The 144,179-nt window shown below is 44.5% G+C and overlaps 2 protein-coding genes across 3 annotated transcripts in view; both read left to right on the top strand.

Moving 5' to 3' along the window:
- Positions 1–1,817, top strand: part of LOC311237513 (uncharacterized protein) — a 3,880-nt gene extending 2,063 nt beyond the window's left edge. The window contains exon 2 of the mRNA XM_084325439.1: positions 1,372–1,817. Coding sequence (XP_084181565.1) covers positions 1,372–1,619 — 248 coding nt within the window. The 3' untranslated portion in view covers positions 1,620–1,817. The remainder of the gene's footprint in view (positions 1–1,371) is intronic.
- A 52,254-nt stretch (positions 1,818–54,071) lies between these two features.
- Positions 54,072–126,315, top strand: pum3 (pumilio RNA-binding family member 3). Of its 2 annotated transcripts, none has more exons than XM_084324679.1 (18): positions 54,072–54,158; positions 55,180–55,247; positions 59,329–60,003; positions 63,677–63,812; positions 68,927–69,002; positions 74,499–74,592; positions 78,640–78,706; positions 83,909–84,083; positions 87,062–87,165; positions 87,688–87,766; positions 92,519–92,617; positions 97,078–97,131; positions 99,901–99,981; positions 104,076–104,218; positions 122,650–122,872; positions 123,398–123,485; positions 124,827–124,917; positions 125,379–126,315. In XM_084324679.1, exons 1-18 carry the CDS (start codon positions 54,151–54,153, stop codon positions 125,506–125,508), a joined length of 2,391 nt encoding a protein of 796 aa, XP_084180805.1. In that variant the 5' UTR covers positions 54,072–54,150; the 3' UTR covers positions 125,509–126,315. The 2 variants fall into 2 exon arrangements, with proteins under 2 accessions (XP_084180805.1, XP_084180806.1); XM_084324680.1 differs by having other exon boundaries at positions 54,127–54,182.
- The last annotated feature ends 17,864 nt before the right edge of the window (positions 126,316–144,179 follow it).

The following is a 144,179-nucleotide window of genomic DNA, read 5'->3' as shown; positions in this document are numbered from 1 at the left end:
AAACTATTGTTAGTACATTAATGGGAAGGCGCAAGACCAAAAGCGACATTCTATCGAATTAGAATGAAAGTTTTAGATCCTATGGCAATTAGCATAGGAAGAATAGGATTACAAAGCTCAATTTGGGTAATCCGGTGGCCTAAGGCAGTGGTTCCCAAAGTTGGGGTCGCGACCCAAAGGTGGGCCGCGAGCAGCCACGGGAGGGCCGCGAGATGATTAAAAAGAAAGTAAAAAAAAAACTTTTTTTTTTCAGGCCACTGAACTTAGAAGCAGGCCAGGACAGTGTTTCTAGTTGTATTCTAAAATTCTATTCTATTGTATTCTAAAATGTGACTAAATGGTTTTATATTAACTTAATAAATAAACAAAAACGAAAAATCTACTTATTTCAACGAACATTTCAAACTAAATAACAGATTATGCACATAAAACGCTGAAAACAACCGAAGCAACAATAGTATTTTAATGAGGCTATTATTATTATCATTATTATTTTGCAACAAGTTAGCCCTCTCATAAATAGCACATATAAATGAATAACTAACTTGAACTAACTTAATAGGATTGAAGTGATATTTGGCTTAAAAAATCGGTCGCCTGGCGAAAAAAAAAAAGCCTGACGATGTGCATTGGGCCGTGGCTCTCTGACGCCTTATTTTCTGGGTCCCGGCCTGAAAAGTTTGGGAACCCCTGGCCTAAGGGAGGGAGTCATAAGTGTAGGATGTGTCTATGGGACACAATCCTGTACGACTCTTGTTGTGAAGGGCCAGATTAAACTGATAATTTACCTTTATTGTTTGATATACTTTGTATATTATTTATATATATACACGGAATATCCCTTTACCTGCGTTCAGACCAGAGTAATATTCGCTCTCCTATTGGACAGCGCCCCCAGGCGCCAGCGCGCAAGCCCCCAACGGCAAGTTCAAAGACAACTGCAGGCATGTCGGAACATGCCCGGAGTCAGCGTAGTGATCCCAGACAAGGACTGAGGTTGGGACTAGATATTCACTTAAGTATAAATACAGCGCAAGGTGCGCACACCGTGCTTAGTCGCTTAGTTCAATTCAGTTACGTTCAGTACCTTACCCACCTTCACCACGAGCCAACGTGCAGTGAAGTGAGCAACCTTGCGTCTAAACAGAGCATTGAGAACCGCGTGCGAATAGAATGGGAAAAGTGTCCGAGTTTAATGAAGTAACAGATTGCAGAAGGCCAACGCGGAACTGGAAATGTATTGGGGAAAGAATAGACGCAACCGGGAACCTCCGGATTACCAGACTACTGCTCTACCTCCCCCTATGTGTATGACAGTGTATGTGTGTCTGTGTGACTTACTCTTGTGTTTGACATTGTTCTTGTTCCTAGCTGGTCCTGGCTACCCTCCAGCCCCCATGCCTTACAGCCAGGCTGCATTCAGCCCCGGGCAGCAAGCCTACCCTCTGCAGCCCCCTGCTCAGCCCTCACAGCCAGCCTACTCTCTGCAGCCCCCTGCTCAGCCCTCACAGCCAGCCTACTCTCTGCAGCCCCCCGCTCAGCCCTCACAGCCCGACTACCTGGCCCAGCCGGCGTTCAACCCAGCCTACGCTCCTCCACCGCCTAAGCCTGGATACTAACCCTCCGCTCCTCCACGAGCCTGAACGCTAGCCCGGGCATGTCACTGCATCCTGGGACCCTGTGTAAACATGTACAGCCTTCGCTAGCGGACCATCCTTCTTCACATGCATGTAAACTTCTGGGGTTTGTGTGTGTGATGTGTCACACCTGTTAGTTTAGATGTGTGTGTGATGTGTCACACCCGTTAGTTTAGATGTGTGTGTGATGTGTCACACCTGTTAGTTTAGATGTGTGTGTGATGTGTCACACCTGTTAGTTTAGATGTGTGTGTGATGTGTCACACCTGTTAGTTTAGATGTGTGTGTGATGTGTCACACCTGTTAGTTTAGATGTGTGTGTGTGTGTTGTCACCCGTTAGTTTAGATGTGTGTGTGATGTGTCACACCCGTTAGTTTAGATGTGTGTGTGTTGTCACCCGTTAGTTTAGATGTGTGTGTGATGTGTCACACCTGTTAGTTTAGATGTGTGTGTGTTGTCACCCGTTAGTTTAGATGTGTGTGTGATGTGTCACACCTGTTAGTTTAGATGTGTGTGTGATGTGTCACACCTGTTAGTTTAGATGTGTGTGTGATGTGTCACACCCGTTAGTTTAGATGTGTGTGTGATGTGTCACACCTGTTAGTTTAGATGTGTGTGTGATGTGTCACACCCGTTAGTTTAGATGTGTGTGTGATGTGTCACACCTGTTAGTTTAGATGTGTGTGATGTGTCACACCTGTTAGTTTAGATGTGTGTGTGATGTGTCACACCTGTTAGTTTAGATGTGTGTGATGTGTCACACCTGTTAGTTTAGATGTGTGTGTGATGTCACCTGTTAGTTTAGATGTGTGTGTGTGTTGTCACCCAGTTAGTTTAGATGTGTGTGATGTGTCACACCCGTTAGTTTAGATGTGTGTGTGATGTGTCACACCTGTTAGTTTAGATGTGTGTGTGATGTGTCACACCTGTTAGTTTAGATGTGTGTGTGATGTGTCACACCTGTTAGTTTAGATGTGTGTGATGTGTCACACCCGTTAGTTTAGATGTGTGTGATGTGTCACACCTGTTAGTTTAGATGTGTGTGTGATGTGTCACACCTGTTAGTTTAGATGTGTGTGTGATGTGTCACACCTGTTAGTTTAGATGTGTGTGATGTGTCACACCCGTTAGTTTAGATGTGTGTGTGATGTGTCACACCTGTTAGTTTAGATGTGTGTGATGTGTCACACCTGTTAGTTTAGATGTGTGTGATGTGTCACACCTGTTAGTTTAGATGTGTGTGTGATGTGTCACACCTGTTAGTTTAGATGTGTGTGTGATGTGTCACACCTGTTAGTTTAGATGTGTGTGATGTGTCACACCCGTTAGTTTAGATGTGTGTGTGATGTCACCCGTTAGTTTAGATGTGTAAATATCTATATGCCTTTAGTGCATAAACTCACTATGTGGGAAGTTGAGAGGTCATGTGTGCAGGAAGGATCCTTATTGGTCTGTGTAATTTACTAAGTAATAGAAATTGTCTAATTGCGTAAAGTCACAGGAAAGAAGGAACCAGATTGAATTAAGATATTGTTATGTTTTTCATAACTTATCATATGAGTCGCGTAGTAAATGTCACTGCGTGTTGAAACCAGGGATAACTATTCCCTGTGAGGATGCTGCCCTCTACAGTCAGTGACGACTAGGCTGGCGAAGAGGTCATCCTTCCTGTATAGGGCTGTTTGCTGCCCCCCAGTGGCTAAATGGAGTTTATCATGTGTGTGTGTGTGTGAAGAGAAATTCCACCTAAAATGAAAAAGGATTAGTCCTGCAGTTTTTTTGCTGCTCCAAAAAAAAGATGTTACAAAAGCGATCATAATGTTTGATCTAGACGTCGCTCCAATGGAGGGTTTATCGTGTAACATGGGTTCATTTCAATGGGGGCACATAAAACTGACCAGACTGCATTGGCTCATTTGAAACCCAGAATGCCAAGACTCTGCAGAAAGATGCGGCTAGGGTTACGGTTAAATTACTAGGGTTAAATTATTAGACTAGGGCTAAATGATTAGGGTTAAATGATTATGGTTAATGATTATGGTTAAATTACAGTTACAGTTATGGTAACAGCCTTATCCGTGAGAGATGTCCTGGTTTTTATACCACTTTTTTGTAAACTAATAGCAAAAAGGGAATTGTCATCTGCTGCACCAATAACTGGTCATATCTTGTAGTGGCCTTGGTTAGCGATCAATAGGATAGGCTTTTCCACATTCCTGACCAAATTCCTGTTAAGAAATTAATGTCAACTCCTTAGCCATGCACATCAGGAACAACGCAGAATGTAAACAATGTTCATATTACTAACCCTACCCCATCTTTGAACAAGATTCAAAATGAAGTTTAATTTTGCTCAAGATAATTACATATTGTCACATGAGCATCTCAAGATGTTGCCTGTTTAAGGAGTTGACTGCTAATGAATGTGTAATAGACACTAGCATTAAAATAACAGATTTACCAGAGGTTAAGAATCATTATTTTCATATTAACTTCATCATTTATATTCACTTAAAACTGGACACATTAATGCTGACCAGCCAACTCAGGAGAACGGAACCGGCAGCCCCCAAACGTGACCCGACTCAGCGGCTGCTGCTGGCTCACGTCGGGGAAATCAAGATTGTGAGAAAATGAATGAAATGTTTGTTGTTTTGTTTTTTCATATTATTATCAGAGTTTGAATGTTTAAGAACATATTTATTGCAACAGTTATAGTATCTCTAAAGAGTAAAAACATTTGTTTAAAAAAGGCAGTTTTTAACACATTGAGTGCCACGCCCCTTCCGGGAAGTGACCACTTCCGTGCCGCCCATTAACCCCATGTAAACGTAGTTGTAGTTTGTAGAACTAAACCTATATTTTATAGTATCGCTATGGGTCTAATAACGCCCTCGCGTCTCATTGAGCTACTTCTGGTCAACGTGCAAAAAACAGATTCTTTTTTCATCCGTACATTTCCGTTTGATACCGTTTTGAATATGAACATAGTCCGGCCGCTTCTGAGCAATTCCAGGGAAAAGACACGAAAACAGTGTTTTTTTGTAATTCAATAAACACGTCATTTTTCGCCTGATTATCGGATCTTCCTGAAATCAACGCTAGATCATCACTATTATCCTTTGTGGTGCATGCGTGGTGCACACATGCAATGTGGTTTAGACCGGCGTGCCCCCCCCCCCCCCCCCCCCCCCCCCCCCCCCTCCTGCATCCCAACGGCAGAACAGCCAGACACAAACACATATAGCTTCAATCGCAGTAGAAATAAATATCAGATCAACGCAAGCTTTCATATATAGTGTCCTTACCTGGTCTCTGAAGTAATGAAAAAAAAAGAATCCAATAATCTCATCGCCATTCCAGTTATCCACAGCGATCGTCCCTCCGACGTTATTGGGCATTGCTCTTCAACGGGCGGGCGGGTTCAGTTGTCCAAGCCATCCCTATAAGCGTGTGTTTTGCCGGAGTGTTTAGGACCCGCCCCCACGCCGCAGCTCTGTATAGAAAATAAACGAACCCGTTTCTAACCGGGTGCATTACTGGCCGAAGGCGTTAGAGGGCGGTATAATACCGTCTGCCAGCTCAGACACTCAGAACAGTATGCACAAGGTGCCCCGCTGAATTATGAATGGATATAGATAATAAAAGAAATACCGTGACAGAAACGTAGATCTACGTTTCCGGCACTAAACGATCGGATGACAGAACCGTAGATCTACGTGAACGGCACTGAAAGTGTTAAGATATGGCCGTTATATTATAGCGTCCCGGCTTCTGTGTGGAAGGGACGTCCCATAGGGCACACCACCAACCCGCGCACATGATATAATAATAATAGGCTACATGTTTTATGTCTCGTTTAAATAACATGCAAGCTCCAATGCTTGTTGAACATTATACTTTTTTTTTTTTTTTTTTTTTTTTTTACATTTGATTATAAAACCAGAGACGAGCGCCTCTCTCTCTCCTCTGTTACTGTCTCATGCCTGGCCCGCGGAGCGCACTGGACTATTGAGAAACAATAGGAATTTTCAATAGATAATATGATGGATGGATAGTGGATACAGTGAGAAAACGAACAATCTAGATATTTCAATATTCTATGCCTTACTTCTGCGCACTGCCACTCAGACTGTGGGCGACGGAGAGATACACTTTTAACCCTTTCACTGCGACAATACACAGAAGGTTAACCCTTTCACCGGTAACCGTCGGTAGTGTGATAGTAAAGGGTTAACCTTCTGTAGTGTGGCAGTGAAAGGGTTAATTGACGGAGCGGAGAGAATTTACTGATTCAGATACAAAAGCGAACTTTCTCTGTTTTTCTTTGCTCTGAGACTAGAGAGGTATAACAATATTCAAATAAGCATATATTTTTCAAATATTTTCAATATATGACGCATCATTTGAAAGCTTACATTCTGTACTTTCATAATCCTTGTTTCATAGAACATGTTTCCTTTGGGTGGCGCAGCTGTAGACCAATGCAGTTAACACTTTGATGGCTTCTGGTAAAAGGTGTAAATATTAGAAATCAATCAAACAATTGTGCCTTTTTATTCCAATTTATAATTTCAACTAAAAGCTGAAGAAATGTTTGTGTTAAACAATTCTTCATCTGTTCTTTATTCCTGTTTCAGTCGTTCGCCTTCTGTGTCATTTGTTATGAAATGTTATGAATGTTGCCTCAGCTGGGATGTGATGTAACATATTTCTGTGCACACAAACTGAACGCTGAGTCCTCGTTACATTACAAGTGTGCTTTATAAGAAGCCTGCCTGATCTGCCACAAATTGGGAGTTCTTTCAGGACATCCAAAAAGCACATGTGTCTTGATTTTCTGGTATATGGTGTTTGTGTTTTTGTGTGGAAGTCAATAGAGACCAAGCATGTTCTAAACCCCCCCATTGTCTTTTTCTGCCTTAAACAATTCACTGGTAACACTGGTCTGGTGTGATTCATTGGGAACCTGGTGAAAAGTATTTTTGGACAGACTGAAGGGACTCCCAGTTGGGGACACCTCTTTAAAAAAATGCCTACTATGTCTTTTAGTATAAAGAATGCATGTGTTTTAATGCAACATGTTATTTTGTTTTCTGTGTTGGTCTCTCTTTTGTTTTCTTGATGCTTCAAAGTGACTTCAGGTTTCATGTCTGGATTAATACAAGATCTGCTGTCATAGCCCTGGTACAAGCCCCCTGCTGTTTCATACTACAGTGATGACCACTTCCTGTTTCTGCTGTTTCATACTACAGTGATGACCACTTCCTGTCTGCTGTTTCATACTACAGTGATGACCACTTCCTGTCTGCTGTTTCATACTACAGTGATGACCACTTCCTGTCTCTGCTGTTTCATACTACAGTGATGACCACTTCCTGTCTGCTGTTTCATACTACAGTGATGACCACTTCCTGTCTGCTGTTTCATACTACAGTGATGACCACTTCCTGTCTGCTGTTTCATACTACAGTGATGACCACTTCCCGTCTGCTGTTTCATACTACAGTGATGACCACTTCCTGTCTGCTGTTTCATACTACAGTGATGACCACTTCCCGTCTGCTGTTTCATACTACAGTGATGACCACTTCCTGTCTGCTGTTTCATACTACAGTGATGACCACTTCCTGTCTGCTGTTTCATACTACAGTGATGACCACTTCCTGTCTGCTGTTTCATACTACAGTGATGACCACTTCCTGTCTGCTGTTTCATACTACAGTGATGACCACTTCCTGTTTCTGCTGTTTCATACTACAGTGATGACCACTTCCTGTCTGCTGTTTCATACTACAGTGATGACCACTTCCTGTCTGCTGTTTCATACTACAGTGATGACCACTTCCTGTCTGCTGTTTCATACTACAGTGATGACCACTGCTACTTCCTGCAGCAGCTATTTCAACTTGTTTTTTTTGCAGTAGAACAGAATGGGTAGACTAATACACATATCTCCTGTCACCCAAACTGCTTCTTGTTCCTTGGGTTTCATTTCTTGTGGCTACTGGATAGTGAACGAACTGGCTCGGGAGGTAGAGCAATCGTCTGGCAATCCGGAGGTTCCCGGTTAGATTCCCGCTCCTCCCGGGCAGCGTGCCAAAGTGCTCCCGATGAGCAGGTTGGCACCTCGCATGGTCGCCTCCGCCATCGGTGTGTGAGTGAGTGAGTGAGTGGGTCCAAATGTGAGGAACAAACTGTAAAGCGCGACACGGCAGTAGTACTGTAGCAATAGTAACCATAATGAATAGTACGGCTAACCCATGGTAATAGTACTACTGACAGTACTAACCCATAGTAATAGTACTACTGACCGTACTAACCCATACTAATAGTACTATTGACAGTACTAACCCATAGTAATAGTACTACTGACAGTACTAACCCATAGTAATAGTACTACTGAGTACTGACAGTACTAACCCATAGTAATAGTACTACTGACAGTACTAACCCATAGTAATAGTACGACTGAGTACTGACAGTACTGACCCATACTAATAGTACTACTGACAGTACTAACCCATAGTAATAGTACTACTGAGTACTGACAGTACTGACCCATACTAATAGTACTACTGACAGTACTGACCCATACTAATAGTACTACTGACCGTACTAACCCATAGTAATAGTACTACTGACAGTACTAACCCATACTAATAGTACTACTGACCGTACTAACCCATAGTAATAGTACTACTGACAGTACTAACCCATACTAATAGTACTACTGACCGTACTAACCCATAGTAATAGTACTACTGACAGTACTAACCCATACTAATAGTACTAACATCAGTGGCTCAAGAGGCTTGAGGAAGACCCTGAACCCCTAACTGCTGCCAACGAGCAGGTTTGCACCTTGCATGGTTGCCTCCACCTTCTGTGTGTGTGTGTGAATGGATGAATGTGTGTGTGTGGATGACTGTGTGGCATAAAGCGCTTTGGATAAAAAGCACTATATACATGCAGTCCATTTACCAATGACTAACCCGTAGAAAGCGAAGATGGCCCTCAGCTCTACAATGGCTACATCTGCAAACGGAAAATATATTTGATTATATTTTTTTTTTACATAATAAAATGCTATGTACTTTTACTTATCTGTAAAATCAAATAAGAAATGTTTTTAAACAAACACTTTCATGGTGTTTAATGGTTGATCATTTATTCTATTATGTACCTGAAATGACAGATAATTTGTGTGAATGCAACAACGCAAAAAAAATTTGTGACCACAATTTACATTTAAATACCATGTGAACGTTCTTGCCAGTACATTGTGGCAAAAGATTAGATCAGAAATAGAGCCAGCTTCTCAATAATATTAATAACAACTTTATTTGTATAGAACCTTTCATACAGGGGATTGCAGTTCAAAGTGCTTTACATCAGTAAGAAATAAGACATAAAATCAGTGTAAAACAAGCAGCAAGAGCAAAGCATAAAGTGGGATCAAATAATGCAGATATATTAATCAAATCATATCACAACCTGTTATGCTGCGCTATGCTCTTATGCTGCGTTATGATCTGTTATGGTCTGTACAGTAAATGACCAAGTATGGCTTTGTCAATATTCCAATGTACATTGTACAGTGTCCCCCACCCACCCCCTACCCATATTATATATTATATTCTATAACCCTAGTTATATGAGTATAGCGAGCGCTCTGCTCTATTGGAACTATCCCTTTAATCCATTCTAATAATGAAAAAACTGTCACATGTACACACCCACCTGCCTGGCCACACCCACATCCGCTCCTATATAAGCGGGGTCGTGGCCACACAATCAGCTCCTTCCAAAGTCTTTCACCACCAAAGGAGAAGACCATGGGGTCCTCAGTGAGTCAGAGCAGAGCGCTCGCTATACTCATATAACTAGGGTTATAGAATAACCTTAAGTTATAGATCGTCTTAGATCGTTATAGGCTTCCGGTTTGAACGCAATGTGAAGCGATACGCGTTTGGTTATAGCTCCGCTCCCGTCAACGTTAATTTCGTTTAAAAACCTTATTTGAACAATACCAAAAGAGATTAAACCACATCGTATGTATTGATAAGACCTTCTACTAACTATATCAAAAGACAGAAAGACTCAACATGGATATTAATGATAAGAAAAAGAGTGGAAAGAAAAACCCTCCAACGGCGCCGATTTTGACACGTTCGAAGGGCACAGCTGACGCAGCAGCGGTACCGTTGGAGACCAGCCCCGATGGGGGGTCTATAGTAGAGAATATACCGGGACCAACGACGACTGGCCCCGAGAGGGAGACAGCAGTTGACGACACAACGGTAACGACGTGTAAAAATACCGTAAAAGATAAAGCAGGGGAATTTGAGAAGATAATCTCCAACAAACTCATCGGGTCCATCATTGCACCCACAACATCATCTGACACAAGCAGTGCAATTTCACATCCCGACTTCAACTCTCTGACTATCCTGATGAAGGAACAGATGGTCGCTATCGAGGAATTCAAAGCACACATCGATGCTAAATTCGAACTGGTGATGGAAGCAGCCGCTGTACAGGCCGGGCGAATCACGGCAGTGGAGAATACGGTGATAGAAATTACACAGAGGGTCCAAGTGAACGAGAAGAACCTCAACGATGGATTAACAGAATTATCGACGGAGATAAAACAGGTGGAGGAAGAATGTCGGAAGAAAATACAAGAAGTCGAAGAGAAAGCAATGGAGAGGCAGCTCGAGACCCAACGTTACTACAGGCGAAATAATATCCGCATCGTGGGACTGGATGAATCAGTCAAATGCACAGACGACAGCTTTCCAACAGTGTTAGTAGATATTTTAGGTAATAACAACCTTCCCACAGCGCCGACAGTGGACCAATGTTACAGAGTCGGTACACGAGGCCAAAGAGGTAACGGTCCGAGAGTTATCATTGTTACCCTGCGTAAGACGGTAATAAGAGACGCCATCATTAGAGCAGCGCGCAATCAAAGGGGGAAACTGAAATATGGTGAAAATTCAATAGCTATCTACGAAGATCTATGTAAGGAGGCCATCGCTCAGCGTTTCCCCTACAAGGATGTGATGCAGACAATGTTCAAGAGTGGTCTCAGGCCAATTCTTAACTACCCGGCACTATTATCGATCATGGGAAAAGACGGTATTAGACAGGGAATACGCACGCCTAAAGCCGCCGAAGATTACATGAAGCTACATGGATCAGGTCCCCCCGGGCAGGACGCAACACTGGCTCGAATCAGATAAGCTTACTCATCTCTCTATTTCTTTGTATTTTAGTAATTTTATTAGAATGACTTTACCACGGCTCAACAAAAGTAACAGATGATATGCACGCTGGCAACAATAAGGCACAAGATGTTTAATATGGCTCGTAAGGCATTATATTTACAGTCTTCTGGTCTCTGTGGAGACAATAATCCAACATTGACATTATGAATATTCTGGAACATTCTGGGCTCCTCTCTCGACTGCTCAGGGACACAAAGGAATATCCCGGAAAATACTAGAAGGTCATGACCCCTGGGTAGGAAGATCATTCTGGATCATAACAGCAGTGTTTACATATTTACTAGTATTCTACAACCTTCTAGAATATAATGCACCCCTCAACGAAGGCCTGTAAATTTAACACTAACATCCGGTGTGAATAAGCATAGGATTCAAGGACTGAAGTTTAATTAGGCTTTAATAAGGCTTTAAAAAAAATAAAAAATAAAAAGACATTAGCCACATCTAAATGTATAAGCACAACAAGGTTATTCTAATATTTTAAATAATTACTCCACTGATTTAGAGATTTGCACAATGTAGCTCTAAAAGTCTATTTTTCTCTTTACTCAATTTTATTTTATCTGTTTTTCTCTGAGTTTTATTTTAGTTCTCACTCCTTTTTTTATTTTTTATCTTTCATTGTTATCTTTTTTCATTTTAAGGTGTTAGTGTTTATCTCCACTCTTTTCCTTTTTTCTGATGTTTCCTACATAAGTTAGTAGAAGGTTCAAATGAATATATTAATGAAGGTATATTTTTCATTTTTCAAACTATTGTTAGTACATTAATGGGAAGGCGCAAGACCAAAAGCGACATTCTATCGAATTAGAATGAAAGTTTTAGATCCTATGGCAATTAGCATAGGAAGAATAGGATTACAAAGCTCAATTTGGGTAATCCGGTGGCCTAAGGCAGTGGTTCCCAAAGTCGGGGTCGCGACCCAAAGGTGGGCCGCGAGCAGCCACGGGAGGGCCGCGAGATGATTAAAAAGAAAGTCAAAAAAAAACTTTTTTTTTTCAGGCCACTGAACTTAGAAGCAGGCCGGCCCTGTTTCTTGTACGTGGTTCAACTAAGTCGATCAAGATGTCATTATCCAGCTTCAGTTAACCCGATGTTTGAAGCCGGGATTTTCCTGTTCCAAGAAGGTGGATTCAGTCTCGTTAACTCAAGCCAGACTTGATTCTCAGGATCAGTGCGCGCGCGCGCCTCAGCTGAGAAGACAGCAGGTGTCGATCGCAGAAATCCTGATTCTCTAGCGGCATTGATTGATTAATTGATTTAAAACTTTATTAACATATTGCTGTACGGCTCAATCGCCTCGCCGACAAGTTAAATGCGTTATCTATAGGCTAATTTTAAGTCCCTCATTACCTCAATCAATCAGATTATATTTCTTTAAACTTGCCTGCTGGATTGAATAATCAAATGAGATCTTGCTAGCGAAAATAATTAGTTAAACTGTTATACAGAATTACGATACGGCTCTCTTACCCATTGATTGATGTATAGTCAATCTTTAACTTATCTCCAATGTGGTCTAACGGGTTGTTCTTTTGACTTTCACACAGACGACCGGGGTTCAAGACCCTAGGCGTCTCCTTCTTTTTGCAATATAGGAATAATTCAATTTGGTGCACGTTGAGAGCTATATAAAGAATGACATCCTCAATGCATGTAGATTTATAATATTTTAACTTAAAACCAGGCTACTTTGGCGTATAATCATTAATATTATATTCAAAAAAATCATATTGGAAAGACCGGGTTTTGAACCCCGGTCGCTGGGTTGGCAGGCTTGAGCACTACCGCTGGACCAGATGGGATAAATTTATTGTTTATACATTAATGAACGAGAGACCCATGTTTAGAATATCCTTTGTTATGAATGAAGTTTATCTCTTTATCCTCATTCATTAATGTGACGTCAACGGCTCATTCAATTTCTCAAATCCGTCAAACAGCGCATCTCATCAGACATCTTAATCCCAGTTACAATTAAAATAACCACATAATGTGTACATCGCACGAGCGAGCGCCACCGTCGCCACGGTATATATAACGTGCATTATTTAGGACAAAGTGAATTTAGTATCAGCATTTTGGGTCTATTTTACATTTCAAAAGCCCCCTCTGGAAGAATGGAGCACAAGAACGTAATTCAGAATGGTATAATGCAGATCGTAGACTGTGGGAATAGTTTCAGGAAACGGGCCGTCACTTCTTTGCGGGGGCGTGGCGATGGTTCAGGCTAAGTTGAACTTGAACTCTGCTTTCGACCAGGCTCAAACTTTTGGATATGTTGTCATGGTGATTTGGAAAATCCACGTACATGGAACCCGAAAGTCCGGCTAACTCAGTTATCCAGTTAAAGTTATCCGGCTAACTCAGTTATCCAGGTACAAGAAACAGGGCCCTGGACAGTGTTTCTAGTTGTATTCTAAAATTCTATTCTATTGTATTCTAAAATGTGACTAAATGGTTTTATATTAACTTAATAAATAAACAAAAACGAAAAATCTACTTATTTCAACGAACATTTCAAACTAAATAACAGATTATGCACATAAAACGCTGAAAACAACCGAAGCAACAATAGTATTTTAATGAGGCTATTATTATTATCATTATTATTTTGCAACAAGTTAGCCCTCTCATAAATAGCACATATAAATGAATAACTAACTTGAACTAACTTAATAGGATTGAAGTGATATTTGGCTTAAAAAATCGGTCGCCTGGCAAAAAAGAAAAAAAGCCTGACGATGTGCATTGGGCCGCGGCTCTCTGACGCCTTATTTTCTGGGTCCCGGCCTGAAAAGTTTGGGAACCCCTGGCCTAAGGGAGGGAGTCATAAGTGTAGGATGTGTCTATGGGACACAATCCTGTACGACTCTTGTTGTGAAGGGCCAGATTAAACTGATAATTTACCTTTATTGTTTGATATACTTTGTATATTATTTATATATATACACGGAATATCCCTTTACCTGCGTTCAGACCAGAGTAATATTCGCTCTCCTATTGGACAGCGCCCCCAGGCGCCAGCGCGCAAGCCCCCAACGGCAAGTTCAAAGACAACTGCAGGCATGTCGGAACATGCCCGGAGTCAGCGTAGTGATCCCAGACAAGGACTGAGGTTGGGACTAGATATTCACTTAAGTATAAATACAGCGCAAGGTGCGCACACCGTGCTTAGTCGCTTAGTTCAATTCAGTTACGTTCAGTACCTTACCCACCTTCACCACGAGCCAACGTGCAGTGAAGTGAGCAACCTTGCGTCTAAACAGAGCATTGAGAACCGCGTGCGAATAGAATGGGAAAAGTGTCAGAGTTTAATGAAGTAACGTTGAGTTCGACTTAATCTAATGTGAAGTAAATAGTCGATCATTTATTGTATATCGTGCGGCCACAGTTCTTTCGTGTGTAACATTACCCAGCGGTTCGTCGTGTCTTTAGCTAGTGTACTTAACCAGGCTGTGTGGCCTAAATACGTCACCCACACCCGAGGAGTCCTAGGCGGAGAACCGTTGGACATGTACACAGGAGAATCGGCGTCGGCGATTGCAGAACCATTCCTGGTTGGATTATATTGATTTGGAACGTGGTAACCGGAGAAGAGCATCGTTGATTTCCACTATCGTTTGGGATTCAACCTCGTGAGGATTACAACTCGGGCCTGCCTCGTGGACGGGGCTGGCTAGCTGTCATCAATGCTGTCGGGCATTTGGATTACAATTATTGCTTTTGCTGCTGATCAAGGGAGTTTACAAGGACCGACTCCTGTACCTGGAGTCTCTTTATTCCTCATTGAATCAGACGGAGTACCCGAACATTCCTCTACCCTCCAGGCCTTACACCCCCGGAGGGAACCCATTGTCTCCAGTCGGTACCAGTGTTGCCCTATATAGTAGCTACTATACAACAGGTGGCGTCAACTTAGACCCATCGTAGGATTCCTGTTATTCTTAGTGACTCATGCTCTTGACTGACTTTACGTATATTCTTCGCCATACAAGCGCGACCCTAATTCTCATTCTGTAACCTAACGTTGCCTAATAATAATAAATTACCCTCAAATACTATTTCTGTGTCAATGCCGTGTTCTTGTGGGTGTTCACCATCTATATTTGATGTACTGTCTGGCCAGTAATTAAAGTACATAACTAGCAGTGGTTTAATCTATCACAATCTTTAATACAGTCAGGGTTTTGTAACCCCTCAGTTACAATTGGTCCTTCGAGCCGGAGGGTATCAGTGTAATATTTAATATAATATTAATATTAACATGGCCAGCGGTGAACACTCCCCAAGCGGCTCCCCTAAGCTAGAACGCCCGCAGCGCAAACGTCAGCTACCTCCATATCTGGAGGAATTCGCTTTCGTTCTACCCCCTAGCTTATCTAAACAGACGTTAAATACGGATAAAGCGGATAGTCTAAGCATGTCCAATCCTATCGACTTGGCGACCCTGCCAGTAGAGACCCCAGTGGGTTCAAACGAAACTGACTCAGCTCACGGGGGGGACCAGGTGGGACATGACGTGACTATACCTCCAGACAGCGTCACCGGCATAGACCCCGGAGCGCTCCAGGATAAAGAACGCGCTCCAGGGATAGAACCCGACACACCACCAAGAGAAGAGAACCGCGCCCAGGAGATAGACCTCGGAGCGCGCCAGGAGAACAGATCTCCAACAAGCCCTGTCAGCACCCGATCACCTCCGTCAGTGTCATCCCCCAGCGAGGCGGACCAGAGACTGGCGCAAGCCTTGATCGCCACACTGACAGCCTCAACCGAAAGAGACCGACTTCAGGGTGAACGCGACCGGCTTTAAGCAAAGACGCTTAGTGAGCACGAACACTCTGCCACGGAAAGAGAGCGCCTCCACGCGCAACTCCAAGCGCAAGCCCTTAGTGAGCGCGAACACTCTGCAACCGAACGAGAGCGCCTCCAGGCGCAACAAAGGAGTGAGGACGACCGCATAAGACTGGAGGAGAGGCGCCTTCAGACGGAAGAGAACATCGAACGAGAACGCGCCAATGCACAGCGCGAAGCAGAGCGCGACCGGCTGCAGGCGCAGATGATAGAACAATTGATCGCCAGGGCGACACCCCCTCTCTCCGCACAAAGCTCCCGGAGATCATCACGACAAGGGTCTAGGGCACCTTCCCCTACCCGACAAAGCGACCCGGGACCCGGCCAACAGGAGGAACCTGTCTACGTCTCCGAGCCCCCTCCCCGACCGGTCCATACGAGACCCAGCCAACGGGAAGAACCGGCCTACGAGAGACTGACTAGAAGACTCCAGGACCTAGAAGAGGAAGAGGAAGAGGAGGAATGTCAAGCCCACCAGCAAGAACGTACTTTGGGCCAGGAGGCCCAGTACAGCCCCGACTTCAGCCCCGAGTCACTGCACTACAAACCCCCGACCCAACTCACGGGTGAGTTTGATGTACAGTCAGCACCGAGGAACAGCACCTAGGGACCCGGCCTCTGGTACCCACCAAGTACTAACCCACGACCACACGTACGGGGAGACTCGCCCAGGAGGCCTCTTCCCCTACGCTCACCAATGTACCAGCCATCCATGGCATCGTACCTTGGCACACCGACGTTCCCAGACTTTACGCGCGAGGACAGAGCACAGTACACGGAATTACGCATGTGTTTGGAGACTATGATGTCCGATGTCCCCGACGAGTCGTACAAATATGCCATCCTCCTCAAGCATCTCAAGGTGCCCAGAGCGCATAACATAGCGCTGGCATATTCCAACTCAAGCACCCCATACTCCGCGGCTCTAGTGGCCCTCGACCAGCGTTATGGACGCATATGGGATTACGTGATCCAAGAAATACGGGATATCGACCGCCTCCCCCCAGCCAAAGACAATAGAGCACTGGATGACCTCTCTATCAAGGTACAATCCCTCGTAGGGATGCTGGGGTCCCAAAAGGAGAAGGGGAGATATGAACTGTATGCAAATTCTAATGTGGAGCGAATACTGGAGAAGCTCCCTCCAGCCCGCCAAGAGCGTTTTCGGCGGCAGAGAGACCACCGTGATCCCAACGGCCCAGAGCCATCCCTCCTAGACCTGGCCGCTTTCCTCGCAAGGGAAGTTAGTAGCCTACGACTGGACACATTCGTGTGGAGTGGATCTAGCCCAAGAGATGGACCTCGGAGGTCCAACGATAACCGCCGGTCAGTGACTGTTATGCACCAGGCCGAGTCAGTGCCGCAGCACAAGAACCACAGCACCCCCCAGACCAAGGGGAAGTGGAAGATTGTATGCCAGTACTGTGAAAAGGAACATTGGCTGTCTCAATGTGACACCTTCAAGAAGCTGACCGCTGACGAGGTGAGTCAGTGGATCAAAGCCAACCGCCGCTGCTTCCGCTGCGCGCGCAGCCATATGGCAGCTGAGTGCCGTCTAAAGAAGAGATGCAGCAAGTGCGACGGCGCCCACTTGGAGGTCCTACACGACAGCAACAAGAAGAAACCCGTACCCCCAAGCAGCTCGAGAGTGAATGTCATGTACATAGACCCTGCGAAGAGCGGGAGCTCCCGAGTGCTCTTGAAGGTGGTCCGAGTGATCTTAAGCTACGAGGACAAGGTCATGGACACTTACGCCGTCCTAGACGATGGGTCAGAAAAGACTCTCCTCCTCGCATCCGCCGCAGCCCGGCTGGGTCTGCGGGGGAGCGAAGAAACAATGACAATCCGTACCATTAGAAGAGACCTGAAGACCATAAAGGGTGAAAATGTCTCCTTCACGATAGCAGCGGTCGGGCAGCCCGAGAAGCAGTATAGCATCACTAACGCCTTCACCAGCCACGACATAGGCCTGTCACAGTACACCTACCCCATCCCAAAGCTGATGGAGAAATACGTGCACCTACGTCAACTACCTATACCGCTCATCGACGACGCCACCCCGACCCTGCTCATAGGATCCGACCACGCACACCTCATCGTCCCAACGGACCGGGTCCACATCGGGCCCAGAGGCTGTCCAGCAGCGGTCGAGACCCGCCTGGGTTGGACACTACAAGGCCCCCTCTCCGGGTCTTCCAACTGACCGACAGCCACTCGCTGTCTCTACACGAGGATAAACGAAGAAGACACCACCCTCTTACAGCACGTCGAGAGGCTATGGACATTAGACGCGATGCCCTTTAAGAATGAAAAGAAACTCGTTCGCTCAAAGGAAGACACTTATGCCATAGCCCTCCTCGAGCAGAGGACAAAGAGAGTCGAGGTCAATGGAGTGATGAGATACGCAACTCCACTCTTGAGGCGAGAGGGTATGCCCACCCTCCACGCCTCAAAAGAAGCGACAGAGCGATATCTACTGAACACCGAGCGGCGTCTAGCCAAAGACCCCACTCAAGCCACTGTGTACCGCGCTGAGATCGACAAGCTGATCACAGCGGGACACATAAAGAAAATTGACATTCAAGAGGCCGACCAGACGATCGAATCTTGGTACGTGCCCCACCACAAGGTCCACCACAACGGCAAGGATCGCATTGTATTCAACTGCAGCTACCAGATCGGACTACAGAATCTGAATAAAGAACTCTTGCCCGGCCCAACACTCGGCCCCTCTCTCCTCGGCGTACTACTACGTTTCCGCCAAGACAAGGTGGCCATCAGCGGCGACATCAAAGGGATGTTCCTGCAGGTGCGACTAGTGGAGGAGGACAAGCCCTTGCTGCGGTTCCTATGGAGAGAGAGGATCAAAGATGAGCAACCATCCATCTACCAATGGGAGGTCCTCCCCTTCGGAACCACATGCAGCCCATGCTGTGCTACGTTCGCACTGCAAAAACATGTGACAGAAGACCCTGAAGCTGACGAGGAGGTCAGACAAAGTGTAGAGAGGAGTTTCTACGTGGACAACTGTCTGCAAAGCGTCTCGACACCAGAAGAAGCCGAAGCCCTCCTACTCAAGCTCCGCGCCTCACTGATCAAAGACGGTTTTGATCTCCGGCAGTGGGCCAGCAGTGACCCTCAAGTACTTCGCAGCCTCTCCCCAGAGACAAAGGCAGCAAGCAGCGAGACCTGGATGGCGACCACCCCAGGTGAAGCACAGGAAATGACATTGGGCCTAGTCTGGCGCTTCAAAACAGACTCGCTCCATTACAAATACACACCCCTGACCACGGAGCAGGGAAGGTCGACCCCTCTACCGACCACCAGACGGAGCGTATACAGAACACTCGCAAGTCAATACGACCCGCTGGGGTGTATCCTACCTTACACCACTCGGGCGAAAATGATTGTACGAGAGCTGTGGGACAAGGAACAGGGCTGGGACGACCCCATACCCGACCACCTAGCCTCCACCTGGAGAGAGTGGGAGAGAGAACTCAACTCGCTCCAAAATGTGAACATACGCCGAAGCTACTTCCCACCCACAGTGCGGCTGGAGACGTGCCAGATGGACCTGCACGTCTTCAGCGACGCCTCAGAAGTGGCCTACGGCTCGGTGGCTTACTTGCGGGCCCGAGAGGAGGGAGGAGAAATACACACAGCCTTCATCCTGGCTCGCTCAAGGATAGCCCCCGCAAGCAACAATCGATCCTGCGTCTAGAGCTCTGCGCAGCTCTGGTAGGCGCGCAACTCGCCACGTTAATCCAACGTGAACTCACCATCCCGGTGCAAAGAACAATCTTGTGGTCAGACTCCATGACCGTACTCACATGGATCCAGTCCGATTCTTGTAGATACAAGGTCTTCGTGGGAGTCAGAATCACAGAGATTCAAGACCTAGTAGGATCAGCGTGCTGGAGGTACGTGGACACGAAACAGAACCCAGCCGATGTCATCACACGGGGGATGTCCCTAGATGACCTCACACGTCACAATATCTACAGTGACGGTCCTGAGTTCCTCAAGCTCCCGGAGGAAGAGTGGCCTACCCCCACCCCTCGGGAGGCTAGTCAAAAGGAGGCAGAGATCAAGAAATCTATGTTCTGTGGGTTGACGCACACCCCAGTCCCCACTGACCCTAACATAGACGACTGCCTCACCTTTGAGAGTGCGCAGCTAAAGACATTCCTGTGGCACCACCCGGAGGTTCCCCCCACTACCGACATTAACGCATCGAACTACGAAGAGGCAGAACTCCTTCTGCTACAGCGAGCCCAAAGAGACTCGTTCCCCGACGAGCTAGACTGCCTGCAGGGAACAAAGCCAATCCCGTCAGACAGCAGACTGCTCCATTTGGCCCCCGAGCGCGACACCCATGGCCTCATCAGGGTGGGTGGTCATCTGAGACGCGCCCCGGACTTAACGGATGACGTCAAGTTTCCTATAGTCCTCAACAGCCGACACAAGGTCACCGAGCTCATCATAAAGAAATACGACGAGGATGTACACCACGCTGGGGCAGAGAGAGTCTTCGCTGAGATCCGACGTCGCTATTGGATACTGCAAGGAAGAGAAGCAGTACGACGCTTCCAGCGGACCTGTCTAGACTGTCGCAAGTGGCGAGCACAGCCCAGTATACCCATGATGGCAGACCTGCCTCCCTGTCGCCTCCGACTCGGCGATAAGCCCTTTCACTCCACGGGCGTGGACTGCTTCGGCCCGCTCTACGTGAAGAAAGGAAGAGGGACGGAGAAGAGGTGGGGCATTGTATTCAAGTGCATGACCACCCGAGCAATACACATAGAACTCCTTCCGACCATGAGTACGGACTCATTCCTCATGGCCTTCCGGAGATTCACAGCGCGAAGAGGAAAACCGTCTACGTTGTTGTCTGATCACGGGACAAACTTCAAAGGCGGAGAAAGAGAGCTGAGAGAGAGCTTCTGTAAAGTGTCACAGAACAAGTGACACTCTTGGACAATGACATCCTGAGTCGTTCCTATGTGACCAGTATAATCTTTAAACTGAACTCTGGAGGATAGCTTTATGCTGGCTCTACTTTAAAAACAAATGGAACTGAGCCTTTAAAATCTCCATAAGAAGGGTCTGTTCTTCACAGACCACATGCAGAAGGGAGGCACCCTGAGGAATGTGGGCCCCAGCAAAGGAGATAGGGAGCTGTAATGTTAACCCTTTCGGACGGAAGGGTTGCTGGTTGAAGTCTTGAATCAGAAGAGGAAGGAGAGGAGAGCAGACTATAATGACTATAATGTAATGTAAACTAATGTAATATAGTACACCGAGTACTGTATTGTACCTGTAACCTATTGTACCTGTATATATCTGTATATGTATGTGTTGGGCTATGTAAGATATATTACGGCAGTCTGCCTCGTCCTCGTCTCAGAACGAAAGAGGCCCCATGCAGTAGAGAAGTGACCGGCTGGAATGCAAGGCCAAGAAGGGGGGGCGCTAGTCAGAGGGGCATTGTATTCTTATAAATTACTTGATTTGATATGTAACTGCAAAGTAACAAATAACTGAAGGAGGGATATGACACGTAATGTACGGTGATTGGAGCTATGTACTGACGATGGCGTGACGTGACGGACCTTATAAAAAGGGCCAACTGGCGAGAGCAGGGTGGGATTTTTACACTGAGCTGGAGAGAGAAGAAGAATGGTACTTAGAGACTTTTTTGAGAGATTTTGAAGTTTTTACCAGTGTGTGACTTGGAAGACCAAGATGCAGATGACATGTTTTGTTTTTATATAATCTTTTAAACTGTAATGGATATTTTTTATTTAGTCTTTTTCTGTAACTTCAATGAAATAAAGATGACTTTTTATAATCCATTGAGTTCTTGGACTGATCCCTGCCAGCAAATACCAGCCGCGCCTTGATTTCCTCTGAGGTGACTATGTCATGAAATACAGATTGAATCAATTGACTGGTTAATGCTTTTCAGCTAAAATATATATATTTATATATGTATATGCTATGTACTGATAAGAAATACTAAGCATGTAGATGAGTGTTGTTTGCGGGTTCCGGTGTCTCTGTGTCCAGACTGACTCTGTCTTGTGTGGGACCTCGACCGTCTGAATCACTGCAGGGTCAGACGGTCGGTTCCGTTGAAGGAGGAGGAGGAGGAGGACAAAGAGGGCCGGGGAGTGCAAACAATGATTACGTGTTAGTACAGTGGTAATACTTATTAAAAAAGTAGTAATACAACCAAGCTTTCAAATGAGCAGTATTACAAGCCCTTTCGTAAAGTGATAATAATAATATAATTTTTATTACATGATATAATAGTTCTCCTAAACAAAATATTCGGTTTATTTCAAACAAGAAGAGATTAACAACTCTTCATGATTACAGTTCATATCAACTGGATATCACAAGACCAGTGACTTGAAGTAATCTAGACAGAAATAGTAAATTGACTCGAGAACTTGGCGAGTTTAGCACCTCGCCGGGGGATATCGAGCGGCCGCAGGTTTATATCTCGAGTAGGTGATTGAGATGTATAAGAGGCGACCTGTAGCTTTCAACATGGCGTCCCTGGGTTAGGGCTGAGATCGGTAAGATAACAGCCAAAATAAAATAAACTAGAAATATTGAAAAAAAAAAAAAACGGAGAACCGAGTTTTAGAATACACCAGTCAAAGGATATTGATCTGTAGGGCCCTCGATGGAGAGCAGTGGCAAATTAAAGGCATCTGCATAGTGGGGGCATTGCTGGTGGAGCGGTTGAGCCCGCAAAATTGGATTAAAAAAAAAAAAAAGGGGGTAAAGGAAACCCTCTCTCTAAAATGTCTGGCAGTTTAGAGAGATGTGAAGCGAGCCAAAACGGCCGTTCACAGAAAGGCGAGGGCTCCCTAGCCCAGAGACACTTTGTATGAGCGGAGTGTGGATGTGAAGCGAGCCAAAACGGCCGTTCACAGAAAGGCGAGGGCTCCCTAGCCCAGAGACACTTTGTATGAGCGGAGTGTGGATGTGAAGCGAGCCAAAACGGCCGTTCACAGAAAGGCGAGGGCTCCCTAGCCCAGATACACTTTGTATGAGCGGAGTGTGGATGTGAAGCGAGCCAAAACGGCCGTTCACAGAAAGGCGAGGGCTCCCTAGCCCAGAGACACTTTGTATGAGCGGAGTGTGGATGTGAAGCGAGCCAAAACGGCCGTTCACAGAAAGGCGAGGGCTCCCTAGCCCAGATACACTTTGTATGAGCGGAGTGTGGATGTGAAGCGAGCCAAAACGGCCGTTCACAGAAAGGCGAGGGCTCCCTAGCCCAGAGACACTTTGTATGAGCGGAGTGTGGATGTGAAGCGAGCCAAAACGGCCGTTCACAGAAAGGCGAGGGCTCCCTAGCCCAGAGACACTTTGTATGAGCGGAGTGTGGATGTGAAGCGAGCCAAAACGGCCGTTCACAGAAAGGCGAGGGCTCCCTAGCCCAGATACACTTTGTATGAGCGGAGTGTGGATGTGAAGCGAGCCAAAACGGCCGTTCACAGAAAGGCGAGGGCTCCCTAGCCCAGAGACACTTTGTATGAGCGGAGTGTGGATGTGAAGCGAGCCAAAACGAATTCACAGAACTGCAAGCTAACTAGCACTACATCGGCTAACAAGCCAGTGCTAACACCCAGAAACTAGCTCAGGAGGAGCTAGCACGAGAGAAGCTAGCTCAGGAGGAGCTAGCACGAGAGAAGCTAGCTCAAGAGGAGCTAGCACGAGAGAAGCTAGCTCAGGAGGAGCTAGCACGAGAGAAGCTAGCTCAAGAGGAGCTAGCACAAGAGAAGCTAGCTCAAGAGGAGCTAGCACGAGAGAAGCTAGCTCAGGAGGAGCTAGCACGAGAGAAGCTAGCTCAAGAGGAGCTAGCACGAGAGAAGCTAGCTCAAGAGGAGCTAGCACGAGAGAAGCTAGCTCAAGAGGAGCTAGCACGAGAGAAGCTAGCTCAGGAGGAGCTAGCACGAGAGAAGCTAGCTCAAGAGGAGCCAGCACGAGAGAAGCTAGCTCAGGAGGAGCTAGCACGAGAGAAGCTAGCTCAGGAGGAGCTAGCACGAGAGAAGCTAGCTCAAGAGGAGCTAGCACGAGAGAAGCTAGCTCAGGAGGAGCTAGCACGAGAGATGCTAGCTCAGGAGGAGCTGGCACGCCAGAAGCTAGCTCAGGAGGAGCTAGCACGAGAGATGCTAGCTCAGGAGGAGCTGGCACGCCAGAAGCTAGCTCAGGAGGAGCTAGCACAAGAGAAGCCAGCCCAGGAGAGGCTAGCCCAGGAGAAGCTGGCACGGGTAGCTCAGGAGAGGCTGGCGAGGCAGATGCTAGCTCAGGAGAAGTTGGCACGGGTAGCTCAGAAGAAACTGGCGCAGCAGATGCTAGCTCATGAGAAGCTGGCGCAGCAGATGCTCGCTCAGGAGATACAAGCACACGAGACGCTAGCTCGCATGTTGAGACATCTCAAAGGACTAGAGATCCCCGAAAGGGCCTCAATGGACCAACTGATGGAAAGAGAAGTAAGGACCCCCGGTCAAGATCCAGGGTATAAGATGGTGGAGAAACTAATCGCACAGGTGCGAGGCGGGAGCATGTCTCTCAATGATGCAGCAGAATCAGTCATGAATGGAACACCTATGCAAGGATCATGCTCACTGCTTGAAAAGCTACTCAGAGGAGTCCCAGGGGGTAACCCACTGGCAGCCCGATGCGCAGCATGGTCACAAGACCAGCTACGTATCGAATGTATGCTGTATGACCAAGTTAAAATGCTATCTGACAAAAGGGGGGCCTCCCAGGAGTTCCCCCCAAAAACAACCAAGGACAGAACAGGGAAAAAGAAGTACCAATACCTACCTGCAGACGAGTGGGCCGCACTAACCCCAGAACAGCAAGCAGAGGTGAGGACAACAAGGGAGGAATTCAAAGCCCGGAAGGAGAATCAATAGTATCCTTACCCTCTGGGGCCCTGACACAAGTGACTCAAGCAAGTGCAAACTGCACTTGACATACAGCTCATCTGTCAAGAGGAATAATATAAAGTGTTATTGTCATTTAGGAAGAAACATGACATAGAATACTACAAAAGTTTTGTATATATTCTAAGTATAATATATAAAGATGTCCGTCCTTGCTCTAAACCCAGAGTAAAGTAAAGTGAATTTGTAATCTATTTCATTCGGAAGGGATTTCCTGACAGCAACCATTTGGTGGGTTAGCACCCTACCAGCCATATCAGCTGCATGAGATGTACACTCACCAGCACCTATGGGTAAAAAATTGAGACTCTGCAAACTCTCATCAAGCTTAGCACCTTGACGCGGGGGGACAGAGCGAGCATCAGGGTCTCTGTATCCGACGGGCCTATCAGATTTGTGGGGACTTGGAAGCCTCAGCATACAGGACGCTGTGGTGCTTGGGCGGCCAAGTCACTGGTTTATAGGTCTGTCAAAACGGATTGGAGGTTCCGGGGCTAAGAACATAAGTTCAAGTGAGTTGGGCTTTATACTATTTAAATAGGTATCAAAAACCGAAAGAATATGAACCGAAATGACTGCTGTCGGGTGCCTCTGGAGTAGAATTAATTACAGATTTGAAAAAAAAACCAAACGTAGAAGGTTCTACTCAAAGAAAGAATCACACTTAAAGTATATTTCTGTGATAGCAGTAAAAGTTTACTCACGACTAAAAAGTTACGTAATGTTTTCTTACAGTCAAAAGACGTAGAAGGTTCTACTCAAAGAAAGAATCACACTTAAAGTATATTTCTGTGATAGCAGTAAAAGTTTACTCACGACTAAAAAGTTACGTAATGTTTTCTTACAGTCAAAAAAACGTAGAAGGTTCTACTCAAAGAAAGAATCACACTTAAAGTATATTTCTGTGATAGCAGTAAAAGTTTACTCACGACTAAAAAGTTACGTAATGTTTTCTTACAGTCAAAAAACGTAGAAGGTTCTACTCAAAGAAAGAATCACACTTAAAGTATATTTCTGTGATAGCAGTAAAAGTTTACTCACGACTAAAAAGTTACGTAATGTTTTCTTACAGTCAAAAAACGTAGAAGGTTCTACTCAAAGAAAGAATCACACTTAAAGTATATTTCTGTGATAGCAGTAAAAGTTTACTCACGACTAAAAAGTTACGTAATGTTTTCTTACAGTCAAAAGACGTAGAAGGTTCTACTCAAAGAAAGAATCACACTTAAAGTATATTTCTGTGATAGCAGTAAAAGTTTACTCACGACTAAAAAGTTACGTAATGTTTTCTTACAGTCAAAAGACGTAGAAGGTTCTACTCAAAGAAAGAATCACACTTAAAGTATATTTCTGTGATAGCAGTAAAAGTTTACTCACGACTAAAAAGTTACGTAATGTTTTCTTACAGTCAAAAAAACGTAGAAGGTTCTACTCAAAGAAAGAATCACACTTAAAGTATATTTCTGTGATAGCAGTAAAAGTTTACTCACGACTAAAAAGTTACGTAATGTTTTCTTATAGTCAAAAAACGTAGAAGGTTCTACTCAAAGAAAGAATCACACTTAAAGTATATTTCTGTGATAGCAGTAAAAGTTTACTCACGACTAAAAAGTAACGTAATTACAGTCGAAACCTAAGTAGAAAAAATAGGTACCAGGTCACCTCAACCAGAAGTAACCTAATGTTTACTTAAAATCAGAATAAGTCCTGCTACTGGGACGGAAATGGAACCGGCGTAATAATACAGGCTGGTTTTATCAGCAGGAGCTGAGTCTATAAGAGGCTACATAGCCTGAATCTACAAGCTGGCTAACTAGCCGGAACTAATACCAGACATAAACAGTAACTAACTACCCAGTCTGGACCGAGACAAGCACAACACAGGGTAGACCCCCTGTGCAAGAAGGAAGTGGACGGAAACAACAGTCCGAAGGATCTGTGAACAATGTGCGCTGGTAAAGGGACAAAACCTGAATCAGTGCCACACTCCTAGACGGGGGGGCGGTCCCCCGGAATCAGCGAACGACGCAGCGGATGGCAAGAAGGAATATACTGACTCAGGTCAGAAATCGGAACTGGAGGAAGACCGGGATAGGTCAAGCTCCAGAGCATCCTCAAGGTCCTCATCTAGACCTCCTAGACCTCCCAGACCTCCCAGACCTCCTAGACCTCCCAGACCTCCCAGACCTCCTAGACCGGACAGAGAGACATCGGCCTGGACCCAGGTTACAGGGCGACGAGAGCCCTGAATGGACCTGAAAGAGAGAAAAGAGATGAGTCCTCTGTGGACTGTATCTGTGATGTCCTGCGAGGCCTACGGACAGGGTCACGCGACCAGGCCAACCACACTTCAATGGAGGACTGCTGCTACAATTCTCGGGGACCCGTAGGGGTCGCCCGAGAAGTGACAAATCGACCTCCCAGACCGGACAGAGAGACATCGGCCTGGACCCAGGTTACAGGGCGACGAGAGCCCTGAATGGACCTGAAAGAGAGAAAAGAAATGAGTCCTCTGTGGACTGTATCTGTGATGTCCTGCGAGACCTACGGACAGGGTCACATGACCAGGCCAACCACACGTCAATAGAGGACTGCTGCTACAATTCTCGGGGACCCGTGGGGGTCGCCCGAGAAGTGACAAATCAACCTACCTCAAACTATGGGAGAGATCCAAGAGGTCAGAGGGGGCGACCCCAAGATGACCAAGATGACCAAGGTGACCAAGATGACCAAGATGACCAAGGTGACCAAGATGACCAAGACGACAACAGCCTGGGTGCATCGGCCGGGAACAACAGATGCAAGTCTTCCCGCCGGATACCAAGCAACAACGTGACTCCTATCCTGTCGAGCCGTCCAGCCAGGGAACAACAGATGCAAGTCTTCCCGCCGGCTACCAGGGTAACAAGGTACCAAGATGGCAGAGGGGGTGTGGAGAGTCACAGCCACGTGACCCCACAATCGCCATCTCGTCCCCCAGTACAGACGCTATTAAGACAATGGAAAATGACCGACCAGGATGACAGAGGGGGTGTAAAGTGTCACAGAACAAGTGACACTCTTGGACAATGACATCCTGAGTCGTTCCTATGTGACCAGTATAATCTTTAAACTGAACTCTGGAGGATAGCTTTATGCTGGCTCTACTTTAAAAACAAATGGAACTGAGCCTTTAAAATCTCCATAAGAAGGGTCTGTTCTTCACAGACCACATGCAGAAGGGAGGCACCCTGAGGAATGTGGGCCCCAGCAAAGGAGATAGGGAGCTGTAATGTTAACCCTTTCGGACGGAAGGGTTGCTGGTTGAAGTCTTGAATCAGAAGAGGAAGGAGAGGAGAGCAGACTATAATGACTATAATGTAATGTAAACTAATGTAATATAGTACACCGAGTACTGTATTGTACCTGTAACCTATTGTACCTGTATATATCTGTATATGTATGTGTTGGGCTATGTAAGATATATTACGGCAGTCTGCCTCGTCCTCGTCTCAGAACGAAAGAGGCCCCATGCAGTAGAGAAGTGACCGGCTGGAATGCAAGGCCAAGAAGGGGGGGCGCTAGTCAGAGGGGCATTGTATTCTTATAAATTACTTGATTTGATATGTAACTGCAAAGTAACAAATAACTGAAGGAGGGATATGACACGTAATGTACGGTGATTGGAGCTATGTACTGACGATGGCGTGACGTGACGGACCTTATAAAAAGGGCCAACTGGCGAGAGCAGGGTGGGATTTTTACACTGAGCTGGAGAGAGAAGAAGAATGGTACTTAGAGACTTTTTTGAGAGATTTTGAAGTTTTTACCAGTGTGTGACTTGGAAGACCAAGATGCAGATGACATGTTTTGTTTTTATATAATCTTTTAAACTGTAATGGATATTTTTTATTTAGTCTTTTTCTGTAACTTCAATGAAATAAAGATGACTTTTTATAATCCATTGAGTTCTTGGACTGATCCCTGCCAGCAAATACCAGCCGCGCCTTGATTTCCTCTGAGGTGACTATGTCATGAAATACAGATTGAATCAATTGACTGGTTAATGCTTTTCAGCTAAAATATATATATTTATATATGTATATGCTATGTACTGATAAGAAATACTAAGCATGTAGATGAGTGTTGTTTGCGGGTTCCGGTGTCTCTGTGTCCAGACTGACTCTGTCTTGTGTGGGACCTCGACCGTCTGAATCACTGCAGGGTCAGACGGTCGGTTCCGTTGAAGGAGGAGGAGGAGGAGGACAAAGAGGGCCGGGGAGTGCAAACAATGATTACGTGTTAGTACAGTGGTAATACTTATTAAAAAAGTAGTAATACAACCAAGCTTTCAAATGAGCAGTATTACAAGCCCTTTCGTAAAGTGATAATAATAATATAATTTTTATTACATGATATAATAGTTCTCCTAAACAAAATATTCGGTTTATTTCAAACAAGAAGAGATTAACAACTCTTCATGATTACAGTTCATATCAACTGGATATCACAAGACCAGTGACTTGAAGTAATCTAGACAGAAATAGTAAATTGACTCGAGAACTTGGCGAGTTTAGCACCTCGCCGGGGGATATCGAGCGGCCGCAGGTTTATATCTCGAGTAGGTGATTGAGATGTATAAGAGGCGACCTGTAGCTTTCAACAGCTTCCAAGCCATGGGTCCAGAACTTAAGACCCACCTCGCTCCTTCTCAGATCGACTTCCAGTTTAACCCCCCGAACGCCCCTCACTTCGGGGGAACCTGGGAAAGAGAAGTACGTTCCATAAAGACAGCTCTGTACGCCGTGCTTGGGGCCCAGACCGTGGCTGAAGAAGTCCTCACGACAGTCCTCACGGAGATCGAGGGAGTATTGAACTCAAAGCCCCTCGGTTACGTCTCAAGTGATGTAGCAGATGTCGACCCAGTCACCCCCAACACTCTCTTGATGGGGCGGCTGGACCCCGCGCTTCCACAGACGGTGTACAGACCCGAAGAAGCGAACGGCCGAAGAATGTGGAGGTACAGTCAAGTATTGGCTGACAAGTTTTGGAACAGTTTCCTCCTCCACTACCTACCGTCTCTCCAAACCCGCCAGAAATGGGTAAAGGATAGAGACAACTTACAAGTGGACACAGTCGTTATGATCATAGACCAGTCACTATCCCGAGCTATGTGGCCGGCCGGCCGCGTAAGCAAAGTGATCACTGGTGCAGACGGAAAGGTCAGAGCGGCCGAAGTTATTGTCCAGGGGCGGACCTACACCCGACCCGTGGCGAGGCTGATAGAGTTGCCGAGGCTCCCTGACCCCCCTGATGACGATCATGACCCACTGACTTTGTAGATTGCCCTACTCCCCACAACAGACATTGAGCAGTTGACTGGACTATTAATCTGTCTCCCTTTAACTAATTAGGTGCGGACTAATTAGGAGGCGGCTGTTGTGAAGGGCCAGATTAAACTGATAATTTACCTTTATTGTTTGATATACTTTGTATATTATTTATATATATACACGGAATATCCCTTTACCTGCGTTCAGACCAGAGTAATATTCGCTCTCCTATTGGACAGCGCCCCCAGGCGCCAGCGCGCAAGCCCCCAACGGCAAGTTCAAAGACAACTGCAGGCATGTCGGAACATGCCCGGAGTCAGCGTAGTGATCCCAGACAAGGACTGAGGTTGGGACTAGATATTCACTTAAGTATAAATACAGCGCAAGGTGCGCACACCGTGCTTAGTCGCTTAGTTCAATTCAGTTACGTTCAGTACCTTACCCACCTTCACCACGAGCCAACGTGCAGTGAAGTGAGCAACCTTGCATCTAAACAGAGCATTGAGAACCGCGTGCGAATAGAATGGGAAAAGTGTCAGAGTTTAATGAAGTAACGTTGAGTTCGACTTAATCTAATGTGAAGTAAATAGTCGATCATTTATTGTATATCGTGCGGCCACAGTTCTTTCGTGTGTAACATTACCCAGCGGTTCGTCGTGTCTTTAGCTAGTGTACTTAACCAGGCTGTGTGGCCTAAATACGTCGCCCACACCCGAGGAGTCCTAGGCGGAGAACCGTTGGACATGTACACAGGAGAATCGGCGTCGGCGATTGCAGAACCATTCCTGGTTGGATTATATTGATTTGGAACGTGGTAACCGGAGAAGAGCATCGTTGATTTCCACTATCGTTTCGGATTCAACCTCGTGAGGATTACAACTCGGGCCTGCCTCGTGGACGGGGCTGGCTAGCTGTCATCAATGCTGTCCGGCATTTGGATTACAATTATTGCTTTTGCTGCTGATCAAGGGAGTTTACAAGGACCGACTCCTGTACCTGGAGTCTCTTTATTCCTCATTGAATCAGACGGAGTACCCGAACATTCCTCTACCCTCCAGGCCTTACACCCCCGGAGGGAACCCATTGTCTCCATTCGGTACCAGTGTTGCCCTATATAGTAGCTACTATACAACAGGTGGCGTCAACTTAGACCCATCGTAGGATTCCTGTTATTCTTAGTGACTCATGCTCTTGACTGACTTTACGTATATTCTTCGCCATACAAGCGCGACCCTAATTCTCATTCTTTAACCTAACGTTGCCTAATAATAATAAATTACCCTCAAATACTATTTCTGTGTCAATGCCGTGTTCTTGTGGGTGTTCACCATCTATATTTGATGTACTGTCTGGCCAGTAATTAAAGTACATAACTAGCAGTGGTTTAATCTATCACAATCTTTAATACAGTCAGGGTTTTGTAACCCCTCAGTTACAACTCTCGATGGGAGGGGGGGAAAGGGGATTTTTATTTGTATATATGTATGTTTTTAAGCTCGGCTCTCAACGGGACCTCACTAGTTGGATGTATATCTATTGTTGCCTCGCACTCCAGAAGCATTACCAATAACTACACAACAACATGTATAGATTATGGCTAGTTTGAATATAATGATCTGGAACACTGGGGGAATAAATAACCAACACAAACGCAAAAGCGTGCTCACACTGATGAAAAAAGAACAGGTGGACGTTGCTCTGCTAAGCGAAACGCACATTCTAGAGAAAGACATAGATACGTTAGCGGAAAACACATATCATAATATTAGTCACTCTTCTTTTGGTACGAGAACTCGAGGTGTAGCCATAGTCGTTAGACGTAAGTTGAATATTGAATTAAAGGGAGTATGGTCTGATGTAGATGGTCGGATAACTATAGCTAAGATTGTACACAAGAACAGGAAAATAGCGTTGGCAGCGGTATACGCCCCAAATTTGTACGAAGAGGGTTTCTTCACTACACTAACCAAAGCAATGTTAGACCTTCCCGATTACTAATTTATAATAGGTGCGGATTTTAATGCCATTTGGAATCCAAGGATGGACAAATCTTACCTCGCCTTTTCCAGCGAACAAAAGAATTCATCTAATGCATTAAAGGATTGGTAGAAGATTACAGGTGTAAATGACTTATGGCGATCACTTAATCCCACAACCCGAAAGTACTCTTGTCGATCTGCGAGACATAACACATTATCCAGAATAGATTATGTCTTTGCATCCCCGAGACTATTTGATAACTATGAAGTGGAAATGATACCCAATGCATGAGATCACTGTTATTTACTCCTAAAAGGAACATTTGGTATACTATCTTCCCGAGCCCCAAGATGGCGATTTAACTCGATGCTGCTTAATAACAAGGAATTCATTACACAACTCAAAGAAGCTCTTATAGTATTCCTACGGGAGAATGCAAACTCGGTGCAAGACCCCAGAATAATATGGATGTCGGTAAAGGGAATGATCAAGGATTTCACTGATAGCTTTTCCTCCAAAATGCGCAAGAATCGATGCACAAAACTGGCTGAACTGGAAACGCTTTACTCAAGGTTATTTAATTCTTTACAATACAACAACTCAACTCGACTAGAAAATCAAGTTAAGGTACTAAAAAAAGAGATCAATGCCATATACAGACAACAATCGGAAATACAAATACGTAGCACAAGACAACAGCAGTACTCCCAAGGTTCTAAACCTAGTCACCTATTAGCCATGCGATTAAGAATTAATGCAAAATTTGCAGATATAACTACCATTAGAGCACAACAAGTACTTGAAACAGACCCGGAAAAAATAAACGTGACATTCAAAGAATTCTACTCCAACTTATATAAATCAGAAACGACCTTCGATCAAAACAAAATGGACACATATCTTAATCAAATTATTCTCCCTAAACTTTCAGAGGATGACGCTAAACAGTTAGAAACACCGATCACACTAGAGGAACTCAAGAAGGCCATATCCGAAATGCAAAGTGGTAAGGCTCCTGGAAAAGACGGTATCCCACCAGAAATGTACCTCTCTTGTTGGGACATAATTGGACCCTTATTACTAAATATGATCTTATACTCAGTCAAGGAGGGGAACTTCCATAAGAACGACAATATTGCACTCATAACAGTCCTTCTCAAAAAAGACAAAGACCCCACCGAGTGCGGTAGTTACAGACCCTTAAGCCTCCTCGGAACCGATATCAAACTGTACTCTAAGGTATTAGCCATCAGATTACAAAAGCATATGACGTCTTTAGTTCATCCGGACCAAACTGGCTTCATAAGAGGCCGCCTGATCACTGATAACATAAGACGAATACTGCATGTACTAGATGCCGACAAGGACGACACCATACCTAAGGCGATGCTGTCCCTGGATGCAATGAAAGCTTTTGACAGGCTGGAATGGTCGTATCTATGGGCAGTATTAGAGAAGATGGGGTTAGGTAAAGGTTTCATTGATATGATTAAAGTAGTATACAAAGACCCATCGGCCATGATTACAACAGGTATAATCACCTCCGGAATCTTTCCGGTATCACGCTCAGCTAGACAGGGTTGCCCTCTTAGTCCCGGACTATTCGATCTATCATTAGAACCTTTAGCACAATATATAAGACAATCCCAATCCATAGAACCAATCGTAATCAAGGGCACACAACATAAAATTTGTTTATATGCGGACAACGTAATACTGTTCATGCAAAACCCCAACACCACACTGCCTCATCTGCTCAAGTTGATTGAGAACTTTGGAGATTTATCAGGATTCAAGATAAATTGGCCGAAGTCGGCTTTCCTTCCACTTAACGCCCCTGCAAAAAAAGATATAACCCTCCCAGGAGAGATACCTATGGTAAAACATTTTAGATGTTTGGGAGTGGAAATATTCCCCACCATAAGACAAACGGTGAAGCACAATTACACAAAAATCCAAAACAAAATTAAAGACGACCTTGATAGGTGGGCAAAACTTAAAAACTCAGTACAGGCACGGATATCAATAGTTAAGATGGACGTACTACCTAGAATCAACTTCTTCAGCTCAATGCTACCGTTACCCCCTCCAGAGGGTTACTGGAAAAGATTACACTCCTCCACATACAAATTTATTTGGAATAACAAACCACCACGTATAAAAAGATCCACCGCACAGAGAAATAAAGCAGACGGTGGCATGGCATTTCCAGATTTTTTCCACTATTTTAAGGCGTACACATTAAGACCATTGACAACATGGTTTGATCCCCAAGCATTAGTATCCTGGAGAAAATTAGAAGAAAACATAGTAGCCCCACATAGACTGAAGGACATAGCATACACTAAACTACCAATCAAGCATTGCGAACGGAAATTTGGCCCCATAATTACTCATGCGATCCGGATATGGCGTGAAACACAAAAAAAATATCCTAACCCACATAAATGGCACAATCATACTCCCTTATTCAATAACAATGCACTCTTGATTGGAAAACGACCTATAAGATTCCCTATATGGGAAAAGCAAGGCATACACTCATTAGGGGATGTTTTTAACAAACAGGGTTTCTGTAGTTATGAAGAAATACAGAAGAAATTTTATCTCACCAAGTCCACACATCTTTTTTACTTACAGTTATTGTTATGTTTGAAGACTCAAGGTGTTCCATTAACGAAACCAATTGAACACCACAGATACCACAAATTCTTCTATGAAAGAGAGACATCAAGAGGTTTTGTTTCAGATTTTTATCATCAATTACTAACGTCCTCATATGAAACCCTCCACCTAGACTCCGTCTGGAGGAGGGATATACCAGACCTGGAAAGTGATTTTGATTGGCAAGAAGCCTGGGCAAATGTTCGACTCACATCAAGGAACCCGGACCATCAACAAATCAATCTTAACTATATTCACAGGACATACTTGACTCCTATAAGACTGAAAAAAATTGGTCTTATACAAGACTCCAAATGCTCTTTATGTACAAATGGGGACGAGGGGACATTTATGCACATGTACTGGGACTGCCCACCAGTTAAGATATTCTGGAAAGAGGTGACCCAGCAATTATCAAATCTCTTAACTTGGAATATACCTGTACACCCCTCTGTATTACTGCTGAATGATGTTTTTGAATGTGCAGTACATCCACAGCTAAAGAGATTGGTTTTATCGGGTATCACAGTGGTTAAAAAGCTGATAGCATCACGATGGTTCCAACCGGAAAAAATGTGCCGAAAGGTCTGGATTATTATATCTCGATGTGATCTATCAAGAAATATCTACAGCAAGAATTTTGGGTCTCAATGAATCCAAAATTACATTGTGGTTAGAAGTGGTGGAGAAAATAAAAGCTAGCATATAATGGTAATGTCTGGTTAAGAGCGAGGGAAAATGGATGGATTATCCAATGGGGGGTCCGGGAGGGGGGGTACGAGCTGGAGCATATGTGTGTAGGTTTTTAGATAACAGGTATTAAGGGTATATCCTATATATGACAATTAACTAAAATGTGATTTCATTGGATGTGCACTGTCAACTAATGCTTGTATATCTTATCGTGTGTTGTCATGTTTGTTTATGTGTTTGTTTAAAAAATTATAAAAAAATAAAATACAAAAAAAGTTATAGATTGTATAGCTTTACGCTCTGCTCTATTGGAACACAGGAGCTGAGCAGAGCGAAAAGCTCGACAAATGTACCCGCTGAGGCCCTCTACAACCATCAGAATCGGGGAGGATCCGAGCCCCCCCTAGTGGAGGACGAGAGGGAGATCGGATCCTACTGTGCGAAGAGGGTTTAGCACCTCAAACGCACAGGGTGAGCAGACCGTGGGACTTACCTTTGTTCAGAAGGACCCGCGACCACTCGAGCGCGCATCCCACATGCCACCAGGGAACGGACGTGAAGCAAAAAACCCTGTCACAGCCCCCAACATAACGGGGTCGAAGGTCAAGAACCCAACCCCGTGGCAAGGCCGCAGCAGCGGAGCGCGGAGGAGGTCCCAGCCCTAGGACAACCCGAGGACTAGGACCCCCTGAAAAAGGGGCCTGTTGAGGTCAACGAGGCCACCACCCCCCACATCGCCAGCGTATCGGACAGGGCCCAAATTAAGTGAAGGCCCTTCCCCCCTTTGGCACACCGCTCTGAAGCACTCTCCTCAAGAGGCTACCTTCCCACAACACTGCGGGGTCAGTCGGCGTGCCGGGGAGACAACCCTCCAAGGAGGTTGATCCCTCAATCCAGGCAACATAACTCGACCTGTGCCCGGAGCACTGCGGACTAGACAGGCGCTTAAGGGTCTACTGTAAGAACAGTATCCCGGCGGAAGGGATGTTCGGTATGCTGTGCACCATGTCACAACCTCCACAAACCCGACCCCGCCAATTCCAGCGGGTTCGAGGGAGGGGAAGGGGAAATGAAAGGGGAAGAAAAGAAAAAAGATGGAAAATGTTTGATGTCGACAATTGTAAATGTACAAATTACTTTTCCTGCAATAAAGAAATTTATAAAAAGAAAAGAGGCGGTTGTTCCCTTAACCCACAAAGAAAACTCAGAAAACATAACTGCGCAGTGGGCAAGGCGCTCGCCTCTAACGCAGGAGACGCTGGGTTCGAGCCCAGCTCTCGGCATTGCTACCGGCTGGCCGGTCGTTCATACTAACACAATTGGCAAGTGTTAGAGGGTGGGAAAGCCGGTGGGTGGGGATTTGACGTTGTGGACAGCGACTCCTACAGGTCGGTTTGGTGACGCCGGTGCAAGGGAAGCAGGAAGTGACGGGGGCAGCATGAGCCTCCCACGCGTTACTCCTCGCCACTGAGAGTTCGAGCTGCTGCGGTGAAAAGATGCGACAGGCTGCCTCCTCATGTACCGGAGGGGACACGTGATGCAAGGCTTCTGTCCTCACTACAACCGACCTGTGGGAGGCATAGTCTAGCAACGTTCAAGACAGGGGAGGGAAGAATTGGATATACGAAATTGGGATGGGAGAAAAATAGAAAAAATGGGGAGAAAAAGTGGATAAAAAAAAGAAAACATAACTGCATAATTTTTTCAAAGATCTATGTCTGTAGATGATATTTTTGTATGATAGCCCTTCCAGAGTGGTAGCTTTATCATAATTATCAAGTCATGAAGTATACCTACCCCCTCAGGAAATTGCATTTCAGATGCTGGTGCATATCCTGCTTTAGACTCACGTAGGTATACTTCATCTGCAATGTTTCACAATATATCAAAATATAGAGGTCACTGGAGCTCTTTGAACAGTCAACAACACACATTTCTACACGATTTTCGCCTAAATGATATACTATCTTTTAGCCTTGTGTCATCTAGGAGCAACAGAGACACAAAATACAATATCTACAACACTCTCAGGACCATAAGGATTCAAGAAATGTATAATATGCCTATACTATTTCATTGTTACAGGTCATTGTGAGCCTTAAATTAGAAGAGCAGTATTAGGAAACCTATGGTCAACATTCGGGATACAAACTAAATATAGGAAAAACACAGATACTTACATATAACTATACCCCCCCAAGAGAAATAAAAGAAAACTACAATTTAAATTGGAACATGAAGTCCATAAAATATCTGGGAGTAAGGCTGACTAAGGACTTAACAAAATTGTATGAAGCAAATTACCAGCCCCTAAACACACAAATTAAAAAAGATATAGAAAGATGGTCATTAGCCCCCCTGGATTTCACCTCCAGAATAGACTCAGTAAAAATGAACGTAGTCCCTAGAATACTATATCTTTTCCAGTCCTTGCCGGTGGAAATCCCTGCTAAACAGTTTAACGAGTGGGACAGGATGATTTCTAGATTCATATGGAGCGGGAAAAAACCGAGAATTAGGTTCCGGACACTCCAACTCCCTAAAGAGAAGGGAGGCATGTCCCTCCCAAATCTGAAGGAGTATTACTATGCAGCGCAAATAAGACCTTTGGTCTGTTGGTGTGAAAGGGACTACGAAGCGAAGTGGAAGGACATTGAAGTGAAATCACTTGATATACCACTCCAGACAGTAATTGGTGATAGACAGCAGGCCAAGACCATATATAGAAACTTAAACCCATTTATTGTACACACCCTACAGACATGGTTCAAAATTGTGAAACAATTCAAGTTAGAAAAAAGGATTAAGATCTTGAGGTGGTTTGCCTTCGATTTAGGATTTAAACCAAGAATGTATGATCAAACATTTAAGGAATGGGCTCTCCGAGGTATTACCTCATTCAGCACAATGGTAGAGAATGGAGAACTTGTGAGCTTTCAAACCTTGAAAGATACATACGGTTTGGATAAACACGACTTCTTCAGATACCTACAACTACGCCAGTACTTTCTAAAAGAGGTAAAGGTGTCTGAGCCCAATACCACAATAGACAGTGTTATTCAGATATTCATTCAGGCCTACAGGGACAAGATGAGTAAAACTGTGTCAAAATTGTATAATAGCTTTGTTCAGGCCAGAACTGACTCCACAAGTTACATTAAGACAAATTGGGAAAAGGAATCAAACATTGAAATAACCGAAGACGAATGGGAGAACATGTGCAGAACTCAATGTAGCTCGACTAATTCAAAAACATGGAGAGAATTCTGCTGGAAAAACTTGACTAGATTCTTCATAACTCCCAAAATCAAATCCCGACAAGTAGGCATAGAGCAACCATGTTGGAGACAGTGCGGCCAGAGGGAGGCAAACCACTCTCATATCTTTTGGAATTGTCCAGGAATTCAACGTTATTGGCAAGATGTTCACTCCACCATGCAGGTTATATTGAATTTTAAGATACCGGAGACCTTCTCCTATTTATACCTGGGTAACTTACCTGAGGAATTGGTAGGAGGAGACAGATATTTGATGAAAATATTTTTAGCAGCAAGTAAGAAAGCGATCACGCGTCTCTGGTATCAACAAGAACCTCCAACAAAAGAAAAATGGTTGGCCATTATAGGCGAAATATACACAATGGAAAGACTTACTTTTACTCTCAGATTACAGGAAGAGAAAGGTTTGAAGTACTGGGAAAAGTGGGACTTTTATATGGTAATGACGACAACCAGTGGATGATGTATTGATGTATAGTTGTAAAGAATATTCGCCATACCTATAGGGAAAGTAAGAGAATTGAGAACTCAGCATGTGAAAAGTATATTTTTGTAAAGTGACACTAATAATGCAGCCCGGGATTGTGTTTTTGTTATGTCTTGTTGTTTGTGATTGTTTGCTTGTTGTGAAAAACAATAAAAAGAAAGTTATAAAAAAAAAAAAGAGCAGTATTAGGCTCCTATTAAACTATACAGAACAGCCACTATAGTCGGAAACATACAGTAGGTCCACCTGCATAGGGTGGATTTTTTTTCACCACCTGTTTTTTTTATTAATCCTTGAAGTGTCTATTTTAAGATTCTGACAGGTAACAGGTTGGAATAATGTCCCATGGGGTTTATTTTTAACCCTTTATTACACCTATCCTGAACCAAAACCTGAAAAAGAAAACAGCATAACTTTTGAAGTTAACAACATATGGAGACAAATTAAAACATTCTCCCAAACAAGTTTGACCCAAGGAATTCAGTACAATTGTTATTTTTAAGATTCAAACACATCTTGATAAAATGTCAGGACAGAAAACGCTGAAAGAAACGTATATCACATCTCTATTTTCCCCTTTTACTGAAATGTAGTGCATTGGACGAGATCGATTTAGGTTAATATTGGAAATAATATTGTAATAAAGATTGTCTCCATGCTGTTATGCCCTAACTATTATAGTTTTGCATAAACAATTATATAGAGACAAATTAACACATTTTCCCATGCGATTTTGATCAGTGATTTATTTATTGTTAAGGTTCACACTATATGTTTTCATATGCACTGGATATCATGGACTGGATATCTTCTTTGTTGACACAACATTCAAGTCTTTTTTCTATTTGTATTTTGTACACTAAACTACTAATCATCATCATCACTAAAACTATTGTCAAAGTCTATCTCTTCGATCTCCATCTCTTGTTGACTTGCTGACTCTTAAGACTGGTAAAATAGATTCCTTACCTGAGATCAGATGTTATCCAAAAAGATTATTCCAATTCCTGATCGCCATTCCAAAAATCGATCCTTTTATTGATCCAACGCTACATACTGTAAACACATATTACACGCTGTTCTGAGGCTCCACAATGACTGGGATCATCTCCGGTTACATGCGTGAGAAGTAAAATGTGGATTCCGGATTTTTTTTTCTCATCCATTTTCATTGAGTCCATTCCAAAAGGGTGCATTACCATCTGGGAGACGATAGGGGGCGCTTTTTTCACATCTGAGCTCCTGGTGGGGCTGCGTGTATACTTTCCGCAACGGAGTTCGGTTTCCGGGTTCCTCTGATTGGCCGCGACCCCCACGTGACCCGCCCCCCTATCCACCGCTGCCGCTGCCCGCTGTGTTGACGCTCGCCTGTGTTGACGCGCGCGCGCCACTTTCGCTTTCAATTTGACGCTCGCTTCCTGAGACTTACGCTTTGCTCGCTGCTGTTTAATAATATTGTCGCTTTTCACATCCCGTGCTCTAGTGCAGTCATCTTGAGTCAAGAATCACTTTTCACATCAAGTATGTTCATTCATAGTTAAAGACAGTAGAGGTTGGCGTCAGACGTCAGTGTAAGTTAGTGTTGTGTTCATTCATAGTTAAAGACAGTAGAGGTTGGCGTCAGTGTTGTTATGGTTTGTAACCGACCCCAATCGCACAACACAAGACAGGTATGAGGGTAAGCCAAGAAACTGGCATTTATTGAAACAAAGGGAAACCGGCACTGTCCCTTTAAGGGAGAAACACAAAATACTGGAAATAACAAGAGGGGAAGGAACAGGCTAAGGGAACGCTAGGGGAAGGTTAAGGGAACACTAAGGGAAGGCTAAAGGAACGCTAGGGGAAGGTTAAGGGAACACTAAGGGAAGGCTAAGGGAACGCTAGGGGAAGGTTAAGGGAACACTAAGGGAAGGCTAAGGGAACGCTAGGGGAAGGTTGGAAGAAACAGGGAGGAACTAGGAGGACCGGACGGGAGGACTAGGAGGAACTAGAGAGGGGAGAAACAGGGACAGAGGGACAGGTACTGGGGGACATAGGGAACAGGTTCTGGGGAACAGAGGGCCAGGTTCTGGTGACAGAGGGACAGAGGCCCGCGGAGGCGGGCTGGGGACGAGGAGGACTAGAAAGGGGAGAACAGGGACAGAGGCCCGCGGAGGCGGGCTGGGGACAGGGAGGACTGGGAGGACTGGTGGGAAACATCAGGGCCGCTCTGCAGAGCTCTCTCGGCAGATCTCCGAGGTGGGTAACGGCGGCCGAGAGGGAGAGAGGAGAGGGTTAAAGTACAAAGGGGAAAACAGAGCAGATGCAGGAGAGGTGACTAGTCCAAATACAAAAGTTATCAAAGTAAAAACTATCTTTGTGTAAAATACACAAAGAGCAAAGTTCCAAAAACAATCCAAAAGTGAATACTATCTTCGGTGTGAACAAACACACAGTGGGAGATGTAACGTCCAAAATACTATCCCAGTGAAAACAAACAGAGGCACACGCTGGGTGAGTGACTGTCTGATTAAAAAGGTGGTTATCTTCAGTGTTAAGAAACACACGAAAACGGAGATGATCAAGACAGTCAAATAAACTCACCCAGACGTAATGCGTATAATGCGTAAAGGAGCTGGAACAGCAGCGGGGCGAGGGCGTCGCCACCGGGGAGCCGGCTGTCCGAGCCGAGGTCAGAGTGGTGCTGGAACAGGCAGCGGGGCGAGAGCGTCGCCACCGGGGAGCCGGCTGTCCGAGCCGAGGTCAGAGTGGTGCGCCACTGCTTGGAGTGCGCGCCGGAACCGAGAGACGCATCTGGGGTGCGTCTGCGTGGAGGAGTGTGCCAAGCTTGGAGGTCTGGATGATGCGCGTCTGTGCGCTGGTACGGAGGAGCGTGCCAAGCTCGAAGGTCTGGAAGATGCGCGTCTGTGCGCTGGTACGGAGGAGCGTGCCAAGCTCGAAGGTCTGGAAGATGCGCGTCTGTGCGCTGGTACGGAGGAGCGTGCCAAGCTCGAAGGTCTGGAAGATGCGCGTCTGTGCGCTGGTACGGAGGAGCGTGCCAAGCTCGAAGGTCTGGATGATGCGCGTCTGTGCGCTGGTACGGAGGAGCGTGCCAAGCTCGAAGGTCTGGAAGATGCGCGTCTGTGCGCTGGTACGGAGGAGCGTGCCAAGCTCGAGGGTCTGGAAGATGCGCGTCTGCGCTGGTCTGGAGAGCGTGCCAAGCTCGAAGGTCTGGTAGATGCGCGTCTGCGCGCTGAGGTCTGGAGAGCGTGCCAAGCTCGAAGGTCTGGTAGATGCGCGTCTGCGCGCTGAGGTCTGGAGAGCGTGCCAAGCTCGAGGGTCTGGAAGATGCGCGTCTGCGCTGGTCTGGATGTGCGTCAGGACGACAGCTGCGCGGGGGGTCTGAAGTGGATGACTGGGATGCCTCCCGTGGAAGTCTAGGGAGCGCAGACCAGTCCCACTCTCAGGCAACGGCGACAGCAGGCGAAGGCTGGAGCATACATCTCTACGCCGGAGAATCAATACAGCATAGGCAGAACAGAGGACCTCCCGAAAGAGTCTAGATGTTTGAGAATATGATACGGCATGTTTACAACACGACCCCACGCCGAAACGAGGGGAAGAGCCCTGGTATTTAAAGCCCACAGGGGAACTAATTAGCCTGCCACCACAGGTGCGAGAGGTAATTGATAATCGAACTAAAAGTGTGAGTTCGGCACTAGACCAATCAAACACATAATGACAGGTAGTCCAGGTGTGGCCACTGAGAGTAAACGAGAGTAAAGAACGAGAGGGTGGGGGCTAGAGAGAGTGAGTGAGAAGGGAATTCCTAAACAGTAGGCTTAAAGAAACAGAGAAAGTTGGTGAGCAGCGGACAAAACCTCACAGTACCCCCCCCTCAACGGGAGCCACCCGGCGACCCAAAAAAAATACAGACAGAGTGGCAGGGGGCAAAACAAGGCAAAAACAAAAGGTACTGGCCAAGCCAGCAGGGGAAGCCACCACAAGAGTGGGGCTAGCAAAAGAAACAGGGTCGCAGAGGGGTAACTAGGGTAGCAGAGGGGCAACTGGAGGAGCTGAGGGGTAACCAGAGGAGCTGAGGGGTAACTAGAGGAGCAGAGGGGTAACCAGAGGAGCCGAGGGGTAACTAGAGGAGCAGAGGGGTAACCATGGTAGCACCGGGAAAAGGACTAGCAGAGGGAAGGTTAGCTGCCAGGGCACTGATAGCTACAGGGCCTATGCTAGCTGTACTGCTACATCAACATAGAGGCTGCGCAAGCTGCCGGAGCTAGGCTAGCAGAGGGAAAGGGTAGCTGCCAGGGCACTGATAGCTACAGGGCCTATGCTAGCTGTACTGCTACATCAACATAGAGGCTGCGCTAGCTGCCGAGCTAGGCTAGCAGGGGGAAAGGACAGCTGCCAAGGCACTGATAGCTACAGGGCCTATGCTAGCTGTACTGTTACATCAACATAGAGGCTGCGCTAGCTGCCGAGCTAGGCTAGCAGGGGGAAAGGGTAGCTGCCAAGGCACTGATAGCTACAGGGCCTATGCCAGCTGTACTGCTACATTAACATAGAGGCTGCGCTAGCTGCCGGAGCTAGGCTGGCAGACAGGGCTGGACCAGCATGAGAGAACAAGCTAGCTGGAAGGACAGTCCTAGCTGTGTGAGATAAACTGACCTTGCTAGCTGAAAGGGCAGTCCTAGCAGTGGGAATACTGACCTTGCCAGCTGAAAGGGCAGTCCTAGCAGTGGGATAAACTGACCTTGCTAGCTGAAAAGGCAGTCCTAGCAGTGGGAGCAAACTGACCATGCTAGCTGAAGGGGCAGTCCTAGCAGTGGGAGAGAAACTGACCTTGCTAGCTGAAAGGGCAGTCCTAGCAGTGGGAGAGAAACTGACCTTGCTAGCTGAAAGGGCAGTCCTAGCAGTGGGGATAAACTGACCATGCTAGCTGAAAGGGCAGTCCTAGCAGTGGGGATAAAACTGACCTTGCTAGCTGAAAGGGCAGTCCTAGCAGTGGGAGATAAACTGACCTTGCTAGCTGAAAGGGCAGTCCTAGCAGTGGGGAAACTGACCTTGCTAGCTGAAAGGGCAGTCCTAGCAGTGGGAATACTGACCTTGCCAGCTGAAAGGGCAGTCCTAGCAGTGGGATAAACTGACCTTGCTAGCTGAAAAGGCAGTCCTAGCAGTGGGAGCAAACTGACCATGCTAGCTGAAGGGGCAGTCCTAGCAGTGGGAGAGAAACTGACCTTGCTAGCTGAAAGGGCAGTCCTAGCAGTGGGAGATAAACTGACCTTGCTAGCTGAAAGGGCAGTCCTAGCAGTGGGGAAACTGACCTTGCTAGCTGAAAGGGCAGTCCTAGCAGTGGGAATACTGACCTTGCTAGCTGAAAGGGCAGTCCTAGCAGTGGGAATACTGACCTTGCTAGCTGAAAGGGCAGTCCTAGCAGTGGGAGAAAACTGACCCTGCTAGCTGAAGGGGCAGTCCTAGCAGTGTGAGATGCTACACAAAAAAGTGGAGGCCATGCAGAGGGACCGGGTTAGCTGCTTGGGCCTGGCTAGCTACAGGGCCTATGCCAGCTGCAAGGCTGCATTAACATAGAGGCTGTGCTAACAGCCGGGGCCAAGCTAGCAGACCGGGGCCATGCAGAGGGAATTGGGTTAGCTGCCTGGCATGGCTAGCTACAGGGCCCATGCCAGCAGCAAGGGCTGCATAAAACATAGAGGCTGTGCTAGCAGCCGGGGCTAAGCTAGCAGACTGGGGCTCTGCTGAGGGACTGGGTTAGCTGCCAGGGCAAGGCTAGCTACAGGGCCTATGCCAGCAGCAAGGGCTGCATAAACATAGAGGCTGTGCTAGCAGCCGGGGCAAGGCTAGCAGACAGGGGCCATGCTGGTAGTAGAGGCCTAACAAGCTGCAGGGGGGTCAAACAGGGCTAACAGGGAAGCCAACAGGGCTAACAGGGGAGCTAACAGGCTAGCTAAACTGGGCTAACAGGGAAGCCAACAGGGCTAACAGGGGAGCTAACAGGGGAGCTAGAGGGGGACTAGAGGGAACAAGAAAAAAAAGGCAAACTCAACATACACCGTCTGTGCTGGCTGGGGTCGTCGATTTGGTGGGGTCGTACTGTTATGGTTTGTAACCGACCCCAATCGCACAACACAAGACAGGTATGAGGGTAAGCCAAGAAACGGGCATTTATTGAAACAAAGGGAAACCGGCACTGTCCCTTTAAGGGAGAAACACAAAATACTGGAAATAACAAGAGGGGAAGGAACAGGCTAAGGGAACGCTAGGGGAAGGTTAAGGGAACACTAAGGGAAGGCTAAAGGAACGCTAGGGGAAGGTTAAGGGAACACTAAGGGAAGGCTAAGGGAACGCTAGGGGAAGGTTAAGGGAACACTAAGGGAAGGCTAAGGGAACGCTAGGGGAAGGTTGGAAGAAACAGGGAGGAACTAGGAGGACCGGACGGGAGGACTAGGAGGAACTAGAGAGGGGAGAAACAGGGACAGAGGGACAGGTACTGGGGGACATAGGGAACAGGTTCTGGGGAACAGAGGGCCAGGTTCTGGTGACAGAGGGACAGAGGCCCGCGGAGGCGGGCTGGGGACGAGGAGGACTAGAAAGGGGAGAACAGGGACAGAGGCCCGCGGAGGCGGGCTGGGGACAGGGAGGACTGGGAGGACTGGTGGGAAACATCAGGGCCGCTCTGCAGAGCTCTCTCGGCAGATCTCCGAGGTGGGTAACGGCGGCCGAGAGGGAGAGAGGAGAGGGTTAAAGTACAAAGGGGAAAACAGAGCAGATGCAGGAGAGGTGACTAGTCCAAATACAAAAGTTATCAAAGTAAAAACTATCTTTGTGTAAAATACACAAAGAGCAAAGTTCCAAAAACAATCCAAAAGTGAATACTATCTTCGGTGTGAACAAACACACAGTGGGAGATGTAACGTCCAAAATACTATCCCAGTGAAAACAAACAGAGGCACACGCTGGGTGAGTGACTGTCTGATTAAAAAGGTGGTTATCTTCAGTGTTAAGAAACACACGAAAACGGAGATGATCAAGACAGTCAAATAAACTCACCCAGACGTAATGCGTATAATGCGTAAAGGAGCTGGAACAGCAGCGGGGCGAGGGCGTCGCCACCGGGGAGCCGGCTGTCCGAGCCGAGGTCAGAGTGGTGCTGGAACAGGCAGCGGGGCGAGAGCGTCGCCACCGGGGAGCCGGCTGTCCGAGCCGAGGTCAGAGTGGTGCGCCACTGCTTGGAGTGCGCGCCGGAACCGAGAGACGCATCTGGGGTGCGTCTGCGTGGAGGAGTGTGCCAAGCTTGGAGGTCTGGATGATGCGCGTCTGTGCGCTGGTACGGAGGAGCGTGCCAAGCTCGAAGGTCTGGAAGATGCGCGTCTGTGCGCTGGTACGGAGGAGCGTGCCAAGCTCGAAGGTCTGGAAGATGCGCGTCTGTGCGCTGGTACGGAGGAGCGTGCCAAGCTCGAAGGTCTGGAAGATGCGCGTCTGTGCGCTGGTACGGAGGAGCGTGCCAAGCTCGAAGGTCTGGATGATGCGCGTCTGTGCGCTGGTACGGAGGAGCGTGCCAAGCTCGAAGGTCTGGAAGATGCGCGTCTGTGCGCTGGTACGGAGGAGCGTGCCAAGCTCGAGGGTCTGGAAGATGCGCGTCTGCGCTGGTCTGGAGAGCGTGCCAAGCTCGAAGGTCTGGTAGATGCGCGTCTGCGCGCTGAGGTCTGGAGAGCGTGCCAAGCTCGAGGGTCTGGAAGATGCGCGTCTGCGCTGGTCTGGATGTGCGTCAGGACGACAGCTGCGCGGGGGGTCTGAAGTGGATGACTGGGATGCCTCCCGTGGAAGTCTAGGGAGCGCAGACCAGTCCCACTCTCAGGCAACGGCGACAGCAGGCGAAGGCTGGAGCATACATCTCTACGCCGGAGAATCAATACAGCATAGGCAGAACAGAGGACCTCCCGAAAGAGTCTAGATGTTTGAGAATATGATACGGCATGTTTACAACACGACCCCACGCCGAAACGAGGGGAAGAGCCCTGGTATTTAAAGCCCACAGGGGAACTAATTAGCCTGCCACCACAGGTGCGAGAGGTAATTGATAATCGAACTAAAAGTGTGAGTTCGGCACTAGACCAATCAAACACATAATGACAGGTAGTCCAGGTGTGGCCACTGAGAGTAAACGAGAGTAAAGAACGAGAGGGTGGGGGCTAGAGAGAGTGAGTGAGAAGGGAATTCCTAAACAGTAGGCTTAAAGAAACAGAGAAAGTTGGTGAGCAGCGGACAAAACCTCACAAGTGTAAGGCGAGACACTACAGGTGAATAGGGTACAAAATTTAACTAATAGATATCACAATGAATCTTCCCCAGTTGATTACTTATATTAAGACAAGACTTTTTTGTATTACAAGTTTTCTGAAATTGTATGTTTAAATATGCAAATGAGGCATGATCTACTTAAATATGCAATAATTTGCATATAATTCCAGGACAGAAATCTGAACATTGGATAAAGCCATTTTCAAAATTATAGTTTCATTTTGTTGACATATTAGAGCCAAAGGTTATTACAGAGGGGATTTTGGATATCTCTTTTTATCACTCCATAAATCAGAAAATACTCCATTCAGTAAATTTTTATGGTAAAATTCCATATTTCGCCATGTTTTTAGGAATAAAATGTGATATAAATCAGGGTATGAATGCGATATCAACAAACCCTTCTGTAAATACCTTCAGAACATAATAGAACTGGAAAGTTTGGTGTATGTGGGTGTTACTGAAGTGGGGATTTCTGGCTCAGAGTATGAGGAAAAACTCTTAAAACTCATTTTTGGGAAAACGCCTTCAAAGTTCTGTATTGTAAAATGCCATACTTTTTTTTTTGAAACAGATATTTACAAACACAATACCTAATCAAACCATTAGTAATAGACAACCTAAACACATGCCTGATAACTGAATAATAATAATAATAATAATGATGTTATTGAACTGAACAGAACTACACACAGGCTACAAACAGTGTAGTACAGTGTAGTACCCCCTAATAGGCAAAATATATTTGAATAGATATCACTATGAAACTTTCCCAGTTTGTTATGTACATATAAACTAAGAAAAAATATATTGCAAGTTTTCAGAATTTTATGTTTATATATGCAAATGAGGCACTTCCCCATTAAATATGTGCAAATGTATGGATGCAATAAGGCAAAATGAAGTAAAATAAACAACTACATTTGTGTTATTGACGTTTTATTGTCACTAGTTTCATAGAAGACATGTTTAGGAAGCAAAATATAACAAAATCTCAAAATCAACAAAAAAAGTATATTTGCCTATTCACCTGCAGTGTCTCCGTTAGTGTTGTGTTCATTCATAGTTAAAGACAGTAGAGGTTGGCGTCACGGTCTGTGTAAGTTAGTGTTGTGTTCATTCATAGTTAAATTAAAGACAGTAGAGGTTGAGTATGTTTATTTTTTAACAAATGTTTTTTATTTTCCATTTTTTTACATGAAACAAGATAAACAATACAGTAACAGACTAACAGTAATAATCAACGATGAATCACAGGACAATAACGGAAATAATAATAACAATAATGACAGTCCAGTAATTAAATCAGAATGAAACAAACAACACACTGCAGCACCCACTCTCCACACTTTAGATCACCTAAACACACTTTATATTTATTGGTAAAGGATTTGCACTACAACTCGTACACCTTACTGTAAATTGTACCTAAATTGTACCTGATTGATTGATTGATTGATTGATTGATTGATTGATTGATTGATTGATTGAAAACTTTATTAACAGATTGCAGAATGGGTACAATACAGTACAGCTCAATACACACAATTGTTAAGGGGATGCAGACCAGAGAAAGACTTTCGTCTTGTTTACATCAGGGTCCCCCATTTTCAATTCATCTGGACATATATGACATACATGACATACAGATAGTCAGTACTGCTACATCTATACATTTATGACATACCAGATTTGCAAATACAGTACTGTTTGTGATACAGAAGGAGTCAGGAAAAGGGAGTATATACATTTGACGTAGAAACTGTACATTGGAGGAGGTTGGGTGGGGGGGGGGTTGGGTACACTGGGATATTGACAACCATACTGGGTAATCTACATTGGAGGTGGTTGGGGGGGGGGGGCACACTGTATATACAAGCAAAACTGTACATTGAGGGGGGGGGGGGGAGACACTGTACAAACAAACAAAATTGTACATTGGACTATTGACAAAACCATACTAGGTAAATGACTGTACATTGGAGGGGGTTGGGTTAGGATATTTACAGGGGCCAGTGTTGAATTGCAGTCTCCCGTAGGTGTCCCTTGAGAGAGGTTTTGAAAGTGGGTAGTGATCCACATTCCTTTACAGCTTTGGGTAGGGCGTTCCACATTGATGTGGCATAATTGCGAAACGTGTTTAGTCCCTTATTTGAGCCGAATCTGGGTTTAACATGATTTGTGGAGCTCCCTCTGGTGTTGTGATCGTGGTATTCACTGACCTTTGGGAAGTATTTTGACATGTACATGGGTACCTTGGTCGTGTAGTGTATCTTGTAGACCAGGCCCATTGCAAGTTGCTGTACTCTGTCGTCTACTCTAAGCCATCCTAGGTTGTCAAAGTGGGCAGGGGTGAGGTGGGTTCTAGGAGTAAGGTCAAGCAGTAGTCTGACCAGTTTGTTTTGAGATGTTTGTAATTTTGTTTTTAGCGCCTTTGAGGTGCTTTGGTACCATGAGGTGCAAGCATAGTCGTAGTACCCCTGAATGAGTGCTCCTGCCAGAGTCTTCAGGGTATTCTTGTTTACCAGAGAGGAGATCCGGTACAAGAATCGAGTTCGTTGGTTGACTTTTTTTATTACATTGGATGCCATTTTGTCACAGGAGAGATTAGCCTCTAGGATGGAACCCAGGTAGGTAATTTCATCTTTCCTTGTGACAATATTGTCACCCACTGTAACTGAGAAGCCGTCGGTCTTGCTGAGTTTGTTATTTGAACCAAAGAGAATGGACCTCATCCCATTTCTGCTTTGCACTATATAGTATTGTATATTAGTACATTGCATAGTATATTGTATATTGTATGGTAACTCAGTTACTTCTATTCTGCATCGAACATTGTACATAATGTCTATACTGAACACTGTGACCTCTATTTTTACTTCTATTTTACATGCTATACTATTTTATTTCATACTTATCTTGTCTAGCACAGTCTCTGGAGCGTAACAAGAAGCATTTTGTATAAAAGTATTCTGTACTTCTGTATGACAACAATGTATGCCTTTAAAATGTTAAATGATAAATGATACACACTGAAATCTACGCTCTCTCATCCTGCTTTCCACAACTCCTATACTTCCTGAGTAACGCGCCCAACACTGCTTAATGGTTGTTTAAATATTTTACATGTTTTGATGTGGTGCATAAGCAGCATATTAAGATGACTGCGTTTCTTGAACAGCTGATAACTGCATAAGCAGCACATTAAGATGACTGCGTTTCTGGACTCAGAAGATGACGTGACAATATTATTAAACAAGAGAGCTCTGTGGGTGGTGTTACCAACAGCGCGTTTCTTGACTCAGAGGCTTGACTCAGGCGTCTATGCCAAATACAGCTGATAACTGCATAAGCAGCATATTAAGATGACGCGACAATATTATTAAACAAGAGAGCTCTGTCATTGAAGTGGGTGGTGTTACCCATAGATATCTATAGAACATATCTATGGTGTTACCAACACGACCAGGAAGCGAGCGCTCTGCGCTGCAACACAGCAGCGAGCGGCAGCGGCAGCCATAGATATCTATGCGATAAGGGGGGCGGGTCACGTGGGGGTCGCGGCCAATGAGAGGAACCCGGAAACCAAACTCCGTTGTCACAGGAAAGATTTTCTCTCTCTCTCTCTCTCTCTCTCTCTCTCTCTCTCTCTCTCTCTCTCTCTCTCTCTCAATTCAATTCAATTCAATTCAAATAGGCTTTATTGGCATGAAATATCAACATACTTATTGCCAAAGCAAGTCCAACATACAAACAATAACATATATATTATTAAGCAATAAAACATACCATAATATTAGCAATAAGTAAAACAATCAACAGAAACATATTAAATTACAAAATAAACATTCCATCGGGTAGTCATTTTACAGATGTAGCCACCCAGATACATGTATTTACAGGGCTTGTTCTCTTATTGTATGACAACCATCTACATATTTTGCAGCTAATACTGTACACTGACTTTTCTCCCCACATATATATAACAGCTTTTGATTATCAGGGAGATGGATAAACTGTGGATCAATTTTATTTATTTTATAAAAGAAAACTTCTCTTAAATCCTTGTATTTTTCACAGTATAGTAGGAAGTGAGGTTCTGTCTCAACATCCCCCTGATGACAAAGTGAACACAGCCTGGCCTCTCTGGGCAGCCAGTTCTGCCTGTGACGGCCTGTTTCTATGGCTAGACTATGTCCACTCAGTCTGTACCGTGTCAATGTCTTTCTTAATTTTATATCATTCACAGTAGTCAGGTATTCTGCCACCGTGTACTCTCTGTTTAGGGTCAAATAGAATTCTAATTTACTTTGAGATTTGGTTGATTTGTTCCAATATTCTATATAGTTTTCTTTTTGTTTTGAGGTTATTTGGTTGGGCCAGATTTTTTGGTATCTGTCCTGAGGCATTTGTGGGCAGAGATTTCTGACTAGCTGGCAGAGGGGACTCTTATCTGGGTTCATCTCTTGGCTCTGAAGGGCTTTGTAGTGGTAGGAGTGGGGGTCACTTGATTGGAGGTGTGTGTAAAATTTTATGGCTCGCTTTTGAATTTGAATGATTAGGGGGTATTGGCCGAGTTCTGCCCTGCATGCATTATTGGCAGTGTGTCTGTGGACCTTAAGTAGGTTTTTGCACAATTCTGCATGCAGTACTTCTAATGGGTGTTTTTCCCATTTTGGGAAATCTTGGTTAGTTAATGGACCCCACACTTCACTGCCATATAATATTATTGGATTTATTACGGAATTTAGAATTTTGAGCCAGGTCCTAATTGGGATGTCAATTGGAATTTTCCTTTTGATGGCATAAAAAGCCCTTCTTCCCTTCTCCTTCAATTCATTCACAGCCATATTGAAGTTTCCATTATGATTTATTTTCAATCCCAAATATGGGTAGCTTTTTGTGTTTTCTAATATGTGTGTGCCTAATTTAAATGTATTATGTGAACTCTGAGACTCGTGTCTCCTTTGAAAGATCATGACTTTAGTCTTCTTCATGTTTACGTTCAGAGACCATGTCTGACAGAACTGGTGGAGGATGTCTAGGTTCTGTTGTAGACCCTCTTTAGTGGCTGACAGCAGAACCAGATCATCTGCGTACATCAGTAATTTTACATTGGTATCGTGCAGAGTCAGACCGGGTGCAGTAGAAAGTTCTAATAACTTTGCTAATTCATTTATATATATATTGAACAATGTTGGACTTAAATTGCACCCCTGGCGGACTCCGCGACCCTGGGTGAAGAAATTTGTTCTTTTATTTCCAATTCTAACAGCACATCTGTTTTTTGTGTACATGGATTTGATCAAGTCATATGTATTTCCTCCAACACCACTTTCTAGAATTTTGAAGAAAAGACCTTTGTGCCAAATTGAGTCAAAGGCTTTTTCAAAATCGACAAAGCAGGAATATATTTTGTTTTTGTTCTGTTTTACGTGAATGTCAATTAGGGTTTTAAGAGTGTATATATGGTCAGAGGTACGATAATTTGGTAGGAATCCGATTTGGCTTTTACTTAGAACGCTGTGTTCTGTAAGGAATTCTATGAGTCTGGTGTTGATGATACTACATAGAAGTTTGCCCAAATTACTCGTCACACAGATACCCCTATAGTTTTTTGGGTCATGTTTATCTCCACTCTTGAAAATTGGGGTTATGAGTCCTTCATTCCAGATATCAGGAAAATAGCCTAGATTTAGTGTCAAATTGAATAATTTTAAAATAGCCAATTGGAATTTTTCAGAGCTGTGTTTAATCATTTCATTTAATATGCCATCTGTACCACAGGCCTTTCTAGCTTTAAGGCACTGGAGTTTTGATTTCAGCTCTTGTTCTGTGATTGGGAAGTCTAAAGGGTTTTGATTATCCTTTATGATATTTTCCCATTTTTGTAATTTTTCACATATCTGGCTGGTTTCCGTTTTTGTATTTAGGGGTACAGTTGTAAAGAGTGATGTGAAGTGGTTTGTCCAAACATCCCCATCTTGGATAGCCATTTCTTCCGGCTTATCTTTATTCAATGAGTTCCAGTGGTCCCAGAAGGAGTTAGAGCTTAGAGAGTCCTCTATTTTGCACAATTGTTTATTTACGTGATTGTTCCTTTTAATTCTGATGGTCTTTTTGTAGTGTTTCAATGATTCACAGTATTGGAGGCGTAGGGTGTCATTTTGTGGGTTTATGTGTTTCTGGTTTGATATTTTTCTTAGCTGTGTTCTAAGAGCTTTACATTCTTTGTCAAACCATTGGTCCTTTTTAGTTTTTCTCTGTTTGTTACCTGATAGTTTTAATTTGGACTTTGTTGCAGTTCTTTCAAATATATAATTGATGTGTTCTACAGCTAGGTTTACTCCTTCAACACTGTTAGAGTATGGCATGGCTAGGAACGTATCTCTCTCTCTCTCTCTCTCTCGCTCTCTCTCTCTCTCTCTCTCTCTCTCACGCACGCACGCACGCACACACACAAGTGACACGCACAAGTGATTTTTTTCCGTAGCCGTAGTTTGCGAAGACGCTCTCTGATTGGCTAGCCCGCGTTCAGCGAAGACCCTCCCTGATTGGTTTAGGGTTCACGAAAAAGAAATCTCGCGGGAGGTCCACGCATGCCTGTCGCAAAAACAAAGCTTACGACTGTATTGTGTGCCGTAACGCGACACGGCTGCAGAGGGACGCATGGGCAGGTAACGCGTGGATACTTTTAACATGTACAGTACAACCAATAATATTAATATTGTAGATGATTCAAATATGTATGTACTGTGTTTTATTGTTTTAGCTCCGTAGGCACGTTTAGACGTTAGTGTCACGATCATAACATTCGTCAGAAAAGCTGTTGTTGATGTTAATAATTAGTTTTCTGTCCGCCGGTTTGATTGCACTGCAAAGTACATATATGGTTTATACTTTATAGATTAGATTATTTATGACCAGGCACAGACTTCATTTCTTATCGAGCAATCTTTCAATATATATATATAATTTTTTTTACACAAGTACAATACAACGAAAATAAGTTTGGCATCTAACCATGTAACAGTAAAGTGCAACAGCAATATACAATGTCCAGTCGGTTAAACTGGATATAAAATATATAAATTATCACTACTAAGTAATAGTGCGAATCAGACATGTACAGAGTTATAGTATTAATATGTACAGTGATACAGGTATAAAGACACTATGGTAGTAGTCATACTGGCCAGCAGCCTAACTAGTAATAGTAGGTAAGCCGGGATATATTATGTACAGATATAGTATCTACAGATATGTCAAAAGGATTATATGCAGTAGTATAATATATGTATGCTGTATATACACTATACAGCTTTATTGTACATGCTATCATACAGAGTTATGTGTTATATGCAGGTGTATAAATGGGTATATAAAGGATTATATGCAAGTAATATATTCAGACAGATATGGATATGTATTGTGGTATATATATGCTATATATACAGCATTATTGTACATCATGGTATCATTCAGAGTTATATGGGTAGATTTGGGCTAGTTTGAGGTAGGTAATAGTTATGATTACAGTGTAAGGCAGTTGTAGATGTGAATAGTGATTATTAGTGTCTCTTGTTGTCACTATAAAACATGCACACATAATGTCAGTTTTCTACCTTCCTGTCTGACTGACTGTCTGCTTTGCCTTGTCTCCATTCTCTGTTGTTGATTGCGACATCCCATAATAAGCATGGACATTAAAACCGAACCCGGCTTTGCCCACACAAGTGGCAAAAAGTTCACACCCAGGGGGAAAGGTAAGACAGACTTATATTCTCATCTTCATCTTCTGGTATTCATAGTATTCTATTATAACTATTACTTCATCATAGCAGACATCTTGGTAGGCAAACAGGTGGTTGTAATCAAACAATATCACGTGTAGGGATGCCCCCCGAAACCCGGTTCTAAACGGGAACCGGTACTAAATTAGAAAAAAACTGAGTATTGATAAGCTCCGACGTTATCGGTACTGCTATCGGTAGTGTAGGAGCGGATTAGCTACGGAGCAGCTAACAGAATGTACCACTATGAATTGAAAATGGGGGACCCTGATGTAAACAAGACAAACGTTATTCTCTGGTCTGCATCCCCTTAACAATTGTGTACATTGAGCCGTACTGTATTGTACCCATTCTGCAATCTGTTAATAAAGTTCTCATTCATTCACCATCCATCTGCGACGCAACAGAGCGGATTAGCTACGGAGCTAACAGACTGTACCATCCATCTGCGATGCAACGGTGGCAGCAACACTTGAAACGGAGTAACGTTAACGTTATGTCGAGTTCATACTACACTACACGTATGAACTCGACATAACGTTAACGTTACTCCGTTTCCATGAAGTGTTTAATTAGCAGCAATCTGTTGTTGAACATTTACCGTTAAACCGGAAATGGAAACGCAAGGACAGGAGCCGTCATGAAATCGTTGTAGTCATAATGTAGTCTTTTAGTCTTATTAACTAAAAGATTTTAGCAAAATAAAGAGCAGCAGCACTATTGGATAACTGAGTCATGTTTGCTATGTATTTCTTTCTTTAGGGGAGTAGGACATTTCTTTCACAGTTTTAGCATGATGTTTTATAGATGGCTAGGTTAAACACAGGTTTTTGTTTTTAAGAGGGGGGGTTTGATTCGATTGAAGTTTATTTCAAATATGCAACAAACAAACATCAAGTACCGATATAGCCTTAAGCCGTTCAAATAATAAATGTATAATTTTTTTTTAAATAATAATAATCTAAAAGAACCGATAAGAGTATCAATAAAGTACCAAACCGTTAAGCAGTATCGATAAGAGTAGTAGTATTGATAAAATCCTAACGATACCCATCCCTAATCACGTGACTATAATCAAATTGCTACCGTAGCCAGTGAGCTGTGTTAATGGCATTGTGTCATGTTGGTTGGACATGTCCTAGCCTTAGAATGGCTGATATACAGCCATAGAACGGTCCATGTACTATTTTTTTGGGGTGGGGGGGTTCTAATTTCTCACTCTCTGTGTGCACATACACACACACACACACACCCCTTCCTGACAGGCAGCGACGCGAGCGAGCGTGATTGCGAAAATGATTAAAATGTATTAGTTTCAATCAGACTATCCTGACCTGCCGCGAGCGACAGCGAACTGAGCGGCGATGTCGTCCCCCCCTCAAATATTCGCTCGCTGTGTCTCTAGTTGAGCGATTACGCGGCCGAGTCCCGCCCCTAAACACTTTTTATTGGTCAAGAATCGCAGGCTGCTTTCCCCCTGTGTGCTTCCAGGTAACACACAGACACACTCGGACAAGCGCCGCGTCATATCAGGACAGTGTCGCGCGCGATTTCGTCTCCAGTTCGCTCGCTCGCTGCCTGTCAGGAACCGGTGACACACACACAGAGACAGAGGCGGTAACTGACGTTAGCCGCTAACCCTGGAAACGCTCACAGTGGAGTAACTCCACGACACCAGCTCCATTAGTGGGGGAAAGGGGGTGGGGGGTTATATTGACGAGGCTTGACAACAGAGATTCAAAGATAACTCTGTTTGTTTCTATATATATTCTATATATATATATATATATCGGGGAGGGGGGGGGGCTGTATCTCTCGCTCTCTCTCTCTCTACGTTCAATGATTTAAAGTAGCCCAACGTTACACTATATATTAGGGCTGCAACGATTATTCGACATAATCGACGACGTCGATTATAAAAACTCGTTGACGCAGAATTTTTGCGTCGATGCGTCGAGAGAGAAAAAAGAAGAGAGAAATAATTTTTTTACTACCTATCTTTGTGAAAGTAGCTTCTCGGCTCTGGTCCAGCTGAAGACAAAGCAGAGGAACAGATTGGACATTGAGCATGACCTCAGAGTTGCTTTGTCTACCATCACCCCAGACTTTGAGACTCTTGTCGGGACCAAACAACATCCCCAGTTATCCCATTAGTTCCCCCAAACTTACTGTCGGTCTGTTATGTTAAGCTAAGAAGTCTGCTAAGAGCCCTGAAAAGGAGCCGTGCCCACAGGAAGCAGAGATGGAGGGTGTTCTGAAGGGCCAGATTAACACTGAGAATCTGCGTTTATTATTTTGTATAACTTGTATATTGTTTATATATATAAGCTATATACCTTTAAGCTTCCGTTTGCATCATAGTATTATTCGCTCGCCTCACTGGGCACCGCCCTTGACATTGGAGGCGCCAGCAGACGCGCCCCTCAGACAAGTTCAAAGACGTGTCCGGGCAAGTTCAGACATGCCCATAGCAGGCGCATTGATTCCGGACAGGTAATTCGGCTGCGCTCTAGAAATCAGTCCGAGTATATATATATTGTAGATGGCGCAAGCAGCAGTAAGCAGAGAAACGAGAACACAGTAACGAGTGTGCAGAACGAGTGAACATGTGAGCAGTGGAAGTAATGAGTCGGCAGTAGCAGAACAGGAGAAGCAGCCGAGCGAGATTGTAATACGTTCGGTACCGTTGTACACAGACCTACCCGCGGTGTATCGTTACGGATAGCTAGTAGCTACTTAGATACGACCATAATATTGTAGAGCCATTATTGGCGCAGTATAGTGACTTGTGTAAGCGAAGTAACATGGAGAAGCGTATAGTTAAGACCATCGGAGTTTGGATCTAACTACTCCCTGAAGACCGTCATCGGGCTAGCTTCCAGTACAAACGAAGCTAGCTAGCTACCATCTCTGCCATCGGGCTTTGGATTAAGAGCTATTAACCCTGCCATCGGGCACTTGGATTACAAGGACTGGATCCGTACGAGACCCCCTTTTCTTCAGTGACCACAGGATTATCCGACTATTCTTCAATTCCTCCGGAGCTTACAACTCCACAGGGGAAATCATCGTCTCCAGCTACCCACCATGCTTTGCCCTGTATCGCCTTCTCTCACTCCCTGCAGAGCTCCGGTCGAGTATTCTTAACCTAGGAAATATTCATTCCCCCTGACTTTGATACTCTGACATTCTACTATTAAAAGAGCAACGTAATAATTCAGTTGTATAGTGATATGACTATTAAAATACTGTAAACTTGATATCCTTGTCCCCGTGCCGTCAATTGAGTGTCTGCCATATTTATCTAACTGTACTGTCTGGCAAGTAATAATATTTAGTAGTGGTTTAATCTAAACAATCTTTAATACAGTCCGGGTTGTGTAGCCCCTCAGCTACAGAGGGTGTGACAGAAATAATCGTTAGATTAGTCGACTAATCGAAAAAATTATCGACAGATTAGTCGACTACCAAAATAATCGTTAGTTGCAGCCCTACTATATATACTAACTGGATAGTTGATGATATAAACATTTAATTTAATTTACTACATGCAGTGGAAAACAAGAGTCGAGTCGAGTAGGTACCATGCAGTGGAAAAGCGGCTTAAGAGAATACTTCACAATGTTTCATGCAATTAAAAAGTAAATATATATATATTTAGTACACATGAGCCACACACACCTTTACAGTGTTATGTTTACCAGTAGGATGTTATAACATTGCTGATAATACAAATTATTATTATTTTCTCACAGTAGAGTGTGTGTGTATTTCTGGCTAAAGTGGATAGAAAACACAGTACTGTGCAGAAGTCTTAGGCACCCAAGAGTTTTTATATAAAGCATCTTCATGGTTTAATGCAGACATATGTTGCAGGGACTATTATAATCATCATATTAGCGTGACTGTATCCATCAAAGGGTTAAATCAAGAATTTTTAAGTGCTTTAGAGGAAATGTCATAATATCATGATATATATCGTGTAGCCAAAAAAATATCGTGATACCAATGAATTCCCCCATGAAACTCCCAGTATGTGCAATGGTTGTTTCAGATTCCCATGGGATCAAACCTGCTGGTAGGCCAGACAGTCGACCAGGAGGCAAACCAGGCGGTAAACCAGGATGGAGTCCAGCAGGCAAACCAGCAGGCAAACCAGGCGGTAAACCAGGAGGCAGGCCAGGAGGTAAACCAGGCGGTAAACCAGGATGGAGTCCAGCAGGCAAACCAGGCGGTAAACCAGGAGGCAGGCCAGCAGGCAAACCAGGATGGAAACCACCAGCAGGCAAACCAGGCGGTAAACCAGGATGGAGTCCAGCAGGCAAACCAGGCGGTAAACCAGGATGGAGTCCAGCAGGCAAACCAGGCGGTAAACCAGGATGGAGTCCAGCAGGCAAACCAGGCGGTAAACCAGGGTGGAGTCCAGCAGGCAAACCAGGCGGTAAACCAGGATGGAGTCCAGCAGGCAAACCAGGCGGTAAACCAGGTTGGAGTTCAGCAGGCAAACCAGGCGGTAAACCAGGGTGGAGTCCAGCAGGCAAACCAGGCGGTAAACCAGCCGATAGAGGACCTTTCCCCAATCACATCACCAAATACGACAAAGATAAGTTGATGGGAAAGGTGAAGAAGGAAGAAAGAGCCGAAGATGGAGCCGAAGATGGAGCCAAAGATGGAGCAGATCTCAAGAGGAAGAGACCAGATGGGGACATAAAGGAAGAGGAAGGAGAAGGTAGGAAGACTGGTCTGGTGAAAGTGGTTTCCATTTGTTGTCTAGACTGTTTCGGTAGTTTACACTGTTTCAGTTGTTTAGACTGTCCCAGCTGTTGTCTAGACTGTTTCAAATGTTTTATAGACTTTCAGTTGTTGCCTAGACTGTTTGTCTAGCTTGTATGGCTTTCATACAGCGGAGGAGTTCGGAGTACTGCGCTCTTCCTCTCCCAATCAGACATATAGTGGGCCGTCACAGTAACTCTGTTGCCCGTAGGGCTGTCGCGATAACCGCATCGCCGCAATCCCGCGGTGTGTCGAGGCCACTGCGGGATGCAGAACAGACAACCGCGTCATCCGCGGTAAAATAAAAAAGGGGCGTCATCATTTTTAACTGTTCATTTAATGACGAGATTGCCTCGTGCGTCCGTTCTCCAGTACCATGAGCTAACTTCACGTTTCCATACAGTTTGCAACTCGCAGATTAAATCAGGATTTATTTTCATATCCCGGACTCGAGCCCCCAATGTATACCTTTTCCTGTATTAACACTTTGAGTGCCAGCAGGGGGCGCACGATTTAGCGCTTGAGTGCCAGCGCTGTAGTCAATGGGAGGGCGAGCACATTTGCGAACGAATAAACTATATCTTAAATTATGTGTCTAATACGCCCGTCGATTATCAAAGACTTGTTTGCAGTCAACTTTGTCGAAGCGGATTGTTTTTTAATCGGTACATTTCCGTTTTATACCATTTTGAAAAACCTTCGTTTTTGGAAACTTCCAGAAAAAAAGGTGATTTTGCAGGAATCGCGCTTTAGTGGAATACACAAAACACGTTGTAATTTTTCAGCCTATTTATGAATATTTTATACTTTATATTTAAAAAAATTGTAAAAAAAAATATATATATATATTATTAAAATTTATTTTTGGTTCATTATACAACTGTGGCGGAACTAATTAGACCGGGCTGCCACAGTCTAGCTAATTAATGGGAAACCCTGGTGGAGCGTCACAGTAACTCTCTGTTGCCCGAGAGGTCCAACTATCAGACATATACAGGGCTTGGCGAGATAACGATAAATATCGCGATATATTTTAATAATCGATATCGAATATCGAAATAAGAAAAATCGCTTTTTTTTGTGTGTATTTTTTATTTATTTTTTTGTGACCTGCAACAGGGCAGTTTTAAAACCAGAGACAGTGGACAGACTTGTCTTTCTTGCCTGCAACTTAAAGTGGAAATGAAGCAGTGAGCAATGTGATCCTAGTTTGTTTGTTGTGTACCTTGTGTAAGACAGGGTTCTATAATCAAATGTGAAATCTATCTTATTTGTCTGAAAAATCAAATATAATATCCCTGTTTTCAACATGGGCGCCGCCATTTTGTTGCTGACGTCATGGCTGACGTCATGCCGCTGGTTGGGTGTATACACTGCTGGTTAGCTGCCTATAGTGAATGGGTCAGTCAGCAAATAAAATGTTGCCTACAAAACAACGGGACCGCGGTGGTTCTGTTTGTATTGCTCCTGGCTGTTCAAACTAATTTTACCATGTGAGAGAGAGGAAAGTTGGTTAATTTCCACAAACTACCAGTGAAAAAAACAGTGTTGTTGGCACGTTGGCTCAGGCTGGCTGCACTCAGGCGGCGCGACCAGCCTGTTGGACAGGGAAGGAGGATCTGCAGCGAACACTTCATTGCCTCGGATTATGTTGTTGGGGGTGGAAGGTTTGTCCAGAAGACCACTAATCAGCTGAAGCCTGATGCGGTTCCCTCGGTCTTCGACAGACAGACCGGCGTTAGCTCTCGGGAGTGATCGCTAGCTAGTTGGCACCAGCCGGGGACCGGAGTTAGCTCTCGGGAGCGTCGCGGAGCATTCAGCCTGCTGGCTACCTAGATCCACTTCAACCAGCCGAGCGTCGGGAGCTCCAGCAGCTTGTCGATGTGCTAATAGCCTGGAGCCAGCTACCGTTAGCTTGCCGAGGCTATTAGCACACCGACAAGCTGTGTAGCCAGCTACCGTTAGCTTGCAGAGGCTCCAGCACACCGACAAGCTGTGTAGCCAGCTACCGTTAGCTTGCCGAGGTTCCAGCACACCGACAAGCTATGTAGCCAGCTACCGTTAGCTTGCCGAGGTTCCAGCACACCGACAAGCTGTGTAGCCAGCAGGCTGAATGCTCCACGACGCTGGTTGAAGTGGATCTAGGTAGCCAGCAGGCTGAATGCTCCGCGACGCTCCCGGTTGCTAACGCCGGTCCCCGGCTGGTGCTAACTAGCTAGCGATCGCTCCCGAGAGCTAACTCCGGTCCCCGGCTGGTGCCAACTAGCTAGCGATCGCTCCCGAGAGCTAATGCCGGTCTGTCTGTCGAAGACCGAGGGAACCGCATCAGGCTTCAGCTGATTAGTGGTCTTCTGGACAAACCTTCCACCCCCAACAACATAATCCGAGGCAATGAAGTGTTCGCTGCAGATCCTCCTTCCCTGTCCAACAGGCTGGTCGCGCCGCCTGAGTGCAGCCAGCCTGAGCCAACGTGCCAACAACACTGTTTTTTTCACTGGTAGTTTGTGGAAATTAACCAACTTTCCTCTCTCTCACATGGTAAAATTAGTTTGAACAGCCAGGAGCAATACAAACAGAACCACCGCGGTCCCGTTGTTTTGTAGGCAACATTTTATTTACTGACTGACCCATTCACTATAGGCAGCTAACCAGCAGTGTATACACCCAACCAGTGGCATGACGTCAGCAACAAAATGGCCGCGCCCATAATGCTAAATGCTTCAGAAATGCACACAACAAATCGTTTTTTCTTAGAAACTGCTTATTTTTATAACGTGATTTCTTCTGTGGCTTATCTAAATACTAATGTGATGCTATGAATATGTATTTATCGCACTGCTTCATTTCCACTTTAAAGTAATGGCTTTGCTTGTCCAAATGACAATACTGACCAAATTGAGATTTATTTTTCTCTTGTCCATTTATTTTGTTTGCTTTCTAATTTAAAATACAGTTTGAAACCGTCTGTACACAGTAGGCTATGTGTGCTAGCAGAACTAGACTCCAGTCACGAGTCACAGTGCACATGTGCGGTGGTTTGTCCACCAAAAAAGCGCCAAAAGATCGAAAATAAACTAGCAGAGCCAGAACTGTTCAACTCCCCTGGAGCCACAGCCAGCAGAGAAGCCGGTTTACTTTCGCTTTTAAACCAGCTGCAGCCTGAGAACTGGAGTGTGAGGGGATGTAACACTAAAGATGGCGGCAATGACAAAGAATTGCTGCAAAATAAACATACATCTGTTGTTAAATTTTTTATTATACTTAGAACAATTCGATAATTATCGATATCGAGAAATATGATAACATTATCATATCGTTATCGCGATATGATTTTTTTTCCATATCGCCCAGCCCTACTGGAGCATCACAGTGAGGTCTTCTAACATGTGAAACGGCTGCTTGGTCTTCAAGGTAAACTAGAGAAATTTGATGGGTACTGTATGTATGTATGTATCTGTATGTTGTACGTACAGTATGCATTTGTGTTTGATCATATGTTGTGATCTTGCATGTGCTTGTTTGGGTCCACAAATATATGTGTGTGAGTGTTTGTGTATATATGGTTGTCTATGTATGTGTGTACATATTCTATGTGTACTCATCGTGTGTGCGCGTGTGCCTGCGTTCAGAAGCGAAGAAGGTGAAGTGGGACGAGTTCAAGCAGATGAAGAAGGAGCTGAAAGAGACGAGACGCGAGACGGAGGGGAAGGAGGGCATATACGAAGTAGTCGCTCGCTCAAAACACATCTGGGATCAACTGCGCAGGTACACACACACACATACACACTGCGCAGGTAAGATGGATAAGATAAGATGATCCTTTATTGATCCCCTTGGGGAAATTCAGGTGTCAAAGCAGCATGGGGGGGGGGGGTGGGATACAGGGTGGGGGATGCATAGCTTCACAGTCCTATATACACTATAGGTACACTTACAGTATAGATACAAATACAATATAATATAAAAAAAAGTACAAACACAAGATAGTCCAGTGATGAGAGTCCAGGGATATTAGTCTCTAGTGCAAATATAAGATAGTCTGTACTAGGAATGCCATCGATCGGCCAGCGATCGGTATCGGCCGATATTCAGTATAAATATGAGATTGGTGAATTCCGATAATGCTTTATTTTCGCCGATCGTGAAAACCGATCGATGACACGGAAAACATGATCCAATTCTCTGCGGAGTTCTCACTCAGAGCTCCTCTTTCAACATAACAAGCATTAAACAAAATGGCCCAGTCATCTATTCACTTTTGTTTAATACATGAGGCGTTGTCTAATGTTATCTAGCTACTGATAGCTCCTAGTGTTGTCACGATACTGGAATTTCGAACTTCGATACGATACCTTGAAAAGTATCGATATTCTATACCATTTTCGATACCACGAAAATGCAAAATTTATAATTTTTTTTTATTTCTTTTTTACAAATTTTGCTTTTGTTGCTGGTTGATTCTCCTCAGCTTCTCTCTGGTACTATAAGAGAAGAGAAATATAACACTTTTAAAACCCTTTGTTTCTCTTTAGATCAGACATTTAAAAATAACTAAATTATCTAATCTAAATCAAATCAAACCCCCCTCTTAAAAACAAAAACCTGTGTTTAACCTAGCCATCTATAAAACATCATGCTAAAACTGTGAAACAAATGTCCTACTCCCCTAAAGAAAGAAATACATAGCAAACATGACTCAGTTATGCAATAGTGCTGCTGCTTTTTATTTGGTTAAAATCTTTTAGTTAATAAGACTAAAAGACTATAATATGACTACAACAATTTCATGATGGCTTCCGGTTTGCGGAGCTATGCTCGGAGCATTAACGTTACATTTTCAACAAGATTGCTGCTAATTAAACACTTCATGGAAACGGGTTAACGTTATGTCGAGTTCATACGTGTAGTGTAGTATGAACTCGACATAACGTTAACGTTACTCCGTTTCCATGAAGTAATTATATTGTGAATTATAAGGTGGCCAGCTAGCTAGCATAAGCTAACGGAAGAACGATTAGCTAACGTTAGCTAATAGCTGTAACGTTACTAACAACGAATCAGCTGTTGATATTATGAGCCATCAGTAGACAACGTCTCATGTATTAATCTAAAGTTAATGGTTTAATGTTTAATGCTTCAGTGACGTTGAAAGAGCAGCTGCGTGTGTTTGTTGGTCTCTGAGGGGGAGGAGGAGGGGCAAGCGTGCTCTGCAGCAGCGTGTGTCTGTCAACAACTTGCGGTAGAAGACTGTGAGCAAGCCAGCTGGTATCGATACTGCAGAAAGTATTGATATTGCGGGAAATGAGTATCGAAACCGTTTTAAATATTCAGAATCGATATGTATCGATTTTTCGATATTTTTGACAACACTAATAGCTCCTGATATCAGACATCAACGTCTGATATCATCAGTTTGGCATTCGTTTTCGCAGGTGCTGGCTAGCGTTGGCTAACTAGCTATCGCTCGTAAGCTAACGTTAGCTACCTAGCTAACGTTACTTTCAGACCCTGTTAGTGAAGTTGAACTATCGCTCTGACGGGACGCTGAGGGCATGCTGAATGTGATTTGACTAAAGCAAAGTGTACACAGACAGTGGAGCTGTTTGCAGATAGCACGCATTTTGACTTGTTGCATGGTGGCAATGTCTCGCAGATAATACAACTAGAAGTATAATTATATAATATATATATTTTATAAAATAATATGAAACATTTTATATTTAAATTTTATTTTTATTTTTATAAAACCAAAAACGATCGGTATTGGCAGTGTATCGGCCGATATGGCTCATAGACGATCGGTGATCATTATCGGTGGAAAAAAACGTCATCGGGGCATCCCTAGTCGGTACGGTGATGTGAGTCTCTAGTTCTCAAGTCCTGAGTTGTGATAGTTCTGGCAGCAGATCCGGCCGCCCAAGCCCTTTGTTGTAGAGCCTGATGGGTGCCGGTATAAAGGACCGGCCCAGGCGGTTTGTGGTGTGTTGGGGGGGATGAACGTAGAGCCATATTGACACTTTGCTTTCATGAAATATTGTAAGCCGTCATTTGAGGCTTTATAAAAGCAGCACAATGAACACAAATCTGTCAGTGCCGAGTCCGACCTCATCTTAAATAACAAACAGCATTGCTTGTTGTAGTTAACAAAGAGAGGCAAAGTTGATTTAGCAAAAAAAAAAATATATATATATATATATATATATATATATATTTTTCTTTATAAATTGAATTTTATTTTCATATTCGAATCCCATGCCCATCGAACGAAGCTTCGAAGTATTTAAGACAGCCCTATTAAATGGACTGTTATATCTTATTAAATTGTGGACATTTATTCATTCCCACTTATTAGACACTATTTCTGATGGTAAAATGAGCGTACAAAGCAAAATACAGAATTCTGAAATATTAAAACGGAAAAAAACGGAATTTGGAAAAAAATAAAATGGAATTTGGAATTTTTTTTTACGGATTTCATATGGCTCTAGATGAACGTGCTGAACGTGCTCTTCATTCTGGCTAGCTCCTCGTAGAGGGGGTGAGAGGGGTTCTCCAGGATGGCTTCTAGCTTTGTCCTCATCCTCCTCTCAGCCACCACCTCTAGATTATCCAGCTCACCACCCACTACTGAGCTAGCCTTCTTCACCAGCTTGTTCAGCTTGCTGGAGTCCCTCGAGCTGATGTTGCCCCCCCCCCCCCCCCCCCCCCCAGCACACCACAGCAAAAAAAAAAGGACGCTGGCTACAACCGACTGGTAGAAAGATAGCAGCAGTCGGTTGCACACGTCGAACGACCTGAGTCTCCTCACGAAGAACAGCCTACTCTGTCCCTTCCTGTAGAGGGCCTCAGTGTTGTCCGACCAGTCCAGTTTATTGTTCAGGTGAACTCGGAGGAACTTGTAGGACTCCACCATCTCTACCTCCTCCCCTCCGAGGATTATGGGAGAAGGTGGACCCTTCCTGCCTCTCCGGTAGTCCACCACCAGCTCCTTTGTCTGTATTCAGCCTCATCGTCATCCACAATGTGCCAAAACTGTGTTTCTTTTTAACTTGGACATGCAAACGTAATCATTCAGCAACAAAAACAAAAAACCCAGTGTAACCATGGCCTAAAGTGCTTGGTTTTTGAAATATTTTGTATCCTCTTTTTCTCCGCCTGATTTTTCAATTTTTCTCCCCATCCCAATTTTAGTCATTATGCCAATTCCCCCCTCCCCTACCTGGTTGTTGTTAGGGATGCACGATAATTATCGGGCCGATATCAGCAATTATGACGTCATCCCGATAAACTCGATAACGTTATTGATAGCTCCGATAACATATAATAAATTTTTTGGTTAAAAGAAATCCGGTGTGGGTGGATTTGGATGAAGGGCGCTTGTTTTTATTATAGCCTCCTCCCGTTTTGCCAGTACTGTGGTAAAACTGATAGCGTGTGGTTTAGGAACAGGGAGTTTTTCACAAATCGAGCGCTCCCTTTCTTGGCTGTGACGTAGTCACGTTACATTCGGAGACACAGTCAATCTGCCAATTACGTCCCACGGCTTGCACCCACCTCTTCTTCTTACCACCAATCAGAAGCTCTCATTCGTTTATTTACCTCCGGATTGTCAGCCATTACTCTACTCGGAGCTAACGTTATCTCCCCGCCAGCCACATTGACAAGTACCAGCGCTTATACATTACTGGCAAATGTCTTGTTGCACTTGTGGCAACGAGCGTTGTCAGCATCGACTTTAGTAAAATAGACCCAGACTTTTGAACATTTCGTTCTGTCAGCCATTATGAGAGCAGAGCTGTCTGTACTGAGTCGGCAGCGCAGCACCCGTGTGAGTGAGTGTGTGTGTGTGTGTGTGTGTGTGAGTGAGTCCGCTCGCAGGCAGAGACAGAGGCAGGAGAGATAATAGACAACGGCCAACAAGATTAGTTTGCGACGTTTAAATTCCTCAAAAAAAACCTCCATAATTTCTCGAGTACCGATAGCAGTACCGATGACGTCGGAACTTATAAATACTCAAAAAAAAAAAAAAAAAAATTGATATTAAAAAAAATATATATATATATACAGTTAAAAAAATATTATAATACAATAAATATCGGTATCGGCTTGAGGAGCATAAAGTTATCGGTATCGGTGTCAAAAAATCAATATCGTGCATCCCTAGTTGTTGTGCGCATGTTCCTCCTACTGGTCGGTACAAGGGAACCCTGAAGTCAACCACATGCTTCCTCCGACACATGTGGAGACAGCCAGTGGCTCTTTTTTCACCTGGCAGCGAGGACTCTCATTGGTGAAGCGTAACGCGTGGGAGGTCACGCTGCCTTCACCATTTCCTGCCTTTGGCTGAGCAGGTGCCCAGACCTGACCTGTAGGCGTCGCTGTCCACAACGCCAGATTACCACCCTTCGACTTCCCTCCCGCTAACTCAGCCAAACGAGTTAGTATGACGACCGGCCCAAGCCACAGGCAATGCTGACTCCGGGAGTCGAGACCGCAGCCTCTTGCATTGGTGACGAGCGCAATCTCCGCTACGCCATCCGACCAACCCTAAAGTGCTTGATTTTTGACAAAAAAAAGTAGAGGGCTGGAATTCCTTGAAAACAGCCAATTATTTTTACAAAAAGTCCTTGAAATTCAAATCAACCATTCGCATTGAAAGTTTTGTTCATCCATGATCAAATTCTTCTGAATCAAGACATTTTATTTTGTTTATTTAAAGTGTCACTAATTGTCGGAAATTGGTTTTAAGCCATAAATATTGGATCAGATTGTTTTTCTATAAAAACAGCATTTAAAAGTTAATTGTATCCTTTTAAATGCCCTTTTAAGATGTCATGGTTCTTCTGTATCTAACTGAGGTTTCTTTTTTTTGTCAACAGAAAAGACATGAAGAAGGAAAAGAGAAATGAAATGATAATGGAATTATCGGATATGTTCCGTGGCAAATTCAGAGATGTGAGTATCTCCAGAAGTCTGTCCCTCTGCTGGCGCTGTTATCCCTTTGTATAAAAGTGTCGGCTAAATGTAAATTCTAGAAGGGTGGCAGGGTTGAATTATCTGTTACTATTTGGGACTTATATATAGCATAAGCATATTATAGCATTATAATGTTATATAGCATTACTGGCTCTTCGCCATAACGAGATATCTCTTATCTCCAGCACCTACTGTGCTCATTAACAAAACAATGCACCCATGCACCTGACCAGGCCCCGCCCCAGTGTCCTCCTATAAGACACCGGACATGGTCACACTCCCCCTTCCTCTTTTTTTGTTTCCATCATGGACGCTGCAGTGCACTCCATGAACTAGTTGTTATGAAATGCAGAGAGAGATTGAACAATGTTGGGTTTTCGCCGGAGATTTTCCAGCCCCTGGAATCTTCTCGGCACATTCTAACAGCGCATCGGGCCTGTCCTGGGGTTTCCTCGTCTCGTGACAGCGGACCGAGGGACGTCGCGCGGCGGCTAGCTGTCGGGCTAGGTCGCGCACAGGTAGGGCCTGCGCTACCAGGCATCAATGCTAGCATTTGTGATACTGGTCGTTGTCCCGTGAGACAACCGAGTTGTGTATTGGCGCAAGGGGGTAGGATATCTGGGTAAACGTTGTCGTCATGACTCTGAGTTGGATGTTTTCCCAGCTATCTTGGAGCGCGCGGCTAATGCTAATGCCACGATGCTGGGTCACTGTTCCTTTGTTCCCCGCCATGGGCTGTCACCACTTTTCCCTCCTCTTAACCGGTTCATTGATGAAGGTCAGTCGGTAGCTAATGTGGGGGGTTTTGCTGAGGCTTATTTACCCTTTTTATGGGTGAATGGGCTGACAACAGGGCGCAAGGCAGGTGTGCCCTGGCTTGAGAGCCAGGTAGCATCGATCCTTTGCCCTGGCAGGGTTGAACGGTGTCCCACCCGGAAGCCGACCCCTGAGGGCGAGTCGGCCCGGCAGGTGGCGGTATGGGCTGATGATGTTTATACGCCACAGGATGGAATTTAGCAGCGACCAATGTCATTGCTCAGTTGACTTTTTCTGTCCACATTGTTGTCGGGTAGTGGGGCTGCAGGGCCAGCCGACGCCGAAAACATTGCGCATGTTTTTGGGGTTATAGAAATCTTAACTCAGTCGCAAGCTATAACCACAGGGAGGATCAGGATGCTATCAACACTTGTTAATAGGCATCTCTGGTTGGAGCAGTCTTCCCTTGGGGATGGAGGAAAGGTTTCTTCTCCTTAGGGCTCCTCTTTCCGCGGAGGGACTCTTTTGTCTTTCCGCGGAAATGCGGGCGGTATTTGACCTGGGCTCCACACCGCCTCGCACCATGCAGCCAGAGGTGAGAGCACGGCCTCGTCAACGACTGGCGAGGCCCTCAACCAGCGGCCATGTTTCCCCCGCCTGAGGTACCCTGGGCACAACAAAAACAGGTGACCGCAAGGCCGACAGCCTTGGCGGCCGAGGGATCGGCTACATTAGGTGAGCACGCCCTAAATAAACGTCGTTGTCTAGCTGTGTCTAGCTCGCTCTCCGGTCGCCCCCCCCCCCAACACCAGCGGGATAAGGGCTCTGATTTGTTTCCTTTGGTTGCGTGCCGCATGCCTTCAATGAAGCGCAAGCGGCCCCACGTTTCGCTTCTCATGGGGACAGGGGCTGACACCCAGTTGATGGCTAAAACTGGGTCTGTCCGTGAGAATGTTGTGCTGTCAAATGGCTCCCTCGCCACGCGTTCTGCGGTTGGTGAGCCTGGTATTACGTCTGTCAACTATAAAGGTTCGAGGCCTCTTGAGGCACAGCGCGGGTTTCCCCGACCTTCGCCAGGCCGGGAATCACGTTAGTGCCTCCCACTCCCGGAAGACCGGCAGTGGTCTGGCAGGCTCGCGTGATTTGGGTGGTAGTAATATCACTGCAGGGCTACGGTGTGTAGGAACTAGTGATGCACCGATGTGAAAATTGTGGCCGATACCGATAACCGATATCAATATTGCTGTTCTGGCCGATACCGATATTTACCGATGTCGATATCTCTGTATAGAAAACACTTTTTTATGATGATCAAATAAAAAGCTATTTTCCAAAACGCATAATTCTTTTACTTTTGTAACTTATTTTCAGAAATGACTGATATTTTGAAACTATTTAAGGCCAAAACATGTAAAAAGAAAAAAATCTATAATTTTTTTGTTTTTTTTGAATATCGGCCCTATCTTGATATCGGACCGATACCGATGTGTAAAAAAACTGCCATATCGGCCGATATTATATCGGCGGCCGATATATCGTGCATCACTACTAGGAACCCACCCTATCGGGCAGTGTGGGGACTTCACACCTTGCATGTCCAGCTGTAGAACAGTTCCTCAGCAATCCATGCTGGCGAGGTGTTCAGTGGGGGAGCTTTTGTCACCCAGTATGATGTCAGCTTCTCCCGTATCAAACCGGCCCTTTCTGTCGGGGTCCCCCCTTGGGTGCGATTGCCTCGTGGGTAGTGTCAGGGTCCGATATCCCGACTCCACGAAACGCCCTGCTGGCGCGGTTAGCGGGTCCAAGGTTGGCAACGCACAGCGGGTGGGACCGGGCCGCCTATCTACAGTTCCTAGCGGACCAGCGCCAAGTGGCGGCGGGTGCGCTTTGCGAGTACCATCACATATGGCTACAGCTCTGGCTATGGGCGTCTCTCAATCTGCACAGCCTGAGGGCACTCCACATCCCTGGCAAGCGGAATGTGGGCGCGGATGCGATGTCACGGGGCGGCCCACATTCCGACGAATGGGGACTACGTCCAGACATAGTCAGACGAGTCTGGGACCGGTTCGGGGAAGCCATGTGGATCTGTTTGCGAGCAGACAGTCTCACCAGTGCCCCTTATGGTTTTCGGTCAGTCAGGGGGACAATCCTCCCTTGGGGGTGGATGCCTTCTCGATGTATCCATGGCCGCCCGGGATTCTGTACGCATTTCCCCCCATACATCTGATAGCTCAGTTGTTGGAGCGGATACGTCGGGAGCGCAGGACCTTGATTCGTGTCGATAGCGGTGCGACTCTGAGGCCTAATCCAGTCTTCGTGCCAAAGAATATCCGGAGCTCTTTTCGCTCCAGGGGTATTGTGGTTCAGGCGTTTCATCCGCCTCCTCACGCTGGTGAGTTCTAGGCGAGCGTTCACCTGTCGTGTCCCGTCCGGGCTTTGGGGGTTTACCTCAGTCGGACTCGGGACCTCAGGGCTACCGATCAGCTCTTTGTTTGTTACGGTGGCCCTCGCGCTGGTAAGGCACTGTCCAAGCAGCGCCTGTCACATTGGTTGTGCGAGGGCATTGCCCTTTGCTACACGTTGGCTGGGCTGGCCCCCCCTGGGGGTGTCAGGGCGCACTCCACTCGTGTTGTGGCGGCCTCTGCCGCCTTGTTACGGGGGGCCTCGGTGGAGGACATCTGTGCTGCGGCCTCCTGGTCCTCCCCGGGTCCCTTCGTTAGGTTTTACCTCATGGACATGACTGGGGGTTCTGTCTCCCAGGCGGTTCTGAGATCTGGGACCTCCCTTGCGTCCTGCCTCTCGGTGGGTTAGCAGGGGTGTGTGGGTGTGTGCCATGGGGTGATGTGTCACACGTGGTCCCGCCTGTGCTGTGCGTTTTTAGGGGTCTCTGGTTCCCTCTTTTTTTGCACTTTGGTGGAGTTGACTGCCGCCCCCCCCCTTCATTAGGACGGGCGGGTGGACGGGACTCCCCTCCCCCCTGGTAGTAGGGCTTGCGGGTCCTCAGGGGGTACACTTGTTGGGCCACGCGTCTGCTCTGCCCCATATCTCATTATGGCGAAGAGCGAGACGCGAGGCCAGTAATGCTATATAACGAAAGGTTATCCTATAACCTAGTTATATGAATACTGGCTGAGCGTCTCGCTCTTAGCGCCCTGAGGTCCCTTGGTTGGGTTTTCTATGATGGAAACTTTTTCCAGAGGAAGGGGGAGTGTGACCATGTCCGGTGTCTTATAGGAGGACACTGGGGCGGGGTCTGGTCAGGTGCATGGGTGCATTGTTTTGTTAATGAGCACAGTAGGTGCTGGAGATAAGAGATATCTCATTATGGCGAAGAGCGAGACGCTCAGCCAGTATTCATATAACTAGGTTATAGGATAACCTTTCGTTCTTAGCTCACGAGTCTGAGTTAGAACTAGCTTATGTCCCTTAGTCTGAGTTAGAACTAGCTCACGTCCCTTAGTCCGAGTTAGAACTAGCTCATGTCCCTTAGTCTGAGTTAGAACTAGCTTGTGTCTCTTAGTCTGAGTTAGAACTAGCTTGTGTCTCTTAGTCTGAGTTAGAACTAGCTTGTGTCTCTTAGACTGCGTTAGAACTAGCTCACGTCCCTTAGTCTGAGTTAGAACTAGCTTGTGTCTCTTAGTCTGAGTAGAACTAGCTCACGTCCCTTAGTCGGAGTTAGAACTAGCTTGTGTCTCTTAGTCTGAGTAGAACTAGTTTATGTCCCTTAGTCTGAGTTAGAACTAGCTTGTGTCTCTTAGTCTGAGTAGAACTAGTTTATGTCCCTTAGTCTGAGTTAGAACTGGGTTCTTTACAGGGTTTCCGTTAGAAAAAATTGTTGCCGGCCTCAGTGTCAAATGAGAGAAATTCCGGTCAGAGTTTATTGAGCTTAAAAACAATTGATAGGCAAAAGAATGACAACAAAACAAAAGAATGACATCATCAAGGCATGTAGATTTATAATATTTTTACTTAAAACTAGGCTACTTTTGCGTATAAAGTCATTATATTCCAAATAAAATAAGTCCCGAGACTCGTGCTGCTGCCGACTTTAAATCAAATAGGTGTCTGTGGGCAGTCGCCCGACATTAATAAACAACAGTCTGTTATAATCACATTTTTATGAGCTAACGAATTCCGTTATATTGGCCATTTGTATTAATTATATCAAGCGAAGAACTGAGAAATTTGGCAGAGAGAGACGGCAACATTATCGTGGGTTTGCGTGACGACTCTCTCTCTCCACCTCCCAATGACTTATTTGCGAGAGTATGGCGCTGCAGAGCAGCAGATTCAGCTGTTATTGGCTCTTTTCTGGGGACCGCACAGCAGCGCCCCCCACCCAACATTGAATTGAAAATGGCTGAATTGGAGTACTGCTGGAGTACTGCATTGTGCTGCTGATGCTCCGGCTCTGCAGCTTCACAAAAGTTCGCACACCCAGCACTAAGCTCTCGCTGACAACGTCGTTGTCATTATTAGAAGCAATGATGAAACAAATGTAATGATTGTTTCGTTCATCGCATAGGCTATTTAATTTTAGCCTATTTTAATACAATTCAAATAATAAAATTGTGCTTAGACTCAGGGAATTATTTTCACCGGACATTAAGACCGGAGAGATTATATATGTCGGACTTCAAAAGATTTTGCCGGTCAAATACCGGTAATTACCGTCTAACGGAAACGCTGGTTCTTTATCTGTGTTCCTCTCTCCAGATTGTGTATGCTCATGACTCGGTGAGAGTGCTCCAGTCTTACATCAAGTTCTGCAACCACCAGCAGAGACGAGAACTGTTTGAGGAAATCAAAGGTTGGTGACCGCTTCTGTCTGTGCATCTCCATCTTTTCCCAATCCACCTCTCTTTCTCCTTCTCTAGTCCCATTTCTCCTTCTCTAGTCCTCTCTTTCTCCTCTAGTCCTCTCTTTCTCCTCTAGTCCTCCTTCTCTAGTCCTCTCTCCTCCTCTAGTCCTCTCTCCTCCTCTAGTCCTCTCTCCTTCTCTAGTCTTCTCTCCCTCCTCCAGTCCTCTCTCCCTCTCTCTAGTCCTCTCTCTCCTTCTCCAGTCCCCCCCCTCTCTTTCTCTAGTCCTCTCTCTCTCCTTCTCCAGCCCCCCCTCTCTCCCTCTCTCTAGTCCTCTCCTTCTCCAGTCCCCCCCCCTCTCTCTTTCTCTAGTCCTCTCTATCTCCTTCTCCAGTCCCCCCCCTCTCTCTTTCTCTAGTCCTCTCTCTCTCCTTCTCCAGTCCCCCCCCCCTTCTCTCTTTCTCTAGTCCTCTATCTCCTTCTCCAGTCCCCCCCCTCTCTCTCTTTCTCTAGTCCTCTCTCTCTTTCTCTGGGCCCTATTCCCCGTACCTGGTTCAACTAAGTCGATCAAAAGTCCCATTATCCAGATTCAATTAACCCGATGTTTGAATCCGCGCTTTCCCTGTTCCTCGAACGCTGATTCAGTCTCGTTAATTCGAACCAGACTTGATACTCAGGATAATTGCGCGCGGCCGCCTCACCTTTGCGCGCGGCCGCCTCACCTTTGCCAAAAAAAATCTGGCAAACCTTGAATAAACTCCTAGGCAAACACCAGAATCGGGAAAAAGACCCCCTAGAACTGAATGTGAATGACATACTAGTTAAAGACCCCACAGTACTGGCCTGCACCCTCAACGAACACTTCTTAAATAGTGTTCTAGACAGCACCAAACACTTTGCCCCCTCCAGTATCCTACCAAACCCAGTAACCAACACCCAGCCCATCTTTGAACTGGAGGAGATAACAGAGCCTGAAGTGAAAAAGATCATTCTGGCTCTGAAAGGCTCCAAAGCCAAGGACGCCTACGGGCTCGACACTGATTTCCTCAAAACATACTCTGATGCGCTCATTAAACCCATCACTCTACTAGTGAATCAATCAATCACCTCCAGGGAAGTTCCATCATCCTGGAAGATGGCCATGGTGACCCCTATCTTTAAATCTGGCAACAAGGCACTGGTGACCAATTATAGGCCCATCAGTATACTTCCTGTCATATCCAAAGTTGCAGAGAAGTGGGTGTCGAATCTCATGACTAAACATCTCGACTTGGGCCCCACCCCACTTAACCCAATGCATTTTGGATTCCGTGCCCTTCACTCAACAGAGTCAGCCAGTTTGTTGAAAAGGTCAAGAGTGCACTAGATAGCAACAAGTATGTTGGTGCTGTCTTCTTAGACCTTAGCAAGGCTTTCGACTGTGTCAACCATAATATCCTCCTAACCAAACTAACTCACTTCAATTTCTCAGCTGCTACAATAGAATGGTTTAGATCCTACGTATCAAACCGAAAACAATGTTTCACGGTCAATGGCGCCAAGTCCCCATATCTAGACAACCCTGTAGGTGTCCCTCAGGGATCAATCCTTGGGCCCCTGCTATTCTCCCTGTATATCAATGACCTGCCAAATGTGTGTCCCGAACTCAATGTACAGATGTATGCCGATGACGCAGTCATCTACACACAGGGCAAGGACATAGAGTTGATTACATCTAGGCTCACATGCGCACTAGACAAGGTACAATGCTGGCTAAACAGCACCTGTCTCCTACTTAATGCGAAAAAGACTGTGTGCATGTTCTTTAGCAAGCGTCCAGAAACCATCAAGCGGTCCAATGTGTTCCTGAGGAAGGAGGGAAGGAAGGAAGAACTAGAACTTGTTTCCCACTTCAAATTCCTTGGGGTCATCTTGGACTCAAACCTGACCTTTAAGAAACACATAAAGAAAGTGAGGAACACCATCAACTTCAACATTTCCAACTTCAAACAAATACGGCCCTCCCTAACACTTGAAGCCGCAAAGACATACCTACACTGTATGGTCTTCTCTCACATTGAATATTGCCTTCTAAACTGGTCATTTACTGGGGCCACAGCCATGAAACCCATAGAACAACTCTACAACAGAGCATTGAAGGTATATGACAGGAAACAGTACTCATACCACCACTGTAAAATCCTGGATAAGCATCAAATTTTAAATTTTGAAAACCTCAGACGTTATAAAAGTTCCTGCTTTGTATATAAATGCCTGCACAGATTAGCCCCTCCCCCTCTCAAGGAGTTTATCCACGAGAAAAGGAACACTGGATTAGCCACTAGATCAAACACCAGAGGGGATTGTGAGGTCCATTTTAGAAAGACCGCCTTCAGCAAAAATTGTCTATCGATAAAGGGAAGTGGAACATGGAACAGCCTTCCGGTCCCCTTAAGGGAATGTCCCACCCTGTCCACCTTTAAGGGCCAACTCAGGAAATGGCTGTTAGACAGCCAAATATGCACTCATTAGGGATGTTAGTGATGTTGTACTGACTGAATGTCATGTTGGTGTGGTCATGTCAGTGATGTCAGTTTTTATGAATGAACGTTGTATGGTCCGTTTTGTGTTTGTTTTATGTTAGGACTACGGGTGGAAATTAGCCCTGTGCTATTCCCGGCATATTTACGTCCTTATCATGCTATGATGTTATGCATACACATGTAAATGATGTTCATTAATTTGCATTGTCCTTAATAAACAAATCTTAATCTTAATCTTAACCTGAAAAGACAGCAGATGTCGATCGCAGAAATCCTGATTTTCTAACGGCATTGATTGATTGATTGATTTAAAACTTGTATCATGTACTTTATATATAAATACATGGTTCCCAAAGTTTCAAGGCGCGACCCGAAATAACGTGTCAGAGAGGCTTGGAGGGAGGCTATACAGTTTCACTATTAATCAGGGTTTAATCTGTTTCGGACATCATCCATACATGCATTGAATTGATTAACCTTTGGTTTATACCAGTGACACATGTTCATCATCAGATAACAGTGCTTGAACAGATAAATGCATTTTCTCAAATGCATTAATGTCAATGGCTCATTCAATTTCTCAAATCCGTCAAACAGCGCATCTCATCAGACATTTTAATCCCAGTTACAATATCACAATAACATGTGAGTGACAGTGATACAATTCAACAATCCACAGATTCAGATTCCTCGTAATTCATAATCCACAGTCCACGCATAGACGCTTCAATTTATGCTTGAATGAAACACAATCCGGGCGCTCCGTTAAGCAAATACATCCACAGCCGAGAATATGAAACTAATCGGAGCCAAACGCCCGATAGGTTTCATTCATTAAAAATATCCCTGCAGTATTCACATTTGCAATGCTCCGCGTTATTAAAATAACCACTTAGTGTATCGCACCTCGCGAGCGCCGTATCCGTATAACTATGACGTGCATTATTTAGGACAAAGTAAATCTATATGCTGAATATGATTTATTATCAGCATTTTAGGTATATTATTTTACATTTCAAAAGCCCCCTCTAGAAAAAAACGAAGCACAAAGAGAGCTGCATTTCTTTGCGAGGGTGTGGCCATGCAGGTTATCGAGCTAACTGAACTAAACCCTGCCCTCGACCAGGTTCAAACTTTCTGATCTGTTGCCATAGCGATTTAGACAATCCGACGTCGGGGAACGGAAAGGTCTGGCTTAAGTCAAGCTATGCTGAAAATTATCCGGCTAACTCAGTTAGCCAGGTACGAGGAACCGGGCCCAGTCCTATCTCTCTCTCTCTCTCTCTCTCTCTGTATGTATATATATAAATCTGTATCTCTCTGTGTATATTTTTCTCTCTCTGTGTATCTGTATCTCTGTGTATATATCTCTCCGTCTCTCTCCTCTATATCTGTCTCAGCCATGGTATTCTACAGTATTCACTAGAGCAGTTGTGGGTGTTGTTTAGTGCCTTGCACCACGACACGTCGATGGTAGTTCTGCCACTATGTTTATCTCTAACCTCTTAACTGTTGTTGTTGTTGTTGTTGTTGTAGATGACATGGTGGTACTCAGTAAGAGCAAATACTCCAAGAACATTGTGTTGAAGCTGCTGACGTACGGGTGAGTGATGTACGGGTGAGTGACGTACGGGTGAGTGACGTACGGGTGAGTGACGTACGGGTGAGTGACGTACGGGTGAGTGACGCACGGGTGAGTGACGTACGGGTGAGTGACGCACGGGTGAGTGGCGCACGGGTGAGTGACGTACGGGTGAGTGACGTACGGGTGAGTGACGTACGGGTGAGTGACGTACAGGTGAGTGACGTACGGGTGAGTGACGTACGGGTGAGTGACGTACGGGTGAGTGACGTACGGGTGAGTGCCGTACGGGTGAGTGATGTACGGGTGAGTCACACAAGGGCTGAGGACTCACCCCCCCCCCCCCCCCCCCTCTCTCTCACACACACTCCCAGCTCTCTTTCTCTCTTGCCCCTTCCTTATCTCTCTCTCGCTATCTCTCTCTTACACACACTTTTAGTCAGAAACAAACATAGTATTAACACATTGGCCGCCATGCATTGTACCCATCCTTAGGCCCAGTCTGCCAGCACTGTAACCCTATGGAGATGTTTACCTTCTTTACAGGGCTATAACTTTTTAAATATTATAGCTATATCGACATTACTATGGCCCATTCAACATCGGGTATCTATCGTTCCGGATGTGGGAACGTTAGATTTTTTTTCATTCATACATTGTCGTGTTAGTACCCTCGTGAATATAAGTATGTTTTTAGACAGTATAGCAGTCATTCCTAAAACGCGAGTTATAGGCCCCGACGCATATGATAGCTATCGATATAGATATCGATTGGCGTTTCTTTCCTATACACGCTATATTAAAAAATTCAAATGTATATGATCGGTATACATTATGCTTCATCATGCGTGAAGGAAAGGGGGGGGGGTCGTTTATAATTCCTTGATTGTCAGTAACGTCTTTTTTTAGTATGGGTTGATACGTTGAGCAGATGGATTGCAGTGAAATAAATAAACAATCTGGCTGAAAATAACGTTAGAATCCTCTTACCGTGCGCCGATGAGACTGGAGGAAAACTATTCCAATAATTTGACGTCGATCTGCTAGATCCATTTCCCGTTTGTATGACGCAATAAACGCCAAAATCATATTGATTATTGCGTTTCGAAAGCGATCCCAATGCACTCAAGTGTGTATCTAGATCCACGCTACAAGATATTACTGCCGGAGGATTCTCCCAGATGCACCGAGCGCCACTTCCGGTTTGGCTTGGAGTGTAACTCGCCCGACATCCACTAGGCGGCGGTATTGAGGCGTTGCAATATCATAACAGGGTCCAGCTGCGTCCCGGAGGGAGGCTGGATGAATTATGAATGCCATGGCGAACATTTTTAATATTGATCCCAAAAACGAGTTCCTTCGTTGTTGGCGCACAACGCATGGCGGGCAATAACGTGTATATTCGTTGTTGGTGTCCAAAGTGTTAACTCTTTCCGTGCCACTCACGAGATTTCTCGTGTTTTTTTATAGGTGGTTGAAAGCCACTCACGAGATTTCTCTCTTTTTTTTTTTTTTTTTTTTGGCGATCTGAAATCATATTGCATCACCCGAGCCTACCCGAGTATAGCCGAGCGGCGCCGGCTATCATTGTGGAAAAAAGCGCCCCCTGTCGTCTCCCAGATGACATAAGTGATTTTGGAATGGACTCAAATGGACGCGATAAAAAAACAATCTGCCTTGACAGCACTGACTGGAAAATGGTCTTTGATAATGCGATGGGCAGATTAGACACATAGCCATAATTTAAAACATAGATTAGGCGATATTAACGTTAACATTGGCGCCGATGGTGGCATTCAGCGGGTAAAAAGGAAAACCCGGCGTGGCGCTCAAAGTGTTAAGGAGAGTATCAATAATACACCTGAGTCAAGTCTAGTTTAAAAAAAAAAAAAAAAAAAAAAAAATTGAAACGTTAATCTTTTTGTATTTTTTTTTTTTAAATTTTTTAATAGTTTTTTAAGCATTGTTAACAGTGCACATCAAATTAAATCACAGTTTAAATAAATGTCTTATACAAGATATGCCCCTAATACCTAGGGATGGGTACCGAATTCGGTACTTTTGAGGCACCGAACCGAAACACGTCGGTACTACCGAGTATTTTTTTTTTACTTTTTTCTTTTCATGTCAACGTTCACACGCACAATATATGCTTACCTAGGATTTGACTTGATTCAACAACAAAGCAGTCGGAGCAATGACAAGCCGAAAACTGTTGAAATTGTAGTTATTTGAAGTTTGGATTTTCTTTTTACGACTGAGGTAGATAAATTAAATTTCTTGAGACTAAAGTACCGGAAAAAGGTACCGTTGGGTACCGGTATCGATTCATAGGTACCGGTACCGGTATCGGTTCAAATGTGAAAGGTACCCATCCCTACTAATACCTGCTATCTATTCCCCTACACACATATGCTCTTGCTCGCACCCCCCACCCTGGACCCCCCAATGGATAATCCATCCATTCTCATTCGCTCTTAACACTATGATCGCCGGGGACGAGTTAAGACGTCATTCCTAGCCATGCTCATTCTGCCGAATGTCAATATTTCAAAAATCTGTCATCGAAATCATATTTCCTTTCCGGAGCCCTGAGATGTACTGGTGAGCTCCACTCAACTGTCTAATGGTTCGAGAGCGCCATCTGGTGGCAGATCGGCCAAGAGGGAGGGGGGCGCCAAACAGGAAGTGCTCATCCATACTCTAACTCAATAAACAACGTTATTTGGACGTATATAGTATTATACAACCTGGAAATGGTTCATCAGGATCAACATCCCATATTCGAAAACCGTCTACTCCACGCTGATCGTCCAACGGCGTGAGGAACATACGGTAAGATTCAGCGTTATTTTCTAACGTATTCCATATAAACTGCTATGATAAACATATGACCCACTCTGGATGAATCATCTAACGCTGCCCACGGAATTATAAACGATCCCCCGCCCATCATCAGATCATACGTAGATCATTCTAGAAGTACGTCCAGTTGAAATTTTTCATCTTGCACAGATTCCTACCAAACTGTATTTGATCATCAATATAATGCATTTAGGGCTATAAATCACGTTCTGAAGAAAGCTGCAGAAAACGATAAAAACTTTGCTACACCCTGAACAATACATATAGGACATTGAATGGGCCATAATAATGGCAATGTAGCAATAGAATTTAAAAAGTTATAGCCCTGCAAAGAAGGGGAACTTCTCCATAGACAAATAGAGCTGGCGAGGGATGGTAAATTATGAAATTAACCCATGGCGATTAAAGTGTTAACCAGACACTACCATTATATGCTAGCTTTTATTTTCTCCACCACTTCTAACCACATTGTCAATTTGGATTAATTGAGACTAAAAATTCTTGCTGTAGATATTTCTAGATAAATTACATCGAGATATGTAAGGATCCAGACCTTTCGGAACATTTATTCCGGTTGAATCCATCGTGATATCAGTTTTTTAGCCACTGTAATACCAGATAAAACCAATCTCTTTAGCTGTGGATGTATTGCATACCCAAAAACATCATTCAGCAGTAATACAGAGGGGTGTACAGGTATATTCAGAGTTAAGAGATTTGATAATTGCTGGGTCACTTCTTTCCAGAATATCTTAACTGGTGGGCAGTCCCAGTACATGTGCATAAATGTCCCCTCGTCCCCATTTGTACATGAGGAGCATTTGGAGTCTTGTTTAAGACCCATTCTGTTCAGTCTTATAGGAGTCAAGTATGTCCTATGGATATAGTTAAGATTGATTTGTTGATGGTCCGGGTTCCTTGATGCAAGTCGAACATTTGCCCAGGCTTCTTGCCACTCAAAATCAATTTCCAGGTCTGGTATATCCCTCCTCCAAATAGAGTCTAGGTGGAGGGTTTCATACGAGGCCGTTAGTAATTAATGATAAAAATCTGATACAAAACCTCTCGATGTCTCTCTTTCATAGAAAAATTTGTTGTATCTGTGGTGTGCAATTGGTATCCTTAATGGAACACCGTGAGACTTCAAACATAACAATAATTGTGCGTAAAAAAGATATGTGGAACCGGTGAGAAAGTTTTTTTTCTATTTCATCATAGCTACAAATACCCTGTTTGTTGAAAACATCTCCTAATGAATGTATGCCTTGCTTTTCCCATCTAGGGAATCTTATAGGTCGTTTTCTAATCAGGAGTGCATTGTTATTGAATAAGGGAGTATGATTATGCCATTTATGTGGGTTAGAATATTTTTTGTGTGTTTCACGCCATATCCGGATCGCATGTGTAATTATGGGGCCAAATTTCAGTTCGCTTTGCTTAATTCATATTTTGGTGTATACTATGTCCTGCAGTCTCTGTGGTGCTACTATATTTACTTCTAAATTTCTCCAGGATACTGATGCTTGGGGTTCAAACCAGGTTGTCAGTGGTCTTAAAGGGTACGCTTTAAAATAGTGGAAAAAATTTGGAATTGCCATCCCTCCGTCGGCTTTGTTTCTCTGTGCGGTGGATCTTTTTATACGTGGTGGTTTGTTATTCCAAATAAATCTATATGCGGAAGAGTGTAATTTTTTCCAATAACCATCTGGAGGGGGTAACGGAAGCATTGAGCTGATGAAGTTGATTCTAGGTAAGACATCCATCTTAACTATTGAAACCCGTGCCTGTACTGAGTTTTTAAGTTTTGACCACCTGTCGAGGTCGTATTTGATTTTATTTTGGATTTCTATGTAATTGTGTTTCACCGTTTGGCTTATGGTAGGGAATACTTAACTCCCAAGCATCTAAAGTGTTTAACCATTGGTATTTCTTCTGGAAGACTTGTATTCTTTGCAGGGGCGTTCAGTGGAAGGAAAGCCGACTTTGGCCAGTTTATTTTAAATCCCGATAGGTCGCCAAAGTCATTAATCAACTTGAGAAGATGAGGCATTGCGGTGTTAGGGTTTTGCATGAACAGTATTACGTCGTCCGCATATAGACAAATTTTGTGTTGTGTGCCCTTGATTACGATTGGTTCTATGAGTTGGGATTGTCTTATATATTGTGCTAAAGGTTCTAGTCATAAATCGAATAGTCCGGGACTAAGACGGCAACCCTGTCTAGAAGAGCGTGATACCGTTGAAACGTTAATCTTGTGTTAAAAAAAATAGTGGCGTTAACAGAATTGTGCGTTAACTTTGACAGCCTTAGTTTTTTTATATGGTTCGAGATCAAATAAACTCAACTCAATGTCCTCAGGAACAAGGAGTTGGTTGGAGCGTTGATAACGATGTTTAAAGGACACGTCCTCAAGCTGCTGCGTCACGCTGACGCCTCCGCCATCATAGAGTACGCCTACAACGACAAGGCGGTCCTGGCTCAGAGGCTGATGCTCACTGAGGAGCTGTACGGGAACACCTTCACCGTGTTTAAGGTAGGAGCACACACACATATATATATATAAATATATATATAAATACATACAGACACACTGAGGAGCTGTACGGGAACACCTTCACCGTGTTTAAGGTAGGAGCACACACATATATATATATATAAATACATTACAGACACTGAGGAGCTGTATAGGAGCACACACACATATATATATAAATATATATATACAGACACACTGAGGAGCTGTATAGGAGCACACACACACATATATAAATACTAGAGCTGGGCCGTTAACAGTGTTAACGTGCTGCGTTAACGCTATACTAGTATCGCGCGATAATATAATTAACTAGAGGTGGGCATAGATTAATTTTTTTAATCTAGATTAATCTATCTGCAATCCTGGATTTAATCTAGATTAATCTAGATTAAAATGGCTCAAAAAAAAATAAAAACCTGCCGAAGGCATTCAAAACATGTGTGTTCTACCCAAATAATGACCTACCCTGGGTAAATAAAGGTTAAAAAAAATTATATTATCGCGCGATACTAGTATAGCGTTAACGCAGCACGTTAACGCCGTTAACGGCCCAGCTCTATAATTAACGCATTAATCGAAGAAAAAAAAAACGTTTTTTTTTTTATATATATATATATATATTTTTTTTTACCTTTTATTTACCCAGGGTAGGTTCGCTGAGCACATATGCTCTTTTTCAGGAACGCCCTGCTTCACATTCACACAGTTCCATTCACACCTGGGAGCTGCCCAGTACAACCACAGTTGACACCATTGGCCACTGAGCAACTCCACTGGAGCAGTTGATTCAAGCCATGTCACATACCGTACTTTTCGCACTATAAGCCGCACCTGACTATAAGCCGCAGCAGCTAAATTGAATGATGTGTACATATATAAGCCGCACTGGACTATAAGCCGCATGTGTTTTAATGTTTAATTACCATATGTAAGGAGTGGAGCTTGCGGCTTAATTTGACTCAACACGGGAAACCTCACCCGGCCCGGACACGGAAAGGATTGACGGATTGATTGCTCTTTCTCAATTCTGTGAGTGGTGGTGCATGGCCGTTCTTATATTGAGCTTTAAGTTCCCACCTCTACAGAGAATGACTCCCATTGGGACACAATACTGTCGGACAAATAACATTAACTCATTTACAAGTTGTATTAAGTTTAGCAAATAAGGGAACAGATTAACATTTCAATGCAGTAAAAAAAGCAATATTTCGATTTTTGTCCACATATAAGCCGCACCGTTATATAAGCCGCAGGGTCGAAAAATTGGGGGAAAAGCCGCGGCTTATAGTCCGAAAAGTACGGTAGTTCAAGTTTGAAATGATTCTTTCTGTTTTGCTCCTGAGAGTGCTAGATACTGTACTGTACTGGTAATATTATTTATTTGTGTTAACTTCTGAATAAAACAACTTATTAAACACAAGTACATCTTATTGAACATTATTTTGATATTTCATTACCAATTATCATAGCAAAACAGCTTTTTCAAACAGTCTGTAATGCATTTTGGAAACGGGAGATGGGCTCATGGTGTAATGGGCCACCTGGCCTGAGAAACATAAGGAGGAAAGAAAAAGTAAGGACTTACTTCTGGTCATTATTTGGGTAGAACACACATATTAATCTATGCCCACCTCTAATAAATACATATATAAATATATACAGACACACTGAGGAGCTGTATGGGAGCTCACACACATATATATATATATAAAAATACATATATAAATACATACAGACACACTGAGGAGCTGTATAGGAGCACACACACACATATATACGGTATATATAAATATATACAAACACTGAGGAGCTGTACGGGAACACACACATATATATATATAAATATATATATAAATACATATATAAATACATACAGACACACTGAGGAGCTGTATAGGAGCACACACACATATATATATATAAATATATACAGACACACTGAGGAGCTGTATGGGAACACCTTCACCGTGTTTAAGGTAGGAACACACACATATATATATATATATATATATAAATTAGTGCTGTCAATAGATTAAAAAAGATTTCTGTAATTAATCTAGATTAAAAATCGCATTTTTCTACTGAAGACCGAAGCTTGGAACAGATATTTACTTGAGTAAAATCATGGAATTAATGTAAAATCAACACAAAGAAAGTAGTATATTTAGATTCAAAGACTATTTTAATAGCTTTCTTTGAATACAGTTTCTCTCCTGTGAAATACAAATGTTCAACAAAACCATCAACATTGACTCAGCTAGACCGCTTTCTTATATTATATTGAAGATGTTTCACTCCATAGATTAATCTAGATTAAACAAAATAACGCTTTAAAGAATTTAAATTAATCTCCAGAGTTAAAGCATTCATTTTGACAGCCCTAATATAAAAAAATATATATATATAAATACATACAGACACACTGAGGGAACACCTTCACCGTGTTTAAGGTAGGAGCACACACATATATACACGTATACATATAACTAGGAGGCAGCTAAATTACTTCTGTAAATGAATGTATTTAGTTGGTATTAATGCGGAGCTGGCCCTGATAGTGGATGTTGTGTTGACCGTGTGTCCAGTCTGCAGACTGCCCCACCATAGACAAGGTTCTGATAAGTGGATGTTGTGTTGACCGTGTGTCCAGTCTGCAGACTGCCCCACCATAGACAAGGTTCTGATGAGTGGATGTTGTGTTGACCGTGTGTCCAGTCTGCAGACTGCCCCACCATAGACAAGGTTCTGATGAGTGGATGTTGTGTTGACCGTGTGTCCAGTCTGCAGACTGCCCCACCATAGACAAGATTCTGATAAGTGGATGTTGTGTTGACCGTGTGTCCAGTCTGCAGACTGCCCCACCATAGACAAGGTTCTGATAAGTGGATGTTGTGTTGACCGTGTGTCCAGTCTGCAGACTGCCCCACCATAGACAAGGTTCTGATAAGTGGATGTTGTGTTGACCGTGTGTCCAGTCTGCAGACTGCCCCACCGTAGACAAGGTTCTGGAGGCCAACCCCCAGAAGAAGGACAACGTCATCAACGAGATGAAGCAGATTCTCACACCCATGACTCAGAAGTAAGATCACACACACACACACACACACACACACACATATACTATATATATACACACATATACTATATACACACACATATACTATATATACACATACACACATACATATACTATATATACACACACAAATACTATATATACACACACACATACATATACTATATACACATACACACATACTATACATACAATATATATACACACACACACATACTATACATACACACATATACTATATATACACACATACTATACATACACACATACTATATATACACACACACATATACTATACACACACATACTATATATACATATACATTACACACACACACATACTATATATACATATACATTACACACACACATATAGTATATATGCATATACATTACACACACATACTATATATACATATACATTACACACACACATATACTATATATACATATACATTACACACACACATATACTATATATACATATACATGATCTAACTGAACTGTTTGTGCGTCTGTTTCCAGGGAACAAGTCATCAAACATTCTCTGGTCCATAAAGTCTTCCTGGACTTCTTTGTCCACGCTACAGACAAGCACAGAGCGGTGAGCTGTGCGTGCGTGTGTGTGTGTGCATGTGTGTGTGCGTGTGCAACAGAGTGTCTTGTGTACACGTCCTCGAGGTTTCATTCAGTAAAAGTCTGCATGGCTAGTAAATATGCAAACGGCAGGGTTCGCACAAGGTCATTGAAGTGCTTGATCCACCCCCCCCCCCCCAAAGTCAAGACCTGGAATTCCTTAACCCTTTCACTGCCACACAACAGCCGGTTAACCCTTTCACTGTGACAATACAGAAGGAGCTAATGATGGAGCATCGCCGTCGGTTGTGTGATAGTAAAAGACTAACCTTCTGTCGTGTGGCAGTGAAAGGGTTAAACATAAAAAAAAATTTAACACTGTGCTTAAAAAGTCCTTGAAGTTCAAATCAACCATTCGCATTGAATGTTTTGTTCATCCATGATCAAATTGTTCTGAATCGAGAAATCTTTTTTAAATTTAATTAAACATTTTTAATCTGATGAGTCGCTGTCTCGCACACTCCAACTGCTTTTCCTAATTTCTCCTTCGCGTGTGATGCTATAGCTGGCAAGCAGGCCAAGAAGATGCTTAAAAAAACGCATTTAAAAGTGAATTGTATCCTTCGAGTGACATCCTTGAAAAGGAAAAATAGTGCTTGGAAAAGTACTTAAAAGTAAAAGGGGATGTTTAGCACAATGTTACTGTTATGTGATATCATGATGTATTGATGTTGTTGTTATATAACGAGGGCTTGGTCATTATGTGTTGAGTAGACATCTACTGGACTGACGGTGATCAGTGTTCTAAACCTTTCACTCACTTAAAGGGGACATGCATTGCTATTCCTAGCAATGCATGCTAGTTAGCTTAGCCTATTTATTACTAGTTAGCAGCTAACATTAGCCCATCGCTCGCGGCAATTATATTGAATGTCATTGATCTACCGGCCGACTGGTTGGGCACCACTGGTCTATAGAAATAAATGCATTCGAACAAGAAACCAATGTATAGTAGACATAGCAATGGCAAAAATAATGCCAGGCCTAATGCGAGCCAGGGAAGTCTTGTGCTTGTAACGTGGCTTCATGTTTTCAGCCGTGAGGCTCAACATGCTTGTTTGGTTGAGGCTATATGACCAAAAACGTTATCGTGATAAAATTATAAAATTATTTTCATATAATTCGATATCGATAATTATCGTCGATATAATGTCTGTCAAGTTTAATTAACTTCTTATGCTGCTGCGAATGTCTCAAGTCGAGTTGATGTCGTCATCAGTCCGCGCACGTTAGCAGTAGCCGACAAGCGGAGTATCTCATGACAATAAATATGACACTAAAACTCTCTTCCGCCACAATATATTGAAACGACGTCCACTGTATACCCCACACTACTTAAACGTGGCCTCAGAATTCAAAACACACACATACTCGGCACGTAAATATATAAAACAACGCTGTGCAAGCTAATTAGCCTAGCAAGCCTGTTGTTTATAAGCGGTGTATTCCATGACACTGTGCTAAATATGACCCTAAAATACTAATTAGCCTAGCAAGCCTTGTTGTTGAGTGAGTCCTAGTACCTCTGGGTCTCCTTCCGGATCTCGTTCGCTCTCGGCCATCTCCTTCACTGATTGGTTGTTAGCTGTTGTGCGTATGCACGTCATCACGTAACGTTGGTTGTTGTTAGTGAGTGTGCTGAGCCGAGGCTGAACGGAGCCAAGCTTGGAAATCGATATATCGAAACTTTGCGACCACGTTTCATGTTTATTTCGAGGAAATAATTTATCGCGATAGTTATCGTTATCGTTTTATCGCCCAGCCCTAGGTTGAGGTCTGAACTCGCCAAATTGCCATGGGTATTGTCCAGTTGTTGCTGTATGTTTTTATCTGCCCAAAATTCAAGCAAGCATGAAAGCATTACAGTAATGACGTTGTGTGTGTCAGGCGCGCACCCGGAACCACCTATTTTAGCGGTCCAGGTTTGGAGCGAATCAGCGTCCCCGGGGACGGGGGGGAGCGTTCTCAGTAGGACTGACACACCCTTTTCTGGTGCGATCGGGCTGTGATTTGACCCCGAATGGTTAGTGAGAAAGCCCCCTCAGGCATGGAGCACTGTGTAAACAAACGCTGCGTCCGTGCCTGTGTAAACAAGCGCTGCGTCCGTGCCTGTGTAAACAAACGCTTCTCTCTCTCTCCCTCGCAGAGTGCAGTCGAGGTGTCGGGTTACACTATCTGCCTCACTGTTTGAGGAAGTGAAGATTTCCACTCGCTCTGCTATCGCTGTGTGGGCTGCCTAGGTTGTGGGTGGGCATTGGCTCCAACCACAGAGCCAATCGGATCATTATCCGCTCCATCCTCGCCTCGTTACGTCACGATGCGAGTCAAATCAGAATGACCTAATTAACTGGAGCAGGAAATGGTCGGACATGAATGAGAGCAATCCGCCAATATGGTATTTAGAGACACAGACACATTGATACTAACTACTATTACTATAATACAATGCGAGACACTGAAAAAGGTAGAATCTGTAATGCCGTCAAACAGCGACCTCGAGGCAAAAGAGCCCCCCACTTGGTGTTGCACTTTGTATTAGGGCTGGGCGATAAAACGATAACGATAAATATCGCGATAAATTATTTCCTCGAAATAAACATGAAACGTGGTCGCAAAGTTTCGATATATCGATTTTCCAAGTTTGGCTCCGTTCAGCCTCGGCTCAGCACACTCACTAACAACAACCAACGTTACGTGATGACGTGCTTACGCACCACAGCTCAGGACTCAAGGCTGCTAGGATACTTAGCTTGCACGGCGCTATTTTATATATTTACGTGCCGAGTATGTATGTGGCGTGAATTCTGATGCCACGGTTATAGTAGTGTGTGGTATACGGTGAACGTTGTTGCAATGTATTGTGGCGGAACAGAGTATTTTAGGGTCATATTTAGTACATTGTCATGGGATACACCGCTTGCTCTGGCTAACTGCTAATGTGCGCGGACTGACGACATCAACTCGAGACATTCACAGCAGAAAAACAAGTCTATTAATAGCCCGTCCATCGGCGCCGGGCATAAAAAGTTAATTAAACTTGACAGACATTATATCGACGATAATTATCGATATCGAGTTATATGAAAATAATTTTATAATTTTATCGCAATAAAGTTTTTGGCCATATCGCCCAGCCCTACTTTGTATACATTTTTTATATATTTTTTTTTATACTATGAATTTGTGGCCAGCAGTAGTAGCTCCTCCCCCAGACTCTGAGGTGTGGCCAGCAGTAGTAACCCCCCCCCCCCTATATACCCACTCAGCTCCAACCCACACATCAGACCAAAACAATGTAAACAAGGTGCCACTGATTCCACCTTTAAATAGAATCCTGGTCCTAGTGCTGCCATGACACTGTCCTGTGTTCCTGGTCCCAGTGCTCTGGTGGCACTGTCCTGTGAGCTGCCATGACACTGTCCTGTGAGCCTCCATGACACTGTCCTGTGTTCCTGGTCCCAGTGCTGTGGTGGCACTGTCCTGTGAGCTGCCATGACACTGTCCTGTGTTCCTGGTCCCAGTGCTGTGGTGGCACTGTCCTGTGAGCTGCCATGACACTGTCCTGTGTTCCTGGTCCCAGTGCTGTGGTGGCACTGTCCTGTGAGCTGCCATGACACTGTCCTGTGTTCCTGGTCCCAGTGCTGTGGTGGCACTGTCCTGTGAGCTGCCATGGCACTGTCCTGTGAGCCTCCATGACACTGTCCTGTGAGCTGCCATGACACTGTCCTGTGTTCCTGGTCCCAGTGCTGTGGTGGCACTGTCCTGTGAGCCTCCATGACACTGTCCTGTGAGCTGCCATGGCACTGTCCTGTGAGCTGCTGCCATGACACTGTCCTGTGAGCCTCCATGACACTGTCCTGTGAGCTGCTGCCATGACACTGTCCTGTGAGCTGCGGTGGCACTGTCCTGTGAGCCTCCATGACACTGTCCTGTGAGCCTCCATGACACTGTCCTGTGAGCCTCCATGACACTGTCCTGTGAGCCTCCATGACACTGTCCTGTGAGCTGCCATGGCACTGTCCTGTGAGCTGCTGCCATGACACTGTCCTGTGAGCCTCCATGACACTGTCCTGTGAGCTGCTGCCATGACACTGTCCTGTGAGCTGCTGCCATGACACTGTCCTGTGAGCTGCCATGACACTGTCCTGTGAGCTGCCATGACACTGTCCTGTGAGCCTCCATGACACTGTCCTGTGAGCTGCCATGACAGTGTCCTGTGAGCTGCCATGACACTGTCCTGTGAGCCTCCATGACACTGTCCTGTGAGCTGCCATGACACTGTCCTGTGAGCCTCCATGACACTGTCCTGTGAGCTGCTGCCATGACACTGTCCTGTGAGCTGCCATGACACTGTCCTGTGAGCCTCCATGACACTGTCCTGTGAGCTGCTGCCATGACACTGTCCTGTGAGCTGCTGCCATGACACTGTCCTGTGAGCTGCTGCCATGACACTGTCCTGTGAGCTGCCATGACACTGTCCTGTGAGCTGCCATGACACTGTCCTGTGAGCTGCCATGACACTGTCCTGTGAGCCTCCATGACACTGTCCTGTGAGCTGCTGCCATGACACTGTCCTGTGAGCTGCTGCCATGACACTGTCCTGTGAGCTGCCATGACACTGTCCTGTGAGCAGCACAGCACTTCTGCATTGTTGTCAAGGAAACGTCAACATCTAGACCCTTTTTAAAAATAATAATAAAACTGCTGTTTTATTCAACAGGAAATGATTGAGTCGATCAGAGAAGCTGTCGTCTACATGGCCCACACGCACGATGGAGCACGAGTGGCCATGCACTGCATCTGGCATGGAACGCCTAAGGTACACACACACTAGAAAAACGTTATCTGATTCAAAATACATTGCAGAATTGTATGAAAAAAAGTAAGCTATTTTCAACGTTTTGTCAACTTTTTTTTACCATGGTATGTTTGGTATCATTCTTTTCAGCACAGTCTCACCTATATGACCTGACCGTTTGTTTTCATACTGTACATACTGTATAACACAAAACACAAAAACGATTTATAATACATATAAAATTATTAAAAAAAAATCATTATAGGGGCGCAGTGGGCAAGGCGCTCGCCACTAGTGCAGGAGATGCTGGGTTCGAGCCCAGCTCTCGGCATTGCTACCAGCTTGGCTGGTCGTTCATACTAACACAATTGGCAGTGTTAGGGGTGGGAAAGCTGATGGGTGGGTCCTTGTCGTTGTAAACAGCGACTCCTACAGTTCGGTCAGGGCGCCTGCTCAGCAAGGAAAAGGATCTAAGGGGGGTAGTGTGATCCTTCCACACGTTACACGCTCTCCGTGAGAGTCTGCGCTGCCAGGTGAAAAGAAGCGGTTGATTGGCTAGACGTGTGTCGGAGGAAGCATGTGATAGCCTCCACTCTCCCAGACCGACCGTAGGGGGTAGGTGCGCAGCGACCAGGAAGGGGATTGGGAATTGGCATAACGACTAACATTGGGATGGGAGAAAAACGGAGGAAAAAGGAGAAAAAAATAAATATATATATATATATATATAATTCATTATAAAATACATATAATTTATAATTATATATAAAACGAAGATAATAATACAAATGGAGTACAATTTACGCATGCGTAAAACCTTATTTAGCATCGAATTGAAATTATCCTGTTTCAATTATTTCTTGGGCTATCAACACCAAATAAAAACTAGCTACTACCGTAATTCCTCTAATAGTAACCCCGGCTTGTATTTGTTTCAACTGTAGCGGGTACCAGGCTTGTATTAGGAGGAGGTCTGTATAAGAGGGAGGCCTATATTTCAAATTTTCAAACTGATCATAATGAATAAATCAACATTTTGTGTCAGTTTGAACCCAGTACTGGGTTCATTTATTGAAACCAAGTACTGTATGAAATAGTAAACAGTGCAATTACAGGTGGTCACTGGTCATTTCAACGTTTTCAAAGTGAAATCAAGTAACTAGCTCAGTATGCAGCTCAGTATATTAGTAACCCGGCTTGTATTAGGAGGCCGGCTTATAATTGCTTAGCTCAAGAGCGCACCCGGCCATTAATAGAGACCCGGTTTGTATTTGAGACCCGGTTACTATTAGAGGAATTACGGTATGTAACTTAGTTTCAGGTCTGCTCTTTCGATGAGCATTCCGGAAATTCTCTGCCAGACCTTGTCAAACAAATGACTTGGTTCACGCCGGCATGCTGGTCGACTCCTGAGAGATATATTATATTAACATTGAAAGACAAAAAATAACCATGACCAGTAATTATTTGGAATACGTGTTTTACCGTTTTTACCGGTATCCTTATTTTAAAAGTTATTATTTATTATTATTATAAAAGATTTATTAAAAATAAATGTGTCGAGCACAGACCGAAGCCGTATGTAGCCCTTCCAGGGCCTTCAGTCAAAACCAGCCCCAAATCCTCCTCCTATGCACATTGTATAATCTCCAGTGATGGGTTGTGTAAATTAGACAAGAAGTCGTATGTAGGGATGGCCGATATTATCGGCCGGTATTGGCATTAAAATGTAATATCGGAAATTATCGGTATCCACATTTTTTATTTTTTTTTAACATTTATTTAACCTTTATTTACCCAGGCAAGCAAGTAAGAACAAATTCTTTATTTATTTATTGTGAAAAGTATGCATAATGTTGTGTTTTTGGGGGGGGGAACCCCGCATATATCGGTATCGGTTGATATCGGTATCGGAAATTAAGAGTTGGACAATATCAGTATATCGGATATCGGTAAAAAAGCCAAAATCGAACATCCCTAGCAGGGTTTCCGTTAGAAAATATTGGTGCCGGTCTCCGTGTCCTGGAAGATTTAAATCTCCCGGACAAATGGGAGAAATTCCGGTCAGAGTTTATTGAGCTTAAAAACAATTGATAGGCCTATATAAAGAATGACATCCTCAAGGCATGTAGATGTATAATATTTTTACTTAAAACTAGGCTACTTTTGCGTATACATTATATTAAACAGCAGTCTGTTATAATCACATTTTTATGAGCTAACGAATTACGTTATATTGGACATTTGTATTAATTATATCAAGCGAAGAACTGAGAAATTTGGCACTACTGAGAGAGAGAGACAGCAACATTATCATGTGGGGTTCACTGAAATCTAAACGTTGCATGATTTGCCAAATCCAATGACTATCTCCGCCTCCCAACCAAGCGATACGCTAATCCAGCATCAAGCTCCTGCCCACCATTCTCATCAGCAAACCACAGGTCGCGCTGGAGCAGCGTCGCACCACAAATGAATCTCGACATCGCTTCACCAATAATCGTTGTATCAGAACTAGGGATGCTCGATATTGGCTTTTTTACCGATACCGATATTCCGATATTGTCCAACTCTTAATTTCGATACCGATACCGATATCAACCGATACCGATATATGCAGGGTTTCCCCCCAAAAAAACTGAATAATTTCAGGTAATTAATAATTTCACTGGATGCATTCAAAAGGCTTTCTAAATGTAAGCATTATCTGTGCAAAATATGATAATTAAAAAAGTAAAAATTAACATTACATATCTCTTGTTGTTGAATTAAACCAACATGCATACTTTTGACAATAAATAAAATAAGAATTGGTTCTTACTTACTTGCCTGGGTAAATAAAGGTTAAATAAATGTAAAAATTTTTTTTTTTTTTTTTTTTTTTTTTTAACCGATACCGATATTTTCCGATATCACATTTTACTGCCGATATCGGCCGATAATATCGGTCGGCCGATAATATCGGACATCCCTAATCAGAACACTACACATATATCATAATGTTCACAGCAAACTGTAGTTGATCACCAGGTATGTTTTTATTAACGTAGGAAAAACGATAGGGAAATCTCTCATACCTTTCTCCACTGGTTAAAAATGTCAGGAACTGGTGAAACTTGCTGTGTGCGTGAACATATCCCTTGGACATGAACTGCCAGTACGTTTTTATTGATATATCATTGGGATCCCCCTCCGAAATTGGTCAACACGTCACCACGCATTTTGGCCGGAGCTTAAAAAAAGGTGTTGATAGAATTTGACGTTCTGAGCGCGGTGGAGACCTTACGTCTGTGTTTATAATGAATGAATGGTAAAACGGATTATATTGAAACTCGCAACTATTCACATAATTTAAAACAGCCCATATTTATTTTGTCATACACAATGTTTGTATCTATTGGTTTATCTAATGAAGACCGTTGTGTAGAATAGAATTCTCATCCAGCAGACAGCTTTTAGAGCGTTGCCTAACTCCCTACACACATCGTTGTCATTATTAGACCTACTTGGTTTCATAAAATATTTGTTAAGGTTGGCTGTTTGGCCATCTCTCTCTCGCTCGTTATGGTGGCCAGGCTCAATACAGAAGAAAGAAAAAAAACATTCAATCCGAGCGAGCGCTAGCCGCGTTTTATCAGAGTGAAGCAACAATGAAACAAATGTAACTATCTCATAGGCTATTTAATTTTAGCCTATTTTAATACAATTCAAATTGTGCTTAGAGGGAATTATTTTCAGAGGACATTATGACCGGAGAGATTTAAATATGTCGGACTTCAACAGATTTTCCCGGTAAAAAAAACGGTAATTAGCGGACAACGGAAACCCTGATCCCTAGTTGTATGTAAAGGATATTGCACCCCTCCTTTGAGGGCTCAAAGGAAAACAGAGATTCCATGAGCAATTAATCAGGCAAATTGCCTGTACTGCTATGCACTCACCGTGTAGCACTCAAGTTCGACACCGTTTGGCGAACAATAACCACTTACTTAGCTGCCAGAGTTGTACCCTTCCTTCCTGCTGACTTGTTGTACCGAACTTGTAAATCGCTTTGGATAAAAGCGTTCAGCTAAATGACAAAAGTCTAGACCCTGAAAATAAGACTGCGCCCCTTTTTCAGATCCTTTTCTAGGGAAAAAAACATGTCTGCACAATACGGTAAACTAGAAATGATTTAATCAATAGATGTAAGTATATATATATATATATATATATATATATATATATATATATATATATATATATATACTAAAGGACATTTTCACAGTTTATTCTGCCTGCCAAAGTGATGAGGAGATGGGACCACCTTGCAAGGTCCCTAGTGGTGTGCTCAATGTGACTAACATGCTATAGACAGACTACTGACTGATCATACAACCATGTACATACTGGTTTGCATGTTAAGGACCACATGTAGCAGTACTTATTTCTGTTGTGCATATATTTTTATTTATTTATAATTCTTTTTGTTTATGTTTCAGGACAGAAAAATTATCATAAAAACCATGAAGTCTTACATGGTGAAGTTTGCCACGGTGAGACCAGTTTAAACACTACAGCTGATTATGACTGTGTGATTCTTTTTTGTGTGTGTGTGTATGAGACTGTTTTTATTTGTGGATGTGTGTGCATCAACAATGTATAATGTTTAGGAGACTTATGATGAAGGTCTCTGAATATTGAATATCTCGTTGCATTTAAAATGTTAGCCCGTTTGTAGTCTCACATACTTCTCTCCACACTGTTCGTTTTATGCCAGCGCTGGACAGAGGTCTGGCAGAACCTGTTATCATACTTCTCTCCACACTATAATAATAATAAATCGGATTTCTATAGCGCCTTTCAGGAAACCCAAGGTCGCTTTACAATCAAGAGGGGTAGGGAAAGGGGGCACTAGGGGAAAAGGGGGGGATGAGGGCAGGTAAGGGATAATGAACCTAATCTAATCTAACTAATGGGGAAAAGCCCTGGTGAAAAGGTGTGTTTTGACAGCAGTTTTGAAGGTGTCCAGGGTTGGGGCGTTGCGGATTTCAGGGGGGAGAGAGTTCCAGAGGGTAGGGGACGCCACGCTGAAGGCTCTGTCACCGAAAGTCCGCAACCTGGTGCGAGGGATAGAGAGGAGACCCAGATCAGAGGATGGTAGGTTCCGGGATGGAGTGTGCTGGTGGAGGAGATCAGACGGGTATCGGGAGGCGAGGGCATGGAGGGACTTGTAGGTGAGGAGCAGGAGTTTGAAAGAGATGCAGAACTTGACTGGGAGTGTCAGAGCTTTGTTAGTTTTGTGCCAGCGCTGGAGAGAGGTCTGGCAGAACCTGTTATCATACTTCTCTCCACACTATGTTAGTTTTGTGCCAGCGCTGGACAGAGGTCTGGCAGAACCTGTTATCATACTTCTCTCCACACTATGTTAGTTTTGTGCCAGCGCTGGAGAGAGGTCTGGCAGAACCTGTTATCATACTTCTCTCCACACTATGTTAGTTTTGTGCCAGCGCTGGAGAGGAAAAAACACTCTGGCTTGTTTGTATTTATTTCAACCAATCACAATCATCATGGGCGGCGCTAAGCAGCGACTGTGCCCTTGCTAAATGGTGTCGCAGATAGCGGGAGGGGAGGAGAATTCTGACTGAAATAGTCTGTTTGTAATTGAGAACTTATATATTTACAGTTGTAAAGTCAATCCAAATCACTTGGAGTGTGGATGTGGTATATCACCAGCAAGTACTCAAGTTTCTACTGTCTTTAACTATGAATGAACACAACACTTAAATTTACCATCTTTAGATAATAAAGAACTCAACCTCTACTGTCTTTAACTATGAATGAACACAACACTGTAACTTACCATCTAAAGTTTGACAACATTGTTCCTCTAAAAAATAAATTAAAACAGTTATATGGGTGCGGCTGGGTGGCTCAGCGGAGATTGCGCTAGTCACCAACGCAAGAGACTCCGATCTTGAGTCCGGCTTGGGCCGGTCGTCATACTAACTCAATTGGCAGAGTTAGCGGGAGGGAAGTCGGGAGTGGTAATCTGGCGTTGTGGACAGCGACTCCTACAGGTCGGTCAGGCCGCCTGCACAGCAAAAGACAGGAAGTGGTGAAGGTAGTGTGACCTCCCACGCGTTGCACATCACCAATGAGAGTCCGCGCTGTCAGGTGAAAAGAGAGCTGCTGGCTGTCTCTGCATGTGTCGGAGGAAGCATGTGGTAGACCTCAGGGCTCCCTAGACCGACCAGTAGGGGGCACATGCGTGCAACGATCAGGTAGGGGAGGTGGGAATTGGCATAACGACTAAATTGGGATGGGAGGAAAAACACAGAAAAATCAGGAGGAGAAAAAGAGGATTATAAAAAAATAACAGTTATGGTACTTTCATCTCAGGTACTCTTATTGAGGTGGGCAAGTTGATAAATAAATAATGTTAAGGACGGAAGGGGAGGGTGATATCAGCACTATATCAGGCAATAATGGACAGTAAGGGAAATACAACATTGTATGTGAAAGAAAAGTGGGAAAGAGAGTTGGAAATAGAGATAACAGAGGAGGAATGGTATGACACATGTAAGACACAACAAACAACCACAGGATCAAGGATATGGAGGGAGTTTGGGTGGAAAAATATAATTAGATACTTTATAACACCAGAAATACAGTGCAATTACACACCAGCAAAGAAAACATGTTGGAGGGAGTGTGGACAGGAAGGGGCGAACCATACACACATATTCTGGGGATGTCAGAAGATAAGGCACTACTGGGAAGAGATAGGAGGGATAATAAATGAAATAATAGGATACGAAATACCCCAGGGAGGCCAAGTGTTGTATTTGGGGAATCTGTCACAGGAAGGAATCCAAGGGGAAGACAAATATTTGATTAAGATATTGATAGTGGCAGCCAAAAAATCTTTAACTAAACTGTGGTACAAGGTAGAAGTGCCGACAAAGGATCAATGGATAGAGTTGGTAGAGGGGATACAGGAAATGGAGAGAATCACACATCTGCTGAGGCTGCAAGAAGAAAAGTTTGAATGGAAATGGGGAAAATGGGAAGAATACAGGAGGGGAAGTAATGACATCACAGATGTTTGAAAAGGATACAAGGAAATGAATATAAATGTAAATAAATAATGCAAATGTAGAATGGACCGAAGGACCCATGTCACACTTTTTCTTTACTCATTTTTTGTCTATTTGTTTTAATTTATGTACTGTGTATTGTCTATGAATGTTGTCTATGTATGTTGTTGAAAAAATGAAAAAAAAAGTTTATAAAAAAAAATGTATATGTTTTTGTGTTTCCAGGGGGAGTTTGGCCACCTTGTCCTGTTGGCTATATTTGACACTGTAGACGACACCAAGCTGGTCAAACAGGCGGTTTTATCGGTAGGTACACTTACTGCTAGCTACACATCACAGCTTTCTTGCTTTTCTTGTGACACCTGTAATATGTAACACTATGTTACGCTAGCTACATATCACAGCTGTAATATGTAACACTGTTACGCTAGCTACATATCACAGCTGTAATATGTACACTATGTTACACTAGCTACATATCACAGCTGTAATATGTAACACTGTTACGCTAGCTACATATCACAGCTGTAATATGTAACACTGTTACGCTAGCTACATATCACAGCTGTAATATGTAACACTATGTTACGCTAGCTACATATCACAGCTGTAATATGTAACACTGTTACGCTAGCTACATATCACAGCTGTAATATGTAACACTGTTACGCTAGCTACATATCACAGCTGTAATATGTAACACTATGTTACGCTAGCTACATATCACAGCTGTAATATGTACACTATGTTACACTAGCTACATATCACAGCTGTAATATGTAACACTGTTACGCTAGCTACATATCACAGCTGTAATATGTACACTATGTTACACTAGCTACATATCACAGCTGTAATATGTACACTATGTTACACTAGCTACATATCACAGCTGTAATATGTAACACTGTTACGCTAGCTACATATCACAGCTGTAATATGTACACTATGTTACACTAGCTACATATCACAGCTGTAATATGTAACACTGTTACGCTAGCTACATATCACAGCTGTAATATGTACACTATGTTACACTAGCTACATATCACAGCTGTAATATGTAACACTATGTTACACTAGCTACATATCACAGCTGTAATATGTACACTATGTTACACTAGCTACATATCACAGCTGTAATATGTAACACTATGTTACGCTAGCTACATATCACAGATATAATTTGTAACACTACACTAGCTACATATTACCGGTACATCTTTAATATGTAATGCTATGCTATGCTAGCTACATATCACAGATATAATATGTAACGCTATGCCAGCTACATATCACAGCTTTAATGTTACACTACGCTATGCCAGCTACATATCACAGCTTTAATGTTACACTACACTATGCCAGCTACATATCACAGCTTTGATATGTAACGCTATGTCATACTAGCTACATATCACAGATGTAATATGTAACACTATGTTACGCTAGCTACATATCACAGCTTTAATATGTAATGCTACGCTAGCTACATATCACAGCTGATATGTAACGCTATGCTGGCTACATATCACAGCTATGATATGTAACGCTATGCTAGCTACATATCACAGCTTTAATATGTAATGCTACTCTATGCCAGCTACATATCACAGAAATTATATGTAACACTACGCTAGCTACATATCACAGATATACTATGTACCGCTACGCTACAGTAGCTACATATCAGATACTTAGTTTTTAGTCTAAATGAATGACTGTCGCTGCACTGGGACCACAGATGATGACTCTTTTAATGAAAACAAACAAACCGTTATTAGTACTTTTATTTTAATATTTCAGTGTTATTATTTTTCTTGGGTAAGCACTGCTTACCTTGCTTATATGGACAGCACGTCCCTTCTATGTAATGCTACGCTAGCTACATATCACATGACATTATATAATATGTAACGCTATGCTACACTAGCTACATGCCACAGATATAATGTAACGCTATGCTATGCTAGCTACATGTCACAGATATGTGTAACCCTATGCTACACTAGCTACATGTCACAGATATAATGTGTAATGCTATGCTACGCTAGCTACATGTCACAGATATAATGTGTAATGCTATGCTATGCTAGCTACATGTCACAGATATAATGTGTAATGCTATGCTAGCTACATGTCACAGATATAATATTTAACGCTACGCTACACTACACTAGCTACATGTCACAGCTATAATATTTAATGCTATGCTACACTAGCTACATGTCACAGCTATAATATTTAACGCTATGCTACACAAGCTACATGTCACAGATATAATGTGTAACGCTATGCTACACTAGCTACATGTCACAGATATGTGTAACCCTATGCTACACTAGCTACATGTCACAGATATAATATTTAACGCTACACTACACTAGCTACATGTCACAGATATAATATTTAATGCTATGCTACACTAGCTACATGTCACAGCTATAATATTTAACGCTATGCTACACTAGCTACATGTCACAGATATAATGTGTAACGCTATGCTACACTAGCTACATGTCACATATATAATGTGTAACACTATGCTACACTAGCTACATGTCACAGATATAATGTGTAACGCTATGCTACGCTAGCTACATGTCACACATATAATGTGTAACGCTATGCTACACAAGCTACATGTCACAGATATAATGTGTAATGCTATGCTACGCTAGCTACATGTCACAGATAATGTGTAACACTATGCTAAGCTAGCTACATGTCACAGATATAATGTGTAACACTATGCTAAGCTAGCTACATGTCACAGATATAATGTGTAATGCTATGCTACGCTAGCTACATGTCACACATATAATGTGTAATGCTATGCTACGCTAGCTACATGTCACAGATATAATGTGTAACACTATGCTAAGCTAGCTACATGTCACAGATATAATGTGTAACACTATGCTAAGCTAGCTACATGTCACAGATATAATGTGTAATGCTATGCTATGCTAGCTACATGTCACAGATATAATGTGTAACACTATGCTACACTAGCTACATGTCACAGCTATAATATTTAACGCTATGCTACACTAGATACATGTCACAGATATAATGTGTAATGCTATGCTACACTAGCTCCATGTCACAGATATAATATTTAACACTAAGCTACACTACGCTATGCTAGCTACATATCACACATATAATATTAATTAATTAATTTAATTGACTTATTCTATATGACCTAAACATAATAGGCCACTTATTTGTCCAAACACTCACCCTTGAAGTTGGTCCAACTTGTCAAAGCAAGTAAGCAGGGCAGCACGATTCTTGCTAAAATGTGAATCACGATTTTTCTCTAAGAATTGAGATCACGATTCTCTCACACGATTCTTAATTTTCCTCATCATTTAAAAAAGTTAAAGGACGACTCCACTTTTTTTGGAAATTAGCTTATTTAACATCTTCCCTGGAGTTAGACAAGAAGATGCATACCTTTTTTGTCTCTGTGCGTGCATTTTAGCTTTGGGAATAGACGCTCCGTTAGCATAGCTTAGCTTCATCACTGGAAGTGGGGGAGGACAGTAGCCTTACAGTGCCTTACAGTGTATTGCAAGGTCTGACATTGACCAAACTTGATATGCATGACCTTGGTGGGCTCTAGGTCAACTCCTGAAAAGGGGGTCAATGTCAGACTTTGCAATCAAAGTTAGGGGGCTAATAACCCTTGCCATAATTTCAGTGCGCCCCCTAACTTTTGATTGCAAGGTCTGACATTGACCCCCTTTTCAGGAGTTGACATAGAGCCCACCAAGGTCATGCATATCAAGTTTGGTCAATGTCAGACCTTGCAATACACTGTAAGGCACTGTAAGGCTACTGTCCTCCCCCACTTCCAGTGATGAAGCTAAGCTATGCTAACGGAGCGTATATTCCCAAACCTAAAATGCACGCACAGAGACAAAAAAGGTATGCATCTTCTTGTCTAACTCCAGGGAAGATGTTAAATAAGCTAATTTCCAAAAAAAGTGGAGTCGTCCTTTAAGTAAAAAGTTAAAAAAATTATTATAATAATAAAAAAAAACAGACTATTCTTATTTTTCGTCATTTAAAAAAAGTTTACTAAAAAGAAATTCAATAAAAATGTAAGTAAAAAAAAAATTGTCATTTAGAAATTAGATCGCATAGGTCTATGAATCGAGATCGCGTTTTTTTTTCCGCTTTAATCGTGCAGCCCTACAAGTAAGAGTCTGTTTTCTGGGCGCTGACATGTTGAATCAAATGCGACTGAGTGAAAATAAAGAATTTAACGTTCAAATCGAGACGTCTGCCTCTAGAAAGCAGACGGACGAGGTTTGATGTTTTCACAAGTTGGACCATTTCAACCGTTTTTTCCCTTCCAGTACTAAATACTATGTTTTGTGTATTTGTAGGAGATCATGTTATCTCTACTGGAGGTACTCGGTAACAAGTACGGTAGGAAGGTGATGCTGTACCTGCTGAGCCCCCGAGATCCCTCCCATGTGCTGCCTGAGATCATCCAGGTGCTGCAGAAAGGAGACGGCAATGCTCACAGGTAGGACACCAGCGTGGGCTGCTTTGTTTTGTGGGAATGAGTGAGTTGGTGTGTGTGTGTTAATTACTAGCGATCCTATGATAGACCACGAAGGTCCTCTTTTCCTGTTTAGTAGGAAACATACATATTCCATGTATTCCTCATGGCCAAAATGGCCATTCTGTAATTCTGCCCAAGCTTGTTGTTTCCCTAGAAACAGAATCACACTGTTTCTATACTGGTCTATACTGTTTTATTCATTGTTTTAAATTTATTCACATTTATTTTGTTCTATTTTACTGCACTCTATTCTAGTAACTCCCCCCCCTCTCGGTAAGAAGGATAGTAACTCCTCTCCTCACAGTAAGAAGGATAGTAACTCCTCTCCTCTCAGTAAGAAGGATAGTAACTCCTCCTCTCCTCCTCACAGTAAGAAGGATATTAACTCCTCTCCTCTCAGTAAGGATAGTAACTCCTCTCCTCACAGTAAGAAGGATAGTAACTCCTCTCCTCACAGTAAGAAGGATAGTAACTCCTCTACTCACAGTAAGAAGGATATTAACTCCTCTCCTCACAGTAAGAAGGATATTAACTCCTCTCCTCACAGTAAGAAGGATAGTAACTCCTCTCCTCACAGTAAGAAGGATAGTAACTCCTCTCCTCTCCTCACAGTAAGAAGGATAGTAACTCCTCTCCTCTCCTCACAGTAAGAAGGATAGTAACTCCTCTCCTCACAGTAAGAAGGATAGTAACTCCTCTCCTCACAGTAAGAAGGATATTAACTCCTCTCCTCACAGTAAGAAGGATATTAACTCCTCTCCTCACAGTAAGAAGGATAGTAACTCCTCTCCTCACAGTAAGAAGGATAGTAACTCCTCTCCTCACAGTAAGAAGGATAGTAACTCCTCTCCTCTCCTCACAGTAAGAAGGATAGTAACTCCTCTCCTCTCAGAAAGAAGGATAGTAACTCCTCTCCTCTCAGAAAGAAGGATAGTAACTCCTCTCCTCACAGTAAGAAGGATAGTAACTCCTCTCCTCTCCTCTCAGAAAGAAGGATAGTAACTCCTCTCCTCTCCTCACAGTAAGAAGGATAGTAACTCCTCTCCTCTCCTCTCAGAAAGAAGGATAGTATCTCCTCTCCTCACAGTAAGAAGGATAGTAACTCCTCTCCTCACAGTAAGAAGGATAGTAACTCCTCTCCTCTCAGTAAGAAGGATAGTAACTCCTCTCCTCTCCTCACAGTAAGAAGGATAGTAACTCCTCTCCTCTCAGAAAGAAGGATAGTAACTCCTCTCCTCACAGTAAGAAGGATAGTAACTCCTCTCCTCTCCTCTCAGAAAGAAGGATAGTAACTCCTCTCCTCTCCTCACAGTAAGAAGGATAGTAACTCCTCTCCTCACAGTAAGAAGGATAGTAACTCCTCTCCTCTCAGTAAGAAGGATAGTAACTCCTCTCCTCTCCTCACAGTAAGAAGGATAGTAACTCCTCTCCTCACAGTAAGAAGGATAGTAACTCCTCTCCTCTCCTCACAGTAAGAAGGATATTAACTCCTCTCCTCACAGTAAGAAGGATAGTAACTCCTCTCCTCTCCTCACAGTAAGAAGGATAGTAACTCCTCTCCTCTCCTCACAGTAAGAAGGATAGTAACTCCTCTCCTCACAGTAAGAAGGATAGTAACTCCTCTCCTCTCCTCACAGTAAGAAGGATAGTAACTCCTCTCCTCTCCTCTCCTCACAGTAAGAAGGATAGTAACTCCTCTCCTCTCCTCACAGTAAGAAGGATAGTAACTCCTCTCCTCTCCTCACAGTAAGAAGGATAGTAACTCCTCTCCTCACAGTAAGAAGGATAGTAACTCCTCTCCTCTCTCCTCACAGTAAGAAGGATAGTAACTCCTCTCCTCTCCTCACAGTAAGAAGGATAGTAACTCCTCTCCTCTCCTCACAGTAAGAAGGATAGTAACTCCTCTCCTCACAGTAAGAAGGATAGTAACTCCTCTCCTCACAGTAAGAAGGATAGTAACTCCTCTCTCCTCACAGTAAGAAGGATAGTCTCTCCTCTCCTCACAGTAAGAAGGATAGTAACTCCTCTCCTCTCCTCACAGTAAGAAGGATAGTAACTCCTCTCCTCTCCTCCTCACAGTAAGAAGGATAGTAACTCCTCTCCTCTCCTCACAGTAAGAAGGATAGTAACTCCTCTCCTCACAGTAAGAAGGATAGTAACTCCTCCTCACAGTAAGAAGGATAGTAACTCCTCTCCTCTCCTCACAGTAAGAAGGATAGTAACTCCTCTCCTCACAGTAAGAAGGATAGTAACTCCTCCTCACAGTAAGAAGGATAGTAACTCCTCTCCTCTCCTCACAGTAAGAAGGATAGTAACTCCTCTCCTCTCCTCACAGTAAGAAGGATAGTAACTCCTCTCCTCACAGTAAGAAGGATAGTAACTCCTCTCCTCTCAGTAAGAAGGATAGTAACTCCTCTCCTCTCCTCACAGTAAGAAGGATAGTAACTCCTCTCCTCACAGTAAGAAGGATAGTAACTCCTCTCCTCTCCTCACAGTAAGAAGGATATTAACTCCTCTCCTCACAGTAAGAAGGATAGTAACTCCTCTCCTCTCCTCACAGTAAGAAGGATAGTAACTCCTCTCCTCTCCTCACAGTAAGAAGGATAGTAACTCCTCTCCTCACAGTAAGAAGGATAGTAACTCCTCTCCTCACAGTAAGAAGGATAGTAACTCCTCTCCTCACAGTAAGAAGGATAGTAACTCCTCTCCTCACAGTAAGAAGGATAGTAACTCCTCTCCTCTCCTCACAGTAAGAAGGATAGTAACTCCTCTCCTCTCCTCACAGTAAGAAGGATAGTAACTCCTCTCCTCACAGTAAGAAGGATAGTAACTCCTCTCCTCACGGTAAGAAGGATAGTAACTCCTCTCCTCTCCTCACAGTAAGAAGGATAGTAACTCCTCTCCTCTCCTCACAGTAAGAAGGATAGTAACTCCTCTCCTCTCCTCACAGTAAGAAGGATAGTAACTCCTCTCCTCACAGTAAGACGGATAGTAACTCCTCCTCACAGTAAGAAGGATAGTAACTCCTCTCCTCACAGTAAGAAGGATAGTAACTCCTCTCCTCACAGTAAGAAGGATAGTAACTCCTCTCCTCACAGTAAGAAGGATAGTAACTCCTCTCCTCTCCTCACAGTAAAAAGGATAGTAACTCCTCTCCTCTCAGTAAGGATAGTAACTCCTCTCCTCTCCTCACAGTAAGAAGGATAGTAACTCCTCTCCTCACAGTAAGAAGGATAGTAACTCCTCTCCTCTCCTCACAGTAAGAAGGATAGTAACTCCTCCTCACAGTAAGAAGGATAGTAACTCCTCTCCTCTCCTCACAGTAAGAAGGATAGTAACTCCTCTCCTCTCCTCACAGTAACGCCCCGAACTCACTGCTCACGAACGAATTTCACGTGCGGCTCCCTCGTGAGATCGCGCGCCTGGTCAGGCACACTGGACCTACGACTTGAGCGTGCGGAAGCGCACCGAGGAAGGCATATTTACATTGGGACAGCTGTAAATGCCTAGTCTATATGCGAAGTCAGTCATTTTAGAATGATGATCAGTGTGACTGTACTCCTGAAAGAGCAGCGTGTAGCCCCAGCAGCAGCAAGAGCTTATTATTATTATTATTATTATTATTATTATTATTATTATGCAACATTGTAATAGTTATAGGTATAAACAAACATACAGACAAACATTCAAGGCGTTTATTTGCAGATACAGACACAGCTGGTTGAACAACATTATATCTGTGGTAATAATGCAGATATTCAATTGTATTTCTGTGACAATGCGCGTGGCGCGCCGCCTCAAATAGGATCGAGGCGAAAAAATTGCTTGCCGCTCGCCAGCCACTCGGTAAGAAGGATAGTAACTCCTCTCCTCACAGTAAGAAGGATAGTAACTCCTCTCCTCACAGTAAGAAGGATAGTAACTCCTCTCCTCTCCTCACAGTAAGAAGGATAGTAACTCCTCTCCTCTCCTCACAGTAAGAAGGATAGTAACTCCTCTCCTCTCCTCTCCTCACAGTAAGAAGGATAGTAACTCCTCTCCTCTCCTCACAGTAAGAAGGATAGTAACTCCTCTCCTCTCCTCACAGTAAGAAGGATAGTAACTCCTCTCCTCTCCTCACAGTAAGAAGGATAGTAACTCCTCTCCTCACAGTAAGAAGGATAGTAACTCCTCTCCTCTCCTCACAGTAAGAAGGATAGTAACTCCTCTCCTCACAGTAAGAAGGATAGTAACTCCTCTCCTCACAGTAAGAAGGATAGTAACTCCTCTCCTCTCCTCACAGTAAGAAGGATAGTAACTCCTCTCCTCTCCTCTCCTCACAGTAAGAAGGATAGTAACTCCTCTCCTCTCCTCACAGTAAGAAGGATAGTAACTCCTCCTCACAGTAAGAAGGATAGTAACTCCTCTCCTCTCCTCACAGTAAGAAGGATAGTAACTCCTCTCCTCTCCTCACAGTAAGAAGGATAGTAACTCCTCTCCTCACAGTAATAAGGATAGTAACTCCTCTCCTCTCCTCACAGTAAGAAGGATAGTAACTCCTCTCCTCTCCTCACAGTAAGAAGGATAGTAACTCCTCTCCTCTCCTCACAGTTATAAGGATAGTAACTCCTCTCCTCACAGTAAGAAGGATAGTAACTCCTCTCCTCACAGTAAGAAGGATAGTAACTCCTCTCCTCTCCTCACAGTAAGAAGGATAGTAACTCCTCTCCTCTCCTCACAGTAAGAAGGATAGTAACTCCTCTCCTCTCCTCACAGTAAGAAGGATAGTAACTCCTCTCCTCACAGTAAGAAGGATAGTAACTCCTCTCCTCTCCTCACAGTAAGAAGGATAGTAACTCCTCTCCTCACAGTAAGAAGGATAGTAACTCCTCTCCTCTCCTCCTCACAGTAAGAAGGATAGTAACTCCTCTCCTCTCCTTCTCACAGTAAGAAGGATAGTAACTCCTCTCCTCACAGTAAGAAGGATAGTAACTCCTCTCCTCTCCTCACAGTAAGAAGGATAGTAACTCCTCTCCTCTCCTCACAGTAAGAAGGATAGTAACTCCTCTCCTCTCCTCCTCACAGTAAGAAGGATAGTAACTCCTCTCCTCTCCTCCTCACAGTAAGAAGGATAGTAACTCTTCTCCTCTCCTCCTCACAGTAAGAAGGATAGTAACTCCTCTCCTCTCCTCCTCACAGTAAGAAGGATAGTAACTCCTCTCCTCTCCTCACAGTAAGAAGGATAGTAACTCCTCTCCTCACAGTAAGAAGGATAGTAACTCCTCTCCTCTCCTCACAGTAAGAAGGATAGTAACTCCTCTCCTCACAGTAAGAAGGATAGTAACTCCTCTCCTCTCAGTAAGAAGGATAGTAACTCCTCTCCTCTCCTCACAGTAAGAAGGATAGTAACTCCTCTCCTCTCCTCTCCTCACAGTAAGAAGGATAGTAACTCCTCTCCTCTCCTCACAGTAAGAAGGATAGTAACTCCTCTCCTCTCCTCCTCACAGTAAGAAGGATAGTAACTCCTCTCCTCTCCTCACAGTAAGAAGGATAGTAACTCCTCTCCTCACAGTAAGAAGGATAGTAACTCCTCCTCACAGTAAGAAGGATAGTAACTCCTCTCCTCTCCTCACAGTAAGAAGGATAGTAACTCCTCTCCTCACAGTAAGAAGGATAGTAACTCCTCCTCACAGTAAGAAGGATAGTAACTCCTCTCCTCTCCTCACAGTAAGAAGGATAGTAACTCCTCTCCTCTCCTCACAGTAAGAAGGATAGTAACTCCTCTCCTCACAGTAAGAAGGATAGTAACTCCTCTCCTCTCAGTAAGAAGGATAGTAACTCCTCTCCTCTCCTCACAGTAAGAAGGATAGTAACTCCTCTCCTCACAGTAAGAAGGATAGTAACTCCTCTCCTCTCCTCACAGTAAGAAGGATATTAACTCCTCTCCTCACAGTAAGAAGGATAGTAACTCCTCTCCTCTCCTCACAGTAAGAAGGATAGTAACTCCTCTCCTCTCCTCACAGTAAGAAGGATAGTAACTCCTCTCCTCACAGTAAGAAGGATAGTAACTCCTCTCCTCACAGTAAGAAGGATAGTAACTCCTCTCCTCACAGTAAGAAGGATAGTAACTCCTCTCCTCTCCTCACAGTAAGAAGGATAGTAACTCCTCTCCTCTCCTCACAGTAAGAAGGATAGTAACTCCTCTCCTCTCCTCACAGTAAGAAGGATAGTAACTCCTCTCCTCACAGTAAGAAGGATAGTAACTCCTCTCCTCACGGTAAGAAGGATAGTAACTCCTCTCCTCTCCTCACAGTAAGAAGGATAGTAACTCCTCTCCTCTCCTCACAGTAAGAAGGATAGTAACTCCTCTCCTCTCCTCACAGTAAGAAGGATAGTAACTCCTCTCCTCACAGTAAGACGGATAGTAACTCCTCCTCACAGTAAGAAGGATAGTAACTCCTCTCCTCACAGTAAGAAGGATAGTAACTCCTCTCCTCACAGTAAGAAGGATAGTAACTCCTCTCCTCACAGTAAGAAGGATAGTAACTCCTCTCCTCTCCTCACAGTAAAAAGGATAGTAACTCCTCTCCTCTCCTCTCAGTAAGGATAGTAACTCCTCTCCTCTCCTCACAGTAAGAAGGATAGTAACTCCTCTCCTCACAGTAAGAAGGATAGTAACTCCTCTCCTCTCCTCACAGTAAGAAGGATAGTAACTCCTCTCCTCTCCTCACAGTAAGAAGGATAGTAACTCCTCTCCTCTCCTCTCAGAAAGAAGGATAGTAACTCCTCTCCTCTCCTCACAGTAAGAAGGATAGTAACTCCTCTCCTCACAGTAAGAAGGATAGTAACTCCTCTCCTCTCCTCACAGTAAGAAGGATAGTAACTCCTCTCCTCTCCTCACAGTAACGCCCCGAACTCACTGCTCACGAACGAATTTCACGTGCGGCTCCCTCGTGAGATCGCGCGCCTGGTCAGGCACACTGGACCTACGACTTGAGCGTGCGGAAGCGCACCGAGGAAGGCATATTTACATTGGGACAGCTGTAAATGCCTAGTCTATATGCGAAGTCAGTCATTTTAGAATGATGATCAGTGTGACTGTACTCCTGAAAGAGCAGCGTGTAGCCCCAGCAGCAGCAAGAGCTTATTATTATTATTATTATTATTATTATTATTATTATGCAACATTGTAATAGTTATAGGTATAAACAAACATACAGACAAACATTCAAGGCGTTTATTTGCAGATACAGACACAGCTGGTTGAACAACATTATATCTGTGGTAATAATGCAGATATTCAATTGTATTTCTGTGACAATGCGCGTGGCGCGCCGCCTCAAATAGGATCGAGGCGAAAAAATTGCTTGCCGCTCGCCAGCCACTCGGGAGGCGCGCTCCCGCTCGCGGCCAGTGTGCCTACTATCGTCCGTTAACATGGGAGCGGAAGTGAAGAGGCAGCCGCCCGTCCGTCCGTCCGTGTTCGTTCGTGAGCAGTGAGTTCGGGCCGTGAGAAGGATAGTAACTCCTCTCCTCTCCTCACAGTAAGAAGGATAGTAACTCCTCTCCTCACAGTAAGAAGGATAGTAACTCCTCTCCTCTCCTCACAGTAAGAAGGATAGTAACTCCTCTCCTCTCCTCACAGTAAGAAGGATAGTAACTCCTCTCCTCTCCTCTCAGAAAGAAGGATAGTAACTCCTCTCCTCTCCTCACAGTAAGAAGGATAGTAACTCCTCTCCTCTCCTCACAGAAAGAAGGATAGTAACTCCTCTCCTCTCCTCACAGTAAGAAGGATAGTAACTCCTCTCCTCTCCTCACAGTAAGAAGGATAGTAACTCCTCTCCTCTCCTCACAGTAAGAAGGATAGTAACTCCTCTCCTCTCCTCACAGTAAGAAGGATAGTAACTCCTCTCCTCTCCTCTCAGTAAGAAGGATAGTAACTCCTCTCCTCCTCACAGTAAGAAGGATAGTAACTCCTCTCCTCTCCTCACAGTAAGAAGGGTAGTAACTCCTCTCCTCTCCTCACAGTAAGAAGGATAGTAACTCCTCTCCTCTCCTCTCAGAAAGAAGGATAGTAACTCCTCTCCTCTCCTCACAGTAAGAAGGATAGTAACTCCTCTCCTCACAGTAAGAAGGATAGTAACTCCTCTCCTCACAGTAAGAAGGATAGTAACTCCTCTCCTCTCCTCACAGTAAGAAGGATAGTAACTCCTCTCCTCTCCTCACAGTAAGAAGGATAGTAACTCCTCTCCTCTCCTCACAGTAAGAAGGATAGTAACTCCTCTCCTCACAGTAAGAAGGATAGTAACTCCTCTCCTCACAGTAAGAAGGATAGTAACTCCTCTCCTCTCCTCACAGTAAGAAGGATAGTAACTCCTCTCCTCTCCTCACAGTAAGAAGGATAGTAACTCCTCTCCTCTCCTCACAGTAAGAAGGATAGTAACTCCTCTCCTCTCCTCACAGTAAGAAGGATAGTAACTCCTCTCCTCACAGTAAGAAGGATAGTAACTCCTCTCCTCACAGTAAGAAGGATAGTAACTCCTCTCCTCTCCTCACAGTAAGAAGGATAGTAACTCCTCTCCTCTCCTCACAGTAAGAAGGATAGTAACTCCTCTCCTCTCCTCTCCTCACAGTAAGAAGGATAGTAACTCCTCTCCTCTCCTCACAGTAAGAAGGATAGTAACTCCTCTCCTCTCCTCACAGTAAGAAGGATAGTAACTCCTCTCCTCTCCTCACAGTAAGAAGGATAGTAACTCCTCTCCTCACAGTAAGAAGGATAGTAACTCCTCTCCTCTCCTCACAGTAAGAAGGATAGTAACTCCTCTCCTCACAGTAAGAAGGATAGTAACTCCTCTCCTCACAGTAAGAAGGATAGTAACTCCTCTCCTCTCCTCACAGTAAGAAGGATAGTAACTCCTCTCCTCTCCTCTCCTCACAGTAAGAAGGATAGTAACTCCTCTCCTCTCCTCACAGTAAGAAGGATAGTAACTCCTCCTCACAGTAAGAAGGATAGTAACTCCTCTCCTCTCCTCACAGTAAGAAGGATAGTAACTCCTCTCCTCTCCTCACAGTAAGAAGGATAGTAACTCCTCTCCTCTCCTCACAGTAATAAGGATAGTAACTCCTCTCCTCTCCTCACAGTAAGAAGGATAGTAACTCCTCTCCTCTCCTCACAGTAAGAAGGATAGTAACTCCTCTCCTCTCCTCACAGTTATAAGGATAGTAACTCCTCTCCTCACAGTAAGAAGGATAGTAACTCCTCTCCTCACAGTAAGAAGGATAGTAACTCCTCTCCTCTCCTCACAGTAAGAAGGATAGTAACTCCTCTCCTCTCCTCACAGTAAGAAGGATAGTAACTCCTCTCCTCTCCTCACAGTAAGAAGGATAGTAACTCCTCTCCTCTCCTCACAGTAAGAAGGATAGTAACTCCTCTCATCTCCTCACAGTAAGAAGGATAGTAACTCCTCTCCTCTCCTCACAGTAAGAAGGATAGTAACTCCTCTCCTCTCCTCACAGTAAGAAGGATAGTAACTCCTCTCCTCTCCTCACAGTAAGAAGGATAGTAACTCCTCTCCTCACAGTAAGAAGGATAGTAACTCCTCTCCTCTCCTCACAGTAAGAAGGATAGTAACTCCTCTCCTCACAGTAAGAAGGATAGTAACTCCTCTCCTCTCCTCCTCACAGTAAGAAGGATAGTAACTCCTCTCCTCTCCTTCTCACAGTAAGAAGGATAGTAACTCCTCTCCTCACAGTAAGAAGGATAGTAACTCCTCTCCTCTCCTCACAGTAAGAAGGATAGTAACTCCTCTCCTCTCCTCACAGTAAGAAGGATAGTAACTCCTCTCCTCTCCTCCTCACAGTAAGAAGGATAGTAACTCCTCTCCTCTCCTCCTCACAGTAAGAAGGATAGTAACTCTTCTCCTCTCCTCCTCACAGTAAGAAGGATAGTAACTCCTCTCCTCTCCTCCTCACAGTAAGAAGGATAGTAACTCCTCTCCTCTCCTCACAGTAAGAAGGATAGTAACTCCTCTCCTCACAGTAAGAAGGATAGTAACTCCTCACAGTAAGAAGGATAGTAACTCCTCTCCTCTCCTCACAGTAAGAAGGATAGTAACTCCTCTCCTCACAGTAAGAAGGATAGTAACTCCTCCTCACAGTAAGAAGGATAGTAACTCCTCTCCTCTCCTCACAGTAAGAAGGATAGTAACTCCTCTCCTCTCCTCACAGTAAGAAGGATAGTAACTCCTCTCCTCACAGTAAGAAGGATAGTAACTCCTCTCCTCTCAGTAAGAAGGATAGTAACTCCTCTCCTCTCCTCACAGTAAGAAGGATAGTAACTCCTCTCCTCACAGTAAGAAGGATAGTAACTCCTCTCCTCTCCTCACAGTAAGAAGGATATTAACTCCTCTCCTCACAGTAAGAAGGATAGTAACTCCTCTCCTCTCCTCACAGTAAGAAGGATAGTAACTCCTCTCCTCTCCTCACAGTAAGAAGGATAGTAACTCCTCTCCTCACAGTAAGAAGGATAGTAACTCCTCTCCTCCTCACAGTAAGAAGGATAGTAACTCCTCTCCTCACAGTAAGAAGGATAGTAACTCCTCTCCTCTCCTCTCCTCACAGTAAGAAGGATAGTAACTCCTCTCCTCTCCTCACAGTAAGAAGGATAGTAACTCCTCTCCTCTCCTCACAGTAAGAAGGATAGTAACTCCTCTCCTCACAGTAAGAAGGATAGTAACTCCTCTCCTCACAGTAAGAAGGATAGTAACTCCTCTCCTCTCCTCACAGTAAGAAGGATAGTAACTCCTCTCCTCTCCTCACAGTAAGAATGATAGTAACTCCTCTCCTCACAGTAAGAAGGATAGTAACTCCTCTCCTCTCATCACAGTAAGAAGGATAGTAACTCCTCCTCACAGTAAGAAGGATAGTAACTCCTCCTCACAGTAAGAAGGATAGTAACTCCTCTCCTCACAGTAAGAAGGATAGTAACTCCTCTCCTCTCCTCACAGTAAGAAGGATAGTAACTCCTCTCCTCTCCTCACAGTAAGAAGGATAGTAACTCCTCTCCTCTCCTCTCAGTAAGAAGGATAGTAACTCCTCTCCTCTCCTCACAGTAAGAAGGATAGTAACTCCTCTCCTCACAGTAAGAAGGATAGTAACTCCTCTCCTCTCCTCACAGTAAGAAGGATAGTAACTCCTCTCCTCTCCTCACAGTAAGAAGGATAGTAACTCCTCTCCTCTCCTCTCAGAAAGAAGGATAGTAACTCCTCTCCTCTCCTCACAGTAAGAAGGATAGTAACTCCTCTCCTCTCCTCACAGTAAGAAGGATAGTAACTCCTCTCCTCTCCTCACAGTAATGCCCCGAACTCACTGCTCACGAACGAATTTCACGTGCGGCTCCCTCGTGAGATCGCGCGCCTGGTCAGGCACACTGGACCTACGACTTGAGCGTGCGGAAGCGCACCGAGGAAGGCATATTTACATTGGGACAGCTGTAAATGCCTAGTCTATATGCGAAGTCAGTCATTTTAGAATGATGATCAGTGTGACTGTACTCCTGAAAGAGCAGCGTGTAGCCCCAGCAGCAGCAAGAGCTTATTATTATTATTATTATTATTATTATTATTATTATTATTATTATTATTATTATGCAACATTGTAATAGTTATAGGTATAAACAAACATACAGACAAACATTCAAGGCGTTTATTTGCAGATACAGACACAGCTGGTTGAACAACATCTATATCTGTGGTAATAATGCAGATATTCAATTGTATTTCTGTGACAATGCGCGTGGCGCGCCGCCTCAAATAGGATCGAGGCGAAAAAATTGCTTGCCGCTCGCCAGCCACTCGGGAGGCGCGCTCCCGCTCGCGGCCAGTGTGCCTACTATCGTCCGTTAACATGGGAGCGGAAGTGAAGAGGCAGCCGCCTGTCCGTCCGTCCGTGTTCGTTCGTGAGCAGTGAGTTCGGGCCGTGAGAAGGATAGTAACTCCTCTCCTCTCCTCACAGTAAGAAGGATAGTAACTCCTCTCCTCTCCTCACAGTAAGAAGGATAGTAACTCCTCTCCTCTCCTCTCAGTAAGAAGGATAGTAACTCCTCTCCTCCTCACAGTAAGAAGGATAGTAACTCCTCTCCTCTCCTCACAGTAAGAAGGATAGTAACTCCTCTCCTCTCAGTAAGAAGGATAGTAACTCCTCTCCTCTCCTCACAGTAAGAAGGATAGTAACTCCTCTCCTCACAGTAAGAAGGATAGTAACTCCTCTCCTCTCCTCACAGTAAGAAGGATAGTAACTCCTCTCCTCTCCTCACAGTAAGAAGGATAGTAACTCCTCTCCTCTCAGAAAGAAGGATAGTAACTCCTCTCCTCTCCTCACAGTAAGAAGGATAGTAACTCCTCTCCTCACAGTAAGAAGGATAGTAACTCCTCTCCCCTCCTCACAGTAAGAAGGATAGTAACTCCTCCTCACAGTAAGAAGGATAGTAACTCCTCTCCTCACAGTAAGAAGGATAGTAACTCCTCTCCTCACAGTAAGAAGGATAGTAACTCCTCTCCTCTCCTCACAGTAAGAAGGATAGTAACTCCTCTCCTCACAGTAAGAAGGATAGTAACTCCTCTCCTCTCCTCTCAGTAAGAAGGATAGTAACTCCTCTCCTCTCCTCACAGTAAGAAGGATAGTAACTCCTCTCCTCACAGTAAGAAGGATAGTAACTCCTCTCCTCTCCTCACAGTAAGAAGGATAGTAACTCCTCTCCTCTCCTCACAGTAAGAAGGATAGTAACTCCTCTCCTCTCCTCTCAGAAAGAAGGATAGTAACTCCTCTCCTCTCCTCACAGTAAGAAGGATAGTAACTCCTCTCCTCTCCTCACAGTAAGAAGGATAGTAACTCCTCTCCTCTCCTCACAGTAATGCCCCGAACTCACTGCTCACGAACGAATTTCACGTGCGGCTCCCTCGTGAGATCGCGCGCCTGGTCAGGCACACTGGACCTACGACTTGAGCGTGCGGAAGCGCACCGAGGAAGGCATATTTACATTGGGACAGCTGTAAATGCCTAGTCTATATGCGAAGTCAGTCATTTTAGAATGATGATCAGTGTGACTGTACTCCTGAAAGAGCAGCGTGTAGCCCCAGCAGCAGCAAGAGCTTATTATTATTATTATTATTATTATTATTATTATTATTATTATTATTATTATTATGCAACATTGTAATAGTTATAGGTATAAACAAACATACAGACAAACATTCAAGGCGTTTATTTGCAGATACAGACACAGCTGGTTGAACAACATCTATATCTGTGGTAATAATGCAGATATTCAATTGTATTTCTGTGACAATGCGCGTGGCGCGCCGCCTCAAATAGGATCGAGGCGAAAAAATTGCTTGCCGCTCGCCAGCCACTCGGGAGGCGCGCTCCCGCTCGCGGCCAGTGTGCCTACTATCGTCCGTTAACATGGGAGCGGAAGTGAAGAGGCAGCCGCCTGTCCGTCCGTCCGTGTTCGTTCGTGAGCAGTGAGTTCGGGCCGTGAGAAGGATAGTAACTCCTCTCCTCTCCTCACAGTAAGAAGGATAGTAACTCCTCTCCTCTCCTCACAGTAAGAAGGATAGTAACTCCTCTCCTCTCCTCTCAGTAAGAAGGATAGTAACTCCTCTCCTCCTCACAGTAAGAAGGATAGTAACTCCTCTCCTCTCCTCACAGTAAGAAGGATAGTAACTCCTCTCCTCTCAGTAAGAAGGATAGTAACTCCTCTCCTCTCCTCACAGTAAGAAGGATAGTAACTCCTCTCCTCACAGTAAGAAGGATAGTAACTCCTCTCCTCTCCTCACAGTAAGAAGGATAGTAACTCCTCTCCTCTCCTCACAGTAAGAAGGATAGTAACTCCTCTCCTCTCAGAAAGAAGGATAGTAACTCCTCTCCTCTCCTCACAGTAAGAAGGATAGTAACTCCTCTCCTCACAGTAAGAAGGATAGTAACTCCTCTCCTCTCCTCACAGTAAGAAGGATAGTAACTCCTCTCCTCTCCTCACAGTAAGAAGGATAGTAACTCCTCTCCTCTCCTCACAGTAAGAAGGATAGTAACTCCTCTCCTCTCCTCTCCTCACAGTAAGAAGGATAGTAACTCCTCTCCTCTCCTCACAGTAAGAAGGATAGTAACTCCTCTCCTCTCCTCACAGTAAGAAGGATATTAACTCCTCTCCTCTCCTCACAGTAAGAAGGATAGTAACTCCTCTCCTCTCCTCACAGTAAGAAGGATAGTAACTCCTCTCCTCTCCTCACAGTAAGAAGGATAGTAACTCCTCTCCTCACAGTAAGAAGGATAGTAACTCCTCTCCTCACAGTAAGAAGGATAGTAACTCCTCTCCTCTCCTCACAGTAAGAAGGATAGTAACTCCTCTCCTCACAGTAAGAAGGATAGTAACTCCTCTCCTCTCCTCTCCTCACAGTAAGAAGGATAGTAACTCCTCTCCTCTCCTCACAGTAAGAAGGATAGTAACTCCTCTCCTCTCCTCACAGTAAGAAGGATAGTAACTCCTCTCCTCTCCTCACAGTAAGAAGGATAGTAACTCCTCTCCTCACAGTAAGAAGGATAGTAACTCCTCTCCTCTCCTCACAGTAAGAAGGATAGTAACTCCTCTCCTCACAGTAAGAAGGATAGTAACTCCTCTCCTCACAGTAAGAAGGATAGTAACTCCTCTCCTCTCCTCACAGTAAGAAGGATAGTAACTCCTCTCCTCTCCTCTCCTCACAGTAAGAAGGATAGTAACTCCTCTCCTCTCCTCACAGTAAGAAGGATAGTAACTCCTCCTCACAGTAAGAAGGATAGTAACTCCTCTCCTCTCCTCACAGTAAGAAGGATAGTAACTCCTCTCCTCTCCTCACAGTAAGAAGGATAGTAACTCCTCTCCTCTCCTCACAGTAAGAAGGATAGTAACTCCTCTCCTCTCCTCACAGTAAGAAGGATAGTAACTCCTCTCCTCTCCTCACAGTAAGAAGGATAGTAACTCCTCTCCTCACAGTAAGAAGGATAGTAACTCCTCTCCTCACAGTAAGAAGGATAGTAACTCCTCTCCTCACAGTAAGAAGGATAGTAACTCCTCTCCTCACAGTAAGAAGGATAGTAACTCCTCTCCTCTCCTCACAGTAAGAAGGATAGTAACTCCTCTCCTCTCCTCACAGTAAGAAGGATAGTAACTCCTCTCCTCTCCTCACAGTAAGAAGGATAGTAACTCCTCTCATCTCCTCACAGTAAGAAGGATAGTAACTCCTCTCCTCACAGTAAGAAGGATAGTAACTCCTCTCCTCTCCTCACAGTAAGAAGGATAGTAACTCCTCTCCTCTCCTCACAGTAAGAAGGATAGTAACTCCTCTCCTCACAGTAAGAAGGATAGTAACTCCTCTCCTCTCCTCACAGTAAGGATAGTAACTCCTCTCCTCACAGTAAGAAGGATAGTAACTCCTCTCCTCTCCTCCTCACAGTAAGAAGGATAGTAACTCCTCTCCTCTCCTTCTCACAGTAAGAAGGATAGTAACTCCTCTCCTCACAGTAAGAAGGATAGTAACTCCTCTCCTCTCCTCACAGTAAGAAGGATAGTAACTCCTCTCCTCTCCTCACAGTAAGAAGGATAGTAACTCCTCTCCTCTCCTCCTCACAGTAAGAAGGATAGTAACTCTTCTCCTCTCCTCCTCACAGTAAGAAGGATAGTAACTCCTCTCCTCTCCTCCTCACAGTAAGAAGGATAGTAACTCCTCTCCTCTCCTCACAGTAAGAAGGATAGTAACTCCTCTCCTCTCCTCACAGTAAGAAGGATAGTAACTCCTCTCCTCTCCTCACAGTAAGAAGGATAGTAACTCCTCTCCTCTCCTCACAGTAAGAAGGATAGTAACTCCTCTCCTCTCCTCACAGTAAGAAGGATAGTAACTCCTCTCCTCTCCTCACAGTAAGAAGGATAGTAACTCCTCTCCTCTCCTCACAGTAAGAAGGATAGTAACTCCTCTCCTCTCCTCACAGTAAGAAGGATAGTAACTCCTCTCCTCTCCTCACAGTAAGAAGGATAGTAACTCCTCTCCTCACAGTAAGAAGGATAGTAACTCCTCTCCTCTCCTCACAGTAAGAAGGATAGTAACTCCTCTCCTCACAGTAAGAAGGATAGTAACTCCTCTCCTCTCCTCACAGTAAGAAGGATAGTAACTCCTCTCCTCTCCTCACAGTAAGAAGGATAGTAACTCATCTCCTCTCATCCTCACAGTAAGAAGGATAGTAACTCCTCTCCTCTCCTCACAGTAAGAAGGATAGTAACTCCTCTCCTCTCCTCACAGTAAGAAGGATAGTAACTCCTCTCCTCTCCTCACAGTAAGAAGGATAGTAACTCCTCTCCTCTCCTCACAGTAAGAAGGATAGTAACTCCTCTCCTCTCCTCACAGTAAGAAGGATAGTAACTCCTCTCCTCTCCTCACAGTAAGAAGGATAGTAACTCCTCTCCTCTCCTCCTCACAGTAAGAAGGATAGTAACTCCTCTCCTCTCCTCCTCACAGTAAGAAGGATAGTAACTCCTCTCCTCCTCCTCACAGTAAGAAGGATAGTAACTCCTCTCCTCTCCTCCTCACAGTAAGAAGGATAGTAACTCCTCTCCTCTCAGTAAGAAGGATAGTAACTCCTCTCCTCTCCTCCTCACAGTAAGAAGGATAGTAACTCCTCTCCTCTCCTCTCAGTAAGAAGGATAGTAACTCCTCTCCTCTCCTCACAGTAAGAAGGATAGTAACTCCTCTCCTCTCCTCACAGTAAGAAGGATAGTAACTCCTCTCCTCTCCTCCTCACAGTAAGAAGGATAGTAACTCCTCTCCTCTCCTCACAGTAAGAAGGATAGTAACTCCTCTCCTCTCCTCACAGTAAGAAGGATAGTAACTCCTCTCCTCTCCTCACAGTAAGAAGGATAGTAACTCCTCTCCTCACAGTAAGAAGGATAGTAACTCCTCTCCTCTCCTCACAGTAAGAAGGATAGTAACTCCTCTCCTCACAGTAAGAAGGATAGTAACTCCTCTCCTCTCCTCACAGTAAGAAGGATAGTAACTCCTCTCCTCTCCTCACAGTAAGAAGGATAGTAACTCCTCTCCTCTCCTCCTCACAGTAAGAAGGATAGTAACTCCTCTCCTCACAGTAAGAAGGATAGTAACTCCTCTCCTCTCCTCACAGTAAGAAGGATAGTAACTCCTCTCCTCTCCTCACAGTAAGAAGGATAGTAACTCCTCTCCTCTCCTCACAGTAAGAAGGATAGTAACTCCTCTCCTCTCCTCACAGTAAGAAGGATAGTAACTCCTCTCCTCTCCTCCTCACAGTAAGAAGGATAGTAACTCCTCCTCTCCTCCTCACAGTAAGAAGGATAGTAACTCCTCTCCTCTCCTCCTCACAGTAAGAAGGATAGTAACTCCTCTCCTCCTCACAGTAAGAAGGATAGTAACTCCTCTCCTCTCAGTAAAAAGGATAGTAACTCCTCTCCTCTCCTCCTCACAGTAAGAAGGATAGTAACTCCTCTCCTCTCCTCTCAGTAAGAAGGATAGTAACTCCTCTCCTCTCCTCACAGTAAGAAGGATAGTAACTCCTCTCCTCTCCTCACAGTAAGAAGGATAGTAACTCCTCTCCTCTCCTCACAGTAAGAAGGATAGTAACTCCTCTCCTCACAGTAAGAAGGATAGTAACTCCTCTCCTCTCTCCTCACAGTAAGAAGGATAGTAACTCCTCTCCTCCTCACAGTAAGAAGGATAGTAACTCCTCTCCTCTCCTCACAGTAAGAAGGATAGTAACTCCTCTCCTCTCCTCCTCTCAGTAAGAAGGATAGTAACTCCTCTCCTCTCCTCACAGTAAGAAGGATAGTAACTCCTCTCCTCTCCTCACAGTAAGAAGGATAGTAACTCCTCACAGTAAGAAGGATAGTAACTCCTCTCCTCTCCTCCTCACAGTAAGAAGGATAGTAACTCCTCTCCTCTCCTCCTCTCAGTAAGAAGGATAGTAACTCCTCTCCTCCTCACAGTAAGAAGGATAGTAACTCCTCTCCTCTCCTCCTCACAGTAAGAAGGATAGTAACTCCTCTCCTCTCCTCCTCACAGTAAGAAGGATAGTAACTCCTCTCCTCTCCTCCTCACAGTAAGAAGGATAGTAACTCCTCTCCTCTCCTCCTCACAGTAAGAAGGATAGTAACTCCTCTCCTCTCCTCTCCTCCTCACAGTAAGAAGGATAGTAACTCCTCTCCTCTCCTCCTCACAGTAAGAAGGATAGTAACTCCTCTCCTCTCCTCCTCACAGTAAGAAGGATAGTAACTCCTCTCCTCTCCTCACAGTAAGAAGGATAGTAACTCCTCTCCTCTCCTCCTCACAGTAAGAAGGATAGTAACTCCTCTCCTCTCCTCACAGTAAGAAGGATAGTGCGCTTCGTCACTCGGAGCTCCTGGAGGTGGTCTCGCCTGTGTTGCTGGATCATCTCCGTGACAACGCTGCTACCATGGTGATGAACAAGGCCAGCTGTGTGGCCGTCAGCGACATCTTAGCCTCCGCCTGTGGTGACCTGCTCCCCGCCATGACGGCGGTGGCCCAGCTGGCCAATCAGGACCTAGAACCTGGAGGCACTGACGGACAGGTGTGTGTGTGTGACTGTTTACAGTGTGGGAATTTGAGGTTATTTCTATTTACAGATTATTACAGTACGTGCAGCGATAATTATTATCATTATCTCACTATTATATTTTGTATATTGTGCACATAAATGCATGCACACAATGTATCTGATTACAACAGGATTTTGTTATACTGTAGTACTTCCAATTATAAAATGTTCTGTGACAAGTTATTTGAATGGAAATAAACTTCCACAACATGAAAAATGGTTTCACCAAATTAATTCACTGTAAAAAAAAAAAACATCTCATTTGAGCACCATGGAGTTGACATTATTCCTGTAATCAGACTACCCCATAAAAATAATTTCATCCGTTTCAAAATCACATCAAAAACCTCACCCTATTAATAGAAATGCTGCTCCATATCCTACCATGTTTCTGTTTAGGGCAAGTCAACTTCCTCCTCACTATACTTCCGCCTTAAGGGTGATGGCACACACTTTGTGTATGTGCAATAATCTGTGTGTGTGTTCGTGTCTTCCTAGCTCCACATGGCAGAGCACCCAGCAGGCCACCTGGTGCTGAAGTGGTTAATAGAACAGGACAAGAAACTGAAGGAGGCTGGAAGAGAAGGTAGAGACACACTAATACATTCCATCAGAGCTAGAAACTGAAGGAGGCTGGAAGAGAAGGTAGAGACGCACTAATACTATATTACAACGAGGGGTATCACGACTATCTATTACAACGAGGGGTATCACGACTATCTATTACAACGAGGGGTATCACGACTATCTATTACAACGAGGGGTATCACGACTATCTATTACAACGAGGGGTATCACGACTATCTATTACAACGAGGGGTATCACGACTATCTATTACAACGAGGGGTATCACGACTATCTATTACAACGAGGGGTATCACGACTATATTACAACGAGGGGTATCACGACTATCTATTACAACGAGGGGTATCACGATTTCCATAGAGTTGAGAATCGGATCGATTGAGAGCTTTTCGATTTAGACCTTCAAAATCACAGCAGGCTCGTGATTCACTCGGCGTAGTGGCTAGTTAATGAGTTCACCAGGAGCCTGCGTTACCTTTTAAAGAACACTCAGCCTAGCTGCTAGTTAATGAGTTCACCAGGAGCCTGCGTTACCTTTTAAAGAACACTCAGCCTAGCTGCTAGTTAATGAGTTCACCAGGAGAATCGTGACAGCCCTAATTAGAACATATTCTATTACACACTGTTACGTATAATACCCCATACAATATAATATTACATGCATACATAATGATATAAGGACAGAGTCCGTAACACACACTAATACATTCTATCACACACTCAACACATTATATTACACATTACAACCTAGATGTAACCTAGATTTCAGATAACTGAACATATGTTGTCTGGTCATTCTAATAATATATTATTAATTTGATTGTCTTTTCTTTCACCATCCCTACTTTCCCCTCTCTCTCTCCCTCCCCCCTCCTCTCTCTTCCTCCTTTCTCTCTCTCTCTCCCCCCTCCTCTCTCTCTCCCTCTCCTCTCTCTCTCTCCCCCCTCCTCTCTCTCTCCTCTCTCCTCTCTCCCTCCCTCTCCCCCCTCCTCTCTCCTCTCTCCCCCTCCTCTCTCCTTCTCCTCTCTCCCCCCCTCTCTCTCCTCTCCCCCCTCCTTTCTTTCTCTCCCTCCCTCTCCCCCCTCCTCTCTCTCTCCCCCCTCCTCTCTCTCCCCCCTCCCCCTTCCTCTCTCTCCCCTCTCCTCTCTCCCCCCCTCTCTCTCTCCTCTCCCCCCTCCTTTCTTTCTCTCCCTCCCTCTCCCCCCTCCTCTCTCTCTCTCCCCCCTCCTCTCTCTCTCTCCCCCCTCCTCTCTCTCCCCCCCTCCCCCTTCCTCTCTCTCCCCTCTCCTCTCTCCCCCCTCCTCTCTCCTCTCTCCCTCCCTCTCCTCTCCCTCTCTCAGAGAGGTTTAGTCGTGTGTTGGTAGATACAGTAGGACTTGAGAAACTAAACACCTGGGTCAGCGTCAACAGAGGAGCTATGGTGCTCTGCTGGTAGGTACACACGCATACACACATACACACACACATACATACATACATACATACATACATACATACATACATACATACATACATACATATATTCACACACGTTAACTCACTCGCGCACACACACTTACATACACACACACACATACATACATACATACATACATACATACATACATACATATATTCACACACGTTAACTCACTCGCGCACACACACTTACATACACACACACACATACATACATATATACACACACATTCACACACGTTCTCTCGCACACACACGCACACACACACACATACACACATATACATACACACACATTCTCACACACACACACACAACAATGTAAGTTCCATCAATAAGCGACTTCAGGCTTTATGGGAAATGTGGTCTTTCTTTCCGCAATGGTCTCATTTGTTTACTGTAATTACACCAAGGTATTGTGTGTGTGTGTGTAGCTTGCTGAGCAGTGCAGACGAAGGCGTGGCCACCGAGGTGAAGGAGGCGTTGACGGCCAGACAGTCTGACCTCCAGAACATCAAGAACAGTAAAGGAGTGGAGATCCTGCTGGAGAAACTCAACGCATAGAAACACACACAGCCATGACTGCCCCCTAGGGGTGGACGGTATAAACGCTATACGGTATAAACGGTATGAATTTGCGCTACAGTATGGATTTTCACTATCTTGTGACCGGTAGACTAGAGCAGCTAGTCACAGCAGTAGCAATGACGTTAGCGTTACTTGACGATTCACTCGACGTTTGCAGTGGTCGTTGCATACTAGTGTTTAATTGTACTGAGTTTTTCTCCACTTGCTAACTATCAGTAGTGATATACATTTTAGACCATACCGTCCAGCCCTACTCCCCCCTCTTATCTTTTGACAAATTTGCCCCATCACATTGTTTCAAGGGGCTGTGCTAATGTATCATGACCCATACACAGCCCTGACACACACATGAGCACATACATACATAAAATGGTGCATTTATATAACGTATTTTATATAAAGCGATTTACAATTTGTTTCTCACATTCTTACACAGTCACTCACATTCACACACCGACGGCGGAGGCGACCTGTGGTCTCTTGTGATTTGAGAGATTATTTCTTTAAATTGACTGTTAAAAAGTTACTAATAGAATATTAAGGATTTCTCTCCTGAAATGTTGTTTATCTGTAATATGCTATTGTGTGATGGATTAATCTTGTGTTTTGTCAGTGGCAGTCAGATTATATATCTAGAGAAACGAAAATTCTTTGTTTTACTGCCAGATTATTGTTTTTGTAAGATTCTGCAACTTTTGATTTTATTCCCAACCTTTCTCTAAATCAGGAGCAAAGATTAAACTGGTTGTATTTACAAAATAAAGCTTGTTATTGTTGTTGGTACACAGTTTGTATAGCTGCATGTATCGAGAGAACCTGAACTCCTTTACTAAAATACTCTACGGTAGCAAACCTACCGAAGTCAGCCCATGTCACCCCACTTCTCAGGGACCTGCACTGGCTCCCCATTTCTGCACGAATCTGCTTCAAGGCCCTCGTCCTGGCATACCGTGCGGCAAAGGAAACGCTCCCGCCTACCTCCGGTCAATGGTCTCTAACTACACACCCTCAAGACCCCTACGCTCTACATCTTCTAACTACACACCCTCAAGCAGGGTTCGAAATTAACCGGAAAAATCATTTACTCTGTCGCCAAAAACGCCTTACCACGTCATTCCCCGCCATGCTCATTCTGACAAAGACGCCGTACCACGTCTTTGATATCAATATTTCAAAAATCTGTGATCGCAATCATATTTCTCCCCCGGAGACTTGAGATCTACTGTTGATCCCCTCTCAACTCTCTAACGGTTCAAGAGCGCCATCTGGTGGCCGTTCTGCGGATCGCTCAAACCGGAAACAGGAAACGGAAGCTGGTGCTCATTCCAATTCGGTCCGATCACTCGCTAATAGTCCCAGGACTCGAGCTAGACACAATGGATAGCAATCCGTTACCAATAACTCGATAAACAACATGATTTGGACGTATATACTATTATACAACCTGGAGATGGATCGCATATTTCTACATCCCATAATAGGAATATTTCTGCTCCACGCTCATCGCCCAACGCTACGAGGAAGCTACGGTAAGTTTCAGCGTTATTTTTTAACGTGTTCGATACAAACTGCTCTAATGATCATATCACCCACACTAGATGAATCATCTAACGTTGGCCACGGAATTATAAACGACCCCCCCCCCCCCCCCCCATCCGGTCAACATCGGATGATAAGTAGTAACTTCTAGACGCACGTCCATTTGAAATTTTTTATCTCACGCAGATTGCTATCAAACTGTATTTGATCATCAATATAATGCATTTAGGGCTATAAATCACGTTCTGGAGAAAGCTGCAGAAAACGATAAAAACATACTTAGACTTTAGACCGTATTTTAGTATGAATATGTGAATGAAAAAGTATAACGTTGCTACACCCTGAACAATAGATACTTGACGTTGAATGGGCCATAGTAATGTCAATTTAGCAATACAATTTAAAAAGTTATAGCCCTGCAAAGAAGGGGAACTTCTCCATAGACAAATGGAGCTGGTGTGGGATGGTTTATTGTGAATATAAGCCTGGCGACCAAAGTGTTATTAGTTCAGAAACTAAAAGTCCCACATTCCACAAGGCGCATAAACGTCCAATCACAGTAGAGCTTCCTGCGGTGACGCGGCTGGTTTCATGCGAGAGAAAGGAAATGAAAACACAAACACTACGCGCTGGAAAATAAAGTCACGGTACCATAGGCAAGTTATACATTCAGAATCAGACGACCAGGGCTAACTTTTTGGCTCACTGGCTAGTGGTTTTCCAAAGTCACTAGCCACTCAGCATTTTCACCAGCCAAAAATCCCCGCACTCGCGCCCCCACCCAAAAAGTTATAAATATAGGTCATTGGACAATGTAACTGCAAGCATTTGTTTGGACATATGATTTTATTTGAACAGAAACATCTAAAATAACATCTAATCCAAAATGTCAGTAGTGTGTTGTGTGCTAAAATAATATCAAATCAAATTTATTTGTAAGGCCTGACAACACGTTAATGTCCCCATGGGCCGGACACGTCTTCTTTAAACAAGTCAAGAAGAAACATAACAATAAGTCAAGAACAAAACGGAACACCATAAGGTCCAACAAATTTAAAATAAATGCAAATAAATAATAGAATGCAAACACTCCCAGACATACCCCACGCGAAGGTAAGGAAAAACTCACAAAAACCTAGCAATAGGAAAAAATGCACCACAGGCAGTGTGGAGCAGAGAAACCTTAGAAGGGCCATTCAAGGGGGGATCTCCCTTAGATGTCGGTGATGGTAGTGTTGCAGACGGACAGTTGGTAAGCATGCACTCATGTGTGTAGTGAAACACAGATGAGTGCATGCAATAGCAACTGAACACTGAAAAATTTAAGATAGAGCTGATAGCGATAGCAACTGAACATTTTGAAAGATTAGAGATAGAGCTGATAACGGATCTATTTGAGGCACGGGGGCGCGAAGAGGGTCGCAACCTCCCCGTCATCATCGCGGGACGTCCAGCACACCGGTCATCACTACGAGACAGCCGGAGACGGGGAGACAGGAGGACACGCAGAGAGGGTCGCATCCTTCCGGTCTTCATCACGGGACAGCAACTCATAGGGAGACGGGACAAGCGTTAGACAGCTCGCGTGATTGTAATGGGCGGACATAGCAATAGATACAAGTGGTAAGCATATATGTGAATAGAATAGATATATGAAGTAAGCATGTTATGTGAATAGAATAGAAGTACTTACCCAGCAATGAAACCATGTTGACAGACCACGGACAGAAGACGGTAAGAAGCTGATCCATGGCCTCGGTGGTGCATGTAGAGCAGTCACTGCAATCTTGGCCAAGACCCCGAGACATCCACCACCTTGGTCAGCACTACGAGACAAGCACTCAGAGGGGGGAGGGGGGGGTTGGGACAGGGGTTAGAGAGTTCCCATGTTTGTAGTGGGCGGAGATGGAGCAACAGATACATGCAGTGAGCACATGCACATGCACAACCACAGTATACAAGAAAATTGTGAAATAGAGCAATAGATAGAACCACTGCAAGCGCATGGACACAGGGTGAGATACGAGACAACAGCCCAGGGCCGCACGCCCCGTGGGGGCAGGAGGAGCCACAAGGTTCAGCACTGCAGGCCAGACAGAAGGCGACACGAAGCCGTTCCATGGGACCGGTCGAGACAGAGGCCAAAAGGTTGAAAATGGACATCCTAACTAAACTAGACAAGATTAATCTAAAGGTCAGTCCCCGACCAGGTGAGATCAGGGTAGGTTGAAGGAGAGAGAAAAGATGGGTCTTAAGCAGAGATTTAAAAGCTTCGACAGAGCAGGCGCCCCTGACGACGGCAGGTCATTTGTTCCACAGGTAGGGAGCGCGGTAGACAAAGGCTCTGTGGCCGGCGGATTTCTTTTTAACCCTAGGAATCAACACTTGATGAACATTGTTACTCAGCTGACAGAGTTGTGCCCTTCCTGATGACTTGTCGTACAGAACTTGTAAGTCGCTTTGGATAAAAGCGGCAGCTAAATGTAAATGTAGCTACTGTATGTCCCTAACTGCCCTGGGCTCCGACCATCACCAGGATTCTGAATCTACCTGTCCGAGGTGACGGGATTCACCAGAGTACAGCCTGCCCTGAGCTTTATCTGTCACCTAAACAGCATTTTGAATTGAAGTTGTATTTTGCCTGTACAGTAGAACGTCCCTCATATGGATCCCTTGAGGTTGTTCAAACCAGTAAAACATTAGGCCTGAAACTCAAATACAAAAAAATCACTTGCATAAACAGTAATAAGTACATTTGATTTCCACATTACCCAGTGTTTCATCAGTTATTGTTCAGTTGAGATGTCTGAGGTTGTGCTGTAGTTATTACTGTACATGTAGCTTTTAATCCCCAAATTATTTGATATTTGAAAATGTCAAAGAAACCAGTTGTAGTTGCTAAAAAAAGATATTGCCGTCTATCAAAGTCAACTTTATTGACATTTCCCATAATGTGCAAGACATGCAGAAAATTTTAATTACGTTCCCCCTTCCCACGATGTATATAAAAAGATAGACAATATAAACAAAGTAACATATAGGACACTAAAACAAAGTAATAATATACAGGACTATATACACTATAAACAGTAGCTACACATTTTATGAATAAGTGAAATAAATATAGAGGTAAAAGAACTTAGTGAAAGTCTTCTAGCAGCAGTGGTACATAGTAAAATAAATAATGGCAGTAAAGATTCAAGAGTCATGTGCACAGGGGCGGGGCTAGGGGGTGGCTACTTGGGCTCAAGCCCCGAATGTTTTCTGAAAAGCCCCGAATCTATTTAAAAAAAAAAAAACGATTTTTTTTTTTTTTTTGACAATTCATCATTGTTACCGTACATGAAAATATGTTTGCACCAGATTTAGCAGAAGCTAATTTCCATCTGTGGTCTATCCAGCTGCTAACTGTATTTGAGTGAGTTAAGTCTTGGTGTCATGGTAGACTCAGACCTAAGCTTTAAATCACAATCAACAAGTTGACAAAAACATAATTCTTCCACCTTAGAAACATAGCTAAAGTACGGCCATTTATAAATCAAAAGGACGCTGAAAACCAGATCCATGCTGTAACTGAGGGGTACAATTCCCTGACTGTATTGATAAGTATGGTATCATTAAACCACTACCGCTTTATGTACTTTAACTACTGGCCATACAGTACACGATATCTAAATATGATGAACACTTTCCCACAATGAAATCGGGTCCACACAAAGGTAATAATCAAATATTTAATATATAGCAAAAGGTACATATAATAGTTACTATTACATTTATGATTTGAATGCACTTGTAAGGCAAATGAGTACTCGTAGGCAAATCAACACTGAATGTCCAATCTCTGGTTACGCAGGAAGCAAGTATACAACCTGGCTCTTAGGGAATTAGATCTATGGTACTCTTAATGATATAGCAGGATAATTCTGGAAGGGGTCCTCCCGGTTGTAGGCCGGTAGGGGGAGTAGGAGAGCCGTCGGCAGTAGCCCGTCTGGTCAACGATTTCTAGAGAGAATTCAGGTACAGAAGACAGTGCAGTAGAATCTTGATCCACAGATGAATACACCTTGGCTCTCTTGTAGGCTGTAGCTGTAGCTGTAGGTCCACAATGAAGAAGAAGCGAGGCGACCTCAGTCTGGTCTGAGCGCCGTCTCACCTTGACTCCTCTCGGGGTAAATCGAACACTCACCGGTGTTGGCGATTATCCGCTCCACAAATCAAAGTACCAAAGCAAATATATATTCCATGCCGCATAGGGCTCAGCAGTCGTCGGGTAGGTAATCCAATGTACAGGTCCACTCGGTCCTCGCCTAGAACTCCTCGGATGAAAGCACCACGTGTGGTCTGCCCAACCTGGTTAAGACTCTAGATAACACGAGGAAGCGATGGGGATGCTGCTCACTTTAGAACTCTAACCGCACGATGCACCATACATAATAGACTATTATTAACCTAATAGAAATACGTCGCACTCGACGGTACAGTGCCAAACTATGACAATTCAGTTATTAATTCGCACGAGGTCTCGATGCTATTCTAAGGCCAAACAGGCCATACTACACCGCACGCGGTATCGTGGGTGAGGCTTCACGTTCTGTTACTTAGTTGGGTAGAAGGGTAAAGGACTAAGGGATAAGAGGACTTCTACATTTACTTGCGCCATATTTATATGCACGGTGAACAAATAGTGCCACTCTCCTTTCGGTAGCCGTATTCCTGCGCAGAGCCGGGGCTAGTAGAGACATGTCTCGTCGGTACCATTGAACTTGGCTCCAAGGGGCTTGTCCCCTGGCGCCAGGTCCTTGTCCAATAAGAGAATGAACTATTATGGGATATAGTAGGCTAAAGGGATATTCCGTGTATATGTACAAGGAATATACAAGGGATATCAAACGATATACAAATACTATTCAATATATATCCATAAATAAATATATATATTCGGTTTAATCTGATCCTTCACAACAGCCGCCCCCTAATTAGTCCCACCTAATTAGCTAAGCAGAGACAGATTAACCGCACTGTCCACTACTCAATGTCCGCTGTAAGGTCAGTCAGTTCACAAAGTCATGGGGTCATGGTCGTCATCGATAGTATCGGGGAGCCTTGGCAGTTCTATTAGCCTCGCCACGGGTCGGGTGTAAGTCCGCCCTTGGACGAGCACTTCAGCTGCTCGGACCTTTCCATCGGCACCGGTGATCACTTTGCTTACGCGGCCAGCCGGCCACATAGCTCGGGGTAGTGACTGGTCGATAATCATGACGACTGTTCCTTCTGTCAAATTGTCTCTCTCTTTCACCCATTTCTGGCGGGTCTGCAGAGACGGTAGGTAGTGGAGTAGGAAGCTGTTCCAAAACTTGTCAGCCAGTACTTGACTGTACCTCCACATTCTTCGGCCGTTCGCTTCTTCAGGCCTGTACATTGTCTGGGGTAGCGCGGGGTCCAGCCGCCCCATCAAGAGTGTGTTGGGGGTGACTGGGTCGACATCTGCTACATCACTTGAGACGTAACCGAGGGGCTTTGAGTTCAATACTCCCTCGATCTCCGTGAGGACTGTCATTAGGACTTCTTCCGCCACGGTCTGGGCCCCAAGCACGGCGTACAGGGCTGTCTTTATGGAACGTACTTCTCGTTCCCAAGTTCCACCGAAGTGAGGTGCGTTCGGGGGATTAAACTGGAAGTCAATCTGGGATGGAGCGAGGTGGGTCTTAAGTTCTGGGCCCATAGCTTGGAAGCTCTCTCTCAGCTCTCTTTCTCCGCCTTTGAAGTTTGTCCCGTGATCAGACAATAATGTAGACGGTTTTCCTTTCCGTGATGTGAATCTTCGGAAGGCCATAAGGAATGAGTCTGTGCTCATGGTTGGAAGGAGTTCGATATGTATCGCTCTGGTGGTCATGCATTTGAATACAATACCCCACCGCTTCTCGGTTCCTCTTCCTTTCTTTATATACAGCGGGCCGAAACAGTCCATACCGGTGGAGTGAAAAGGCTTGTCGCCGAGTCGGAGGCGACAGGGAGGTAGGTCAGCCATCCGGGGTATACTGGGCTGGGCTCGCCACTTACGACAGTCTAGACAGGTTCGCTGGAAGCGCCGCACTGCTTCTCTCCCTTGCAGTATCCAATAACGACGTCTGATCTCCGCGAAGACTCTCTCTGCCCCTGCGTGGTGCACATCCTCGTCGTATTTCTTTATGATCAGCTCTGTGACCTTGTGTCGGCTGTTCAAGACTATCGGGTACTTGACGTCATCCGGTAAGTCTGGGGCTCTCCGCAGACGACCACCCACTCTGATGAGATTATGGGCGTCGCTCTCGGGGGCTAGGTGGAGCAGTCTGCTGTCTGATGGGACGGGCTTTGCTCCCTGTAGACAGGCTAGCTCATCGGGGAACGAGTCTCTCTGGGCTCATTGTAGTAGAAGAAGTTCTGCTTCTTCGTAGTCAGCTGCTGAAATGTCAGTTGTGGGCTGAACCTCTGGGTGGTGCCACAGAAATGTCTTTAGCTGCGCACTCTGTAGGGTGAGGCAATCGTCTAGATCGGGGTCTGTGGGGACGAGTGTGTGTGTCAACCCACAGAACATAGATTTCTTGTTCTCTGCCTCTTTACTCGCCTCCCGTGGGGTGGGTGTAGGCCACTCTTCTTCGGGGAGCTTGAGAAACTCTGGTCCGTCACTGTAGAGGTTGTGACGGGTGAGGTCATCCAGGGACATTCCCCGGGTGATGACGTCAGCTGGGTTGTGTTTGGTGTCCACATACCTCCAGCTCGCTACTTCTGTTAACTCTTGAATCTCGGTGACTCTGACTCCCACGAAGACCTTGTATCTGCACGAATCAGACCGGATCCATGTGAGTACGGTCGTGGAGTCTGACCACAAGATTGTTCTTTGCACCGGGATGGTGAGTTCACGTTGGATTAACGTGGCGAGCTGCGCTCCTGCTAGGGCTGCGCAGAGCTCTAGACGCGGGATAGATTGTTGCTTTCGTGGGGCTATTCTTGAGCGAGCCAGGATGAAAGCAGTATGTATTTCTCCTCCCTCCTCTCGGGCACGCAAGTAGGCCACTGAACCATAGGCTACTTCGGAGGCATCGCTGAATACGTGCAGGTCGATCTTGCATGTCTCTGGCCTCACTGTGGGTGGGAAGTAGCTGCGGCGTATATTAACACCTGGGAGTGAGCGGAGTTCCGTCTCCCACTCTCTCCATGTAGATGCAAGGTGTTCGGGTATGGGATCGTCCCAGCCCTGGTCCTTGTCCCATAGCGCTCTTACAATCATCTTTGCCCTGGTGGTGTAAGGTAGAATACATCCCAACGGGTCATATTGTCTGGCGAGTGTTCTGTATACACTCCGTCTGGTGGTCGGTATTGCCGTCGACCTTCCCTGCTCCTTGGTCAGGGGTTTGTGTCTATAATGGAGCGAGTCTGTTTTGAAGCGCCAGACTAGTCCTAGTGTCATTTCTTGGGCTTCTCCTGGGATGGTCGCCATCCAGGTGTCGCTGCTCGCTGCCTTGTCCTCGGGGGAGAGGCTGCGCAGTACTTGCGGGTCGCTGCTGGCCCACTGCCTGAGATCAAAGCCGCCTTTGATCAGGGAGGCGCGGAGCAGCGCACGACGTCGCCAGTCAATTTTCTTTATGTGTCCCGCTGTGATTAGCTTGTTAATCTCAGCGCGGTACACAGCCTCTTGAGCGGGGTCTTTGGCTAAGCGCCGCTCTGTGTTCAATAGATACCGCTCCGTTGCCTCTTTTGTGGCGTGAAAGGTGGGCATTCCCTCTCGCCTCAGGAGTGGAGTTGCGTATCTCATCACTCCGTTGACGTTGACTCTCTTTGTCCCGTGCTCGAGGAGGGCTATAGCGTAAATATCTTCCTTAGAACGAATGTCTTTCTTTTCGTTCTTAAAGGGCATTGTCTCTAGTGTCCATAGCCTCTCGACATGCTGCAGGAGTGTGGTGTCTCCTTCTGTCGCTCTGGAGTGGAGGCAGCTAGTGGCTGCTGTTCGGTTAAGAGACTTGGCGAGGGGGCCTTGTAATGTCCATCCTAGGCGGGTCTCGACTGCTGCAGGGCAACCTCTGGGTCCTGTATGGACCCGGTCTATCGGGACTATGAGGTCTGCATGGTCGGAGCCTATCAGCAGGGTCGGGGTGGCACCGTCTATGAGCGGGATAGGGAGTTGACGCAGGTGCACATATTTATCCATCAGCTTGGCGATGGGGTAGGTGTACTGCGATAGTCCTATTTCTTGGCTGGTGAAAGCATTAGTAATCCTATACCGTCTCTCGGGCTGCCCGCTTGCTGCGATAGTGAAGGAGACATTCTCGCCCTTTATCGTCTTTAGATCTCTTCTTATTGTCCGAATCGTCATCTGGTTCTCGCTCCCCCGCAGCCCCAGCTGGGCCGCAGCGGACGCGAGGAGAAGGGTCTTCTCTGACCCGTCGTCAAGGACGGCGTAAGTGTCCATGACCTTATCTTGGTAACTCAGTGTTACGCGGACCACCTTTAAGAGCACCTGGGCGCCGCTGCTGCTAGCGGGGTCAATGTACATAACACTTGCCTTTGTGCTGCTGGATGGTGCAGGCTTTCTTTTGTTACTGTCGTGTAGGACATCTAGGTGGGCTCCGTCACACCGACTACACCTCTTCTTGAGGCGGCACTCGGCTGCCATGTGACTGCGCGCACATCGGTAACAGCGCCTGTTGGACTTTATCCAGTGACTCACTTCTTCAGCGGTCATCTTCTTGAACAGGTCACATTGTGACAACCAGTGTTCCTTCTCGCAGTACGGGCACACCATCTTCCACTTCTCTTTCATCGAGGGGGTACTGTGGTTCTTGCTGCTCGGTACTGATTCTGATTGGTGCATGACAGTCACCGATCTTCGGCCATCGTTTGCTCTCCTAGGTCCCTCTCTGGAGCTTGGTGTGCTCCGCACGAACGTATCCAGCCGTAGGCTGCTGACTTCTCTCGCCAGGAAGTTGGCTAGGTCTAGGAGGGATGGCTCGGGACCGTTAGGATCACGGTGGTCTCTTTGCCGCCTGAAGCGCTCCTGTCGGGCGGGCGGCAGCTTCTCTAAAATCCTCTCGACGTTCGAGTTTGCGTATAGTTCGTGCATACCCTTTTCTCGTTGCGCCCCCAGCATCCCTACCAGGGATTGTACTTTGATAGACAGGTCGTCTAGTGAGCGATTGTCTGTTGCTGGGGGTAGGCGGTCAATATGCCTTATCTCTTGTATTACGTAATCCCATATACGTCCATATCTTTGGTCTAGTGCTGCTAGAGCCGCGGTGTATGGGGTAGTAGAGGTGGCATAGGCCAGCGCTATGTTGTGCGCTCTGGGCACTTTCAGGTGCTTCAATAGGATAGCATACTTGTGGCGTTCATCAGCTACATCCACCATCATTGTCTCTAAGCACATCCGTAGCTCCGTGTACTGTGCTCGGTTCTCATGGGTGAAGTCTGGAAACGTCGGTGTGCCAATGTATGACGCCGTGGATGGCTGGCACATCGGTGAGCGTTGGAAGAGAGGCCTCCTGGGCGAGTCCTCTTACGCCTCTCGGTGGGCTGGTACCGGCAGGGTACCATGGCCCGCTGGTCCAGGTGCTATTCCTCGGGACTGGTCGTGCGTCATGCTCACCCGTGAATCGAGTCGGGGGTCTGTAGCGCAGAGCCGCGGGGGTATAGCCTGGGCTGTACTGGACCTCCTGGTCCTGTGGAGTAATGTGCTGCTGTCGGGCTTGACTCTCCTCTTCTCCCTCTTCTTCCTCTGCCAGGTCTTCTAGATCCTGTAGTCGTCTATTTAGCCTCTCCGCGGTGTCCGCCGTTCCTTCCTTGTAGCTGGGTCTCACTTGGACCGGTCGGGGAAGGAGTTCGGAGGGGGGTGTAGGCTCTCTCTGGTGGTCGGGCTCAGGGTCGCTTAATCGGTTAGGGGAGGGTGCCCTTGACCCGTGTCTTGACGAGGCCCTGGAACCCCTTGTGGAGGGAGGGGGTGTTGCCCTGGTGATCAGCTGCTCCATTAGCTGCGCTTGTAGTCTGTCGTGCTCGGCTTGTAGTCTGTCGCGCTCGGCTTCGCGCTTGGTGAGATCTGCTTCTCTTTGGGCACCGGCAGCGGCACGCTGGGTGTCGGCCCGGTCTCTTGCCATATTCTCTTCCGTTTGAAGGCGTCTCAGCTCCAGACGTATGCGCTCTTCTTCGCTCCGTTGCTGCGCTTGGAGGCGTTCTCTTTCAATGGTAGAATGTTCACGCTCGCTAAGCGTCTGTGCTTGGAGTCGATCACGCTCCGTAGCGGCTGCTAGGCTGGCGAGGAACGCCTGTGCCAGCATCCTCTCCGCCTCGCTGGGGGAAGACGCTGGTTGGGGTGATCCGCTCCTGGCAGTACCCGTGGGGGATGCGTTCCCCTGCGGGGAGTCCTGGAGCTCTATCTCCTCGGCGCTCTCCTCATCTTGTTCCGTGCAGAGTTCCATCTCTGGAGGGTTGTCTTCCTCCCGGAGCTCTGGGGGGACTACTTCTTCGGTCTTGGCGGGGGGTAAAGTCGTGTCAGTTCCCTCCTGGTCCCCACCGTGAGCTTGGTCAGTTACATTAGAACCCACTAGGGCCTCTGTGGTCGGGGTATCCTGGTTGATAGGGTCGGACATAATTTTACTTTCTACTTTTACCGCGTTTACCGTTTGTAGAAGGCTAGGTAGTATACTGGCAGCGTAATCCTCTAAGTACTGAGGTGGCTGTCGTCTACGCTGCGGGCGTTCTACTTTAGGAGGACCGTTTCGTGGAGTGTTCATCATAGGCCATTTCAATATTAATACCACTAGATTAATATTACGCTAATTACCCTCCGGCTCGAAGGACCAATTGTAACTGAGGGGTACAATTCCCTGACTGTATTGATAAGTATGGTATCATTAAACCACTACCGCTTTATGTACTTTAACTACTGGCCATACAGTACACTATATCTAAATATGATGAACACTTTCCCACAATGAAATCGGGTCCACACAAAGGTAATAATCAAATATTTAATATATAGCAAAAGGTACATATAATAGTTACTATTACATTTATGATTTGAATGCACTTGTAAGGCAAATGAGTACTCGTAGGCAAATCAACACTGAATGTCCAATCTCTGGTTACGCAGGAAGCAAGTATACAACCTGGCTCTTAGGGAATTAGATCTATGGTACTCTTAATGATATAGCAGGATAATTCTGGAAGGGGTCCTCCCGGTTGTAGGCCGGTAGGGGGAGTAGGAGAGCCGTCGGCAGTAGCCCGTCTGGTCAACGATTTCTAGAGAGAATTCAGGTACAGAAGACAGTGCAGTAGAATCTTGATCCACAGATGAATACACCTTGGCTCTCTTGTAGGCTGTAGCTGTAGCTGTAGGTCCACAATGAAGAAGAAGCGAGGCGACCTCAGTCTGGTCTGAGCGCCGTCTCACCTTGACTCCTCTCGGGGTAAATCCAACACTCACCGGTGTTGGCGATTATCCGCTCCACAAATCAAAGTACCAAAGCAAATATATATTCCATGCCGCATAGGGTTCAGCAGTCGTCGGGTAGGTAATCCAATGTACAGGTCCACTCGGTCCTCGCCTAGAACTCCTCGGATGAAAGCACCACGTGTGGTCTGCCCAACCTGGTTAAGACTCTAGATAACACGAGGAAGCGATGGGGATGCTGCTCACTTTAGAACTCTAACCGCACGATGCACCATACATAATAGACTATTATTAACCTAATAGAAATACGTCGCACTCGACGGTACAGTGCCAAACTATGACAATTCAGTTATTAATTCGCACGAGGTCTCGATGCTATTCTAAGGCCAAACAGGCCATACTACACCGCACGCGGTATCGTGGGTGAGGCTTCACGTTCTGTTACTTAGTTGGGTAGAAGGGTAAAGGACTAAGGGATAAGAGGACTTCTACATTTACTTGCGCCATATTTATATGCACGGTGAACAAATAGTGCCACTCTCCTTTCGGTAGCCGTATTCCTGCGCAGAGCCGGGGCTAGTAGAGACATGTCTCGTCGGTACCATTGAACTTGGCTCCAAGGGGCTTGTCCCCTGGCGCCAGGTCCTTGTCCAATAAGAGAATGAACTATTATGGGCTATAGTAGGCTAAAGGGATATTCCGTGTATATGTACAAGGAATATACAAGGGATATCAAACGATATACAAATACTATTCAATATATATCCATAAATAAATATATATATTCGGTTTAATATGATCCTTCACAACACATGCCTTTATCTCAAGCCGACTCGACTACTGTAATGCACTCCTTACCGGCCTCCCGAAAAAATACGATGATAACTATTTTATTGCAATGCACTATTGCATTATTTTATTCTATTTTACTAACTATTTTATTGCACTGCACTATTTTACTTTGTATCAGTGAATCATAGACGCCTGGCCATAAGAGCATTCGGAGCATCTCTGCTCTCCCACTATTGAACTTGGGGGAGCAAAGGTATGCTCTTGCTCCACCACTTTTTGATCATATGAAAAATATGATATATCCCCCCCCAATATATAAATCTAACCATAACTACGTTATGGTTAACTGAGTTTTATAGTGAAAAGAGCAGCTTTATTGGTCGAGATTGAAGGCTCTATATTGCAGGAAATTGCACGTACAGGTTAATTCAATTAAAACAAAATCTGCCAAAAAAAAGGGGAGGGGGGGGGGGCACCTATCTGGGCTAAGCCCCGGATCTCCTATAATCCTAAATCCGCCCCTGCATGTGCATACACAAGACATGTAGAGAAATGAAGTAGTCATGCCCACCTCGATTGTGCACAAATACAAATAATAAAATAGACATGCTAAAAAGTAATAAGAATAAAATACAATGCTAAGCTTAAGGGATTTTTTTTTTTTTTTTTTAACTTTGACCAGTCAGCTGGTTCTTTTAGCGTTTATCGCTTTTTCTGGTCAAGCATGACCGACAGAAACAGGTTGAATGGGGTATAGATCGGGGGAAAGACACTCTGAGAAAATACGGCGAGTCCGGGAGTCGAACTCGTGTACCCCAGATCCGTGACGCGCACGGTTGTCCCCGACGCCGAAATAGCATCCGAGGTACGCGGTGAGCTACTGGAGCTCCCACTTAAGGGATATTTTACGTGACATTTTTTTATTTCTTAAATAACCCCTCTGTAAATGACCAACTATTTAGTTATTCTAACCTTTGTTCTTTCGGAACACTGAGGTTACAAATCAGCTGTGACTTTGTAAACAACAATTATGAAATGACCAATTTCAGGGCAAGAAAGCAGATGCTGGATACAAGTTGAAAATCAATGGCTTCAGGTTCTCAGTCGATTTATTCAGCAGGGCATCAGCGGTAGAATACAGCAAATTCACAGGATACAAAAAAATCTCTGTGACACGGACAGTTTGGTTCTGTCGTCTGTCCTAATGTCGAGACTGCTCAGTATTTAAACACTTTCTCGACCCCCGTACCTGGTACTGGAGTCGACTGGTCCACATAGCATAATGACAATACATTTATTTGATCACAAAGGTTGACTTTCGTTCTAGACATTAACATGGTAATTCACTCAATCTGGTTCCTGGGTGGGGGTGAGATAGTGTGTGTGTGTCACATGCATCTAGTGTGTCTCTCTCGTTCATCAGGTTTACAACAAAACTGGTTCCTGGGTGGGGGTGAGATAGTGTGTGGGTGTGTGTGTGTGTCAACTTAATCAGGTTTGCAAAGGTCAAGCCAAACTGTGGTCAACTAGCCATTCTGAATAATGCTATAATACTGTTGAAATAACTATTACTAATCAATCAAAAATACACTAATATCAAATCTATTGGCCATATGAACATAAATTGTTACTTCAACACTAATCAGTGTTCTAACCTTTCCTGAAATATTAGCAAATTCTTAGGATGTTAAGAACAAAATACGACTGTTACTAAATCATACTACGCAACCAAATTAAACGTGTAAAGTTTCATTCAGATATGTTATAAGGATCTTTCCTATTCAATGGTAATGCCTCTATCTATATATATATAAATATAGGCTACTGTTTCCTTGTATTGTGGACAAGCAAAAGAAAATACTACGAGTAGTGTCATGGTCCGGGTTTAATACGCCCACACGTCCTCTATTCCATCGCTTTGGTTTCCTGAGGCTTGCTGATTTTAATGTCCACCAAAATGCTTCAATGGTGTATCAAGTTGTGTATAACATGAATCACAGACTGTCTGAGCTGACCCAGTCTGCCGTCCCCTGCACATTCATAACACTAGGAATAAGCATCTTATCTTTTGTAAGAGAGAAAGCTCTAATGTCCCAGCCTAAGTATAGCGTGCAGGGGCCCGCAGAACTGGAACGAGCTCGACGAGAGTCTGAAACAGTCAAAAATCACTGAAAGAAATTGCTCAAATCATATCTCTAAATAGTAACCAAACTTGGGAATATTGTTGTCTGTATTTATTTATGTATGTAAGTAGGTAGGTGTGTAAGCCTAAGCATGTTGTATGTTGTCCATATTTGGAGCCGAGGCCTTGGTTTGTGATCAGGCTCCCTCCAAAAGCTTTAAATAGCTTCTTGGGAGACCTGGCACACAGGCACACACACACACAGGTGATGATGTTCTCACCATGCTGATATGTAGTGTGTGTGGGGGGGAAAGGCCAGCATTGTTCCTGCTTGTTGGTTTATCTGTTTGATTGACACATGCACCTTTCAACACCTGTTAGATAAAGAGATGCCAGAAAACTGGATAGACTTGAGGTATGAAAACCAAGAACTAATATTAGTTTGATCTGATCTGACCTGATCTGATCTCAAACAAGCTATGAAACAATGTTTTATTACAGAACAAATGACAGATGATGATATATACAGGCAATGCTGTCAATCACTCCATTCTGATTGACAATCAGTGAGCTGGATGCAATCCTACCTGGAGGGGAGAGAACAGATGGTGGAGGTAAACGGTACCCTATCCCCCCTCCCAGTGGTTCCACAAGGAAGCATTTTAGGACCATTACTGTTCCTAATTTATGCAAATGACATGTTGTCAGCCTGTGACTGCAACCTGTTCGTGGACGACTCAGCCCTGCTGGTCTCTGACAAGAACAAGTTACAGGTTGAAAAAACCCTCCGCTCTGAACTAGGCAGAATCTGCACCTGGCTCACTGATAACAAACTATCATTACACATGGGCAAAACAGAGTCCATTCTCTTCGGATCAAATAACAAAGTCAGCAAGACCGACGGCTTCTCAGTTACAGTGGGTGACAATATTGTCACAAGGAAAGGTGAAATTACCTACCTGGCTTCCATCCTAGAGGCTAATCTTTCCTGTGACAAAATGGCAACCAATGTAATCAAAAAAGTCAACCAACGAACAAGATTATTGTACCGGATCTCCTCTCTGGTAAACAAGAATACCCTGAAGACTCTAGCAGGAGCACTCATTCAAGGGTACTACGACTATGCCTGCACCTCATGGTACCAAAGCACCTCAAAGGGACTAAAAACAAGACTACAAACATCACAAAACAAGCTAGTCAGACTACTGCTTAACCTCACTCCTCAAACCCACCTCACCCCTGCCCACTTTGACAACCTAGGATGGCTTAGAGTAGAAGACGGAGTACAGCAACTTGCAATGGGCCTGGTCTACAAGATACACTACACCACTAAGGTACCCACAGGGCTGGACTGGGACCAAAAATCGGCCCTGGCATTTTTGGCACAGACTGGCCCACCATAATCGGTCGGACACCACCCACCAGTACACCATCCTTGCGGTCCCCTTAAATATGCATACCTACTGTACTATTCCCCAAACCACTACAAAGCTGGGTAGTAAGTGCCATGGACAAGTGTACTCACTCACTCTTGGCTGAATCTTGTTTTGGGTGGTGATGTAAAAACATCTGCATCATAGCAGGCTCACGATGGGCAAAGTAGTCTATAATCTGTTCCTCCCTGTCTCTCCTCCACAACCTGGCTTGACTAGACATAAGGAGAGAGAGATGATTACAATTAACTGGTACATTCAGGTCCAGAATTGTTGGAATTTCCTGACAAAGATGTGCAAAAAGCTGTACAATTTAAACAATACCATACTGGTAATGAGCAAATAGTTGTTTATTCAATTAATGCATGTAGCTGTTCCATCTTATTTCATTTGATACTAACTACTCAGTTCATACAGATTTCAAGTATTCAAATATCAATGAATATTGCATAAGGTTTACACAGTTAATAGATCACCTTGTTTTATATTCATGTTCAGAGAGGAGAAATAGTTAGATCTTTGTATGTGATTTATATGGCAATTAAATCAATGGTGTCCTTGTTTGTTTGGCGAGTTTGACCTACAGTTAATGTGCCTACCATGTGAAGGTGCATGATCAATGGACAGCACAAAAACAATTTGTGTAGGTGGAGACTAGAGATTACACAGATAGTAATAAGTTATAAGAGTAAGTAATCCATACCATATATATCCTAATAGTTACCTTATTACCATACCATGAAAATAAACTTTGCTGCCTGTTGTGAATGCGTTTTTCCCTGTAGGCTAATACATAAGTTTTGAGTTTGCAGTTGAGTAGGCTATATGTGCTGTGTTTTTATGTCTTCCATCGAGGACCACCTTGGAAATAAGTGTTTTAATGAATGCTTTTAGGTGATATCCTCAGGAATACAAATTGGTCAAGATAATTTGTTTTTATGATGTGTTTTTAACTTCCAAATACAAATCTAATCTAATCAAAAACGCAGTTTTTGCAGTTGAGCTACAGGTGTTGTATATTATACAGCCTTTTCATGCATCTTTATCAAGGGAGGGAACCCTTATCCTAATGATTTTTTAAACAATATTATGATGATACTATATGGACCTAGTAGTTGGGTCATCTGTGGCACTTCGTTTCTCAATGGATTTGTCATCTAGGAGGGTTAATAAACAAATTTAGCCAGGGCGTATTTTTTTAAAAGGCGGGGGAAATTTGTGAGAGACCAAAATCCAAAATGGCTGCTGTGGAAATTAACTTTTTAATGGTTTGACCTACAATGATGCACAATACATGGTACCAGCCAGCCCCCTCTCAGTCATGTATACCAGCCCCCCT

This window comes from Notolepis coatsorum, assembly GCF_963971535.1.
Source record: "Notolepis coatsorum genome assembly, chromosome: 11".
Classification (NCBI taxonomy): Eukaryota; Metazoa; Chordata; class Actinopteri; order Aulopiformes; family Paralepididae; genus Notolepis; species Notolepis coatsorum.
This window is presented reverse-complemented; position numbering and strand designations above follow the sequence as displayed.

Coding starts and splice junctions, on each gene's coding strand:
- pum3 (XM_084324679.1), top strand. Junction 122,873..123,397: donor CTGGAGGCACTGACGGACAG/GTGTGTGTGTGT, acceptor GTGTCTTCCTAG/CTCCACATGGCAGAGCACCC. Junction 124,918..125,378: donor GGAGCTATGGTGCTCTGCTG/GTAGGTACACAC, acceptor GTGTGTGTGTAG/CTTGCTGAGCAGTGCAGACG.